Here is a 132,078-nt window from a genome sequence, read left to right on the forward strand (position 1 = left end):
AATCCTTTTTTGTTGGAACTACAAATCAGTTCAGCAATCTGGAAGGCAATTTGGAACAATACCCTAAAAGTTACTAAACTCTTCATAACCTTTGACCCAATTAGTAGGCAAGAAATCAAAGAAGGAAAGGTCTTATGTATACAAAAATATCCATAGCAATACTTTTTTGATAAATTGAGGGAGGCATCAATTGGTAAGTGGTAAAACAAATTTGACATATGAATGTAATGGAATATTATGGTACAAGAAATGACTAAAGAGATGAACTCAGACAAACTTGGAAAGTTTTATATGGGAACTGATATAGCAAAAAGTGAGCAGAACCAGAACAGCTAGAAGAAAGATAGTTCTCAAGACTTTCCCTTAAAACTCTAAGGAGAGCGATAACAGTTATTCTATGTTTATAGCATTGTAAAGGAAAACAACTTTGAAAGATTTAAGAACTCTGATGAATCCAATGACCAACCACAACTTCAAAAGACCAAAAAGTAATGTTTCTCATCTTGTTACAGAGAAGTACTAGACTAGAATGTGCAGAACAAGATGTCCATTTTCAGATATACTTGTTACAAGGAAAGACTTTTTTGAGGTGAGGGCAAGATAATGATTCCAATAAAAGAGACAACAAATCATTTGAAACAGTCTAACAATACTTAGAAGAAAGCATATGAAGAACAAAAAACAACAAAAACGAGCAGGATGGGTTTAGAACCAGTTTATTATATGCTTAAAAAACAAACTGTACATAATACAGATCCACAGTTTTATATATAAACTTTTTCTGTTCTTTATATATGCAAATGATCATTCTTATTGTCATGTCAAGTTTATAATTAAAATAAAGTTTAAGACTTTACTAAATTTAATTAATATAACCACTTCAGAGCTCTCTTTATCCCATATCTTAACTCTGGACATTTTTATTATCTTCCATTCCTAGAATGTTCTCCCTCCACATCTCTGCCTTCAGGCTTCCTTCAAATTCCAGCTAAATCTTATCTTTTAAAGGATTCCTTTCTTGATTCCCTTTAATCCCAGTGCCTTCCTTCAGTTGATAATTTCCGATTTGTTGCATGTGTGTGTGTGTGTACAACACATACAAAGAGAGAGAGTTCACACTTGTTTTTACATCCCTGTTTACATTTCTCCCCCACTGAAATGTAAACTCCTGAAGAGCAGGAACTGATTAACTTTTCTTTGTATCCTTCCTTAGCCCTTAGCCTTCTATCTTTCTGCAGATCAGCTGTGTGACTGAAACTAAGACAGATAATATAGAATTGCAAAAAGCATGAAAGGGATGGGCTGATCTCAGTGTTCTATATGGTAGCTTCCTATTTTAATTATTCTTGCTAAATAGGTCCTAAAATCAATGGTTGTTACACAGCCAAAGCACAGCAAATCCTATAAGCAATCTAAATTCCTTGCTTTGGAACTTATCACTGTCCACTATGGCTGCATTTCTAAGGAAGAAGAGAGGAAAAACAGTATAATTATCAACTTAAGGATGAGGAGATAAGGAAAAGGATGTAAGGGGCAGTTACCATCTCAGACTCTCTGTTAGTAAAAATGAAGATAATAAATGCATTGATTACTCATGGGGCTGACACAGGGAAAGCTCCCCAAATTTAAAAGTGATATACAAAAATATGAGTTTTATTATGGGAGGTAGGTCATGGAGAAGAGTGGGGAAAAAAAGGGAATGGAATTGAGAATCAGAAAGAAAAGACATTTATTAAGGGTTTATGATGTGCCAAGTCCAAAACAAAAACAGAAAAGCAAGAGGGTCTTTCTGCTCTCAAGAACTCACATTCTAGTGGGGGAGGCTCTTGGAAGGAGTGTGTGACAGTACAGATTGGAGTTTTCAGCTGCAAGTAAGAAGACGGCAAAGTCTTCTGGTTCAAGGCATTACAAAGGCAAGGCAGACGTTATGTACCTTCTCTAGTGCCATTCCCACTGATAGAATCTTATCTGTTTCTGAAGCTGATCCACCTGATAAAACTCCATCGTCCTGATTTCAAATTCTCATCATGATTTGATCTATAATTTAATGAAATTTTAAAAGTGTCATTTTAATGGATAAAAATCGTGTTTTTAAAGGGGACACACCTTCAGTAAGTAACTAAGTAAAGATCCTGCTTTCATCACTATTTATTTTATAAATGTGTCATTTTCATTGATAAGATTCTTTGTTTCTGAACTTGAGTCATCTGACAAATTCCAACGTCCTGATTTCAAATTCTGCCTCTATTATTATTTGTTCTATAATTCAACGCAATTTCTCTGGAGTCATTCTCATTCATAACATCATTTGTTTCTGAAATGGGTAGTGCCAGGTAGCTACGTTAAAGCCCTGCTTTTATCACTATTTGTTCTATAAATGGGTCATTTTCACTGCTCAAACCATTTCTGAAACTGATCCAAGTTCCAAGGGCCTGAGTTCAGACCCTAACTTTTTTTTTTTTTTTTTTGAAGTGCTTTAATCCTGCAGCAGACATTTCCTTCCGGAAATTGCAGCTGTGATTCTCCCCTTGAGCGGGGAGGTCAGGGGTCCTTCACCCTGCCCGGGTCTCAGTTTCCTCCCCGGTAAATCACAGGAGTTGGTCTCGCTGGGCTCCGAGGACCTTGTAGCTTTAGGGGACCCAGACGACGGGCGGAGGGGACGAGGGACGCGCAGGCCAGACTCGAGGCCTTCCCCCCCTCCCACTCCCCAAGTGGGTCCGTCCCCGCCCCTCCGGCCGCACCTACCGGGTTGCAGGCGGCGACCCTCAGAGCGGGGCAGGTACAGTCTTCGGCGGTCCCATCACGGGCTACTGCGCAGGCGCCCACCCTCAAGCTCTGCTCTCCTAACTGCGCCTGCGTGGGCCCTGGCTCCTTCAGAAGTTAATTACGGCGCGGTCCAAATATATCGCAGACAGGAAGGGGAAAGATGGGGGGAGAAGGAGAAGTGGAAGGGAGAAAGGAGCCGGCACATGCGCAGTGAGCGGCTTTCCCCGGCCCGGAGCACAACACAGCTGGAGGGCGGCTGCGTTCGGCGCATGCGCCGGGCGAACAGCCGGCCGGCGGCGCCGCGGGCGGTGGCTGGGACGCGTCGGAAGCGCAGGGATGCCGCGGGAGATCATCACCTTGCAGCTGGGCCAGTGCGGCAACCAGAGTGAGCGCCGGGCCCCTCGTCGGGCTTCCTCCGCCGGCCGGCTCCGACATCAGCCGCGTCCTCCCTGAGCCCTTGCCGGCCTCCCCGGCAGCGCCCCATCCGCGCCCACTCCAGGGAATCCCGGGGGGCGGGAACCTTTCCTTCCGCACCCGGCCGCGTGTCCCCGAGAGAAGGCGGCCCTATTGGGGCCTGACGCGCTGTGCACGCCGGTCCCCTCCGGACCCAGCATCTCTTCCCCGAGCCCTAGTGGGGGGGGGAGGGGAGCAGGGAATGACTGGCCCCCCAGGACCCAAGGGGCCTATAGGACCACCCACAGGTGGAATTGGCTTATTCAAGAGATACTGGTGTTGTGTCATACCCACAGTTGGCTTCGAGTTCTGGAAACAGCTCTGCGCCGAGCACGGCATCAGCCCGGAGGGCATCGTGGAGGAGTTTGCCACGGAGGGCACCGACCGAAAGGACGTCTTCTTCTATCAGGTGCCCCATCCCGTGCACTGGGACGGAGCACTGGGCGCCTAGTGGGCGCAAGAGGGAAAGGACGGTGTCTGGCCAGGCTTCCCTGGACAAAAGGTCCACAGTGTCTGCAAAGAACAGAAAAGGGCTAGGGCTGCAAGGGGATGAAAAGGATAGAGATGAGGCGGGTCTTGGATGATGAGGGTCTCTTGTCTCCTGTTTTTCTGCGACAGGCAGATGATGAACACTACATCCCAAGAGCCGTGCTGCTGGACCTGGAGCCCCGAGTCATCCACTCCATTCTCAACTCTCCTTATGCCAAACTCTACAATCCCGAAAATATCTACCTGTCTGAACATGGTGGAGGGGCTGGTAACAACTGGGCCAGTGGCTTCTCTCAGGTGCCCGATGGAGCATCACATAGAGGAGTTCTCTCTCTGAAGATCATTCATGCCCCCTTCCTACAGATAGGGATCCCATTTATAACATCCCACTAATAATAATCAACATGTTAGGATTTTCTTTTTTTATCAATATAGCTTTTTATTTACAAGAGATATACATGGGTAATTTTTCAGCATTGACAGCTGCAAGACCTTTTGTTCCAACTTTTCCCCTCCTTCCCCCACCCCTTCCCCCAGATGGCAGGTTGACTAATACATGTTAAATATGTTGAAGTATAAGTTAAATATAATATATGTATACATGTCCATACAGGTATTTTGCTGTACAAAAAGAATCAGACTCTGAAATATTGCACAATTAGCCTGTGAAGGAAATAAAAAATGCAGGTGGACAAAAACAGAGGGATTGGGAATTCTATGTAGTGGTTCACACTCATCTCCCAGAGTTCTCTATTTTGGGGAAGTGGGGAGAACCCAACACATTATTTCTCAGATGGACATAAAAACCAAAATAAGGATTTGGCCAGATCTGCAGGAAACATAGTGTTACAGAAGCACTGTGTGAGATGGATAGGGACTGAGTTGGAGTTTTCTATAGTAAACATCTACTTGGGATCAACAGCTCAGGATTTTGTTGCAAAAAAGTCAGTTGTGTTGGAAGGAAGAGTTTTGTGTTCTGTGAGGAGAGATTGAAGATGGATATTCTGTGTCCAAAAATCTTTGATTTTTCACACCTCCCTACAGGGGGAGAAGATTCATGAGGACATCTTTGATATCATAGACCGGGAGGCAGATGGCAGTGACAGCCTAGAGGTAAGGGCCCCAAAAGAACCTAGTAGAAGCATAAACAATATGATGTGACTGGGAGGAATGGGCAACAGCCAAAGTTATCATCCCTTGTCTTGTAGGGTCTTTCTTGATACCCCCAGAGATTCTTTAGTTTTCAAACCTATCACTGGATAATAGGACCACGTTTCCCATGGGCTGAGACCTTCTAGAAGCAATGTTGGGCTTAAACATGAGGGTTTGGGAAGGACTGTGATTTAGAGGTCCTCCATTTTTTACACAGAAAATGATCATCTCTCCACTCCCTCTGCATCCAGGGTTTTGTTCTGTGTCACTCTATAGCTGGTGGAACTGGCTCTGGCTTGGGCTCCTATCTCCTAGAACGGCTGAATGACAGGTGAGTGTGTAGAGCTCCTATCTCCTAGAATGGTTTAATGAGTGAGTGTCCTTTTCTGGATAGATCCATGGGAGCTGGCACATGTTACCTTTATCTTGGAATAAAGGATTAGCGCTCTCCTTTCCTAGTAGGGGTATTGAAGTTAACAACAGAAGGTTGGACTATGCCTCAGGAATTCCCTGGCGGCTAGCTTTCTAAGAGGAGTGGGAATTCCTGAGTTCTCCCTTTTCCCTGGGCCTTTGAACACTTTTCTGCCCTCCCTTAACACCTCCCCTTTAATAGTTAGGGAATGTAGAGATTCATCTTTATTAACTCTCTTCTGCATCACTACCTCCCAGATACCCCAAGAAGCTGGTACAGACATACTCTGTATTTCCCAACCAGGATGAGATGAGTGATGTGGTCGTGCAGCCCTATAACTCACTGCTAACCCTCAAGAGACTGACACAGAATGCAGATTGTGTGGTGAGCCTTGGGGAGAGAAGCCAGGGTTCTCCCTTGCCTGCACAAAATCAACTTATCCTATTCAGTGAGTTCAGCTGTAGCCACTCCTTGGTAGTCACTAAATCAAAAAGTATTTATTAAGCACTCACTGAATGCTTAGCATCTTAGAGATGCTGAGAACAGGATAGAAAAGAAGTATAAGATTTAAACCTTAACACTCTCCCCTACACATCCAAGAGCTTAAAAAATCATATGGGATGCATAATACAACTATAAAAGGATATAAACAAGTACTATTTCCAGTAAATAGAGCATTAGGCCTGGAGTCAAGAAGACTCAACTTCCTGAGCTCAAATCTGGGCTCAGATTCTCACCAGCTGTGTAACCCTGGCCAAGTCACTTAACCCTCAGGTTTTACAGGTTTCTCATCTGTAAAATGATGGGGAGAAGAAAATTGCAGACCACTCCAGAATCTTGGTCAAGAATACCCCCATGGGGCCATGAAGAGTTGGACGCTACTGAAAAAAAATTATACCATTTAGTGAGCCTTCCCTATCACCATCATGGAAGAGCTCAACATGTTTTCTGACAATGTGGGGAGACTTAGCCCATTGTTTAAGCAAAGCTGACTTTCCTCTGATCTTCATCCCTCTTCAGGTGGTTCTGGATAACACAGCCCTGAATCGAATTGCTACAGACAGATTGCACATCCAAAACCCATCCTTCTCCCAGATCAACCAGCTGGTGAGCAGTCTTCTCTACCCACCCACATGGGTCTTCTTGGCTTCAGTTGTTTCTTGCTGTGGGATGTTGCTGAGGTCCTTCATGATCTGTGGCCAGTGCTGCAACTCTGCATTTCTCTGGCAATTGTGTTCCCGGTTTTCCAGACCTCAAAACTATAACCTGCTCCCCCTTCCCTTCAGCTCCCTTTGGTACTGTCTTCCTCTATTACAATGTAAGCTCCAGGGCAGCTAGGTGGCACAATGGATAGAGCACCAGCCCTGAAGTCAGGAGGACCTGAGTTCAACTCTGACCTCATTTTACGCTTCTTAGCTGTGTGACCCTGGCAAGTCACTTGACCCCAATTGCTCCAGCAAAAGCGAAAAGAATGTAAGCTCCATGAAGGCAGAGAATGTTCTTTTTGCTTGTTATTTGCCTCTCCCTGTCCCTCCCAATGCATTTATCAGACTGCCTGGTGCCTAGTAAGTGCTTAATTCATCCTTTCTCTCTGCTTCCCTCCTTCCTTCTTTTCTTTCTCCCTCTCTTCCTTTCCTCCTTCCTATCTTCTTCTCTCCCTCCCTCCTGTCTTTTCTTCCTCTATTCCTCCCTCTTCCCTCCTTTCCTCCCTTTCTTCCTCCTTTCTTTCCTCCCTTCTTCCTTCCCTTCTTCCTTCCTTCTCTCCCTCCCTCCTGCCCTTTTTTTCCTCCCTCTCTACTTCCCTTCTTTCCTTCCTCTCTCCCTCCTTCCCTCTTTTCTTTCCTCATTCCCTCCCTCCTTTTCTCCCTCTACTCCTCCCCCTTCTCCCCTTTCCTTCCTCCCTCCTTCCCTCATTTTCCTCTTTCCTCCTTCTGTCCTTTTCTCTCTCCCTCCCTCCTTCCTTTCTTCCTCCTTCCCTCTCCCTTTTTCCTTCCTCCCCCCTCCTTCCCTTTTCTATGTCCACAGGTGTCCACCATCATGTCGGCCAGCACCACCACCCTACGCTACCCTGGCTACATGAACAATGACCTCATCGGCCTCATCGCCTCCCTTATCCCCACACCCAGGCTCCACTTCCTCATGACTGGATACACCCCCCTCACCACTGACCAATCTGTAAGCAGCTGCCCTCTCTCTTGACTCCCCCTCCACGCGGGATCCCATCCTCCCCACAGTAAGTCAGGATTGTTGCCCAGGAGGCAGAGACTGTGAAGAGCCTGACCACTGCTGTTCTCCTCCCTGCTGTGTGCCCTGACCCTGCCTCTGGAAGCAGACCCCAGAGGCTGTGGGCTCAAAGCCTGGAACAAAATGTGCGACTCTGTCTCTCTCTTCCTCTCCCCTCCACCTTTTTCCTCCCTGCAGACAGAAGAGCTGTATTAGAGAGTTTATCTTTTCCCTTCTAGTTTTTAAGTCCCAGACCTTGAGCTGAGGAGAAGTGAATCTTTGCCCTGTTCCTGCCCCCTCATAGCCTACAGTGCCAACTTTAAGTAGTCTAGGTGGCGTCCCTGGTTGTCTGACATTACTGTAGAAATAACACTTGGGTTCAAATCTTGCCTCATTACTTTGTATCTGTGTAACATTGGACTAGTCTTTTATAATAATCCCCAGTTTCCTCATCTGTAAGGTGAAGGTTCCATCTCCAAATCTTTTCTCGTACAATACTATTAGGAAGGAAATCGGCATTTATTAAGGATCTGTGCCAAGTACTTTATAAATATTTCTTTGATTCTTACAACTACCCTGGGATGTAAGTATTATTATTATCTTTACATTTTACACTTGATGCTTTTAAATGGCTTGTTGAGGGTCATCACATCCCCAGGGAGTATCTGAGGCTGAATTGAACCCAGGAATTTCTCACTCCAGGTCCAGTGCTCTACCCACTGCGATACCTAGCTGCCTCTGACTGTCACCCACATACTGGGCCAGGAGACAAATTGGAGACATTAGGTTTGATCGAGTCCACGTTCCCAATCCTGAGGTCTGAGTTTCCTACCACTAGATAGGTATTCTGGGCTAGGCCTGGGGAGAGGCAGTTGAGGCAGGTCACAGGATCTCTCACTCCATTATATAACTGTATAGACTCTTCCTGGCAGCCCCGTGTCTCCCTGTACTCCTAGAATGCTCCCTTATAGTCTCTTCCTTCAGGTGGCCAGCGTGAGGAAGACAACAGTGTTGGACGTGATGCGTCGGCTGCTGCAGCCCAAAAATGTGATGGTGTCCACAGGCCGGGACCGCCAGACCAATCATTGCTACATTGCCATCCTCAACATTATCCAGGGAGAGGTAGACCCCACCCAGGTGGGTAATTTCCCTCACCTAAATGAGTCCCCCTCCTTAATACTACATAGTTAAAGGAGTCTCAGGATCTTCAGAGGCTGAGATGAGCAGTTAAAAATGCCTCCCTCAAACTTTGATTCTCCCACGTTTATGCCCTAGGTCCACAAAAGCCTGCAAAGGATCCGGGAACGGAAGTTAGCTAACTTTATCCCTTGGGGCCCAGCAAGCATCCAGGTGGCACTGTCTCGGAAGTCTCCATATCTGCCATCTGCCCATCGAGTCAGTGGACTCATGATGGCCAACCACACCAGCATCTCCTCTGTGAGTCTGCTCTTTCTCTGCCCATACCCATGTTTCCTCCCACTTTTTCACCCTTTTATCATCTCACTTCCTCCATTCTAAATGTAAATTATGGGAGAATTATGAGAGAAGGGAAAACAAGACAACTTCAATTCCACTGTCCCCCACCCCTCAGACCAAGACTGCAGCATTCACTTATTTCTCCTGTGTCCCTTCCTCTCCCACCTCCATCTCAGCTGTTTGAGAGCACATGCCATCAGTATGATAAGCTGCGGAAGCGAGAGGCTTTCCTGGAGCAGTTCCGCAAGGAGGACATCTTCAAGGAGAATTTCGATGAGCTGGACACCTCGAGGGAGATTGTGCAGCAGCTCATTGATGAGTATCATGCTGCCACCAGGCCTGACTACATCTCCTGGGGTACTCAAGAGCAGTGACCCGCTTACTACTCCAAGGACAGAGGCTCCCACATTTCAGAGGCTCCCACATTTCATAGATTTTAGCCTCTATGCCATTGTGATCCAGTGTCCCTTTGATCCCTTCTAAAATCCTGAATTCCAGCATGGATACATCAGCTTTTTCCATTCACACCTATCCCCCTTAAGGATGAACACAGAGAAAATCTAATGGTACCATTATGTAGTCTTTTTCTGTGTTGACCATCTCCAATAAAACATTAAATGAGAACTATGAGGTGCCTGTGGGCTTTGCCAAAAGGGATTTTGGATGCTGTCTTATCTGTCATGGAGAAGCTTTGGGTTTGTATTCAGGTCACTAAGTGAGGTTGGGCAAGTTCCTCAACTATTCTAAGCCTCAATTTCCCCATATGTAACATAACTAGCTTTAAGTAAACCCAAATTTTTTTTAAGATAGAGGGAAGCTCTATGACCATCTAGTCCAGCCTTCCAAAAAAATCTCCACTAGAATATACCCAACAAATGTCCATTCAGCTTTGGCTGAAGACTTCTGAGAGAGAATTCTCTACCTTTTGGTATGGCTCATTCCACTTTTGGGTAGCTAAAATTATGTCGAATCTAATTTGTCTCTGCAGTCTCTACCCTCTGCTCCAACTTGTACTTTATCAGGCCAAATGGAACAATCCCTCTTTTACAAGAAAGCCTTTTAAGTGCCCAAACTTTCCCTAACCTTCCCTTCTGCAGGCCAGCATCCTCAGAATTCTTTTAATTGATCTTTATGTGGAAAGTCCTCAAGGTTCTCTCTATTAATTCTATTAGCAAATAATTCAGTGGGGACTAGGAGTGGAAAATGTGGGAGTAAGGGAAAGTCGTTCGAGTAAGAGGCTGCCAGGTGAGCCCACCTCTATTTGATCTTCAAATTCTAAGAAAGTAAACATCTCTTTCCTTCTTAAAGATTCCTATCTCTGGCCCTTTGAGAAAAAGGCAGGGAGGTAGTACAGTGGATAGAATGTCAGGCCTAAAGTCAAGAAGACTGGTCAAATCTGGCCTCACACACTAGCTGTATGACCCTAGGCAAGTCAGTTAACCCTGTTTGCCTCAGTTTCTTCTTCTGTCAAATGAACTGGAAAAGGAAATTGCAAGCCACTCCAGTATCTTTGCCAAGAAAACCCAAAATGCGGTCACAAAGACTTGGATACAACTGAGCAACAACAAAGGGCAAAAGGCTGGCCACACACTAAGCAGACTTCCTTTTGTTGATGGGGCTACCCACTGTGTCCCCATTCGTGATTTTGACACCCCTTCCCAGTCTAGAGTGCTTCCCTTCAGCATATGGTGGGGTTAGTACTGCCCTGACCTTCTTTCTAATAAGGAGAGCTCAGAGGTGCTAGAGATGAACCAGCAGGGATGCTAGTCATGATCACAGGGTGTAAGCAGACACTGGACACCTGTGCAGGAATTTGAAAGTGTCAATGCTAGTGACTCAGCCTCTCTCCAGCCTCAGGGACGCCAAAATACCACCCCCACACCACAAGGAGAGGGGAAGGGGAAGTAATTAGCTTCTGCTAGTGCCCTATTGCTCCACCCATTACCCTTGGAGCAGCATCTTGGGCTGTCAGAGGTTAAAGTCAAAAGGTCAAGATGGGTGGTGTCCCAGCAATGTCCAGGGTTCCTGGCAAAAGCCCAGAACATGGGGGTGGGAGGTGGGGCTGATCCCAAGGGAGCAACTGTGAGCCACAGCTTCAACTAAGGCAGTCATGGACTGCTGACATCACTCACATAGGAAGAGTTTGTGTAAATAAAGATTTTTTTTCTTTTCTTCTACAAATAAATTAAGAAACAAACTAGAAAATTGTCCGTGCTTGTCAAAATCCTGGCCCCTGGGTGCAGGGGGAAGGAGATGACAAGGGGCCCTGTCCCTGCAGGGCTTGTGTGTGTGGTAGGGTGAGTCAGTGGTTCTCGAAATCCCAGAGCAGTCCAAGACCCAGGTATGGTGATAGATGTTCATGTGTGGGCAAGCCACGATTCCATCACTGTCCCAAGTCTCTCAGCTGCTGATGGCCAAAACAGTCAGATTATACTTGGTGGTCATCAAGGCTTGGATTCTGGCTGACAGGGGAGGGTATGGTTGGCAGGTCTGGTGGGGTGACAATGCTGCAAGATCTGTCAGGAGTAGAGCTAGCCAGGTAGGCGTTCACTAGGTGCACGATCTCTTCCACCTTGAGAAAACCAGAAAAAAAAGGACACTAGATACACAGGCAGATCATTACTCCCATCCTTCTGCACTTCCACCTCCAGGCTCCCTTTATGGCCCTTTTATCCCTCCATTTCCAGGTTACCTGAGGGCTCTGCAGGAGCAGCTGGCTGTCCCCAACCTTTAATGCCAGAGTGTGTGGGCCAGTCAGCTGGCAGGCAGCCACATGACCATAGCTGACATTATGGATGGGCTCAGTCTCCCCTGGTCGAGACAGGGACATGGTCTTGGCACCCACACCAAGGCAGAGCTGCTGGGGAACACCACCCCCACTCTCCTGGTGGACAAAAGAACGGCATAAAGTCAAGGAGGAGGGAACTCTCCCATCGGGAAGAGAGTAGGAAAATGGCTGAATTCAGAAGGGGACAGAAGCCCGGAGAATCCTGATCCAAATCAGAGGGCTCCTACAGGAAGGTGGGCACCCGAGGGCGGCAGTACTCTGGGGACAGAAAAGGACTCCTTGCTGGTCCTCACCCCCTTTTAGGAAGGGAAGGGTATCCCTGGAAAGGAGGTACTGGGCACCCATGGGGCTCTGGTGGGAGAGCGGGAGTCGAGAAAAAGGTAGAAGAGGTCTGGGTGGACTTCTGCTGTTTTCTCTGCCCTCTCTTCTCACCGTGCTCAGTTCCAGGACGTCATATCGGGCAGCACCAAAACCTGGACACTGTGCAGCTAGAGCCAAGTAGGTCGCCATCGCCTCGGCCTGGCCCATGCCCCGCAGCTGCTTCCACCCTCCCAGGACAGCCGCGGCAGCCCCCGCACTTCCCCCGTCCCGGGCCCCGGGGCCCGCGCTCCGGACCGCGCCCACTCTCCTGGCCCGCTCTGCCCTCCTCTTGGCCAAGCCCGGACTCCAGAGCGCCCCGGCCAGCAGGGCGGTGGGATGAGGAGTTCTAGGGGCTGGGCGGGGCGGCGTCTCTCGCATCAGGGCCGAAGCGGGCAGCAGGCGGTCCAGACGCGGAAGAGGAGCCAAAGGAGAGAAGTCCCGGTGGAGACTTTGGAGGCGCAGGGCGGCCAAGGCCCTCAGCGTGTCCTCAGGTGGGGGCGGCCGGCCCCGCAAGAGAAGAGCGTGGGCCTGTAGAGGGGACACCTGTGAGGGGCTGGTGAAGACAATTTGGGAGTGGGGGGAGAGCGGGGCTTCTGCAAGGCGGAGGGAGCCCGGGAGGCAAAGCGTAGCAGAGGTGAGCCCAGGGCAGGATGGGCAGCCGGCTGAGGGGGAACTTTGGGGGAGGCTCACTGGCGCCGGGATCCGCAAGCGCTCACGCGGGCGGCGCCAACATTCAGGAACCCACACCTGCTCAAATAGGAAAGGCAGCTCGTGCCCGTCCGGAGGCAGCCCCTCGGGATGCAAAGGTCCGTGTAGACGCAGACACAGCCTCCAGCCCGAATCTGGAGATTCTGCCTCCTCAGCGGTCACACTGCGAAGCAGAGACAGAGAACCAAAGCTCAGACGGACGCTGCGGACGCCCTCGGCCGCGCCGAGAAACTAAGCCGGCAGCGGGCCGAGGGCAGGGGCTGCACTGGAGGGGGGGTGGGTCAATGTGGAAGGAGCCGGGGAAGGGCAGATTGTGCCTGGGAGGAGGGGCAGATTGTGCCTGGGAGAAGGGGCGAGGGCTGGAAAAGGCAAAAGCTAGGACAAGTACTGGACATTTACTTCTCAAACCTGGTGAGTACGTCAGCCACGAGGGCCCCTCCGGCCAGGGCCCGCTCCTGGGAGCCCCGCTGCTCGTAGAGTGCGAACGCGTTCCGGCTCCGAGACAAGCCTAGCCGCCCCACGAGTTCCCGCGCCACCTGGGGGGGGGGGGGAGCGAATGTCTCATTAACTGGAAAATTAACCCTCATTTTACAGAAAAATAAACTGAGACCTCAGAAAAGTTAAGTGACTAGCCCAGGATCCCACAAGGTACTGAAGAGGCAGAATCGAGAAGGCTCTTTCTTCACTTCAGCTAACTACCCCAAATCCAAAGACCAGAGGTCCTACCTCTACCTGATTGTCAAGGAGTAGTGGTGTCATGGAAAGTCATAGATTTATACCTGGAAGGAATCTTAAAAGTCATTTCATACAAATCCCTTCCATTTTCCAGATGAGGTGTGTGTATGAGAGAGACAGAGGCAGACAGACTCAGACACACACACACACAGAGACAGAGAGACAGGGAGACACCTGTCCCATGATTAGTAAGTGGTAGAACCAAAATCTTAAAAATCCATTCATTTGACCTGAGGGAAGGTGGCAGGTCTTTGAACCCCAGGTTTAGAATAACTCTTAGTCTCCCATCTCTAAGATTCCTTCCAGTTGGGCACTTGATGAGTGTATAACTGCTTCCTGTTGGATTTAAAGTGTCCATAGTCATAGAACACTGTCCCAATACTCACCTCCGAAGCAGTAGTGTGTGAGTCAATAGCCACACTACAGGCTCCTGCTCCTGGACAGTGCACAGTGCATAGGAGTTCCTGACGCTGGCTGAGAGCAGAGATTTCTGCCAAAGATGGCACCAGCTCCCGGCCCCGAGTCCGTCCCAGAGCCTTCCTGATGAACCGTGTATATTCAGCCAGCTCGGTGTCAGGAAACGCTTTCTCTGTCCTGAGAAGGACATTCAGGTTCAAAACACTAGCAGGCAGGTATCCCGTCCTGGCTCACAGGAATTCCTCTTTCTCCATTCTATGGCCTCTAGTCTGCACCCTCGTGGTCTTCTCTCATCCTGGATATTCCTATCTCTAAACTTCCTATCACCATTCTTCCATCTTTTCTTTCTCTGACACAATCTCTACAATTCCCACACCCTATATGACATTATCATTACATGGAGCTAAAGTCTTGTTCTAAGATTACTGAGTGCCCCCATCGTAAGGGTCTGTCTCTGAGATTCATCATTTTCTGACTGCCCTGTCCTCAGTCCTTTCTCACCTCTCCAGGTGCCCCAGCAGATGCCCCCGAACGGCCCCTCCAGGCCGGAAGGTGCAGCTCATGCAGCAGAGTAACTGCCAGTATCGAAGGGCAGCCGGGCTGTTTGGGGAGGGGGACTCTGGGGGCCCTGCAGGGCCCGAAGTCTGCTTGGCCAGCTGCAGGAAGAGTTCGTCCCTGAGTGCAGGCAGGTCCCGACAGGTCTGGAGCACACCCTGCATTAGCGGCCCAGGACGCCGCGCCCCCTCTAGGGCCTGCAGGGCCAAGAACAGCCGTACAGCCTCCTCTCGAAGTGGCGCATAGCCCGGACCTGGTGGGGAAGTGATGGGAGTTGGGGATAGGGAGGATGAAGACGCATTAGACTGGGCTTGGGGACCTATAGGAGGAGAAACAAGGGGTCCAAAGGAGTGCTGGGTGTAATCTGGAACAAACTACACAGAGACTGGCAGTCGAATAGAAATCAATTATTCCTAATGGAGCATAATAATAACAATATTTACAGAACTTTGTCCTACCATCTCTGTGACTTGGACATAGAAAGTACTATTATTCTCCTTTCATAGATGAGGGAACTGGAGCTGAGAGTTTAAGTGGCTTGCCCATGCACATGTGAATGCACACATTCACAATAACAAGAAATATTATAGTCAGAATTTGAACTTCAAGTCGAGTTTTCCATCATGCTTTGCAATTTCTTTTTTTTTTTTTTTTCAGGGATGTGCATTTATTCCCATTCTTGGTGCCCCAACTGTGGAATGTTATCTTTTTTAGGGGGGAAGATCAATTCCCCTATCTCCCAGTCCTTGCATCTCTAGCTTACTCACCTGGAGGGCCAACCCCATAAGGCAGAGGTAGGAGTGGGGCATAAAGGGCACTGCTGGTGTGCCTCAGAATTGGATTCCGAAGATAAATCAGGGCCACAGCCTCAGAGTCTCCATTACTCTCCTGGGAGGTTGGAAAAGGGAATAGATCACTTGATGGGTGCTGGATTGGGGGGGGGGGGGTTCACTCTGACCCTTCCTCTCTATTTGGACTCTTTAACCCACTATTATCAATCTGGTATCACAACATACCCACCTCCTATCCAAATTCTCTGATACCTGAATATCCCGAAGTAGGAGCTGAGTGGGGGTCTCTAGGGGTGCCTTCCCTGCAATCACACTGCGAAGTGCTGCACCCCAGCGGGCAGCCTCAGCTAGTCGAGAAGAGCAGAGCCGGACACTGTGTTTTCTGCCTGACACTGTCACTGACCAGAGACCTGAGAAAAGAGGGCAAAGAAGGATCCCCATCTACTCATTTACCCTTCATCAAAGAACACTGGGGAGGAGGGGGGGGGGGGGGGCAAGCAGAAGCACAGGGGCATCCAAGATTAAGATGGGAAGAGGAAGGTGTTTAGTAGATGGAAACTATTTCAAGAGTCTCACCAGTTTCTTTGGGCTTTCGTTCAGGACCAGACACAGAACACAAACTGGTCAATACTAGACTCCCCAGCCTCCGGGCCCCACGTCCACTCCCGCTGAACTGGTCTAAGGAATCACGAGTGAGCACAAACCAGGCCCTTCGGGGGGGCAGCCAGGGCCGGGCCCCCCCTAACCGAGGCTCCCTCTGCAGCCAACCTGGTGAGAAAGGAAGAAATAGGGAAAATCAGAAAAATGGGAATTCACTGGTGAGGGTATTGAGAGTTCAGAGTTGGGAGTGTTAAAGTGGGAATTCCGAGTGATAGAGGGGATCCCCCACCTTTGACGATGATGTCTGGCTCCTCTTCAGGGGGACCCCGCTCAGGTATAAGGCTTCTCGTTTCCTCTGAGCCCTGCAGCCTAGAGAAAGTGAGAGAAGTGACTGACTAGTAGGTCTGAATAATTCCCAGAAAGAGGTCCCACCTAATCCAATCAGATCCCATTCAGACTGTTCTCTTGGCAAGTAAAGGATCTGGAATTCCCGTAGTGGGTGGGGGAGGGAGCAGAGACGCCCATGTCTCAATCAGAGTCCCTCCCCTCCCAGGCTGTGGGAACCGCTAGGCAGTTCTGACCTCGCTCCAGAAATAGCTCAGACCACCAGCCCCCCCTCCCAAGTCCCCCGCCAGACCGCCTCTCTTACTATCCACCCCCCTCTCGGACCCCAGCCAAACCACAGCGTCCGGCTTGGAGCTGTTTCCTTATTGCCTAACCCGATGGGAGGATGAGGGCTAAGAGGAATTGGGGTCTATGGAATCAAGGACTTTGGAAAAAGAAAATAGGTTCAGTACAAAATGAATGCACTTACCTGTCTGAGCCCGGCCCGCTTCTCCCGGGCTGTGTTAATGTCACCTCCAGTGAGCCCTGCAGCGATGGAAAAGAGATGCCGAGGAATCAGAGGCCTGGCTACACCGCATCCCTAGACTTTGCCTCAGAGGCTCCACAAGTTAAGGAGTTAATCAACGAGAAGTACGTGGATATCGCTTCTCCCCGGGTAGTCCGGAAATGGAGATCCTCTGCTTCCCCCCTCCCTTCAGTCAGAATGTGCTACAGTCCTGGGGTCTGGAGTGGGACAATAAAAAGAAAGTTTAACCCACTTTGTCCTTTACCCCTGTGAAATATATTCATTTACCCTTTTACCAATCTTCCCTTCCTTCCCTTTGAATAAGTTGGTGCAAGTTGCTGGTGGTCAATCTCAGAGAAGGGAAGAAGACAAAACAAGGGGAGAGAGACTCCTTCATATAACGCATAGAGCGTTCTTTATTTCATCACTTCCCACCCGTGGCCCAAGTCTGCCCTTCCCAGGTTTCTTTACTGGGGAAATCCCAGAGGAGGGCACGCATTGGGGTAGGACCCTAGCAATCCCCTTTTCCTCCAGATGAGCCTGGGCTTCTAGGCTCACCGGCCCAGGACACTTCCCCCGGTTGTCCACCAGCTTCCTGGCGCTTCTGTCAAGACAGGGGCTCAAGAAAGAGTCCATCAACCCAGCCGGGAACCACGCCAAGCGGGAACCGTGCCACGGTACCAGTGCGCCCCAGGCTGGGCAGCAGGGAGAGAAGGGAGGGAGGGGGAAAGGAGTGGAAGGAGACCTGGAACACCTGTCCTCGGAGCTCCAGGGGGTGAGGGAAGAGAGACAGAGACAAAGATAGAGTGAGACAGAGAGACAGACACGGAGATAGGGAAGACCCTATCTCGGTTAGGGACTTCAGGTTCGATCGTCTCTGAGAATGCTTGGGTACCCTCTACTAGGAGAACTCTTTCCTTCTAAGGTTCTTGTTGGGTTCTCAACGGCGATTTTTGGGGACCAAAGCGCAACCTTGCCTTCAGTTCACAATCAATCTATCAATCTCTCTCTCTCTCTCTCTCTCTCTCTCTCTCTCTCTCTCTCTCCCCCTCTCCACCCCCTGTCACTCCCCGCCCCTCTATATTTATCCTCCCTCCGCCTCCGCCAGGTGCTGGCGCCGGCCCCGCGGTGCAACCCGCCCCACCCGGGCACTCAGCCACCGGGCCTGTCGGGGACCCCAGGGCGGGTGGGAAGAAAATGCTTCAGAGAACGGGAAAGACCCCCGGTGCAACAGGAAGACTCGGCTTATGTCAGTAACATGAGAGTGAAGGTTCGGGGTCTATCCCCTCTTTGCCTCAGTTTCCCCACAGGGGGCGAGTCCAAGGAGCCTTCCCTTATTCCCCGGAGGTTTTCCACTGGATCACCGGAGGGGAGGCAAGGGGAACAAAATCTCTGTAGTGGGTAGATGAAAAGTACTCAAGGGTCCATGACAGTAGGGACCCTGAACCGCCACACAGGACTCGGTCTCGGGTTTCCCCCTACCCCGCCAGCTCCCCCACGGGAGTCGCTTCGCCTCCGGCAGGCAGGGAGCGGAGCGGACTCAGGAGTCCGGGTCGCCCAGCCGGACTCGCCACATTCCTCTGCGCTGGCGGAGGCGGAAGGAGACGGGACGGGACCCGAGCCAGGAGGAGAAGGGAGAGGCCGGGCCAGGCAGGGCCACGCGTGACGCCTCCCCTGCCTCTGGGCCCAGCAGGTGGACAGAGCCCCAGAACGCTGCGTGGGGCCGTCAGCAAGGTCCCGCCTGGGGCTGACCCTCTGTCCCAAGCAGGGGAGAAGGGAGAAACTCTAGCACTGGGAAGGAAGATCCCCCCTCCCCCCGCCGCCCACTTTGGCCTCCCGGAGGGACCGGGATGGCACCGGGGTCTGGAGGAGCAGAAAGAGACGCCCGGCTGCAGAGAAGACGGCCGACCTCCGAACTCACCCTTCCGCAGCTCGCCGGGCCCGGGGTCCGGAGCTCAAAGGTCTCCTCGTCTTCGTCCTCGTCGGCGTCCCCGCCAAGCTCTCCGTCCCCGTAGTCCCTCCGCAGCAGAGTGAAGCCCCGACGGCAGCAAAGGAGCCACCAGAGCCCCCCTGGGAGAGGCATCCGGGCAGCAAGGGGCTCGAGGACGCGGGCGGCCTCGTCCAGCCGCAGGAGGGGTTGGGGTTGGGGGCGGGGAGTCGCGGAAACAGTCAGGTCGCGGGATTTGAGCCAAGGGAAGAGGCAGCGTGCGGGGCCGGGAGGTGCCGGGCAGCGTCTGAGGTGGGGGTGCAGCGGGGCTCTCTCCAGAGCCAGAGGGAGCTTCAGTGTCTGGGGCCGGGGGGGGGGGGGGGAGGAGGCAGCAATGTCCGGGGCTGGGAAGCAGTGTCCGCTGTAGTGTCCGGCCCAGTGGGGGGCAGTGTCCGGCGCTGTGTCCGAAGCGGGCAGTCATCCAAGCTCCGGGGAGGGTCGTGTCCGGCGCAGCGTCCGGTGTCCGGGGCCCGGGCCGCGCGCGCTGCGCTCCCTGCAGCCCCGGGACTGGCGCGCGGGGGGCGCGAGCTCAGCGCCTGGGCTCCGCCCCCCCGCGCGATTCTTTTGCCCCCCTCCCCCTTTCCCTTCTTTTTTCTCTCCTCCCCTCTCTCTGAACAAGGCAAGGTCTGGACGTCGTCACAGACTCTTCCGACCAATTCCGGAGCCTGGCGCCGGGAGCTTCAGCCAATTGGGTGATGGAGGCAGCGGCGGGTTGCATCATGTGCCCCCTGGCTTAGTGACAGCCGGGAGGGGAGGGTTAAGGCGAAAGGAGCTAAGCGATGTTAGCCCCGCCCCAGTCTCTGAGGTCCGGAGCTGGTTGTTCCACGCCTGGACAACCCCGCCCCCACGCTCTCCTTTTAACCCTGTAACTTCTTTCTCAGAAAGCTTGAACTTGATGAGAGGGGAGCGAAAGGTGATGGAGCCGGGGTATAAGGCACTTTCTGGGCGTGACCAACGCAGGAATTTGTTTATGCATAATTCTCAGCACGCATATATGTTACAAAGATGGTTTTTTTTCCAGTGAGGAAAGGGAGATGGGAAAGAGAAAAGGTGGGGTTTTTTTTAATAGAAAAAATTAAAAAAATAAAATGACAGTGAAAAAAGCCACCTGGAAGAGGATTATTCTTGGAGCAGATAGATTCTCCAGTGTCACGGGAACAAGGCGCTTAGGGGGCAAAAGATGGAGAGCCTAAAGGAAGTGCAGAGTGCTTTTCTCTGACCCCACTAGCTCTCGGCCTTGGTCCCAGGGGCAGTTGTGTGGGAAAGCTTCCTCGAGACTCGGGCCGGCCTAAGTGAAAAGGGTATTTCTCTCGATCTTCTGTAGAAGGAAGACACATGTTGCTCTCGCCCGTGCCCATCTCCTTTCTAGAGCGAGGGAAACTGAGGCAAGCATTTACGCTACGAAGAATCAGAATTTTAGAGCTCAGAACTTCCCTTGAAACTGGGGCTGAGAAGTTGACTCCTGCATTTGGGGGGGGGGGGCGGAAATAAAAGTCCGGGAACTCCAGGCTGGAGTAAGGATGGCTCCCAACCCCCCAACCAACCCCCATCGCTAATTCCATCCCTGCCACCTTTTCATGTTCATGCGGTCCAGGATAGGAAAGGGTTAACCAAGTCGCTAGGCTGGGAGAAGGAGAAGGCAAGGATTCCGAGGGAGGGGCCCAGACAGAGACCGGGCGTGCACAGGCGAAGGGTCGGGAGTGCGCGCTGCTGACTCAGCAGCGCTTCCCGCAGTCTCTGGGTGAAGGGTTCGGAACTCCAGCCTCCAGTGGCTGGCGTGCGGTAGCCTCCCTGGGAATCAGCGGATCCTAGCCCCATCTCTATCCCTCTCCCTCCCCGTGCAGGGGACTGAGGTCAAACTTGGAGCGGTTTCCTAAATCTAAGCTCCAGTTGGCCCTAAGAGGTCCCAGGAGCATAGACCTGCGGGACTTAAGAGGGAATACTGGGGAGGGGTTCCGCAGGGGCTCCGCCCAGATCCCACCCCTCCCCGCCTCTCCTCGTCCTCTGTGGAGAGCAGGCTCTGCCCTAGACTGAAAAAACACCCCTGGGGTCGTCACGTGTTCCTCGGAGGTTAGCCTTTGGTTAGAGCAAAACTTAAAGGGACTTTCCCCAGAGGTCGGTCGATGACCTCCGCCAGAGATTCCTCCCTGGCTTGGACAGACAGAAGGTGGCCTTCTGGGATGGAAACACTCGTCACCCTTATCCTCTCCTTCCCAGACCTTCTATCCTTGAGTCAGGAAGTTTTTCCTCTCTTGCAGGCTCATCCCTTTCCTCTGGCCTTGTGCACAGAAGATTGAGAAAGAGCCGCAGGAACTCCGGCCCTCCCCAATTGAGACTTAGGAGGCTGTTCACTTTTCTCTATCTCGATTTGCTTTTCTGTGAAATGAGAATGGAACCCCTTCCAACTCAAATAGTCAATGAGGCAGTCTGTTTTAGAGACTTGAAAGCCCCTAAGTGCAAACTGCTTGCTTTCAACTTGTTTTATTTACTATTTTGTTTTCTATATGAAGCAATCTGTCCTGTCTCTTGCTCGATGCAGTTTCCACTCCACCTTAACTGTTTCTCTCCCTTTGCCTTTCTATTCCGGGTGTAAGGGGGCAGGGTAGTAACCTGTCAGCCCAGTCATTTCTAAGTTAGTGAATGAAAATCCTAACAGAGGCAGCCCTCTTTGTGGTGGCCAGAAACTGGAAACTGAGTGGATCCCCATCAATTGGAGAATGGCTGAATAAATTGTGGTATATGAATGTTATGGAATATTATTGTTCTGTAAGAAAGGACCAGCAGGAGGATTTCAGAGAGGCCTGGAGAGACTTACATGAACTGATGCTGAGTGAAATGAGCAGGACCAGGAGATCATTATATACTTCAACAACAATACTATATGATGATCAATTCTGATGGTCCTCTTCAACAATGAGATGAAATCAAATCAATTCCAATAGAGCAGTAATGAATTAAACCAGCTACACCCAGCAAAAGAACTCTGGGAGATGAGTGTGAACCACTATATAGAATTCCCAATCCTTCTGTTTTTGTCTACCTGCATTTTTTATTTCCTTCACAGACTAATTGTACACTATTTCAAAGTCCAATTCTTTTTGTACAGCAAAATAACTGTATGGACATGTATACATATATTATATTTAACTTATACTTCAACATATTTAACATGTATTAGTCAACCTGCCATCTGGGGGAAGGGGTGGGGGAAGGAGGGGAAAAGTTGGAACAAAAGGTCTTGCAGTTGTTAATGCTGAAAAATTACCCATGCATATATCTTGTAAATAAAAAGCTATAATAATAATAAAAAAAGAAAATCCTAACATGTTTATTATCTCTAATTTTCTGGTAATCTTGCTTGCTCTTAATCAAGTTAGAATTTGAATTTTAATCTCAAAATAAACAGAAGAAATTCTTTTCAACTCCTACTTGTCTCCCCATGCTCTCCAATGTCTTCTTCCTTTTCCCCAGTAACATCCAATATCCTGTAAACACATACCCATTTCCCCATCTACCCCCACCCCCCCATACACCCACCCCCAGTTCCTCGAAAACAAGAGTTCGTTAAAAGGAGAAACTGTGGGTCTCTGTGGGAGCCGAGCACGAAGAAAGCCGGGGTCGGCGAGGACAGCGGCCTCGCTGACTGGAGCTGCGTCGGAAGCACCCACCTTGAAGCAATCTCCGAAGATCCTGACGAAAGCGCAGCCCCAGGAAGGCATAAAGTATGGGATTGAGTCCACAACGAGCCAGGGCCAGAGCACCAGTCACCAACAATGCCATATCCTTGCGCTTGCTAGCTGAGCAGCTTCGCTCTCTGGCAGTCAGCAGGTCGGTGGTATCCAACAACAAGGCTAGGCTGTAGGGTAACTGCAGGACCACAAAAGCCACCACCAAGGCCACCACTACGCGCAGTGCTCGGCGACGCTCTGGCCCTCTGGCGGCCAACAGTGTCCGGCCCAACAGGGCATAACAGGCCACCATGACTGCAAGGGGCAGTGCAAAGCCCAGGATCATTTGCGCCATGGCGCTGGCCCCCTTGACTGCCTGGGTCAGACCCTCAGGAAATACTAGTCGGCATCGCCTTTGCCCATCTCGCTGCCCATCTTGACCATAGAGGAGAGAGGGCAGCGCCAGGACTATGGAAAGCAGCCAGATTGCTGCGGAGACCACATGAGTCCTGCCAGGGGCTGGGGGCCTTTGGCCCCCTGGGCAAGCCTGTGCTATGGCCACATATCGATCAGCACTTATGCAAGCCAAGAAGAGGAAACCTGCGTGGAAAGAGGCAGAGTAGAGGCCCGAAACAGTTCTGCAGAGCATGCTGCCCAGTGTCCATCCCTGCAGAATTCCTGCTGCTGCAAAGGGCAAAGTCAATGCCAGAAGTAGGTCCGCTAAGGCCAGTTGGAGCAAATGAGCTGAGGTTGGTGAGCGGGCTGCCCGATGGACAGTGAGGTGGGTGGCTAAGACAAGGCCATTGCCTGCCAGGCCAAAAGCGGCCACTATGAGAGAAATACTTGGTTGAAAGACCCTGCTGAAAGACTGGACATCTGCCTTATGACATAGCTCTGGTAGAGGCACTGAAGGATACACATCATCATTTTCCCCAGAGTAGAGGTTCCACCAGGTGACCTAGGGAAGAAAGGGAGGGGATGGGGATTGAACCAATAAGACATCCTCCCCCAACGTATTTGCTAGCCCCTAAGAGCTGCACCTAACACATTGTAAGCTAGGGGCAGTATTAGGATAGTCTTCTAAAACTAGCCCAAATAGACCGCTGATGCCAGACCACAGGCTGGGCATGTCTAGAAACATAAAGCTCTAGAGCCTACAGGGCTCAATTAGCATTTGTTGATTAGGCTTAATGTTCTATCTCCTTGATAGTGCATCAATAATGATGGTTACCCACATCAGGCTGGAGTCCGAAGGCTTGGAGGAAGTGGGTGGGGAATTCTGCATATTCTGTTTTTGTCTCTAGTTTTTTTTTTTTTTTTTTTGGTCAGTCTTTCTGTTCCTCCCCTCCCATTCCCCACCAAGACAGCTGTTGTGACCGCTGGCTCTTGGGTCTGGTTTATCTCCCGGGAATCACTTGATCAAAACGGTAGGGGATTTCCAGGGTTCAGGCTTCTTTAGATAGGAACTACTGTCTTAAGCATGCCTTAGTGATGCCTCTCACCTTCCTATACCCCTTAATTTTAAATGATTTAAATGTCTGAGATCAATACAGGAATCTAAGATCATGAGGCAGTGACAAGAAAAACAAGTATCCACAGCCCCTGCCCAGCTTAGCAACGTTGGGAGCACCAATGACCAACCTCTGATCTTCTCCATACCCCAAGCCAACCCCCATTTCCATCCCTCTAGCCTCACCCCAAGTCCCACCTGTTCCAATGTTTGAGTCTCCATCTCCCCCGCGAAACCGGTTTTCGAGGTGGTCTGGTTGGGGGAGAAGTTAAAACTTGTGGGACAGGAAGGAAGGGGCGGAGAGTGAGGGTGAAGGCGGGGAGGCTAAAGATTAGGGGCCCTTTGGATCTGTTGATCCCATGTTTCTCCTCTCTATCCCCTTTCCCCCTGTTTTCTCCACTCCCCCCTTTCCCCTTCCTGTTCCTGACCTTGGCATCCTGTTCTAACAAATTTTACCCCTTGTCATCCCCACCCCCATCGCACTTTTTCTCTGAGCTTCCTAACTTTGTGTATGTGTGTTCCCTGCCTCTATCTCGGAGATTTTGCCCCCTCCCAGTTGTTCTTCAGGAAAGTGCTAGGAATTCAGCTTTTACTATTCTTTTCAGACTCTTCCAATGTACTATACTGTACTATATTATACAGGGGTGATGCAGCTTCCCCTATTTTCCAATTCCCTTTTGTTCCCTGGTCTTTGTTTCTCCTTTATATTATTGTCTTCAGAGATTTCCCCGCTTCAGCTCTCCTAACTGCCTCTCTCATACCATTTCCCGCTTGTCCGTGTTGCGTGCGCGCGCGCGAGGTCCTGGGAAGCGGCGCGTGAGGTGGGAACGCGAACCGGGCGGGGGAGGCTGGGGGATGTAAGAGGAGAAGACAGGAGAAGGCAGGGAGGGGGGAGAGAGGTGAGAGTGGGCAAAAAAAAAAAAAAAGGACAGATCTGGAGAGAGGGAGAAGGGGAGAAGGGGAGTACAGGGAAGAAAAGGAGAGAAGTCTCTGGACCCTTAAAAATCGCGAGGGAACATCTGAGAGCTGGGCAGAGCCCAGGGCCCTTCTGGGCACTATGGGCATCTCGTTGCTCTGTATTCTGCTTGCAGCGGTCACTGGAGCCAGAGGCTGGGGCTGGTGTGAGTATCGGGCCGAGAGGGAAGTGCAGGGGGACCAGCAACCAGGAAACCGAAGGATGCTGGCGGGCGGGTCTGGGATCCAGCCGCATTGCGGTTGGGGAATGGTGGTGGCGTGTTGATAGTATAGAGGGGAAGCCTCCTTTCCACTTTCGGGTCCTTTCCCTCACGTCCTGCCTCTCCCTTTCCCAGTGCCTCTGCAATGCAGCTCCGAGACAAGGACCCCAGTTCTTCCGCACCCCTCCCTTTTCTTCTCTACCCTTTTCCTAAAGCTCCCGAGCCTGGGGCTCTCTTGCCTTAGCTGTGGGGTCTGGTTGGGAAGCGAAATGACTGTTAATCCTCCTGGGCTATGGGGGTTCTGCTGCAGCAGAGATCAGGACAGGGTGGGGCAGGCTGGTAGGGCTCTGGTCTCAGACTGGCTCTGGACGCATCGCTCTGGAGTAAGGGGACTTTCTTATCCTTGGAGCACCCGTACAAGGGGAGAAAGGAAGACGCTAAGGACTAAAAGCAGAAAGATCGGTAAGGTTAGTGGAGAGCCGACACTGACAGTCTCTGAACTCCGGGTCCCTCAGATGGCTGTGATGAAGAACTGGTGGCCTCGCTGTATTATCGCTCGCTGGGAGCCTCCTCCTATTACGGCTTCTTCACTGGGCCCCGCTTCGCTCGGCTCCACGGTGAGGAGCTCGGGGCTCGGGGACACGGTGCCTCTAATGCATGCAAGACACCTAAGTGCGTGTGGGAAATCTCTCTGAGTGGAGTTGGGCAGGTATCAGGTGGCCTCCTGATTTATGACATGCACTTTTTTGGGGTCTGCAGGCACAAGTGGATGGTCACCTGCCGTTGGGGACCGGAACCCCTGGCTACAGATTGACTTGATGAAGAAGCATAAAATAAGGGCTGTGGCCACGCAGGGCTCCTTCAACTCATGGGACTGGGTCACACGCTATATGCTACTTTATGGCGACCGCATAGACAGCTGGACACCCTTTTACCAGCGAGGGCACAATTCGGTATGGGTGGTGGGAGCTGGAAGGCAGAGGATTGTTCGGTGGAAAGCATTCCGGTGTCCTTAATCCCTAATTTCGGTGCCTCCCTGTCCATCAGGTGGCCTTAGGGTGGGGTCAGCAGGTGGAGGGTAGGTGGAGATTAGGGGAAAGTGGAGATTAGCATTGTAAGGGACGCGAATTCATTAGTCTTCTCACGGGCTCTCCTCTTCTTTCTTTCCCTCAGACATTCTTCGGGAACGTGAATGAGTCCGCAGTGGTTCGGCATGACCTCCACTACCATATAACTGCCAGGTACATTCGGATTGTTCCCTTAGCCTGGAACCCACGAGGCAAGATTGGTCTGAGACTTGGACTCTATGGATGCCCTTACAGTAAGTACACAACTGAAGAAAGAGTACTCTATGGGTCTCCAGATTTATGAGCCATGATGGCAGAGGGAGAAAGAAAAAGGGAAAAGAACGGATAAGGAAAGGAGAGTTCAGTGGAAGAGGCTCAATTGAGGGCCTCAAGGTCTTTGAGAAATGAAATGGCAATTCCCTGAATGGGGATTGGAGACTCTGGCTGGGAGCTGAGGATGGGTATAGATAGTGGATTGGGTCTCAGTGTTTAGGAGAGCTGCAACAGGGAACAGAAAAAGTAGGGGGGGGTGGGAATTGATGGGGATCAGTGAGTGAGACAGGCCTGGACCTGGAGTAAAGACAGACTGGGCTTCCTAATGTAATTCCGACACATACATACTTATATGATCTGGATGGGTCCCTTTCAGATTTCAGAAGGCTCAAACTACTCTCACTCAGTCTTTGTGAGGGTCCGAGATTAGGCCCCACCAGCATATTGTAAATCTTCCAGTACCGGGTAAATTTAGTTACTGCTCCTTTCAGAATCAGACGTGCTATACTTTGATGGGGATGATGCTATCTCCTACCGATTCCCCAAGGGGGTGAGCCGTACCCTATGGGATGTCATCGCCTTCAGTTTTAAGACAGAAGAGAAAGAAGGACTTCTTCTGCACTCAGAAGGGATTCAGGGTGACTATGTGACTCTGGAGCTCAAGAATGCTCAACTGTGGATGCACATGAGCCTCGGTGAGTCTGCCACCAGGGGCTCTACTCAGGATTGCCTTCCCTAGCTCTCATCCTAGAATAGTTAAAGCTGCCTCTTCTCCAGATATCCTAGGGAAGATTTGTCAGTATTAACTGGTCACACTTAATCACTGACTTCTCACTCAATCTCCTTTATCCAAAGCCAAACCCTTGCTGTTCACTGAGTTTCTGAGCTGGACTTTGGTCTTTGCCTCTTATTTACCTTTTTTTCTGGTCACTCTCTAGGAACCCCCTGGTCCCAGCTAGTCCAGTCAACAAGTGAGGTGTAATGGAAGGAGCATGAAGTTTGGAGTTAAGAGGATCTGATTAAAAGCCTGCCTTCATTCTGTATAGAAATTTAGAGAAATCATTTCCCAGCTCAAAGCCTCAGTTTCCTCCTCTGTAAAATGATATAGCCAGACTGAATGATCTCTAAGGTCCTTTCTAGTTTTAAATCCTTGCTTTTTTATGTATCCTCAACAACTAGAACAAAGTTTGGCACAAAATAGGAGCTTAATGAAATGCTTATTAATTAATTAATGGGAATGTGAGCATGGTTAATGATAACTTGTATTTATTCTTTCAAGATTTCCAAAATGCTTCATTAGCATTTTTGCACTTGCTCCTCACAGAGATCCAATGAGATAAATGCTGTTATCCCCATTTTACAGATGAAGAAACTGAGGTTCAGAGTTGTTAAGTACTTGCCCAGCATCTGAGACTGGATTTGAAAGCATCACAGTTGTTTCTCTTTGTGTCTCTCTCCATCCACCCACTCCCAACTCCTTTCAGGTAACAACCCTATCCATGGCAGCCCAGGCCACACCACTGTATTCGCCGGTGGAGTCCTCAATGACTTGCACTGGCACTACTTGAGGTTGGACCGCTTTGGTAGAGATGTCAATTTGACTTTGGATGGCGAAGTCCAGCGAATTCTGCTCAATGGGGATTTTGAGAAGCTAAATCTAGACACAGAGGTGATGAGGGGAGAGGAGGAGGAAGGAATACAGACAAATTGGGGGTGGGGAGGGGGTTGGAATCACACTCTCCAAAGATGGGAGATGTTTGAGACAGGCGTGGAGAAGAGACCCAAAAGGGTCCATTTTAAGAAAGGGGGTATGACCAGGACACCTGTAGAGTACAGGTATGACTGTGTAGAGTTCTCCTGCACCTGTGACACATCTAATAAATCTGGGATGCTATTGGAGCAAAATTTGCTCCCCCTGAAGGCCCCTCCTGGGGTTGGGACAGCAACGAGGCTGATTTGAAGTGACGGACACCCTGGCATCGGTACACGTCATTTTCCTGCAGATGTTTATTGGAGGCCTGGTCAGGGCTAGACAGAAGAATCTCGCTTACCGGGAAAATTTTCGGGGCTGCATAGAAAATGTAATCTTTAACCGAGTCAACATCGCCGACCTGGCTGTTCGGGGTCATTCTCGGATCTCTTCTGAGGCCAGTATGGGGGAGAAGTGGAGAGGGCCGTAGAGTAGAAGGACCCATGGGACCCCATGTCGGGCTTGAGACCCATCAGGGGATATGGGGAAAAGAAGAGATGGGGTCACGCCCTGAGCTGGAGGAAGGCGGTCCCTTAGGCAACCCCATCGATCTGCGATTAGGATCGATACCGGCTGACTCAGCTCCGTCTTCTCTCGGGACATCACAAGTAGCAGATGGGGAGGGACAGGAGTGATGGCGGACCGCTAATCTCTCCTATGGAGCTGGGGGCCAGAAGGCAGGCAGGGGACCAGCTTTCCCCCTCCCCACCCCAATCCCTGACCAGTTGGAGGAAAAACTGAGTCAGGGAGCAAGGGGGCAGCTGTCGGAGCCTCTCAGATGAAGCTGATGGGGCCTGGTTTTCGCACTCTCCCCGCTGTAGGGCAAGGTCGCTTTCCGGTGCTTGGATCCAGTCCCGCACCCTATCAATTTCGGCGGCCCACACAACTTTGTGCAGGTGCCCGGCTTCCCCCGTCGCGGCCGCCTCGCTGTTTCCTTTCGTTTTCGGACCTGGGATCTTACGGGGCTGCTGCTGTTCTCGAGCCTGTCAGACGGGCTGGGCCACGTGGAGCTGATGCTCAGTGACGGCCAGGTCAATGTGTCCATTGCTCAGCCTGGGCGCAAGAAGCTACAGTTTGCTGCGGGTGCGGGCGGCAGGGGAGGGGGACGGGCGGGGGAGGGAGGAGAGCTGGGGGGGAGGGGGAACAGAGGCGTCCCAGGACACTCTCAGCCCCGAAGTAGTCCCACCTGGTCCTAGATAAGTCCCTAAGTGGGCAGGATGCCCGACACTGTGGAAGAAGCCCAGGGGTCGGAAGAACGAGGTTAGAACAGTATCAATATGGCCTGAAGGACCTTTTAACTCCGAGTCTGGCTGGGAAAACGTAGTTAACTTATCAGAGTTGTTAAGAGGAAGGCATTTAAAAAATGCTACAGTGTATCACTCCTATAATTGTTAAAACTTCGAAAGGCCGTTAGCCGGGCTGCACAACGGAGGGCTGGCCGCTGCCTCGGGGGAAAAACCTAGATCCAAAACTTGATTGGTTTTAGTCACAGCCTCGGGCAATCCTCTGGTTGTCAGTTGTAGAGAAGTTGCTGAGTGGTAGAAGGTATTTTCATACTGGGAGTTCCCGGAACCAGTGAAGTTGCGAGTCTAGGTTTCTTTTTTTTGTTTTTTGGTGGGGTGGGTAGACTTTGGAAATCTCTGCCTTGTTTACGATTTATTCTCTGAATAACATTCTAGAGCTGCAAATGGTTTTAGCTTCTGCCCCTTATTAACACAGCCCCTACTTCCCTTCCCCTGAAACAGGACTGCAGAAATAGCTGTCAGTTTCAGTGATATGAAGCTTTAAAATTCTAGATTTCTTTCAACCTTCTGAGGATTTTTTTTCTTCTGTAGCTGGAGTTTCCTTTTATTATTTACATGGAATGGAGGCTAAATTAAGTCCTTAAAGGAGTGAGTGTGGGGGAAGAAAAGTTCTAAGAATTAGGGCATCTTATCTGTTCAAAACTTGTTTCTGTCACTAACTAATTATGCAAACTTACACAAAATTTCCCCAGGCATTATAGATATAGTGATTTAAGATATCTTAGAGGCCATTTCCTCCTCCCCCCCTACCTCCAATTTAGGTGAGGAAATCAACCCACTGAAGTTAATTAAATTGCCCAAAGTCAGGAGGAAATTAGGCTGGGGAATTTGTGTTTTATCTTTGAAGCACAGGAACCTCCAAAGGTTTGAAGAGAGGAGTGACTTGGTCAGATCTGTGTCTTAAGAAAAATATTGTAACAACTATGTTGAAGTATAAATTGATGAGGGAAGAGACTTGAAACAAAAAGACTAATTAGGAAGTTATTGCAATGTTTAAGAGGGAGCAAGGGCCTGAACTAGAATGGTGCCTTATGTGAGTGGGGGTTCTAGAAGTAGCACCAATAAGACTTTAACCCTTAGGACACGATGAATGAGGGAGAAAGGAATCTACTGAAACTTAAGAAATCACCCTTGCCTTGCCTACTTCAAGGGGTTGTTGGGTGATTAAGATGCATATAAAACATCATCTGATAATGACTTATTGGGAGCATTCCCTCTGACTCGTGGTCTCTCCCTTCTGCCTGAAGGATACCGCCTCAATGATGGGTTCTGGCATGAGGTGAATTTTGCAGCACAGGAAAACACAGCAGTCATCAGTATAGATGATGTTGCTGGGGCTGAATTCCGAGTCTCACATCCCCTTCAGATCCGTACTGGGATTTCATATTTCTTTGGGGGTGAGTGATAGTCCAAATTGCTGACTTCTTACCTCCCACCCCCACAGACACCTAGGAAATTTTACAAGTAGGACTAGGGATTTCCCCAATGTCACAGGGTTGGCTGGTGATTGGTTTTTTCTTTTTTTTCCCCTTTGCTATTGGAAGGCATTTCCCCCTCTTGAATCTGCAGTATCTTCTCCCCAGATATTTGTGCATCTATGGATAAGGGAGGGGAGGTGGGGAATGGTGTGCCCCATGTTGTTTAGTCTTCCCTGCCCCTTTGCCCTCCAGGGGAGAGTGGATGACTGGTTGTTCCAGGGGTGCTCACAAGGATGTTTGGTTGCTCTAGGTTGTCCTAAACCAGCCAGCCTCTGGGGCTGCCATTCCAACCAGACAGCGTTCCACGGCTGCATGGAGCTGCTCAAGGTGGACGGGCAGCTAGTCAACCTGACCCTGGTAGAGTTCCATCGGCTGGGAAAATTTGCTGAGATCCTGTTCGACACATGCGGCATCACTGACAGGTGCACACAAGCCTCCCTTTCACAGAGACCACCAACTTCCCCAAACCCTGCCCCCAAGTCTCAAAATGGAAGTGACTGACCGTGCTCTCTTCCTGCCCCCACTCTCAAGATGAATTTCTACCGCCTCCCCTTATAGGATGATTCTTCTTCTCCTGTCCTGTCCCTACCTTGAAGTGACATATGCAATGGGGCCAATGGGGCATATGCTCCATTTTTCCTGGGAGAGAAGTGGGGGACTGGGAACCTGTCTCACTTGTCCTTTTGGTAGGAACAAGGTAGGAGCAGCAGCAGCCTGAGTTCCCAGAGACTCTGCCATACCTTGCCTTGGCCCTGGGCAGAGTGTGCTCTCCCCTGGCTAATCATTCTGTTTTTAGTGTGGAAATAGAGAAGTTGTATTGGGTGAAGGGGACCCTTTGGGCCACCTTATCTCCTATGATGACCCTTTTTCTCTGCCTGGTGCTGTTCCACATGCCAGGTGCTTCCCAAACCCGTGCGAACATGGGGGTCGTTGCTATCAGTCCTGGGATGACTTCATCTGCTACTGTGAACTGACAGGCTACAAGGGAGAGATCTGCCACCAGCGTGAGCCCGGCGGTCAAGGAAGGGTGGGGTTAGAGGGCACCAGAGGATGGTCTGGTTTTGAGCACTTGGGGAAGGGAGCTGGGAGTGCCCAGGGCTGCCTGGGGTGGGCAGAAGCCGCTCCTCCCCCGACGCCCCTCACTCTGGGCTTGCCTCTTTACCAGCCCTGTACAAAGAGTCATGTGAAGCTTACAGGCTCAGTGGGAAGACCTCCGGGAATTTCACCATTGACCCTGATGGCAGTGGCCCCCTAAAGCCATTTGTGGTCTACTGTGACATCCGAGGTAGGTGGGAGCCTGGAGTGGAATGATGGGTCAGGAGAGCGAGAAGGGAAGTTTGGCTACGCAGAGAGGAGATGGGGAATGGGGGTTTGGGTTAATAAGGGATTAAACTGCAAGCAGGCAAGGTAACAAGATTTAGCAACCTAGTTTTGCAGATAACTGCTAGTCTTCCAGCCCCTTCGAGTCCTATTGCCAACTCCAACTAGGATACATGTAAAAAATTCCAGTTTTTACATGGGGCTGGAATTCTATTCTTGTCACATTGCAATTATTCCTCTAGGATTCAGTGTGGGAAAGAGAAAGGTATCTTTAGGAAAGGGCCACCTGTTCTCACTCCCACCCCAATTTCCAGAGAACCGGGCGTGGACAGTGGTGCGCCATGATCGACAGTGGACGACTCGGGTGACAGGCTCAAGTCAGGAGCGCCCATTCCTGGGGGCTATCCAGTACTGGAATGCCTCCTGGGAGGAGGTCAGTGCACTGGCCAACGCCTCTCAACATTGTGAGCAGTGGCTTGAGTTTTCTTGTTACAATTCCCGGCTGCTCAACACTGCAGGTGAGAGAAGATATAATGAAAAGAACTATAGCACAATAGTGAAGGAATCTGAATGACAGAATGGGTCAGCAGTTCTGAACTGGTTTTGTATGTGGGTAGCATGGTTTCTTTTGGCAATCTGGGGAGGCCAATGGAAGAAATTTTTCCCATAATAACATTCTTTTTTTTTTTTTTAACTTTTATTTTCAAAACATATGCACAGATAATTTTTCAACATTGACCCTTGCATTTATAGCCTTGTGTTTCAGATTTTCTCCTTCCTCCTACCCTCTCCCCTAGATGGCAAGCAATCCAATGTATGATAAACATGTTAAAATATATGTTAAATCCAATACTTGTAAACATTTATGCAATTGCTGCACAAGAAAAATCAGATCAAAAAGGAAAATAAATGAATAAGAAAACAAAATGCAAGTGAACATCAACAAGAAGAGTGAGAATGTCACAATATGACATTCTTATGGTCATAAAATATATAGGATTACAGAGGAAATCAATTGTATTAATTATGTATTGATATAACAGTTCTACATATATATTATTTTTTATTTTTTGAAGTTTTTTATTTTCAAAACATTCAAGGATAATTTTTTTCAATATTGACCCTTGAGAAACCTTGTGTTCCAATTTCCCCCTCCCTTCCTCCCACTCCTTCTCCTAGATGGCATGTAATCCAATCTAATACATCTACTACATGTAATCCAATATGTAATCCAATATAATACTGTATTAGAAATACAGTTATCAAAATACTAGAAGAACAAATTCATAGACCTCAGGTTAAAAACCCCTGATCTAGTCCAACCTCATTATCTTTATAAAGGGAAAAACTGAGTGATAGAGAGATGAGGTGATTGCTCAAAGTTATTCTGCCAGTTAGTAGCCAAGCCAGGATTAGACCCTGAAGAAACTGACACCTGTTGCTATTGTTCTTCGCTTTGTGTCCAGGTCTTAGTGACTTTTGGGTTTTCCTGGCAAAGATACTGGAGTGGTTTGTCAATTCTTTCTCCAGTGAGCCTCTATTTTACAAATGAGGAACTGAGACAAATAAGGGTTAAGTGACTGACCCAGAGTCACACAGCTAGTGTCTGGCCAGATTTTAAATCAGGTCTTCCTGATTCTAAGCCCAGTGTTCTATTCACTGTACCATCTAGCTGCCCCTGACTCTTTGTCCAGTGCTTTTTCCATTCTCTCTTCTAGTGGTTAGTCTATATGATTGATGACATGATGACAAGGAGCATAATAGGAGGGACTAAGGGAAGATTATGGAGGAAAGATTATGGAGGAGTGTGTGTGTCTGTGTGTGTGTGTGTGTGTGTGTGTTGGATAGAGAGAGAGGAAGCTTGGGTGGAGATATCCCGGGAGATCAAAAGGCAATAGTACCCAGGCAGGAGTCCTCAAATTTTTTAAATAGGGGGCCAGTTCACTGCCCCTCAAACTGTTGGAGGGCCCGACTATGGTAAAAAGAAAAACTTTGTTTTGTGAGCCTTTAAATAAAGAAACTTCATAGCCCTGGGTAAGGGGGATAAATGTCCTCAGCTGCTGCATCTGGCCCCGGCTGTAGTTTGAGGACCCCTGACCTAGAGAATGCATCCTTACTTCCTTTCTACCTCTGCAGGCGGTTACCCCTTCAGCTTCTGGATCGGTCGGAATGAGGAGCAGCATTTTTACTGGGGGGGGTCTCAGCCTGGGATCCAGCGCTGTGCCTGTGGCCTAGATAAGAGCTGTGTGGATCCCACCTTGTACTGCAACTGTGATGCTGATGAGCCCCAGTGGTGAGGAAGGCAGGATTTTTTGAATCCTGAAGAGTATCAGGAACCTCTAGGGGAGACAAAATTTGAAACTTGAAAAAAAAATGTAGAGCTCATTTCCTGATTCAGCAAGCATTTATTAAGCACTTAAAAATACTGTCCCTTTATTAAGCACTTAAAAATACCATCTCTCTTTTTTTTTAATTTTTTAAAATTTAATAGCCTTTTATTTACAGGTTATATGCATGGGTAACTTTACAGTGTTAACAATTGCCAAACCTCTTGTTCCAATTTTTCACCTCTTACCCCCCACCCCCTCCCCTAGATGGCAGGATGACCAGTAAATGTTAAATACATTAAAATATAAATTAGATACACAATAAGTATACATGACCAAAACATTATTTTGCTGTATAAAAAGAATCAGACTCTGAAATATTGTACAATTAGCTTGTGAAGGAAATCAAAAATGCAGGTGGGTATAAATATAGGGATTGGGAATTCAATGTAATGGTTTTTAGTCATCTCCCAGAGTTCTTTCTCTGGGCATAGCTGGTTCAGTTCATTACTGCTCCATTGGAAATTATTTGGTTGATCTCGTTGATGAGGATGGCCAGGTCCATCAGAACTGGTCATCATATAGTATTGTTGTTGAAGTATATAATGATCTCCTGGTCCTGCTCATTTCACTCAGCATCAGTTCGTGTAAGTCTCTCCAGGCCTTTCTGAAATCATCCTGTTGGTCATTTCTTACAGAACAGTAATATTCCATAATATTCATATACCACAATTTATTCAGCCATTCTCCAACTGATGGACATCCATTCAGTTTCCAGTTTCTAGCCACTACAAAAAGAGCTGCCACAAACATTTCATGCACATACAGGTCCCTTTCCCTTCTTTATAATCTCTTTGGGATATAATCCCAGTAGTAACACTGCTGGATCAAAGGGTATGCACAGTTTGATAACTTTTTGAGCATAGTTCCAAACTACTCTCCAAAATGATTGGATTCGTTCACAACTCCACCAACAATGCATCAATGTCCCAGTTTTCCCACATCCCCTCCAACAATCATCATTATTTTTTCCTGTCATCTTAGCCAATCTGACAGGTGTGTAGTGGTGTCTTAGAGTTGTCTTAATTTGCAAAAAATACCATCTCTTTGCTTAAGAAGCTGATATCTTAACAGGGGGTGAACCCGATATCGCCTGCCCCCAGTTCTAACCCTTGGTCCCCTCCCCTGCAGGAGAACAGACAAAGGACTGCTGACCTTTGTGGACCACCTCCCTGTCACACAGGTGGTTGTTGGGGATACGAACCGATCCAATTCAGAGGCCCAGTTCTTCCTGAAGCCTCTTCGTTGCTATGGTGACCGTGAGTGCCAGGCCTGCAAATGGGCATTTCTTCAGCTCTCAAATCCAAGTGTTTCCTCCGGGTTTCCCAAGTTCTTCCATGACTCTTATCTCATGTCTTTTCTGTATTTCCTTTCACTGATCTCTCTCCCATCTCTGAGACCCTCCATTTCTCTCCTATTTCTCCCCATCTCTCAGAAACACTGTGCCCTGTTGATCCCATCCTCCCACCTCCTATTTCCCCCCCAACCCTTTCACTCTTCCATGTCTCTCTCCCTCCTTGCATTTCTCTCTCTATCTTTTGTTTCCTTCTCTGCTCACCACTGGGCTTTCCTCTCTGTGCCCTTCAGGGAACTCGTGGAATACCATCTCCTTCCACACTGGTGCTTCGCTGCTCTTCCCTCCCATCCGCGCCAACTACAGTCTGGATGTCTCTTTCTATTTCAAGACCACGGCTGACTCAGGTGTCTTCCTAGAAAATCAGGGAGGCCGCCCTTGCCAGTGGCGACGACCATACCTTCGACTAGAACTCAACAGTGAGTGGGTTATGGTGTGGAAGGACCCGAGGAACAAGGACAAGAGCTATGTGAGGGATGTGACCGAGACCTCGGAGAAAGAATGGGGGGGAGTGTCAGAAGGAAAAAGAAGTTCAGAAAGGAGTTGAGGGATTATCTCGACTGGTTCCCAAAGTATGGGAGTATGAGAAGCAACACAAAATCAGAAGGTATCAATTCTTCAGAGGTGCTGCTGTGTCACCCCATTATGAGTGTTATATACATGACAGTAAATGTTGTGTTGGTAACTGTTGATTGAGAAAAAATACTTGACTGGATAGGTATCTCTTGTAATAACTCTGACCCAGAAGCTGAGAACCAAGGATCTGGTCCAGCTTCCTTATTTTAGAGTTGAGGAGAAATTGCCAATTTTGTCCCAATTCTTATGGGTTACAGATTTACCCACAGTAACAAAGGGGAAGTTAAACTGAACCTCACTCTAGGTAGAGATAAGCTGATAGGAAGTTTGGGAGAGAATTTATGACTAGATCTGAGAGTACTTAGGGTGTTTAGAGAGGTTCAGTGGAGAAAATATGTTGAAATCTTCAGGGTTCTGGATTAGAAATGGAAGAGGTAACTTTGTCATGCTTTTTCCCTCTTCTCTCCATGCTCTAGCTTCTCGAGATATAGTTTTTGCCTTTGATGTGGGAAATGGTGATGAAAACCTTACAGTCCATGCTGAGGACATAGAATTTAATGATGATGAGTGGCACCTGGTCCGGGCTGAGATCAATGTGAAACTGGCCCGGCTCCGAGTTGACCATCGACCTTGGGAGATTCGACCGATGCCCCTTCAGACCTACATCTGGCTCGAGTACGACCGGCCTCTTACTGTTGGTGAGCGGAGACCCCTGTTTCTCTCATCTTGCTCATAAACAGGCCAATATCCTGCTCCATATTTCCTAGCATTTCATTTCCTTTCTTTTGTCTTTGTTTTTTTTTTAAGCTTTTTATTTTCAAACCATATGCATAGATAATTTTCAACATTCATCCTTGCAAAACCTTATGTTCAGATTTTTTCTCCTTCTTTCCCCTCACTCCCTCCTCTAGATAGCAAGTAATCCAGTATATGTTAAACGTGTGCAATTCTTCTATACATATTTCCAAAATTATCATAGCATTTCAATTCCTAGACTTCTCTGTTTATAACTAGTCAGATTTCCTTCTCATTCTCTAAAAGTGGGGTCCTTCCTTCTCTGTTCCCTAACTTAGCTACCAATTCCAGTCCTTAGAGAATCAGAGATCCATGAATTTAGAACTACAAGAGAACTCAGAACTCATTTAGCCTAATAATTTCATTATATAAATAGGAAATCATGATCCAGAGAAGTTATAGTATTTGCCTAAGGTCTCATGAGTAGTCAGGTCTGGAATTGGCTCCATGTCTTTTTATTCCGGAGGCAGCTTTCTTTCTGCAGCACCCCATTGGCTCTCTTGGTCCTTTTGCTTCCTATCATCCCATCCATCTTGTGAAGACACATGGGCCCCACCAAATCTATTGCTCATTTTGAGATTTATTCTACAGGATCTACTCATAATTCTTTTTAAAATTCAGTTTATATGTGGAATTGGTTCAAAAGTGGTTCTGTTGCCTTTGCAACATCCCCAGAGGGGGGTAGCCACCACCAGAATATCTTGAGTTTTGTACATCTGGGGTGGTTCTTTTTTCTGAAACACAAGCTACAGGTTGGGTAGCCAGTGGACAGGAAACCAGGAAGGCTCAATCTTTATGAATTCAAATTTGGCTTCAGATTCTTTACTTAGCTGTGAGACTCTGGACAAGCCACAACCCTCTTTGCCTCAGTTTCCCCATCTATCAAATGAGCCGGAGAAGGAAATGGTAAACTAATCCATTATCTTTACCAAGAAAAAACCCAAATAGGGTCACAGAGAGTTAGACAGGACTGAACAACAGCAACAAACCACAGATGGTTTTTGAAAAGGACAGAGCTGCTTACAAATATGTGGGAAATGACCTATGAAGTTAATGGACATTAATTAACTAGCTAGCTGATTGGTTAGTCTGGGGATTGGTAATAGTCTTCCTGGTCTTAGCTAAGGGAAGCAGGTCTAGGATCTATAAGGCTCAGCTGGCATCTTTGGGCCAGATATAAGAAGCATTTAGGTGCCACAGTGAACAAAGTGTTAGGCTTGGAATCAGGAAGAAGTGAGTTTAGATCTACCCTCACACATTTACTAGCTAGGCAAATCCCTTAGCTTCCTTCAGTTTTAGTTTTTTCATCTGTAAAATGAGAATACATTGTTATGAGGATAGTATTTGTAGAGTGCTTTTAAACTTTAAAATGTTAGCTATCACAGTTACGTAGTATCTTCCTTTTCCAATTCTTCCGCTGGATTTTTCTCTCTGCTTAAGAAACCTAGAAGTCTTTCATTCTGTCCTTCTATATCCCAGTTATACCTTGTCCCATATGTAGTCATTGATTATATCATATTTTTAGAGTAGAAAGAGGTTTGAAGAGCTTATCTAATCCAATCCTCTCCTTTTACAGAGAAGCAAACTGAGATCCCTACGAATTAATTGATTTCCCCAAGAATAGAACAGATAGGGGAACTTGATTTTCTCATTTGAAAGCCAGTGCTGTTTCTGCTTTGCTGGAGTGCCTTTTCATTATTATTATTTCCATTAGGCTCTCATGAGGCTTTAGCCCAATTAATTACCAAGGCTTTCTGGGAATATCCAGAGAAATATAAATCACGTGCTCATTTCTCCATGTTTCTGTCCCAGAAGAAATATCTCATCAGGCCCCTTCCCCCTCTCGAAGTCCTAGCTCCTTTTCCCATCTGACCACTTGCAGGCTCTGCAGAGCACAAGAGGCGCCCCTTCCTGGGCTGCTTGCGGGCAATGCGCCTAAACGGAATCACCTTGAACCTGGAGGGCCGGGCCAACGCCTCTCTGGGCACCTCGCCCAACTGCACGGGCCGCTGTCTCCACCCGAAGCTCCCCTGTTTTCACGGTGGCCGGTGTGTGGAGCGGTACAGCTACTACACGTGCGACTGTGATCTCACAGCCTTCGAAGGGCCCTACTGCAACCACGGTCAGTGGGGGGTCCGGGGCAGCCCGGGAGGGGGCTACGCAGACAGCCTCCCTTGGAGAACCGAGTGGGGGGCCTGGGAGCTCTCCCCAGTGAGGGGGCTGCGGGGGAACCGTCACAGCCACAGCCCGGCGGCACCGGGAAGCGGACGGGGCAATCAGCAGTTCCCCTAAAAGGCCTAAAAACTGCTATCCCCTCTCCCAACAATAATGCATTTTAAATTTCACCGTCACCAAAGCAAGAGTAGCTCCGACCTTATGGAATATGATTGTGTCTCAAGTCTATTAAGTGACCATGGAGGGGCGAGGTGGAGAGGGATGTGAGTGAATGGCCGTTTAGGTGGGGGGATCTTGTGCCTGAGGGTGGAGCGGAGGGCGTGATGCGGCGGAGGGAGCCGAGGAGGAAGCCGGGGGCAGGGTGGCAGGATTGGGAGGGGAGGGGGGTCCGACGCCCCGCGTCCCGCGCTCCGAGGTCTGGGCCCAGGAAGGCCTCTGACACGCCGCCTGTCCCTAGACATCGGCGGGTTCTTTGAGGAAGGCACCTGGGTGCGCTATAACCTGCAGTCCGCGCTTCGCTCCGCCGCTCAGGAGTTCTCGCACATGCTGAGCCGCCCGGTGCCTGGTTACGAGCCCGGCTACGTCCCCGGCTACGACACCCCAGGCTACGTGCCTGGATATCACGGCCCTGGCTACCAGCTCCCCGACTACCCCCGGCCCGGTCGGCCCGTGCCTGGCTATCGGGGGCCGGTCTACAACGTCACTGGGGAGGAGGTCTCTTTCAGTTTCAGCACCACCTCGGCCCCAGCCATCCTCCTCTACGTGAGCTCCTTTGTCCAAGATTACATGGCCGTGCTCATCAAGGAGGATGGTGAGCGCTCTGGGGGCGCCTGCATGTCCCTCAGTCACCCCCGAAGCTCCTTAGTGCCTCCGGGCGCGGGGACCGGAGTGCCCCTTCTCCGTGGGCGCCCCCCCGGGGACGGGGGCATCCGGGCAAGGGGGGGTGCTGGCTGCCCAGGTTGGGGGAGTGGTGTTATGTTGGCAGCTCCCCTCCCCTGCAGGGACCCTGCAGCTGCGTTACCAGTTGGGTACTAGCCCTTATGTGTATCCACTGACCACCCGGCCTGTCACTGATGGTCAATCCCACAGCATCAACATCACCCGTGTCTATAGAAGCCTCTTTATCCAGGTGGGCAAAGGAGGGGAACGTCATGGTGGGGGGGGTGGGGGTGGAGCATTATCTGGGCAAGGGCTGGATCAGTCCAGGAGAAGCTTGCAAATGGGTAAAAGCTGATCTCATCCTTGTCCGGGTGAAATAGCCCGAGATCACGTTTTCTTTGCCATATTCCAGGTGGATTATTTCCCAATGATGGAGCAGAAATTCTCATTGCTTGTGGACAGCCAGTTGGACTCACCAAAGGCATTGTACTTGGGGCGTGTTATGGGTAAGGGGTAATGGAGACTTTGTAGTTAGGAAATGGGTGGTGGCCATTCTTGGGGAAGAAGCCAAAGCAACACTGAACTAATAAAGAATGAGTTACGAAAAAATTAAGGAAAAAGGGCAAGACTAGGGTAGGCAACTGGGGCCTTGCCCCAAGGTCACAGAATTTAGAAGGCTGATAATATTGATGCTCCTTTAACAAACAGCATAAAGATCAATCAGCGTGGCACCTAATTAGCAAGGAAAATTATTTAACCTAAAGTTGCCTGATGGTAGGTACTTCTTTCCTCTCCCTCCCATATTCTAGGTGGCCCCTTATGCCTACTGTGGTGGAACACTTCTTGGGTTTTGGAGTCTCTCCCCAAAGCTTTTGTTGTCCTTCTGACTGAATTTGTTTTTAAAAAATGGTTTTGGGGATGCTATTTTTTTTTTTTTTTTGATCAGTGCTGTCTGAAAAATACTAATTACATCTCTTCCAGAAGTGATCACCCCCTTCCATTCATTGGGGATGTGCTCCCTTCCTTTCTTCTCTCTCCAGAGACGGGAGTGATTGACCCGGAGATCCAGCGCTACAACACGCCAGGATTTTCAGGTTGCCTCTCAGGTGTTCGCTTCAACAACGTGGCCCCGCTCAAGACCCACTTCCGGGCCCCCCGACCGTTTCCCCGTGAGATTTCTGAAGCCCTTCGTGTCCAGGGGGACCTGACTGAGTCTAACTGTGGTGCTATGCCCCATTCTGGCTTTGAGGTGCCACCTGAGCTTGACCCTTGGTACCTGCCACCAGGTGAGTGTCCCAGGGGCAGGCGCAGGGGCTTCCTCCTGAGTAGGAGACCTTAGGGTTCCCAGTGACTAACCATCTCGCCCTCTTACAGACTTCATCTACTATCACGATGATGGCTGGGTCGCTATCATCATAGGCTGTGAGTAGCAGTTACTGGTCTCCATTCTCCTTCTAACATGTGTCCCCTCTTCTTTAACCTGAAAGTCTGGGATGGCCGCATAGGGGCAGGGGCCCATTTGAGGGTTGGGGTCTTTTAAAGCATGTGGGGATTTGTTAACAACTGTTTCTACTATGCCAGACTTGCTTTCCCTTATTATTATTTCCATTAAGCCTCCATGCGGCTTCAGCCCAATTAATTGCTGAGGCTTTCTGGGAACATCCCAGTAAATAGAACCGCATATGCTCATTTCTCTATCTTTCTTTTACTCGGCCTAGGGGCGGGATGGCATGGAGTAAGAAGCTGGAATGAGGAGTAGAGCCTGGGGCCAATATCAGAAATTGGGGACTGAGAATATTAAGCCTCAAGGAAGTAGTTCCTCCAAGCGTTAAGGAATAGTTGCTTAGTTTTAGTGCAGGTTGGGCAAAGCTATGTACATGTAAAATGCCTAGCACCCACAATAACCTTTTTCTTTTCCTCTAGTTGTGGTGACTCTCTTGCTGCTGGGGCTGGTGGGACTTCTGGTCCTATTCTACTTGCAAAATCATCGATACAAGGGTTCTTACCATACCCACGAGCCCAAGGCCACTCATGATTACCATGCTGCTGGCAAGACCCCTTTACCCCCTTCTACTCCTGCCCGGGCTCCTGCCCTGCAGCCTCCAGCCCCTGCACCTGCCAGGGACCAGAACCTACCCCAGATCCTGGAAGAGTCTCGTTCTGAATGAATCAGGGGAAGGGATCTGTGGGGTAAAGTCCCTCTCCCCAGACTCCAACATCACCCTTCCTTTGTTCTCACTTCCCCTCCCCGACCAAGGGCATCAGGGCTCCTTCCCTGAGCTGGCTCTGTCCACCCCAAGGACACCTCTTCCTGGCCACTTTCCCAAGCAGAGCTGCAGTTGGGACCAAAGGGAGAGGCAGAGCCTCACTGCCTGGAGCCAAATGCCCATCCCTTTCCTTGTCCTACCCAGCCTTTCCCCTCCCCCACTTACTCAGGCTCCTGGCCCAGTGCCTGCCTGGCAGGAGATGTATGGGGCGGAGACGGGCACAGGCACCTCCCACCATCTCTGCCTATGCCCCATCTCCAGCTGCTGCCAAGGGATTAACAACTGTGTGCAGGGGGAGATTATCTGCTTCCCCCCACGTACCCAATCTCAGCAGGAGCAGATGTGGGGGCTGCCCAGGACATGGGGGGAGGAGGCTGCTAACTCATTTCCCCAAGCCTCCCCTGGGTCCTGCAGAATGCCTTCCAGCATAGTAGGGAGTAAGGTCTCCCTCCCTTTTTTAAAACGAGTCCCCAAGCTTCAGCTTAGCACCTTAGCACCCCTGCTACTTCATACTTTAGCCAAAGCCATAAGCCAAAACATGCAAGGTAGAGAAATTTAGGCAGACCCTTCAATAACCTTATATTCCCCTTCTACTTTCCCAAGAATGTGCAATAACTTTGGTGTCTGCTTAAAGGCCCATACTGCTCTCCAATGCATGAGGAGCACCTTTCCCTCCCACGCTCAAATGCTGCTTAATGTGCCCAGGAGATCATGTTCTTTATATATTCTTTGTTGCAGTCTCTCCAGAAGATCTCTATATTACAGTAATTTTTTAAATTCTTGGTTTATATATAAAAACAAAAACAAACCCAGAGTCAAGTGTTCTGTCCCATGTTGCACCCTGTGGTCTGTAGTTTGCTTCTCTTATATTGGATGTCTCAAAAGTTCTGCCGGTCACTCTCCCAACCTGGACCTCTCCCGTCCATACTAAGACAGATCTTGTTGTGTTGACAGACTCAGAGAGCTGTTCCAATAAAGAGAATGACAGAGCTGGTCTTCGTGTGGTGGCAGATGCTCCAATTGTTGGGGAGAGGAGAGGTGCGTGAGAGTGGGGAGGGCTGAATCCAGGGCCCCTTTTGAGCAGGATGTCAATCCTCTGTCAGAGCTACAACGAGGGACCCCATTCCCATACCATCTCTAGAGGACTCGGGAGGCCAGAAGATGCTGGAATCCACCAATGTGAGTTGTGGACACATTGCCCACCATTTCCCCTCAGACCGAAAAAAATTGCTCAGCTCGCTACAGAATAGTTTCTACCACTTTATTCTGATGAAGGGTCACAAGCCACAGGATTTTAAAGTGCGTGAGATTCACTGGCAACCAAGCCACACTGACATCAAGCCTCTCTACCCATTCCTGACAATAAGAAGGAAATTAAAATAGAGATCGTGGGTGGTAGAGAACACTAAGGATGTAAGAAGGATTGAGTAAGATAAGAGGGATAAAACCCAGAGACTATGAAAACCAGAGAAAGCCTGAAAGAAGTATGGTAAAAGTTCCTCCAATCCTAGCACATAACAACCTTAGCCTACCCCTTCTTCTTGGCCACCATATGGCTGCAGAGACCCAGAAACCAAACCACCACCACCCCTCATCGCCCCCCAAAACCCACTCCAAAACAACAAAAAAGTTGAGCTGTTCAGGCTTTCTGAACTTTTGCCTAATGTCTCTGGTTTTCCCTTCTAATCTATGAGCAATTCAGTGCCCATAGCAGTCTGTGGCGGTGGGAAAGGGAGTGTTCCCTTCATCACACAGCAGGGGTAGACTTCAGAATCACTGCTGAGGCTGGCTGGCTAAACAGCTGGCCCCTGCCAAGAGCTGGCTAGGAATGTCTGAGGAGCAGCTGGAGAAGGGGATAAGAAAAGGGGGCAGATGGCCAGCTGAACTGGCTGGGAAACTTCTTTGAGAAATCCCCATGGGAAGGATGGTAGCCCTAGGCTAACATGGCCTGGAAGGAACTCCACCCCAACCTAATGTGACACACCTAAGGGTATAAGGACAGGCAGAGGATGATCAGTCCAGATCAAGAAGAAAGGCACTCACTCCCTAGAGAGACAGGATAAAGCCTTGCACCCTTGTTCCAGACACTCCCATGGCCAGCCCGGACTTGCCTTTGTCCTTTCCACCTAAGCACAGGCACTCCCCAGCTCCCTGCCAGCTCAGCAAACCTGCCAAACACAGGGCTGCTTGGTTGGCCCTATTCTCACCATGACTAGACCCCTCTGTCAACACCGATACTCTTCGCTCCCCCAGGGACACTGGATGGAAGGAAAGCAATCTCCCTTTCCTCAGAAACTAGGGTTGGGGTGGGATCTCAGGGACCACGGCTTAATTCTTATACCCACCCTTCAGGTCTTCTAAAGGAAACAGTTAAAGTGCTTTGCTGGCAAGTTTCCTTAGAGAGGACCCAGCCGCCTCTGTACTGAAAAGCGGCAGAAGATCCAGTAGCCCCATATCCATGCATTGCCAGTTTATAATTAACATGTATGGTCACCTCTACACACATGCATGTTAAACCCCACCCCACCCCCTACAAATCTACCGATACCAAACAGAAGGTGCCAGAATCAGGAAAGCAAATTGTATCTGTATCCTCTGTATCCTATTCCCCTACCTCCAACCTGTATCTGGGCCTTCCCCCCCCAAAGGAATACTTGACCCTGGTCCTTTTAGTGTGGTCTGGGGGAGGGGGGACAGAGAGGAGAAGGAAGCTAGAACAAAATAACTACCCAAGACACCCCACACACACCCATGCCCATACATACACATACACCCACACACCCACACCCACGCCTCTGTTCACCATTTCAGCAGCATGACACCTCTAAGGGCCTGACAGGAGGTAGCAGGGGACCTTATATTCCTTCCTGGAAATCTGAAAATACCAGTCCATCTGCATGGACAAAACTTTCTTCAAAGGCTCCTGTCCTCAAGCCCTGGGATCTTAGCTCCTGCCTTTAGCACAGTTCTTCCCCGAATAGCAAAAAAGTGAATACAGGCCCTCTCATGTCCCGCGTAACTAGTCAAGGTAGCAATAGTTCATGCTCTTGTTGGCAACTGGACTACTGGTCAGATTTAGCAAGCCTCTGACACTAGACAATAGAGAAGAAAGTTAAAAGAGGGAATGAGAAGACTCAACCCCCTACTTAAATTCAATCTATGCTGTCAGGACATACTTTGCCATGAACTCACGTTCCAATGACTCTGGTTCCCAATCCCATTCATTGCTACCAGCCCTTCCAGGTTCCTGGGTCACGGATGGGGCCAGGAACCTAACTATATGAAAGATCTTGATTTAGGGATCTAAGATAAGAAAGTGCATTTGCTGACTTTTTAGTCCCCATAGATACTGCCCTGGGTCTGGCCCCCAGCACAGGGAGCTAACAGGAAACCAAGTTATCAGATATCAGCCCCTAACCTTTACTGTTTGCCTCTGAGCTGGGAGGACATACTCCCCCCTCCTCCCTGCCTTTGTCTCTCTCTTTCCTGAGAATCCAAGCCCTAAATGCTCCCTGATTTCACTCTGAGACAAAGAACTTCTCCCCCACCGCCCATAGCTTAGGCTTCACTACAGAAGGGGTAAGAAGAGAGGATTTCTGGGTATAGAAGACAGTGCAGGAGACTGAAGCAGCCATGATGTGAGCACAAAAGCAGAGGCAGCGCTGCTAGAGGTACTGGAGGTTGGGGCACAGGAAGACTAGAGGACATCTGTCTCCCTCTCAATTCCCACATACTTGAGGGCGTCAGCTTGACTGTACCTGTCATGTCAAGGAAGGAAGAAAGGGAGAGTTTGGTTATACAAGCAGAACTTTTGTACTCAACAAGACAGTACCCCCCCCTCACACTTTCCCTTTGCACCTTCAATCCAAGCCTCCCCAGCTCTCAGCCCCTCCAGATCTGCCTCTCTCAACAGTCTCACCTGTAATCGAAGAAGAGTTCTTCCCCAGCTTGAATTGCTCTTTTGGCAAAGATTCCAATCCGATGATCTCCATTCACCATCACCACTGAAATAAACAAATCAAAGGCTATTCCTCTGGCTCTTGGCTAACCTCGGGCCAATTCTTCTAGTTTTTTAGTGAAATACAGGAACATTTCTCTCAGTGTCTTTAAGTTCTGCAGATGGTTCCTCAAAAGGAAAACTGATCCTAGTGTTACGCCACTTCAAATTAAGAAGTAATCAATGAGGATATCTATTCTCAAGTGGCCTTAAGATTTTTTTTTTTTTTTAAAATCCTCCTGATGAATTTTGAGATGGCTTGGGGTGGAGAAAATACTCTTCAATGGCATTTATCTAGGGGAGAGGAATCTCTGTAGATGAACAAAGTAAAGAATGAGAAAAGCTCTTTGGAGAAGGGAAGAATCATCTTGAATACCAGGTACTGCCATATACATCAACAGAAAAAGGATCTATGTGTCCCAGAACTCAGCCCGCCTCACCATCTACTCCATAAAGCCTTTACCTTTGGCATAGCAATTGGGATTCACTGAGTGGTTTGCAAATCGAATTTTATTTCCTTTTCGGGTGGCATCTACCACAAAATCTGTGTAGTGATAAACAAAGAAAAGACATGAGTTCATCATTCTGTTCTACATATAGAGAACAACTCCTTAGGACCTTTTATGTTTAGGTCTCAAGTAATCTCCCCAAAGCAACAGAAATTTTGATTCAATAGCAACTTCATATATAATAAACCTCTCAGGATGGGGAGAAGGCATCCTCCTTTTTTTGGAACCCTTTTCAGGTTCCCACTTTTCTCACTTTAAATCTCTGAGACCCTTACTAGTGGTAGTGAGGCTTCTGCTGTGCATATGTGGCATTGGTACCATGAGTCATATGAAGACCTTTTCCCAACAGCTGCCTGTGAGAGTTTAATGGATAGGTCTATGATTAGATATGGAATCAGGAACCATGAGGGAAAAGGGTTGCCCCAATACCACTAAGGATGAGCAGTAACAAGGTCTCCTACCATTGTTGAGGTTGAAGAGAAAGCTGGACATGTACTTGTCATAGACCTTTCCCCGTCGGTCGGCCTCATCCTGAGAGATAAGCTAGAAACAGTTAGAGTGAAAAGTGAGGACATAAATGGCAATGTCTGCTCAGGACAACCCCCTTCAATGAAGGAGGCTGGATTACACACAAGAAATTAGAATCCTAGAGAACCACAAGAAATTATTGTATAGGGTGATTCCATTTTCCACCTCCCCCTGCATAAGCTGAATTGCTTGGGAGTTGAGGAACAGTGGTTTGTTTCAGGCCTGCAGATGGTTCACTGGAATCCCTAAGAGAGGCCACATGAGAGCTGAACTGAAACATTTAGGGAGTAATTCATAGCTGCCCAACCCACAGAAAAATTAGGGGGTGTTATCAGCCTCACCCACTGTGAGAATTTGAGTCAAACCTGCAGGGCTCACCTCACCACAATATTCAGAAATGAATTCATTCTTCTGTACAGACTCCTTGATGAAGGTGCCCCATCCAGCCACATCTGAGGGGGCCAGCAGCAGGTGCTAGGGAGGAGGCAGTCAGACTTCAGGTGACAGACATGGCAGGCATTGTGGGGAAGGGCAGAGGGTTGAGACATAGGGAACAGCACTGGGCAACTGTTGAAAGGATCTGAATGGCAAAAACCTGCCAAAGTCTATGTGGGGGATGAGGAGGAAGAGCAAACAAAACATGAGGGGAGTGAGTTCCTTTATCTTTCCCCACTTCCAATTTGGAGCAGGGTGGGTTTCTTTAGTTCTGAGGCCACAAGAACTTATTGCCATTTGTGAAGCAGAAACAGAAGGCATAAGCAAGATCCTACTTCTCTGTTCTGCTTAGGTTTGTCAGGTATAAATGGACTGGCTCTCTGAATGATTCCCTATTTTGGGAAAAAGAAGATAAAGAGGACAAAAATCCTTCACAGTCAACTCCTGAGGTGTGGAAGCTACAATGAAGGAAGCCCCAGGAAGTTGAAAAAGGAAAGTTTTTGAAAACCATTCCTCCTCTCCCATGTGTAAGCCCCAGGCTCTGGGGAGTCAATTGATGAAGTCCATACCTTCTTAAGACCACGCTGGATGCTGCAATTTTTGCAGGAGACCACCTTGCAGTCCCAGTGCTCAGAGGCCCCACAAGTGAGACACAGATCAGGATCACATTCCCGAACAGCGAGGTAGCAGGGACACTGTTTGGTGTTACATTGGGTCTTGCAGCGGCAGCCTGGGAATCGGTTTTGACCTGAGAAGGGCAATGGGAAAGCAGCTGGGATCACCAGGTCACTGTACCAACCCTGAGAAAATAGCCCTCTTTGGAGTTTGGTGGTTCAGAGGGCAGCAGTGAGGCAAATGGAATGGGTTTGAGGATGTGGGGGGGAGCAGAGTCTATCTACCATTCCACAAAATAGCTCAGACTAGAAGAGAAGCAGTGAGGGGGAGTAGCAAGAGAGCTGGAGCTAGAAGACATGGTTCATAATCCAGCACTATTTACCTACCTATGTCCCCTTCTATGTGGATACTAGATATTGTCCATTTAGAAAACAAAGGGGCTGAATGATTTCTCAGTTCTATGATCTAGTATCTGTGTGGGGGACAACTGGGTTTGGGATCAGAAGACTTAAGTTCAAATCTCTTCCACTCAGATCTTGAGTGAATCATGTTTACCTCTCTGGGCCTTGGTGACCCTTCAGGCCCTAATTCATGATCCTGTGACTTAGATCTCCTTGACCCAATGAACTGATGAGTTCATTCCCCAGTATCATCCTTCCCTCTGCTTGTGAGGCCTGGGAAGGGGGCTGAGTATATCCTGGAAAGAGCCCAATCAGTGCTCCTCACTGGTAAATCCCTGCCTGAACAGGAAGTATCATTTTGACAGTACCATGCATGTTCTCCACTCAGCCCCCTCCTCCACCTACTGCTCTACCCAGAATGATCTGCTGTGGCCGAGATGTGTATCTGTTGTGGGCAGAAGGTACTCATATCTTGCACTGCCTGGCCTCCAAGCTCTGCAGACTCTGACTTTGATATCTATCAATCAGCCCACTGTGGTCAGAACTGATGGTAAACTACGACAACAAGGGACAGGGTGGTGGAGGGGAAAGAAGCATTGTGGGGAGAGGTAAGGGAAAGGACTATGCAAGCAACCTGTCCTCCCTCCCCTTGCCCACCCTCCACTTGTGCTGTCACCAGATCCCTGTCTCCTACCAGATTACATTAAAAAGAAGTGAATTTTAGTGAAATTTTAAACATACAAATTTGAAATTAAATTTTTAAAAATGCCCTGTGAAAATAGCAAGACCCCTAAATGAGGGGTTGTGGAATACACTGAACAAGAAATGTCCAGAGCCCCCATCTTACCACTTGAAGGTAAAACAGAGGAGGGCAGACAAGATCTATAGATCTGCAAACTTAAGAATTCCCAGTGACTTTCAAGTCCCTTGTTGACTCCAGGCAGTATGCCTGACACACGACAAATACTGAATGTAAAAGGGTCCAGCTCAGAGAGCATGAAAAGGAAGGGAAAGCTGGGATATGTGTGTGCCAGTAGGGGTATATGCAGTGCAGGCTTACAGTCTGGGTTGCACTGGCAGAACTTCTCACAGAAATTCTGGGTCATGATGCAGGGGCAGGTGCTGTCGCAGGGACGGTCTGGATGGTCACAGGGTTGGTAGTTGTACACCTGTGTGGCGGAGTTATCTAGGAGATAGGGAATAGGCCAATAACACAGCTGTGACTATGCTTTCTACCCCTCTTCCCAATTCCCAATACCCTAAACCAAAGAAGCTAGATTGCCACAGCCTTGGAGAATTCAATTTAATTCAACAAACATCTATTATACACCTACTATGGGTGCAAAGTCCTGTGCTAGGGAATACAAAGACAAAAACTAAAGCAGCCCTGGCTCTCAAGGAATTTCTATTCTACTATGTGCTCCTAGACTTGAGTTAAGAAGAAACCAAAAATAAGGGTAACTTCCAGATCACTTTGGGATATAATGGGGAGGAAGAGGAGACCAAGAACTACAGAGCATCTATTTAAAAAATGAGAGCTAGACCCTGGCAGATACCCCACCACCAAAGAGACAAGCCACAGCATCGATTCCTAAGAGCAAGGCCGTGGCCTTAGCTGCAACGAGAAGCTGAGCTCCTCTGAATGACTGCAGAGTGACTTGTCATCTGTGGGAACTGCTCAGGGTCTGCAAGTGCAGCTGCCTATAGGGTGATGTGGGTGGGTGGCCACATGAGGAGGCTGATGACTGAATTGATGGAAGCAGGCTGAGAAACAACATACCTTTCTTGAGCTGAATCTTCCTGCAGTGTGCAGCCCATAGCCTGGAAGAAAAAGACAGGAGTAGGGCCATAGTCCCGAGGGGCTCTGCAGATGCAGCTAAATAAAACACAACCTATTCTGAGATACTGTGGTTTGACAACTAGGGGCTTCCTATGAAAATTAGATATGAGGCCTGGGCTCTACACATGAAAGCGAGACACCTTGATTTAGCCTCTGCTGACTGCTGATTTAAAAAAAAAAAACAACCTTTATTTCCTTCATGAGGTTACCAATTCCCTTTGGGGGCAACAAAATGTGGGTAATGGAAAAAAAGATGAAAGGTGGGAAGAAAGGGTTCTAGATCAAGAGTGGAAGGGGAGAATGTGTAGGAATCTGAAATATGGAGTATTCTGCTAAATATTATGAGACTGTATACTTTAAGGGAAAGAACCTGAGAGAAACATACATAATATAACAGAAACAATATTGGACTTAATCAATATCTGGGGTTTGAATCCTGGCTCAACATTCACTTAGCTGTGTGACCATAGGCAAATCACTTCACCTTTCTGAGCCTCAGTTTCCTTGTCTGTAAAATGGGGCTAATAACACTTGCATTACTTACCTCATAGTATTATTGTGAGGAAAGTGCTCTGTAAAACTTAGTGCTGGAGAAATGTGAACTAGTCTTATTTCTTCTATAACCCAAAATTGTTTGCTTCTACTGGGTAATGGTCATCAATCAGCACAACAAGACAGGGAGAAAATTTTTTTAAAAATTCCAATTCTAGGCAAATGCTAGAAGACAGTGCTATTACACAACCCAGAAAGAAAACAACCAAAGTTGCCAAAATCCAAGAAAGAGAATGCACTATAGTCAGAATTGAGGAGGGGCTAAAATGGTGACTAACCATCCAGCCAGGAAGGACTACCCTCAGGGGAATAGAGAGAGCTCCTTGGCTAAGAGTTTAAGTGTGAAGGTGATCTACCTACTAAAGACTGAAGAGCACTGGGGGGAAGGAGAGGGGAGAGGAGGAGGAGGAGTGCTCCAAGGCCCCAGGGAGCATGTGCAAGCTCTCTGAAGCTAACTGAGAACATGCTGTTTTGGCTGACTGTGGGGAGGAACGCAGATGGGAAGTCTAAAGGGAGGCCCAAGCACAGGGAGCAGAAAGGATCGATACCCATCCCGGCCACAAAAAGTGCTTTGTTCGACCCTTGCCTGTGTTTTCTTTTCTTCTTCTGCGAGGGGTTCATGAGCTCATTTGTTGGCAACTTCAGGATAAGTGACTCTTTGACTGCAAACTGAAAGACCTGGAAGAGAAATCCAACAGGCCCTGTCACTCTCCCTCGGGCCGAGTGGCCAGACAAAGGGCCCCAGCTGGTAGCCAGCTAGAGTGGGTTCAGAGGCAGCTGGCTTGCTCATCCCTGGGGGTCCCAATTGCTTGGGACATGAGGTCACATAGCTTTACAGTTTAATTCTCTATCTGGTGTCCTGACTGGGAGGGAACAGTACTGACCATCGGCATGTCTGCTTCAACATTGGCTTTCCCCTCAGGTTTTGCTCCAACAGTTTTTAGGGGAGGATTTGTTGTTGGTGGTGGTTTTTTAAAATTCTTAACTCTCCCTCCACAGATGTCTCTCCTCACCTAGAGAGCAGCTTTATAAAATTCTCTTTGGACAGGGATTGAGATTCAAAGCACTACCTCACCCTGAGCACGAGCCCCCTCTGTTGGGAAAAAGATGTAGAATCACACCACCATTGTTACAGTTGGAAACTATCTAGTCCGTCCCTTTCATGTAGCAAAAGAGAAACTGAGGCTCAGAGAGGGAAAGTCACTAGTTCTCCCCATTCCCTGGGGTCACAAAATTACTGAGCTGGCAGGGACATTAGAGGTCATCTACTTCAAACTCCTCATTCCACAGATTAGGCATCTGAGGTCCAGAGAACTGCTTCTCCAAAGTCACACAGCTAGTTAGTGACAGAACTGGGACTGGAACCCAGGCCTCCTCCTTCTTACTCTAGAGCTTTTTCAGATTGATCCCATGACCTTGACATTAGATTTCCCTTTGGTAGGGCATCATCCTAAGCTATCAGCTTTGAGTGATAAACTCGATGGTGAAGGGATTCTGGGTGTGGGAATTTCACAGGCCCGACCACTTATAAAGTAAAGGAGTCATGAAGGTGACTTGCCTGGGTCTTTGAGGTTGGACCCTGCTGCCTCCTTTGTAGCCCAAGTGACCCATTCCCAGTTTCCTTTCTCTGATCTTCCTGAATTCAAAGCATCAGCAGCTGCTACTACACCTCTGCTGGAAGGTGCACAGAATGGGTATGTTCTACAGCTCTACTCAAAGAGGAATGGGGAAATCAAAGAGAGCGGCTGATGGGGCCAAGGGGGCAAGAGAAGGGCTAAATGAAAAGCCCTTGAAGAACAGGGGCTGGCTACTGCCTAGAATAGCACAGGAATGCCAGTCCCCTTAAGAAAGGAGATTTCTGAAGTCAAAGATGAGGTGATTTCAGCAGTAGTTAAGAAAGAGGCTACAGCACCTTGGTGAGAGCCACTTGAATTCAATGACATCTAAGACAGAAGGAGGTGTGAGCACAGAGTATTCCCTAGAATGTACACAGATGGAATCTACTCAGTCTCTGTGCCTCAAGGCAACCTGTGGCTCCCTAAGACCTTCTCTGGATGTTAAAAGGGATAATGGCCCACAGTGAACAGACTATTCCTTTAAAAAAGTGCTGCAAAAAGAAAGAAAGAAGAAAAAGAATCTAGAGGTAAATGGCAATTCAAAGCTGTAGCAGGAAGTTGGAAGAATATGACATAAAGAAGAACATGAAAAAAGCAGGGCATGTGGGCTCTTGTATAAATGAGGCCATTTCCAGGGTTGATGGAGGCAGACTCTAAGGGGGAAGCAATTTTCTGTGTAGTATCTAATGCTGATCCCAGGAAGAAACAATGAGCTCCGATGGCTGCCCTGCTAGAGGATACTGAGAAAGTCCTATGTCAACCTGACATGAATGGTCAGGTCATCTTCAGTTGGTCAATTAAGCATTTAAAGTGCCCACCAAGTACTGTTCACTATGCAAAGTACAGGGAAAAAACAAAGGCAAAAGAGAGTCTCTATCTTAGAGGAGTCCACAGTTTAAGGGAAATGGAAATTTGGGGGATGGTGAGAGATGTTGCAAGGAATGTTCTTAAAAGTCACACAGAGGTAGTACTATTGAAACTCCAATCCTCTGGCTCCAGAACTGGTACACTTTATGTTGCACCAAGTCACCTCCCCAAAACATGTCTTTATCTAGGACATGACAGAAATTTGCCCAATTCTCCTCAAATCTAAAAACTATTATCTACTTCTGAGATTCATGTGGAAACAAAAGATATTGCCAGAAGGAACTCAGTAAGCATCCTTCTTGTTTAAATCTCAGGGCAGAACTGGGGTGTAGCTCAGTGTTGCTGACTAAAAGAGTTGGGGGAGGGGGGAAAGGCCTATATGAGAAGTGAAGGCTGGTTAAGAAGACAGTGATGTAGGAATGGGACTTAAATTTCTAGACTAGAGATAGATACAGGAATGAAGGGCTTATGGTCAGGCTAAGAACGAATCTAATGAAGGCTGATAAAAATATTTTTGCCAAGAGCACTTTGGATCTAATCAAGAAGGCTTTAAAACAAAAATAAGAGAGAGAAAACTGCCCACATATATACATTTAATTCAAGAAAAAAGCAGATAGAAGGAAGGCCAATAGAAGGGCCTAATAACTCACAAAAGCCAAAAAAAGAGGGACAGAATAATTTTTAAAGTCTCATTTTTATAGAGTTGCACAGAATATAGATAAAAGGGAATTAAGAATTTTAAAGCAATGAGATAAACGTGATCTTTTATGTATCACTAAATCTTGGTGAGATACAGGTCATAATTAAAAGTATGGTATACTTTTTTCAAAATGACAGATTAGATAATAGAGGCAGTAAAGTTCCATGAAATATCAAACAGGATAAACTCATGTGAGGAAATCTATTAATGGGTGGGAGAATATAGTCAAGATCATTTTAAGAGTTTCAGTGGAGGAAATGGGTGATGAGTTCTGATAGAAATCACAGAGAAGCAGATTTTCCTCAATATAAGGAAGAACTTTCTGACAATGAGTTGTCCTAAAAAAGAAGTAAGTTTTCCATGGATAGGGTTCTTCAAATAGAGGCTGAATGACCACTATGGGATATGAGAAAGATATGAGAGAGAAGAGATTCCCAACTGAATACAGGTTGGATTAGATGATCTCTGAGGTCCTTTCCAACTCTTAAGATTACATGATTCTTTAACTACACATATAGATGCCCAAGAGCTTGGATCTGAAATAAACAAATATCTGGAGGAACCTTTCTTTAGACACTTAGCCCTAGGACACAGACTGGGGGATGGCTGACTGATCAGTTAGATATACTCAGTCACCTACTGCTGTTCTTCTCCACTTTCAGACAGTACCTGCTTGCACGTTTTAGTTCCCAGGAGCCTGGCTATTGAACAGAAGTTGTTGAAGTAGGTACCATGGAACACCCTGAAGAGGGACTCCTCAGCCCCAGTCCATTCCACAGGTTCTAGAGGTGCTTCCACTACACATAACTGAGGTGGGGCAGGGCTGGCCTTCTGTTTGGTGGGTGTCTGACATCTAGAGTTGGCCTCTAAAACAGGAAGAAAGTGATGAAGAAAAGAGCAGGCAAAACAGAAAGTTAAGGGCAATGCCCTACAATTTCAGTAGCATTATATTTTTATCAAGAAGACAGTGAGAAACAAGAGTGCTTCCCATGTATAGCAATACTTACAGGTAGATCTCTAAAAGTGAATATTTTCCCTCAAATAACTGATATATTTGAGGGTGTCCAGGAATTGCTGCACAGGTTATATAATGAAGGCTCACATATTCTCTATATGGTTACCCATTTCATTTCATTATTGGTGTGAACAAAGTTTAAAACTTCATATAACTGTTCTTATTACTGCCAATAACAACATAAATAATCCCCATGCTGAAAATACAAACTGGCAAATATCCTTGAGAATTCAACAAATAATCTGAACTGGAAATGGAGCATCATCATAAACAAAGATATTGCCCACAACTGCCTGGACTTATGTAATACTGACCAATACAAATTTAAGAACAAAAGTTTTTATTAGATGTTGCCATGTTGAATAATTATATCTTCTACTACGTGGCATGAAAATCTCATTATATGATAACTGGATAAAATACTTATGTCCATTCTCTTCCTCCTACTGGAGTTGTCTGAAGATACTTTTAGTGAGCCTACAGAAGATAAGACATCCTAATATTTTTAATCACCTATAAAAGCAATTACTTTATGTGCCTGGAAAATAGTCTGCCTAACATTAACCACAAAAGAATAGGATGGTAATTTGCTCCCAGTAGAACAGGAGATGAGAATGATGACAACACTAATAATTCTGAGGAAAGGAAGTAAAAGTATATTAAAAATCTCCAATCTGCTCATTATACCTGAAGAGCTGGAGGCCCAGTCATTTCCTGTGTCCCTGTCACTGTCCCCCTCTTTTGTCTCAGTCACAGCAGAGGTGGACGTGTTGGAAGAGGAAGCATTGACCACTTGGTGCCGACGTCTTCGACGACCAGAGCACTTAGAGCGTGGATTGTGTAGCATAGCATATTCCTTTGCTCCTTCCTGCAATGACAGTGTAGTTAGGACACAAAATCCTTTAATGATCATTTTTTTCTGTTTTCTTTTCCTAAAACCTTGTGCTCCCTTAGTCCTAATACAGGCAATCATTCACCTCAATTACTAAGTTTAAGTGCACTTATAGTATAGTGTCATTTTCTTTCTTTCTTTCTTTTTTAATGAGAGCTTTTTATTTTTCAAAATATATGCGTTGACAATTCTTCAACAAAACCTTGTGTTCCAATTCTCCCTCCCTTTCTTCCCTTGGATGGCAAGTAATCCAATATATGTTGAACATGGTAGAAATATATGTTAAATCCAAAATATGCATACATATTTATACAATTATCGTGCCACACAAGAAAAATCAAATCAAACCAGTTAAAAAAAAAAAAAAAAGAGAGAGAGAGAGAGAGAAGCTGCTATGACTACGCTAGCACCCCAGAATCAGCTGGAGTCAAGATAAGCAAAAGTCCTTAATCTTTATTCTTGGTCTTTAGACGCAGGATTGAATAGGATGGAAGCAGAATCTCCCCAAGTGCCTTATTCCTCCTCGTCTTACCACTACAAAAAGTGACTCTAGCTAGTTTTACTCCACCCCCAAGTCATTTCTACAATCTTCTGTATATGCCAATCATTGAGCCAGCATAGAATAATGGGAAGGACCATTTTCCAAGCATATGCCCATAGAGTATTGTCCAATCAGTAATTAGCCCTAAGTGCTTGAACCGACCTCAGTGCATAGACTCAATAGTTTCAGCCCTCTACAAGAAACGAAATAAAATGCAAGCAAATGACAACAAAAAAAGTGAAAATGCCATGTTGTAAACCACACTCAGTTCCCATAGTCTTCTCTCTGGGTGTACATGGCTCTCTTTGTTACAGAACAATTGGAACTGGTTTGAATCATCTTGTTGTTGAAAAGAGCCACATCCATCAGAATTGATCATCATATAATCTTGTTGTTGGCGTGTATAATGATCTCCTGTTTTTGCTCATTTCACTTAGCACCAGTTCACGTAAGTCTCTCCAGGCCTTTCTGAAATCGTCCTGCTGATCGTTTCTTATAGAACAATAATATTCCATAACATTCATATACCATAATTTATTCAGCCATTCTCCAACTGATGGGCATCCACTCAGTTTCCAGTTTCATGCCACTACAAAAAGGGCTGCCACATTTTTGCACATGTGGATCCTATAGTGTCATTTTCTATAGATCAATGTATATTTTTAAATAAATGCCAACAGACTTACTTGTTTCATGTACCACTGTCACTAAATGGCCACTAAAAGGAATTCATCTCCTGGGGACCAAACCTCTGGAGACAAACTTTTCGGTAGCAATTTGTCAATAGGTGTATAATTTAAAAAATTTTTTTTAAATATTAAAAGCCATTCTTTGGTGTAATCTGCCAGCACTTGTATTCTTTGGCAAAGGCTTAGGAAATCTAAGACACCTCCATACTGTGGTATTGGAGTACTTTTTGAATTTTCCATTGTCTGGCCATATAAATTTAGGCAGCACTCAATTTATAATTGGATTGCATTCTAAAAGCTCATCTGTAAGTCAGCTGTTTGAATGTAAAAATGCATATTCTTATAGAAGCAATCTTAAAAATGTATAACCACTAGTTTCCAGAACAGTCAACAAAATCCTATTTAATCTATAATGTTACTGATACAAATACTCTTGCTTTTGGGGTTCTGGAAATAGGCTCATACAGAACAAGAGAAGGGTTTTCTTTTTTCTGATGTGGAGCCAACCCTAGGCAAAAAAAAAAAAAAAAAAAAGAGTTTGGTTCCTCTTCTTTTTATGTCCAGTTCTCCTACCTCCTCTTGTCTTTGCATTTTCAACCACATTAAAATTAACTGGAAAATATTTAACAAAATAAATAAAACCACAGTAAAACATAACATTCTAAAACTAAATCAATATGTGGCCCACAGGGATCTTTATGTATAGATTCATCTGTTTCTATTTGAGTTTGACACTGCTGACCTAGAATATAAAAAGGCCAAAACATTAAGAAATCAGTATCTCTCAGACTTGGCGATTGTCCACTGTTTGGTGAATCATTATATCCACCTGACTCAACAAATCCTATTAAGATGAGTTTCTTTATGGAAATGAGGGAGGGGCCCTATAACTCCCTAAAGCAACACTATAGCCTTTCCATATTATTGATGGGCACATTTTTTAAGTGTTAGATGGTCTACAAGTGCCTCATCTCATTCTAATCCCAAACCAGAATCAGTGAACCAACCTGAATCAGGCCTACTGTACAACATTTGGTGTTAATTAGCAAGGCTGGTTTAGAATCAACTTGTGAGAAGAAAGCGTGATGGTAAGAAAAGAATGGGTCCTGAAGGAAATGATGGCTTTAAAAAAGGAGTCTGCTATGGCTGTCTTGGGTGACCCCTTCTCAATGGGACAAAAAGGGGTTCCCACTGAGCCAAAAGGATTAGGTCAACAGGTGATAAAGAAGTTGACTAATAGTGTAAAGAAAGCATTCCTATGCTTATTCTTAAAAGTTCTTAAAAGCAGATCACTAATATAAGAAAATTAAATGGTTCCTGTGTATTTGAGCAACCAGAGACATCTGAGTGCATAAAGAAATAGCTAATGCATTTAACAACAGCATTAGAAACAAGGACAATCCTGTTTTGGGGAAAAGACTAATGGGTTGTAGGAAAGTATAGTGCCTGATCCTGAGATCACTTTGGAAAATGTATTGAATACCACTGATATCAAAGCCATAATGAAAAAGTGGGAATGGAAGGGGAAATGAGAATTAAGAATCTGTCTTGGTAGTATGAAAGCTCTGGAGTTTACACTACCTTTATAACTAGCTTGATCATCCTGATGAGTCACTGGAATAATGGCTATGGCATACATAGTTCGCTGGAAACAATTTAGAGTCTGTCCCTGTGACAGTAACATATCTGTGTGAAGAGCTTAAAGAGACATTTTTGTAAAGCCAGTTAAATTGGAGGCCCTGGATGAAGATCTTCCCTTTTCTCTTTTTAGGTGATTATGATGTTAATTGTACATACCTAGTCCCCAAAATATGAGTTCCCAATAAAACTGATTCTTCAAAGTGGAGCTGAAAGGATGTGAAATTCCTAAAAGAGATGGGCTTGATAAACTGTATCTATGTCACTTTCCTATAGCTTACTCATGTCATGTGATCAGCCTGTGTTAGGGGCAATTAGATCCTACCTTTTGAATTTTGCTATATGCTTTCCCTTCTACATATACAGGCCAAAGCAGAACTGGTAAAATCTGGAAACTGGGACAGCTAGTTAACTGGGCTCTTGTAAATAGGTTTTCTGGAGATGCTCAACATTAGGTGGGAAGAAGGTTACAACAATCATTTGCCAGCAAAAGATACAAGTAAATTTTACTATGACATCCAGTGCCAGGGCAGTAAGCATCCCTCATTGAAACCTAAATTACTTCCTAAAACCTGTGTTCCATTTTGAATTTAAAGGGCTAATGGATAACAATCACTTTACTTATTTTCATACCAAACACACCAATGGGTCTAATCAGGCTATTCGAGCTTCAAAGGCAAGTTTTGGAGTGCAGATCATAAAGGAAAGAATTCTTATGAGTTCCTAGGATTTGGTACATATATGGCTAGTGTGACAACTTCTATGCCATTTATTGTAGGTAGAGCCAAATGGAAATTCTTCTAATTATCTGAATCATCCTATTTAGTTAATACTAGGTAATCAATGAATCAAGATAAAGGAAAATGAAATATTTCATCATACCAGTTCTCTTTATAACCCCATACTGATTGTAGGGGAAGGCAAATGATAACTGCTGGTTTACAATGGATTTTAGGGAGTTGATAAAATTGTAACAGGAAAAACTGAGGTCATTCTTTCTAAAAAGCACTGATGACAACACTAATTAGACCAGACAAGACAATGGCAGCAGGGACTCAAATCTGATGGTGGTCCCTATGAGGGACAGAGTCAGGATGTCAACTCAAAGAATATTAAGGACCAAACAACTCAGTCAAGTTTGGGGAAATATGGTGGATAAGGAAAATTTAGATGATTCTACACATAGTTCAAACAAATCACAAATAGCTGCTTCATCAATCTGGTACTTAGAAAATGTTTACTGACATTATTTTTTAAAAAAAGATTTATTAGATTCTTTGGGTTCTGGAGAAATCACATTCCTCATCTAGGCATCCTGATGTCCCCAATTTGCCAGGTATCTTAAAATCTGCCTCTTTTTACTCTTTTGAGTAACAAAACAAACTATAGAGTTGAAGATCTAAAATAGGAAATCCAGTAGTCTCTTCTCTTATGTCCTTATTACCCTATGGAAGCCCATAGTTTTAGAGGTCCCACTCTAAATGAAAATCTCAGATCAATCAACTATCAAACTTCTGTGGCTGAAAACTCCATGAAGCAGGCAATAGGAATTTTGAAAAATACTTTAGAAAAGCAGTTTTTCACTTTCTCTTAAGCCCCTGCTGTTAATGGATGATGCAGTCATCCCACTGCTGTTCATCTAGTTACTTCTTATGAGTTGTACGATGAAAGATGCTTTACAAAGTTGGGTAAGGAAACCTTTACTGACAAATGAAAATGGGATTTGGTACCCTTCAGGAAAAGATCACAATTGTGCAAGAGGTCTAGGTCTCTAGTCCTACCTCAATACCCTGTTTCTATCCCTAATCCAGTGGACATGGCTTCTTAAAAACAATCTGTACACTTTAAGAAAAGTATGAATATACTGGACTTCATGGACAATTGTTCTGGCAAGTCTTCTAATTTGATTGAGTTATAAACCTCATGACTGGCGTGTGAGGAATTCTTGAGGGATGAGGCAGGTAAGATTTTCAGCTATAATGATTCCTGAATCCTGCAGCAATATCTAGTAGGGTCCCCTGCCATATAGACTAGGTTAATTTCTTCAATAAAAGTTAAGAAAGAAGTCCTCAAATTTTAATGGACTTGGGGTTAAAATTCAGTTTCCTCAACATGTAGGCCATAAAAAGGCCAGTCCATGAGGAGTCAGTATCTGTCAGATTTGGTCACTGCTGAGTCACCATACTCACTTGACTCAAACACTGCTGACAAGGTAAGTTTTGTTATAGAGATGGGGGGAGGGGCACTATAACTATATGAACCAGCACCCTATATTGAGTATCCTTTCTAAACTACCGTTAAGTAAATTTCTTTTCAAGTCTCATTCCATTCCAATCCCAACATACACCCTGCATCTAGACTGAATCAGGCCTGAACTACAATCCCTTCTGGAGGTAATAACATTTGGGGAAGGGGGGGGGGGGGAAGAACACTTTTTAAATCTTATTTTTATTGATACCTTGTGGTTTTTACATCATATTCACTTTTGAATACAACCTTTCTCTCTTTTCATCCCAGTGAATTAAAAAAAAGAGAGATTTTAATGAGAAAAGAAGCAATTCAACAAAAAATAACCAACAAAGCAATTGTATTTGACAACATGTATATGCAACATTGTACCACTATTATCCTTCACTTATGTTCAGAAAAGAAGGAAATGGATTATCTTATGGATGCTCTATAATTAGAAGTTGTTAGCTCAAATAAAGTTCTAATTGATAGGAGCTGCAATGTAAAGAAGTGAAGTTAAAAAAAAAAAAAAAAGCTGTGAGTGAGAAGAGATTTAGCACCGTTTGGGAGTCTACCTGTTCAAAGAGGCAGCTTTGCTAAATAAAACATTTCTACTCTTGACAATTTCACATATTTAGAAAGAAGTGAAAGGGACATTAGAGATCCTATCATCTAATCTTCTCATGTTACAGACACTGAAATGACTACTAAAGAGGTTAAGGGACTTGTTGGTCAAACATTTAAATTAGTATAGAAGCTAGGATTTGAATCTAAGTTTCCTAAGCACTCTGTTCTCCTTGCTACTATTCTCATTACAGTGGCATTATGAACTTCAGCAATGAGAAAATGACTTTTTTTTGGTAGTTAGGAAATATTGGCAATTTCAATGATATCACAATGGTTCAAAATACTTTTGGAACTCTTCTTCTGGAATTGTCTTAAGAGCTATTGAATAGGTCATACAAGAAAATCATCTTCAATGATCAACTCAACTAGATCTGTGATCTCATAAATTTGGATGTTTCTTCCATTGATGAAGATCACAGCCTACACTTATATGCCCATTTTTGTGGTGTGACTGTTGTTCTTGTCTTTCCATAAGATCAACAGAGCAGGTCTATCCAATGTTCTAGAGGTCTTCCTCTTGCCGTCTACAATTATGAGGATATCTGAAATCTCTTAGGTAATGAAAGGGGGTGCTCTAAACAGAAAGGTGGGCCCAGAATAAGAAAGACTTGGATTTGAATCCAGCCTTAGCCGCCAAGTAGTTGTGTCATTTAACATTTGCTTTAGGGTCCTCAGCGGTAAAGTGGGGATAAATACTTGCATCTATCTCTCATGGTTAAGACAAATGAGATAACATTTGTACAAAGGGCCTTAGTGCGGGTCTGATACATAATAGGTGTTATATAAGTGCATTTTTCTACCGCTCTTTCCCCTCTGATTGTTAATTAACCAGCCACTGCCATAATAATAATCCATCCCTTCTTCTCATCACACTTCCTTTATGACATCTTTGACACCTCTCAGACTCTGAAGTTCCTTAATGGTTCTATGCTGCAATCTATTTACATCTCCATTACTCTCTGTGGGATATGCATTTTTAATTCTTCAGAAAACTTTTTATTCAAGTAGAATACTTTTGTTGTTGATGTTTTTAAATGAGTCTATTTCTAAGAAGCTAAAGTAGAAGCTATGAAGTTTCCTGAAAGTAATCCAACTCATCCTAGGATCAACTCATTGTCCATTTGTCCAAAATATAGACATGTACACACACAGATAGACATATTCTACAGATTGTCCATCTAAGTGCATATTGTAATCAGGGCAATATACATTCTTCACCTGTTTGGTCTTTCTCAAGTAGCTGGTCAGGCCAAACTTTTGAATAGTTAGGGATTTTCTCCAAGAATATGCTATGTTCTATGGCTAGATGTACTCAGTATAATGTCCTCCACAAATAGGAGTATCTAGAAGACTCTACCATCCACAGGGAATCCCTCTTCAAAAATCTCCTCCATCACAAAAGCAAACAACTTAAGCAAAACATATATTTCCCTATTTTATGCTGTACCAGCTGTTTATGATAGGAGGATGGTTAAACAGAGTTATTTCTATTGTTACATTGTTACATCTATTGTTACATCTTTTAAGAAATTTTGAATGACTTTAATCACAGTGAGATCTTATAGTCAACTGTGCCAGTCAACTGTAAAAATGGTAAATTTTAGTTCGCTGTTGGGAATGCTGCTTATGAAACCTGCTTATTTCCTATTAATACCCTCTTCCAGGATATCATGTATAGATGACTCCCAAAGATTTTGTAAAAGTGACAAAAGTACATTTTTGGTTTACTATGCTTAACATTTTCTCCGTTACATGTTTATTTGTATTAATAAGATTTAAGCTTTTTTTCTATGCCTTTGATATATTCTTTTCCTTGTACATTAGTTCCTTAATGCCTTCATAGTTGTGCTGGTTCTAGTATTGATCTCTGTATACACTTAGTCCAATCTGGTTGCTTTTCTCAAATTTTTTCTCTTTGGTGTCATAAGAAAATCATTATTATTATTTTGAGAGGCAGCATCATCTATCAGGTAGAAAGCTGTTCTTATGGCGAGAAAGACCGGGTTCCTAGTCTTTCCCCTGATATATACTGGTTATGGACCTCTCAACAACTTACAACCTTTCAGTGCTCCCAGAAACTCTCTTAAGATTATAAATTGCAGGGAAGATGCAAGATTAAGAGAGAAAGTTTCTTCACTTTCAAAAGTCTGAATACCAATAAAATTGCAGGTCCAATCATTCTTATCATTATTTTAGTTTTACAATGTTTCTAACAACCCTTTTACCCAATTTAATTATTCATTTTAGTTCACTAGATTGGGCTCTAAAACATTTTAAAAAACTATTTCCCAAATAAATATCAACCTTTACTTTCAAGGGTGCTGCTCATTATTATGGGCACTCTCAATAGATTGCAATCTCTTCATACTTTCCCGTCCTATATAGTATCCATCCATGCTCTATTATAATTCCTTCAAAGACAATCTACCAAATAAGTTTGGATCTTTATATTTGCCTTAAAGGATGAAAATATATCATCATCGTAGGTATTTGAAAGATTGTGCTACAACATGTTCTAGAATAATCTCAAAGAATTTCATTTCTCACAAGTGTGAAAAATGGCAGCATTGTTGGAATAAGGACCTACCCTCTGAAGGTGATTATTTTGAAGTGGACAAGTCATTAGCATATATAAACTGATAAAAAATTCAGTTATCTTACTTTATAATCACATTTCAAGAATGTACACATTACAATATATCTTTCTTTACATCATTACTACATAAAGGCCAGATTCATTCCCTCAGTGCCCAATAATTGCAACTCCATGCTATCCTTCTCCATATAATCCCTCTAAGGAAAGGGCAAATAATAAGATGTGACTAACTGGTCCATGGATAGACTTCACTGCTGTAAAGTAGAGTCCATAACTGCCTATACTTGTCTCACTTTCCATCTCTTTTACCTCTAAGGCCTCTTCTACCTCTAAGTATCGAAGTTTGTATTTGGTACATTTTATATCCCTTTTCAGCAAGTTTTCTTTTTCTTTTGTAGGCCTTGCTACAATCTTTCAATGCCCTGGTTTTTCTTTTTTGGTCAGAAAATCTTTTATTTCAATTAAGGCATTAGAAATTGGGCAGCTAGGTAGTACAGTGGATAGAGCACCATCCCTGAAGTCAGGAGGACCTGAATTCAAATCTGATCTCAGACACGTAACACTTCCTAATTGCGTGACCCTGGGCAAGTCACTTAACCCCAACTACCTCACCCAAAAAAGAAAGAAAGAAAGAAACTTAATGTTTTTCTCTTGCCAGAGGGAATTATGTTTTAAGAGAAATGACATTAAAAGTTTTAAAAGAATGACATTAATTTTAATTATGGAATTTCCAGCATTGTAGCATCTGGTAAGCAAATATTTTGAGCAGGGAGACCTTCAAATTTCATTGGAAAAGTGACTACCTACTTCTAGCCACCTTGGTTCTACCCATTCTGGTGTAGGAAACTCTTTGAAGACAGGATCCAAGTTTAATTTGTACTGCTCTATATATGCGAGTCATGGAGCACTATAGTCTTTGGTTTAAAGCTGGAATTCACTAAAAGAGCAATGGAGAAGCATATGATGAAAATGATAGGCTGAAGGATACTATCAACAACAACAACAAAATCACACAGAAGAAACAGTCAAAGATGTCATTAGAGACCTTTTTTTTCTGAAAAGGAGGGAGGTGTGCAGTCACAATTTTAGAGTAAGGAATTACTTCCAAACCACTCACATGCTCCATTAGTATTCAAGTGATATTAAGAGAATTAGAAAGGACAAATATGATGAGACAGACTCCCCCCGTTCTCTTGGGGGGAATTTATTGGGCACAAGGATCTAAGTTACACCAAATGAGAATGCGTGGATGAACTGTCATCAGTATATTCCACAATGAGATCACAGAAACTATAATGTATAGAAATCATACAAGAATGTGCACAAGGGCACTTTGTTCTTTAGGAGAATGCTAATACTTATCACTAAAACCCATAACTCACTAGAGGCAGTATCCTGCTTCTGAGATTAATTCACACACTTTCCCCCACAAGTAGAACTTGCATTTGAAACCAGTAAGTCTATTCATGCTCTCAACAAGTATACTAAGAGCATAAGAATTCTGGTTACCTTAAGAGAGAATATTAAGTCAACAAGGCAAGAATAGCCTGAGGATGTACCTACCAGCCACAGAAAGCAGTCCAATCCACATGGATCTGGCTCAATCCTGATTTCTTTGTTCTTACGTTTGTATACGTTAGGAGTGGCATGAAAAGCTGGAAAACACAAAACGGTCCTGTTTCTCATGCCCATCAAGACAATAGAAAAACACCAAATTGAACAAAGTTATACAGCTATTAAGAGAGCTGGATTTGGCTGTACCAAATAATTATCATCAGGGTAAGCCGAGTCTGACAATCCCTGACACAAAGAGATTGTCAACACTCCCACTCTAGCAAGGAGGTGATAAAGAGAGGGTGATTGTGGTTATTTTCTTCAAATAGACACCACTGCAGACCAAAAAGCAGAGCCATTGCTAAATAGATGGAAATTGAACTAGCTGTTTTTATACCAAGTTCAAGGGAGAAACTGAAGGCTCGTCATGGATGCCCAATCCCTTGTACAGAACTTAAATACAAGTGTAAGACAGTGCTTACTGTCTCTCGAATGGAGTGGAAGGAAAAGGGAAGATTGGAAGCTAGGTCAGGGGAAATGTCCTCACTCACGGTGAAGGAAGCAGTCATATTTGAAGCAGCGTCGGCAGAAGAGTGTGTGGAAGGAATGCAATGACTGTTCACGCTGCACGGACTTGGCACAGGGGCCATCGATGTTTGGGGTGCACTGGGGAGGCAAAACATTGGGGTCTGACACTTCTGTGAGTTCTCGATACCTAAGTGAGAAAAGGAACCAAAAGTTCTTTTTAAGGATCAGTCTTCTGGACAGAGGCAAAAGGGCTCTGTTGAGGGAGGGCTTGAGGATGACTTCAGGCAAGATCTGTCCAGGGAAGATTAGCATATTTCCAGATCTGTTTACAAAACCATGAGGCATATCTAAATGGGTAAAAAACTGGGGTTGCTGCAATACTATAGAACTGTCTGGGAATGGGGAGAATATGTGCTACATCAACTACTAGAGGGAAGTTACAACAAACAGCTCATTGTCCACATTTGTCCAAAAACAGAAATTTTGATTTCTGAAATGATTGTTCATTTATGAGGGGTCTTGTGACTCTATTATAGGGAGATGAGAAAGTGTATATCCTTTATTGCACATTATCTATCAGATGTGATCCTTGTGATGATTTTGAAGAATTATATTTTTTTAATTTCTGCTCTTGAAGGATGGCTCACTAGATAAGGAAGGATAGATTCATAAATAAATATGATATAAAAACAAGAGAGAACAAATTTTAAAAGTTTGTTGTAAGCAAGGAGCTAACTGTGAGGAGGTAATCAAAAGTGTAAGAAAATCATCTATTACAGCCATGTAAACAGGGCTTGTTGTTTTGGGAACATAAGTTAGAAACTGCCACAATTATTTCCGGGGTACTTTTGCCTAGGTTGATTCTTTATACTGATCATATCCTAATTTGTCTCAATTCCTGATGGGAGAGGCTCTATCTCCTTTCATCTTTGTATCTCCATCCTGCACGTGTTAAGTACTTAATAAACAAAATGAATTGTGAATTATTGTCATTCAAACATTCCCATAGAAGCTCAAGATGGCTTATCCTACCTCTCTTTCATATCATCTGGAACACCATTCTCAGGGAACATGGAAGAAATGGCGCTGAAGATCATGTCATTTGGAAATTGTTTCTTGGAACTCTTTTTGTTGCCTGAATAAAAAAATGACAGAAAGTTTCTGGTGGGAGGGGGGCATTATCAGAAACTGAGGGGGAAAAGCAGTTTTCCCTTTCACATATAATTTGTGATTGGAACTACTAAATCTGATTCCTGACTCCACTGAATCATGTAGAAAAAAGTCACTCCCGTCTGAGCTTTTCAAATAATAGACTATACTGCCAACAAGAGTACTCCCAAACTCAGCAACACCTCTGAACAAAAAAAATCTACAGTTAAAATAATCTAAGTCAAGTTTTCAGAGACTAGAAAAATAAGAGTACAGATGAAGCCAGGGTCAGGAAGAGAGCACAGCATATATAGCAAGGGCAATGTATTGGGAATCAAAGGACATGAATTAGAATCTTGCCTCTTCTATTTACTGGATGTGTGAACTTGGGCAAGCTACTGTCTCTAGGCTTCCATTTCCTCATCTGCTAAGTGAAGGGGTTGGATTCAATACATTTTAAAATTATTATCTAGTTCAAAATCATAGGATCCTAAGAATGACACCTAACTACAGCTATCATTTCTATATGGATTAAAGGTTTGCAAAGCACTTTATAATTATCTTAGTTGATCCTCACAACAACCTTGGGAGGGAAGTTCCACTATTATAACCAGTTAACAGATAAGGAAACTAAAATGGTTTTGTTGTGACTTACCAAGGGTTGCACAACTATTAAGGATCTGAGGTCAGATTTATACTTTTGTCTTCCTGATTCCAGGTTCAATACTCTATTCACTGTGCCACCTAGATACCAACCATTGCTCTTAAGGGTACTTTACCATAGACTTTTACTGTATTTTTTTTTTTAAACTGCCAAGTATTTTCTCTAAATTATGCCTCTTTTATCCCCTGGAAAGGTAAGATATACTGTTTTATATTGCCAGGAATTCTGAGCTTCCTTAAATTTAGTCCAGTAAATAACCCATTCATCTCTGAAAGCAATGACCCTTTGTAGCTCCTGCATATTCCTTAATCTAGTCATTTTGTTGATGGAATGCAGGACTCCAGCTACCTTCAATGGTAAGTCGTTTTCTCTTCCTAAGGACTGGCAACTCTTCCTTGCTGTCTTCCTGTTTCCCTTCAGAAGAGTCATTGTTGTGCCCATCTTCTTCCTCATCTGAGTACTGATTCAGGGCATCTACCAACTCCAGGAACACAGCATCACTGATCAGGACAGAACCTGGGATCATCTCTGAAAAAGGAGTGGTGTGAGGGGAGTTTCATATTCCACCTGGCACTAGCTACCCCAAGAAAACTTTATTAGAGCAACTCTCCCAAGACCTTGATGTTCGGGTTGTCCAAGACCAAGCAGAATTTTCATTACGTAGCATATTAAACACTTTATCCTATGTAACACAAATTTAAATTCTGATAAGAATTACTTGAGAAATTCAATCTCAATTTCTTTTTTTGTTTTTCCTTTTCTAAGAACAGTATGGTTAGCTTAGCTGGTTAGAACATGATGGGTTTGGATTGCCTTGATTTAAGATTGAGGACTACATTTCCAACCTTAGCTAGTAGTATCATAAAAATGTAGCCTTGGGCAAACAGTGAAATCAGGAAAAAGAGTATAGATGGAAATTTGTCCCATACTTGGCACATATCCTACCAATGAAGTAGTAATCGGTAAACCAATCAGTAGTAATATCTCTATATCAGAGGCCAGGATTTACTCATAGTAGAAGATATTACAGCTTGTAAGCATCCACATTTTAACAGTAGGGGGAGCTATAAATCAGGATTGAATTATACCAACAAAGTTCACTAATAGGTGATAATCCAAGTACTTCCTCAGCTCTTCCCTAGTTCCTATCACCCTCCTAATTCCACTGGCCTTTTTTAGAACTCCAAATACCTTGTTTTTAAGCTCAGATGACCATGACAACTTCTTTATATATCTATTTGTTCTAGAGGTCATTGAGAAGGTATCTAGGTCAAAGAAGCATGATAGAAAGTTCCTTCTCATCATCTTGCTCAGGCTAAAAAAGGCCTTAGGTTTTTTTGTTTTGTTTTGTTTAAGCTATAGAAATCTCTTGATAATTTTGTGTTAAACTGATTTTAATTTCCCCAATCACCCGCTGAATACAACAATGTCCTTTGGTGCTTCTTAAATTTCACTTGGGAAATACATTAAAAAAACCTAAAAACTTCTGAGTCTTGCCACCACACAGCACCACTGCATCTTTGGGGTCTCAAGGCTTTATATCTATCCTAGTTGAACTTTCTTTTATATGGTTGTTTTTCTCAGAGCGTGAGCTCCTTTAAAGCACAGGCTATCTTAATTTTTCTATTTGTATTCTCAGAATTTAGCATATAGTAAACATGTAATACTTTAAATTCATTCATTTAAAGTTTTGTTTCTTGGGTACACAATGACTCCCAAATGCAATGTAGTGACTCTCTTCTGTAAAGATTGTGAGACCAAGATGTCACGTACCCCCAAACCAGACATTTGCCCCAGAGATACTATATGTCTACCTTCTTCCCCATGAACTTTCCCATCATAGTTATTGATCAGTTCTTCAATGAAAGTTTCATCTTCTTCTTTAACCTCATCTCCCATATAGGGAATATTGCACAGAACGGTCTCATCCTCTACCTGCAAACAAACCAGACCAGGCTTATTTTACTAAGAAAGCATTTGTATTCCTGTAGCAATGAATTCCTATGGGGAAATCTGCTAAATCTCTTCAATAGAGAAGAGGGGTATAGGAAAGAAGAAAAAAAAAAACACCTCAAAATATTTTTGATCATTCATCATTTTCTGTGTACAGAGGAATAGTTATCTCATGTGGTACTGAATGGAGCCATCGGAAAAGTATATTTACTTACACATTGAGAACTACTCAATGGTAAGCTTAATCAGTATTAGTATTATTAGTAACACTACCTCCTAAGTCACCTTGGGGTGGACACTTATTTTTTAAAGGGTTTCCATCCATAATCTCACTTTATCCTCAAGAGAAATGAAAAGGAGACACTCCAAAAATCTGAAGCAAAATAGGCATTCAAATGGCAAAAGCTAAGCAAACATATAATTTCTGAATTATCTACAAAATAACGGAGAAAAACTAATTTTATCTACAATAAAATGCTTATCACTATTCCTATCAATCACTGCAAACTGAAAAGTACTGTGTGTACCAGAGAACTACAAATGGTTTTTAGTTATGAACAACAGAGAGGGCCTCTTAAACCATTTCCTAACTACTAAAAAATATTCTCTTAGATTTTGATTTCTTCTCTAAAGTATCCCCCTAACTAAAGTAGGATATGGATTTACAATTTATTACCAAACAGATATGCAATTCCAGAATTAAAGCTGAGCACGAGGTTCGTTTTATTATTTATCTGAATAGAAATAAAAGCACAAAGAAAGCAAATGAAAGAACTTATGTATAGCAGTTATCTTCATTGCTTTCATAGCCTTCTGCTGTTATGCAGGCCAGAAAAGATAGCTCTCATCAGGAGTTATTATTTATACCTCAGGGATCTGATTTGTTGGAGAAATTAACATTTGTTAGGAGTTCTAACACTGAACCAAGAAAACCAAAGAAACTGGAATGTTATTCAGTCATTCTTCACAGAAAACCAATTAGAATAATAATTTTGGAGTATAGTTCTGAAAGTACAGAATAAAACAAGTTATGAACAGTTCATACTTTTGCTTTCTCAGGAAGTTAATAACAACATTCTGTTTTGTTCATCTATGGTGTATTAAAATATTAGGAAACCTTCATTTTCAGAGGAGCATTGCTAAATCAGCATCAATTATTCATACACTTTAATCACATCATGACACTTGTACTACATACCATGAAATTTTGCTGGAGTGGAGACCAGGAATACATGATGGGCACCAGCGCAACTGTATTCAGAGATCTCATTAACATATCCTGGCTGTCAAATCCTGGGAAATTGCTTTCTACAGTACACTGCAAATCAAGCAAGCAAAGTCACAAAGAGATGATACATACAACCTTTGGTGACCACTGGCATTCCCTTTTATACTGACCCCTCTAATCTTTTAACTTTCCTAAATGTACCTATAAGAGCTTTTGCAACAAACTGTTTCTAACGTTGCTTTGCTGATTCAAATACCAATAAACAGTTTCTTCCCTGGGGATCTAAGTAAAATTGGGATAAAGCTCTTATCAATATCTTAATTAACCTGAACTGGGTGCCTACTTTGTATTAAGCATCAGATGATACAATTTATAATGCAGTGTGCACACCAGCAAAACAAAGAATTGTAAAGGTAAAGCCCTGAGTGTCTCACGAGGTAAACTTTGGAAAAAAAAAAAAAAAAAAAAAAGACCTCCCAAGGTTGGGAGGTCTTTGATTATAACACTTCTGGTAAGTGTCACTCATAAATTACTTTTTTTGATGTCCCCTTTTTATATAATAAACTTTGATTATCAAAAATAGACATCTATTTGTCTTAAAAATAATCCCATTCTTCATGCCATTCTAGTTAATATAAAACCATTTTATATTAGTTTTATATATATATATATATATAATATATATAATTAATATAAACTTTGGGAAATGAAGTTAGCTTTTCCAGTTGTGGGCAAAAGTACCTTTTTGAGGAAAGGATGCCCACTCACAGGCTTCATCAATTGAACAGGCTGGATTCGGAGCTTCTTCCAGTCTTCATTGAGTATCTGAGTTTTTTCTTGAACTTTTGCAAAATTGGCCACAAATAGAGCCTAGCAAAGCCAAGGGTTTATTACTTAAAATTTCAAAATAGGAAGGAAAAAGAAAACAACATCCTGCAACCACTCCACACTAGCTCAGTAATTCAAACTTAAAAAATAAACCCTTAGTAGCCATCCAAACATAACTTCAACTTGACTTTTTAAAAAGATCTCTTTATAAGTATTTTTCTTCCTTTACCTTTGCACCCATATTCGCCTGAAACCGTTTGAGCTGTCGAAGTCGCATGTACTCAGACTTAACTTTTCTCTTCCAGTAAGTGATGCATTTAGAAGTAGGGGAATTTGGGATATCCATTTTGCTGTAATGAAGAGAGACATACATCAGGGAATGAACATTTTTGTTGTCTAGAAAATGGAATACTCTACCTAAAGCTAAACAGGTGTATTGGTCATGTTTTTATTCCTAATTCAATCTATCAAAAATGCTAATTATAGACACTTAAATCCTGTGGGTCCAATTAAAACTTTCCATTCATAGAGCTGTTCTTTAATCATGTCATAGATAAGTTTAGTTCACATTTTTAAAAAGGCCCAGCTCTTTTCTCTTATTTCAACTGTTGCTTCTTTCCATTTACTTCAAGAGTTTCTCTCACAGTAAGCAAATTATTTTTAAGTTTGATGGTCCATCCTCCTCAATAACAAGATTCCTTAGTAAGCATAGATTAAATATCAAAGCAACCTAGTAAAAGAATATGAAGCTGTTTATGCCATCACCCTCAAAAAACACACTGATATTAACTCCTTAGATGTCAACAATAAAAATAATAGATTATAAAAATGGTATGATCTTATTTTTCACTTTGAAGCTATATATATGACAATACAAATTCATGTTTTGATTCAGAACCAAAAGGCTAAGTTTTGATTACCAGCTCTGCAGTTATTGATTTACCTGTTCAACTTTGGGCAAGCCACTTTACCTCTCTGGTCCTCAGTTTTCTTACCTACAAAACAAAGGAGCCTAGATTACCTTTAAAGTTCCTATAGGTTATTTTGGAAACTGGTTTCCAGAATAGATAGATGTTAGGCAGCATAAATTGTTGGAAGTAGTAATCTGGGGGTGTCTCCTATAAACTGCAATACTTTCTACTCACCTCAGTGTGTTTGCAAGGAAAAGGGGGAAGTTTTATAGGGTGACTTGGGATCTTCAATAGCAAGACAAAATATGAAGACAAATCAAAACTGAAAGAATTCAACTCTTGAAAAAAAAAGAGGGGGGTCTAGATACTCGAAATAGAATTGAACCCAATATTCATGAGATTTAAATTTCTACCCACTATTCTTCTTGCATGTTAAGTCAAGACCTGAACTATTCTCCAAGGAATAGGCAAACATATCCTTTACTTATAACAAAAGGTTATTTCCAACTATATGTGATTAACCAACTGCAGCTACCAACCTGGCCATATTTCTCTAAACCAAGTCCAGTTACATGCCCCATCATCATCATAGAGCAGAAGTAAACATAAACAGCTAGCCTAACCTTACTAAAACCTAGAGAATAATTATGTCTAGTTAGATTTCCCCTACTACTACTACTACTACTACTACTACTACTACTAACTACTTCACAAGTTGGTTCATTTCATCCTAAAGTACCTGAAAACATAGGCATCAGCTTCTGAAAGATTGTCAGCTTTAAAGAACCACTAAGATTTTTACTGTATCAGGGTTTTTAGTTGAATGAAAACATAAAGATAAGGACATTTCTGTCAGACGTAATTCCAAAGTACAACAAACTTCAAAGGGTATCAGATTTTTAGGTCCATTTTTTTTCTTATAAAGTTTTTTTTTCATTCCACTTCCAATTTCCCATAAGGTGCTGAAATTATTAGTACTTTCTCCTATCTAGAAAATAACTAATACCCAATAAAACTATAAGATTTAAAATATACATCCCACTTAATGCCTCAAAGAAACAAATTATTTTATGTATTTTGATTTTTTCCTTTCTTGATTTAAAAAAAAATAGCTTTTTATTTATGCATACACACACACATACAAAGATAGTTTTCAACATTTACCCTTGGCAAAACTTTGTTTTCCAAATTTTTTCTCCTTCCCTTTCTCTCATCCCCTCCCTTAGATAGCAAGTAAATCAATATATATTAAACATGTGCAACTCTTATATACATTATTTCCACAATTATCCAAGAAAACAACAAAAAAGGTGAATATACTATATTGTGATTCACATTCAGTCCTCACAGTCCTCTTTCTGGGTGCAGATGGCTCTCTCTATCACAAGTCTATTGGAATTGGCCTGAATCACCTTAGTGTTGAAAAGGACCATATTCATCAGAATTGATCAACATATAATCTTCTTGTTGTGTTATGTATTTTGATTTTTAAAGAGATATAATTATACTGATGAGTCTTATATTATGGTAAACTTAGTGAATTATGAAGAAAGCAATTTTTAAAAGGCATCAATCATGAGCTCAGATTAATTCCTAAGTAAAAAAATAAAATAAAAAAGTCAGATTTAATTTCTTAATTATATGATCTCTCTTCTTTCCAAACCCTTCTCAAAAAGATCAAAATAAGGCAAAGAATGAAATAGGTTTTTTCCAAGTTAAAAAAAATTACTAAGTATTAAAATATTTGCCATTCACAGTAACTTCTGTTTCCCAGAATTAGCTTATCATGCACTTCTTAATAGGAACAAAAACAGTGACAGACTGTTATGAATAGTGAAAAAGTTAGAACCTGTATTCAGGTTTGCTATTTTACTAAATGCAATCTTGCTCAAGTCACTTGACTTCTTTTGGCCTTACCTTTTGGCAGTATTGGACCAGATGATTTCTAAACCCCTTCAATTCAAAATCCTATAAGCCTTAATTCTGAGAAAGTACAGAATAGTTTTCCTCAAAAATCCACTTATATACAGCCCTTAATGTCATCATTGCACAACAAACACAATGGCTCCCCAAAGAACTGATTTCAAATTTATATTTCACTGATATTCCTTTTGGAACTCATTTCCCCTTTCTGAAGTAATACAACTAAGGCAGGATGCAAAGGGCTAGCAAAGATCAAGTCACCTAAGGGGGAAAAAATGTGTCCAGCATGACTGATGCAGACATAAAAATAAAAATAAACAAACAAATTAAATAAATGTTGTTTGGAACAGAAGCCTGTTACAGATTGTGCCACAGAAAGCCAACAATGGCAATATTTTTGCTGAAGAAAGAAGGTGGGCGAAAATTATGTTATAAAAGAAATGTGACTTCCTAAAGTTAGGGAAATTAACAAGACATAGTAAACACAATGGAATATCCAGCAATGAATATTACTAGTTTTATTTTTAAGAAAGAATTTTATTAGATATGAAAACATACAAATATGTCAATGAGCTTCAACCAACCACAATATAAATATAACCACATTTCCCTTTTCACAATTAAAATTACACTCCAATCTTGTGTTCCTGAGTCAATCAATTTAATTAATTTGTGTTTTTATTTGGGTCCTCAATGTCCCTAAAAGTTGATTTGGCAATTAATCCCCAAACAACATTTTAGAGAAGGAAAGCCATTCAGTTTTGAACAAATAGCTTTAATAGTGAAAAACAAAGGAAAACAAACCAACATCAAACTAGTCAATATAAAGAAAAAAAAAATCAGAACTCCAAACTGTCATTAGAACAAAGCTAAGAAAAATAGGTACACAAATAGCACTTCATATTTCAATTATATATATATATATTCACTTATTAAATTAAAAAAATAAACTCCAAAATACAGTGATTGTGGTTATTAAAGAATCTGAAATAGAAGTCTGTTATTTCTAGTCAAGATTTTCAAGAAACATTTAATTTTACTGTTAAAGCCAGGTGAAATGCAAATTAAACATGATAATAAGAAGACCCATAGTTGTAATTCTATCTACAAGGCAACTCTTAATAGGAAAAAGAAAACTTTCATTCCCCCACTTGTAAAAACTCATGACTTCCCAGCCAAAGACTAAATCTGAAAAAGAGTCTGTTTTGCCTAGAGTTAGAAAGAAATTTCTTGAAATTGTTTGGGAGCATACAATTAGAGAGCAATAGTATAAAATTATATAATATGTGACAACACATACAATTTTCAAAATTGAGTTTTTTGTTTTAAACATATCCTTTGTAGGAATACTTTCTTTGGCTATAAGAGTAGATTAATAACGTTGCTACTTTTTTGCTGTTTTAAGGAATTTTATTATTCATCAAGCTAAGGTCATGCCATTTGAACTGTCAAACTTAAAAAAAAAATTTCCATTTCATTCTTTCTTCATTTCTTGGTAGAGTTTCAGAACCGTGTCATGGATCTTTCTTGAGCCAAACAGACATGACCCCCAGGGGACAACTTGTACCTGCAAAGAGCTCTAATATCACACAGAATTAAATAATTGTGTAGCAATCACCAGTTATAATGTTCCCCAAACAATTCTAGCTATGTGTCCAACATATCTTAACTTAAGCTTGTGATCTCTACACAAAATGATGCTTTACTAAAATGAAGCACAGAGGCACTACTACTTGCTGCTTAAATATTTCGTGCTTCCTTTTTTCTCATCTTTACAATATATACACACCTACATCACAGAACTATTGTGATAAAAGAACTCTGAAAATCTTAATGTGCTTTGTAAAGAAATTCTAATGATGCCATGTGCACTAAACATTACTATACTTGAAAAAAGATACTAAATTTAAAGTGAGATTTAGATCAGAATACAAAAGTTCAGAAAACAAGAGTGGGGACATTTTGGCAGGTACAAAGTGATCCTCAGTACAAAGTTTAATATTTATTAATATTAATATTTACTAAGTGATCATTATTATTCAATGAATAAAAAATTTTCATAAATTCAGCCAAAGAAATTCATATGTGCCAGAGAAAATGGCACAATAAAATCATTAAATCCAAACTACCTTCCAAGTGAAACTCTTAATCTAAGTATAAAACATTAACGCTCCAATTTACAAGAGAGAAAAGGCAGAATGCTTACATCTTTTTGTTAGGTTCAAATTTCCATTTTCTTGGTGAGACCTCCATACAAAGACAATTCAATTCTCAGAGAGAGGTACCTTTAATCCATAGCCCTTCTTCCTTCCTTTTTCTCAATCCTCCTGTTGCTATTGTTCTACCCTCCAAACTGGATACCCAAAGATATGCCTAGGAGAGCTAAATCCCTCTTCTGTGAACTCCTTTGTATCACTCCTCCTCATTTTCACCATCAGCAGTCTTCACACCTTTCTCCCAAGAAGTGGAGAAGGAAGATCAAGGGAGTGCCTATTGTTCCATTTACCATTTATATGACATCCCAGAACCAGTGTGGGTTCCCCCATTAGAATGTAAACTCTTTGAGGAAATGGACTACCTTGTTCTTCTGCAGTGTGTAGTAAATGCTTTTCATTGATATATTAATTCATTCAATTTCTAATGCTAGATTTTAAAATTTTATTTGGGAAACAGAGCACAAAATTTAGGTTCAACAGTTCTGTTAACTGTTAACAGTTAAACCAAAGGAAATAGGTCTGGCTATAGTTCTCTCATTTTCCATTCTCAGATAACATGTGCAAAGCACTTTATAAACCTTAAGATGCTACACAAATGTTAACAATTATTGTTATCATCATTTTTTTTCCTTTAGACTGTAAGGTCACTGTGGGTACGGACTCAATGTAGGCATTTCTGTAAGCCTAGCACTTAGGACTTGGCACATAGTAGGCACTTAATATTCATTGGATTTGATTTTCTAATTGTCTTAAAATGACACAACAGTTTCGATAATATTAAACAAGCAACCCTTGCTTGCAAATTGTAAACTTGTAAAATTTTAGGGTTGAAAGGGATCTTGTTGGTCACCTAAAAACTAAGCCAGGACAGCTATGCTCCAACTCCAGCTGAGCTATTAATGAACTCTGGGACTAGACATGTTATTTCACCTCAGTCTGTTTCCTCATTTATAGAAAAAAAAGGATTAGATTCAGCATTCTCCCTTTTGTCTCTAAGATTTCTATTCTATCTAGTTTTACCCTTTGATTTTAGATGAGAATAGCAAAAGCTGGTTCCTCTATGACCATTTATAAAAGTATCTAGCACAGGCTTTGACAATAACAAAATTATATTTCTGTATACTGCACAGTCCTGGGTATCAAAAGCCTCCCCTCCAAACACAACTGTATCCTCCCATGTGTAAGGACTCCCTCTAGTGTCAAGACAACTATAATCTTTCTTACAAATGGGAAGAATTCTTACAAAGGCCTCAGATCATAGAACATTGCAAAGGGATTAGAAAACTGATAAAGAGAATCTTTCTCTTTATTATCCAAAGCCCTGGAAAAGTATAAGTGTTTATCTTTAGGGAGAGACTCCCTAAGTCAATCTAAGGAAGGGAACATACCATTACAATCAATCATTGCTGACCCAGTGTGCTCAGGAAGGGGCTTACCTATCCCTCCCCATTCTAACAAACATTAAGTTCCTGCCTTGCACAAAGCAATGTGCTAGTTACTGACAATATGTACACCCTCATCACCTCAAGACACATTAGTACAACAGCTTCCTGATGGGTTTTGCTGTCTCAAGTTTCTCCCCATTACAATCCACTCTTCAGGCAGCTATCAAAGTAATTATTTTAAAGGGTATGTTTGACCATGTAACCACCCATCTACCCACAATAAAATCCTCTAGTTGGCACTTAAAGCCCTTCACAATCTGGTTCATCCCTACTTTGCCAGTATTTTTCTACTGTCTGTGCATTCTATAATCAACTATAGTGACCTATTTGTTAATCCTTAAATACAACACGCCTCCACCAAATCTGTGCCTCCTCCCTAGAGGTGGAAGTTGTCCTCCAAGTCTGGATAATGCTCTCCCTCTTTTGGCTTTCTCTAAGACTAAATTCAAGTATCATCCTCTTCAGGAAGTCTTTCTGGGCGCCCTCAGATACTAGCGTACTTTCCTTCTGGGATTACTTTGCGGTTACAGTACATATATCTTCTAGGTCAACAATTATTACTTGATGGTAAAAACCCTGTTTTAACCTTTCTTTGAATCCCCAAAGATACACTGTGCTCTTGGCACAGTGCCAACTCATAACAGCCACTTCATATATATTTATTAATTGACTATAAAGAAAAAAACCAAAATAGTCTCTGCTGTCAAATAGTCCACATTCTATTAGGGTATACAATATGTATTCATCATATTTTCTTTCTTTCTTTTTTTTGCTGAGGCAATTGGGGTTAAGTGACTTGCCCAGGGTCACATGGCTAAGAAGTGTTAAGTGTCTGAGGCCAGATTTGGACTCAGGTCCTCCTGAATTCAGGGCTGGTGCTCTAACCATTGTACCAACAAGCTGCCCCATATTCATCATAATTTAAAGGAAGGAATAACAACAACTTGGAGGGTTCAGGGAAGGCTTTTAGATAGTTTATGCCAGGGCTTCTTTAACTTTTTCTACTCAACCCCTTTTCACCTGGAGAATTTTTGATTCTGGGTATATAAGGTATACAAATCAAACATTTATTGATAATAAGTCATAATTTGTCAACCTCCATATTCAGGCGAGACCCATACCTGACCCATTGTTTAAGAAGCTGTGGGTTATATAACTTTATATGGACCATGAAGGAAGATGATTCTTCTGAGTCACAATATAAAGAACAATCAAGAACCAGGAATGAGGGACAATTGATGGGAATACATAATAGTAGAAGATGAAATGCTGAGTTTGGAAAGCAGATTTGGCTCTAATGTAGAGTAGATGAAATGTGGTTAGAAAAGTAGACAAGCCAGATAGTGGAGGATATTAAATACATGGTTTAAAAGCTTGCATTTTCATCCAGAGAGAGGACTATGGGGACTGAATGTGGATCACAACATAGTATTTTCACCTTTTTTTGTCGTTGTTTGCTTGTTTTTTTCCTTTTCGAGCTGATTTTTCTTATGCAGCATAATAAATGTGGAAATATGTATAGAAGAATTGCACATGTTTAACTTATACTGGATTGCTTGCTCTCCGGGGGGAGTGGGAGATGGTGAGGGAGGGAGAAAATTTTGGAATATAAGGTTTTGCAGGGATGAATGTTGAAAACTAATTTTGCCTGTATTCTGAAAAATAAAAAGCTATCATATTATTTTTAAAAAGAGCTTGCATTTTATCCAAGAAAGATCAGGGAACACTTTTGAGCAGAATAATCTGATCTTAATGGTGATTATATTGATAGCAATGTAGAAGAGAGATACTAGCCTTAGGGTTATTCAAGGTTCTCTTCCTACTCATGTTTTCATGTTGCATGCCTTACTATAACAGAAGCTTGAGAGCAAGAACTGTTTTTCATTTCAAGTCTTTGGATCTTCAGTACCTAAAAGAATGCTTTGTATATTGTACACGTGTGTGTGGGTGGCAGGAAAAAGCCAGACCTATCATTTCATTTGCAATTATCATTATTTCATTTGTGCAGGAAACTCACGCAATATAAAAAATTCTTCCACCCATGTCAATCAACTACTCTTATGGACCCTGAAGCTAATTAAAGGAATGATGGTCCAGCCGGCAAACCTTGAGAGGCAGGGCTTGACCAAGTCTTCCTGACACCAAAGCTGTTGCTCTATTATGCCAAAGTGCTTCTCACCTAGTATATACATAGTAACATTTGTTGAGGGAGACCAAGTAAGATAGAGCTGGTTCTGTAGTCAGGAAAACCTGAGTTTAAGTCTGACCTCAGATACGTGCAATCTGGCCTCAGGTGTATGAACCTGAGTAAATATAGGTCAGCAAAACGGGCGTAATAATAGCGCTTATATCCAAAGATCCTGGCAGGAGATGAGGAGATGAGAAGCGGTCAAAGTCCAAGTTTGAGAGAAGGGGGCTTACACAACATTCACACAAATCTGGTAACGATTTCATTTACAGTCTAAATATAGACATCTATTCCTAGCTTACACTCATCTTTTGCTGTCTTGCACCTCAAACCCCCTCAGAGAAAACTCCTTATCCCTTAAAAAAACCCTCATTTTTCTATACGCCCCACTTTTCGCCTCTTGCTCCCTCCACAATGATTTATTTCCTAAAGTGATCCAACCCCGCCAACCAACAGCGGATGCGTCCTTGCCAAGGGACGCCCGAGGGCTGGATACCTACGAGCACCTGGCGCGCCCCGCCCATCCCCCCTCGTGGACTGTCCACCCCTCCCCTCCATCTTCCCCTCCCCTCCCCCCACCGAGTGCTCCCGACTTCAACTTGCCCCTTCTCCCCATGGGTGTTCCCGGACGCCAGGCACCTCCTCCACGCCCCTCACAGGCCCTCCTCCTCCCGCACTCAAGTGATTTTTTTTCCCCTTCCCACTCGCGCGATCTTCCTTCCTCACAGCCCGAAGCCAAGGGGGGCCTCTCCACCAACGCGGCCAGGCAGGCTGTCACCCTCGTCCCGCGTCCCCACCCTCTCGTCACCCCCAGCCCCTCGGCCCCGGGCGACGGACTCCCCCGCCCCCCACTCCCCCCGCAGAGCCCCAGCTTGCCCGGCCCCCGGACTTGTTTACTCACTCATCTTCCATCCCTAGGCAAGGGAACCCAGCCGCCAGGACGCATGCGTACTACTAGCCGCCTCGCCCCGCCCTCCGTGCGGCCCTTCTTCCCGCGCATGCTCGGGAGCCTTTTCGCGCCTGCGTCCTGTGAGGCTGGCTTGGGCGCAGGCTATCGTGAGCGCGTGCTTGCTTTGCACTCGGCGTACGTCGGGCCTCTGGCGCAGGCACACGGCGCTCCCACTCCCACCTTGGGAGGGTGGAGCACGTGAAGCCAGGCTGGTTGGGCAGAGGGGGAAGGGTTACAATTTACCGAAACGCCCAGTCACGAAAGTCCTACTTTCCCCCAATACACGTGAGGTGATACAAGGATGTGCGCTTCTTGAGAGCAGGGCACCGGCTGATTACTTTTCTGTTTACATCCCCGGTGCTTTGCCCATAGCTTAACGCTTCAGAAAGGACCTAAGCGTGTAGCGGGGCCCACTTGGGAGGTCTCCACTGTCTTGGCGAGCGGTTGATAAAACCTTAGCTAGTTGCACGCCTTTCTCCCCGCCCCCCTTCTCCGAGGGCGATTCCCAATCCTGCCAGTAGGGGAAACCAGGTGGGACTCAAGACCACTCTCCTAGGAGACCGGTGCGGGAGGTGTGCGTACGTGATACTTGTGTGCGCGTCCCTACTTTTTGCCTAGAGCATTTGATCGCTTTTGTCATTTGGTAGGGAAAGTAGACCCCCAAACCCTGTTTCTAAGACTTGACCCCTTGCCCAAATCTTCACAAAGAACACATAGAGTAACTAGCAAAGAAATCCATTTATCCAAATCAGTATCAAAACAGAAACTAAGGAATACAGGGGAAAATATGTTATTAGGCAATACGGAATAAAAGAACTCTTCCATTGGGAGGAAAATAACTCAGTTTAATCAAGAAAGAGGATGCTGAATATCATCTAAGGGGAAACTTCCTTGATGTCTCCAGAAGAGCAAGCTGGGGGAAAGGACATAAGGAAAAATATGCACTTCTCACCATTACTGGGTCTGTACCCCAAGGTACATTCCTTTAGGAGGGAAAAAGACCCACACGTGCACAAATATTTGTAGCAGCTCTTTTTGTGTTAGCAAAGAATTGGAAAATGAATAGATGCTCTTCAGTTGGGGAATAGCTGAACAAGCTGTGGTATATGAAGAGAATAGAATATTATTGTTGTATAAAAATGATGAACAAATCGGTTTTAGAAAGGCCTGGAAAGATTTCTACAAACTGATGATGAAAGAAACAAACAGAATTAGGAATACATTGTACACAATAACAGCAAGAATGTTCATGAGTCAACTATGAAAGACTGGGTTCTTTTCAATGGTTCAGTGATCCAAAACAATCCCAATAGGCTTTGGACAGAAAATGTCATCAGCATCCAGAAAAAGAACTATGGAGACTGAATGTAAATCAACTCATGTTATGTTCACTTTTTTTTTTTTTCTGGTTTTTTTTTTTTAATTATTTATCCAAATGGTTTTTCCTTTTTGATCTAATTTTTCTCTCCCAGCATGTTACTGGCCAGAACTTGAAACAAGGTGCTAAGTCAGTGGAATTGATAGAAACAATGATTATTTAGCATGGTGTTTAACAGTTCTCTAGTTTAGTACATGTACTTATTACTTACTATAGTTCTACAAGATTCACACCTTTAAGAAAGCATATATAAGTTAGGAGCCTCAACCAGGATTCAGTCAGGCAGAACTAAGGAAGACAGAGAAATAGTGGCAGGCTGTCCTGTGGAGAACACTGAAACCAAGATCCGGAAGGCCTCCAGAAAGCTAGCTGAGCTCCAAATGAAGGAAACAAGACTTTGAAGGAGACAATAAAGGAATTGGACTTTAACACCTGGCTGCATTTGAGGTGATTATTGAACTGAAAGGAAAGCTGCTCCAAAAAGCCCTCCAAGAAACCTGCACCCAGAGAATATTACATTTTAGAAAAGAATATTACATTTTGGCTCGGAACGTGGGACAGACATGATCCTGATTTCAGTGGAAAAGTCTCTGATCCTGATTTCAATGGAAAAGTCTGTTTGACCCAGAAATTAGGGTGAGTACAAAAATAGACAAGGAAACTTTGTTAAAGAGCTAAAGTAGTACTTCAGCTAAAATGGGACAGATGTTTAGAAAACAGCCTTTTCCAATTCAAGGAAAATGTGTGGAGAGTATTGTCAGACTCTCCAAGGTTTGATTATAATTTGGAAGCAAATCACTGAATTTTTTGAAACAGTACAGTACACATCTCTTTGGCTCTCTAAGGGAAAAGAATTGGATTTAGAGGAGTGAAAATTAATAGGAGAACAACTATGTCAGTTCTACAATGAAAATGGACCTGATTCAATTTCCAAAGATACACTTTATACATATAATTTAATACAACTGGCTTTAGGAAATTATGTGTTATAGAATAAGGAAAAAGAAGAAAGAGCAGGAGGGTGAAGATCAAGTTAAACTAGGTGAAAAGGATGAAGAATCAGATAAGAATGGAGTTAAGTACAATTTTAAGTGTGGTGCTTCACAGCAGGAAGCATTAGGGCATTCCCCATACCCTGACCTACCTACCTCAATTAACTCTTCATGGGTGGAGGAAGAAGGAGGAGGGGGAGAGACAGTGATACAATCCCACAATCTATGAAGCAGCCCTATAACAAGATTGGGGAGAATACAGGCTTTTTTAACTCAACAGAAGGGCAGTGCAAGCAGCTCCAATGTAATTGCCAGGTGATGAGGAGAAATCTAGAAAGTGGTAAATAGAAGGGAGTAGATAGGTTAACTGCTTGGGAGAAAGGGTTTGCTTATATCTCTACAGATGGAGAAGGAAACAGATAGGTGGCAACGAGCACCTGGAGAGAGACAGAAAAAGAGAAAAATCTTGAAACAAAGGAGAAGAAATAAGAACAAAATCTGCAGGAATCATTGGATTCCCTAACACAAGATGAGACTATTGCAGGACTTCAAAACTTGCAGGAATTATTGGATTCCTGGCACATGAAATAATGGACAATAAATTCCTTTTGGACTATTTCTAGGACTTATGGACATGTATAATTCCTCATGTTGATTCATGTTATTTGTTATATCACTACTAGCCTGTGTTACTATGTGCTTATGTAATGTATGTAATTATGTGTTATACCTCCCATATTGATCGATTTATATATACCTATTTTAAGATTGAGACCCTTCAGAAACACGCTAATCTGATTTGATTTCCCATTCCCTTTGGTGTTTTCATTTCCTTTCCTGAGATGTCAGGGAAGGTGTAATCATCTCCTTTTATGGTGTTTTCACCCCTTTTTGAGCAGTCAGGGAAGGCATGATCAACTTATTTTTGGGGGTTCTCACCTCCTTGAGAAGTCAGGGAGATCATGACCACCTATGTTCTAAAAACTAAGAAAGTGGGAGATGTTATGGGCCAGAACTTGAAACAAGGTGCTAAGTTAGTGGAATTGATAGAGACAATGATTATTTAGCATGGTATTTAACAGTTCTCTAGTTTAGTACATGTACTTATTACTTACTATAATTCCACAAGATTCACACCTTTAAGAGAGCATATATAAACCAGGAACAGGATTCAGTCAAGCAGAATTAAAGAAGACAGAGAAGTGGTGGCAGGCTGTCCTGTGGAGAACACTGAAACCCAGATCTGGAAGGCCTCCAGAAAGCCATTCGAGCTCCAAATGAAGGAGACAATAAAGGATTTGGACTTTAACACCTGGCTGCATTTGGGGTGATTATTGAACTAAAAGGAAGGCTGCTCCCAGAAGCCTCCCAAGAAACCTGCTCCCAGAGAATATTATGCTTTAGAGAAGAATATTACACCAGCATAATTCATAAAGCAATGTGTATTAAAAAATAAATACATTTTTAAAAAAAGAATATGTACTCTTCCTATGTCTTCCCCAAATCTTTTCCTTCAGCTACTTGATATGGGGTTGGTTTCTTCCATCTCTCTAGAAGCTGGAAGCTAACTCAGTCTGACTTTGCTTGAAGAAGGGTAACCCAAAGTGAGAACCTTGTTTGGAGAATCCTAAAAAGATCTCAAAGGGAACTTTGGAGAGTTCCCAAAGAGGGAATGTCTGAAAATCAAAGTTCTTGCCTCTCTTCAGCTTTGCCCCATCCCTTATGAAGGACAGAGTCTTCATCTCTATCAAAGAGGAGATAGTCCCATACCAACCAGCTTTGGGACAGGGGTTAAATTTCATCATGCATGCATTCATTTACTCATTCATTCAAGTCCCTCCATAACTAACACACACCATCCCCTTCTTTTCCTGCCACTTGTAAGCTCTTTATAATGGAGCTGTTATGGAAGACTTGACAGCCTAAATTCAAGTCCTTTTGACACACATGCTATGTGAATATGGACAAATCATTAAATCTCTCAGTGTTTTGGGCAAGTCTCTAAAACCATAAATTGCAGAAAATGTGCTGATCTTTATTGGTAGAGGAAGTTTCCTCACCCCAATAAATTCTATTCCAATAAAATCAGTTCAATCCATATCCCTACTGAGCAGTTATCTATGCATCATTAACCTATTATTGCTTCCAGTACCACAATAGCTACAAATATTTAAGTGCCTACAGCACAGGAGTTACATTCCAGAAAATATGCTGAATAGGTCTGTCAAATTAATCTTCCTATAGAATAATTTTGCATTCATTTTGCTCAGTAAAAAAAGCTCCTATGGATTTAATTACCATTTCTATATTGATGATTGACCTACAATCTCAAATCTCCAACTACTCCAACAGATATCTCTAATTATATGTCCACTAGAAATCTTAAACTCAGCATTTACAAAACCAAACTAATTATCTTTTCACCTTAAACTCTTTCCCCTCTTCCCTATTAATGTAAAAAGCAACAAACACCTTCTGGCTCACAATCTAGGAGTTATCCTGGATTTTTCACTGTCTCTCACCATCTCCACCCCCGTATCCAAACTGTTGCCAAGACTTCTTGATTTCACATTTACAACATATCTCCAATATACTTTTCTCCTCTGACACTGTCTTCAAATAGTACAGACCCTCACAACCTCTTGTCTAGACTATTTCAATAGCCTGCTGTTGGGTTTTCCTATCTCAAGTCTCTGCCCATTCCAATCCATCTTCCATTTGGCCACAAAAGTTCAGTTCTGACCACATTACCACCTTTACTCAATAGACTCTAGTGGCTCCCAATTGATTTCAAAGTCAAATACAAAATCTTCTATTTGATATACTAAGCTCTTCATGAACTTAGCACTGTCTTAACTTTTCAAAACATTCTTACACTTTACTCCCCAGCATATACTCTTTTATTCAATGACATTGGACTCATGAACAAGACACACAATCTCTCTTTTATGGGCATTTCTCCTGGCTGTACCTCATGCCTGAAATGCTCTCCCTCATTTTTTTCTACCTAGTGGTTTCTTTGGCTTCCTACAAGTCCCAACTAAAATCTTATCTACAGGAAACCTTTCCCAGCTACTCTTAATTCCAGTGCCTTCTCTCTGTTAATTATTTCTGTTTTATCCTAAATATAGCTAGTTTGTTTGTTTGTAAAACATACAAATTAAATAGTACAAAGACTTTTGTCTCTTTTTGTATCCACAGTGCTTAGCATAGTGCCTGGAACAAAGGATACTTTTAATAAATGCTTATTGATTGATAAAGTAGAAACTCTTAACTAATGCTCAAAAACTTCAAAGACTCCCTGTCACCTATAGCATGGTCTAAACATCTTCAAAAAGCATGATAAGTTCTCCAGAGTTGAACCCAATTTATTGACCTCATTTTCCCTTATCTATTGCTGAACACTATGCTGCTTTTACTGATCACACTATTTTCACTCTTCAACTCACACCCCTTTTCTTCCATCTTCATTTATCAAAATCTTCTCCATTCTTTAAGGCTCAGTTTTTTCTTGTTGTTCCACCCAAAAGCAATATCTCCCTCCTTTGACTCATCATATTCTACTTTACATTATTACAGTTATTTGTTGTACTTCATTTATATCAAAGCTTCTTGAGAAGGCACTTCTCAGTCATTTTTGTATTCTTTAAATACCTAGCATAGTAGTATATTTATTAAATGAATGAATTTACTGTTTTAGAGTGTAGTTATAAATATATATTAAAGCATTTCAACTCCTGGAGATCAGCAGTTATATCTTATACTTCATTGATTCTCCCACAGTGCCTAGCACAGTGTGAAATACTTGTTAAATGAATCATGATTGGTGACTCATCTAAGTAAGAGCAGTGGTTTGCAAAAAAAACTTCCAGGAGAAAAAAGATAGATAAAATTTCTAATCTTGGTTGTTGATTCTTGTGGATTTAAATTGAGTCAAAGGAATGGCGAAAACCAGAGGATGATTTCTGGCTCTTAAAGAGATAACGATGTGTTATTACATCATCAAATTCTTTTCAGATCAACAGGGTGGGACTCAGGTCAGACTTCCATGTGTACTACCCAAAGTTTCCAGGCCTACTTCAACCTGCTTGTATTTTTCCAACCCATTGTGTCTCCTCCCTCCCTCCATTTCCATTTTTTGGGGATATATTTTGTTTTGATACAACAATTACTTCCAAATAAACACCTCCCTCCCAAGAAATTTCTCTTTAAAAGACAGTTAAGCAAAATTGTCTAATCATAGAAATTGGCTCAAGTATTTTTCCACTCTGAGAGCTTACCATTGGTTTTTAACTGTCTCTGAAACAGTTACTTTTGAATTGAGCCTTTATTTTGTTGCTTTTCATATAAACTTCATATACATTATTGTAGGCACTGTATATATTGAGTTGCTATTTTTCTTCATTGCTTCTTACCAGTCATCCCATATTTCTATGAATTTCAAGTTCTTCATTCCTTGTAATGCAGTAATATATTATTACATTCATGAAATTTGTTCAGCTATTCATTCCCCAGTTGACAAATCCCTTTTTTTGCTATTTGTTAACTCTTCTCTTTAGTTTGATAGTAAAAAAAAAAAAATTGTTGTAGAACATTTTAAGAGAAAACTGAATTTCATGATTTGAAAGCACACATATCATTATTGACAGCCATGACAGGAAGTGGGAAGACAGAAACCTTATCTGAATTATCATAATTTTAAATTAGGTTTTCATCATCATCATTATCATCTTAGGTAAAAGCACTTAAACATGATACTATAATTTATAACCATTTATTATATCCATTTATTATCCACTATAATTTATAACTATTTATTAGGCACTCTTGATAGGCTAATAAATCAATTGGCAACACTTAAAAAAACCAACCAAACAAACAAAAAAACCTCCTATATGTACAGTCCTAGGTCCTTACAAATGCATTCCATGATTTTTTTTTTCATTTTAAAATCTTACTGATATCTTTGTTTTCATCAAAACATGAAATAGTTTGAGGAACTGCTAGACACATATTTCACTTTCCTCTTGACTTTGCACAGGAATATTTATAAATGTACTTTAAAATCATGAAACTGAATTTTTCCAAAAATGTTCTGGCTATATGAATGGGCAAGCCCAAGCTTGGGCCAATCATCCTACCAGTGTTTTTCTCATAGATTTCTATGGCTTCATTTACCATCTTTATGCAGATGACTACCAATCTATTCCTCTAATGTTAACCTTTATTCTGTACTACAGACCTGATCTTTTGTTTTCTCTCTCTATTTCTCTTTCTTTCTTTCTCTCTGTGTTTTTCTGTCCCTGTCTCCCCTCTGTGTGTCTGTCTCCCCCATTCTCTCTCCCCTCTGTCTCTGTCTCTGTCTCTTCTTCCTCCCCAACACACACACAATGGGTAGATGAATGTTTTAAACTCAATAGAAGTTTAGAAGGAGGAAATAGAAAGGAGATAGAAAGAGGAGAATTTAAAGAGGAAGGTAGAATCAGGTAGAGTCACAAGCAAACCAAAATTCAATTTTAGATGGTAGATTCTTATACAGGGATAATTTATTTATTTTGGGTAAATAGTATTTTGTATTTTTCCAATCACGTGTAAAGATAGTTTAACATTCTTTTTTCTAAATAAGTTTTTGAATTTCAAGTTTTTTCCTCCTTTCTTCCTACTATAGTCACTCCCCAAGACAGCAAGTAATCTGATATAGATTATACATATGCAATCAACATATTTCCACATTAATCATGTTTTGAAAAAAAGAAACAAAACAAAAGAGAAAAGGCAGAAAAAACAACAAAAAATGAAAATAATATGTTTCGATCTATTCAGATTTCATAGTTCTTTCTTTGGTTGTGGATAGTTATTTTTCCATCAATTCTTTTAGAATTGTCTTAGATCACTCTATTGCTGAGAAGACATAAATCAATCACAGCTGATCATTGCACAATGTTGCTTTTACTGTGTACAAAGTTCTGCTTCTGCTTACTTCACTCAGCATTGGGTTAAATCCATAAAAGGATAATTTAAAAGAGAATGTATAAGAACAAGAGAATGGGCTTGGTGAAGAAAAGAAGAGAGCAAGAGCAGGAACAAACCACTTTAAAAACTACCAATGATTACCATTATTAATTAGATCAATTCTTTTTCTCTTCATCTTCTTCTTTGCCCAAAGAAAGAGAGATAACAGAGTGAGAGACCAATACAGAGAAGTGAAATAGCACCCAGGAAAGCAAACCTGCAGAAACCTTGAACTCCACTTCTATATTATTAATCTTGAGGCCACAATAGTTAGCCAAGGTGAGGCAAATACTAATAGAGATGGAGGAGCACAGTACTTTTATAAAGAGGGGTTCAACTTTGATTTCTCTAGGAATAACTTCTCAGGTAGGGACCTGAAAGCAAAGTAAAGGAATAATATGGCAGATATTTGTTCTAAGAATAAAACTGTCCTTAGAAAAACAAAGGGTCAAGGAAATGGAAGTAACTATCAATCAATCAATAAGCATTTATTAAGGGCCTGCTATGTGCCAGGAACTATGCTAAGCACTGAGGATTCAAATTCAATAAATAAAAAGATCTTTGTTTTCAAGATTTCAAGATTACAGTGGAATGGAAGAGACAGCAAAGAATATTATAACTATGCAATGGGGCTCAGTCAATGAAATCAGTTCTAATAAGCATGAGCACTGTACTTGAGTATTGAAAATTTGGAATTTGGAATGTGTGTAGCAGACATTCTACAACTGGCTCTGGTCAGGAACCTATGGATTGAGAACTAGAATATATTCAAAATACACTAGCAAGCAAGACTTGTCCATTGGTCTGACTTTTAGAGGGGGGAAAGGGTTCTCTTCTCTAAAAAAAAAAAAAAAAAAGGCGTATTAATCAAATGAGGATTCAAGGGGGAGCTCTCAATGGGGAGAGGGGCACCCAGTGCTTTGTCTCCTCACCAGTATTGCCACAGTGTAGTCTATGCCTGAATGTATGGTCTTATTGCTTCTGTGAGTTTATTCTTTTCACTTTTAGTTGAAGAAAATTGATAATGGCTATAAATTTATAAACTTTGGATGGTTGAGAAAGTGAGCCACCAGGAAGTTTGGGAGTAGAGTCTATTTTGGGTTTTGTGGCCATCCAATCCCACATCAAGGCCCTGAGAAATGACCTTAGAGACTCAGACCAACAGTAGCTGAAACTCAGACTTATCCAGCTGCTTTGAGGCATTGAGTTGGTTGGATCATTGCTGTATAGAAACTGTGTTAAATCTAAATCCATTGTCCCCAAAGATTGAGATGGTAGACCAGAGAGTGTGTTCCTAGGTTTTTGGGGTGGGGAATATTTGCATTTCTATTTTTGCTATAGCTATGGAGTAAATATAAGCTAATTGATGTTAATTAGTTAAAGAGAACCTGAGATTTGAACACTAGCAGCTATCAATGGGGCTGGTATGGGGAGAACTACATTCTTACGGGAACCAGACATGAAAACCTTAGAGAAAGATATATTCCTCACTCCTCTGGGATACCACTCAGAAGGGAACATAGAGCCATCCTTATATTGAAAGAGTCAGTTCCTAGTGATTGCTGCATCTATATATAAAATAAATTTAAAAATAAACACAGAGTCATTAAATATAAGGTAATTTGAGAAAAAGTGGGAGGGTACTAGAAATTGAGGGGATCAGGGAAGCCTTAAGGTAGAAAAGAAGCTCCCTGAGTTTGAACCATGTCTTAATGAAAGAAGAATTCTATGAGGCAGAAGTGAGCATTATGGGCATGAGGGATAACCAGAACAAAAGTGTGGAGCTGTTAAGGCAAGTGCATGTGAGGAATGGAGAAAAAGCTTGTTTTTACCATATCACAGAGTACAGGAAGGAAAGTATTATACAATGAAGATGGAAAGATAGGCTGGCGCCTGGGTTTAAAAAAGTCTTTAAAAGCTAAAAAGAACTGATGTTTTTTGGAGGTATTATAGGAGCATAATATGATTAAAACCTCACTTAAAGAAAATCACTGGCAATAGTGTGGAGACTGGATTTAACTATGGGAAGATACAATATAAAAATCTCATCATCAAGTTACTAGAGAAACAAATCCACCTTCTTTTATAATTTTTGATTATGTGACTAGAACATGTGTGAGATGTCTCGCTCTGCATATTAATCTGTCGGTTCTTTGTCAAGAAGTGAATAGAGCACTCCACCATTGATCCTCTGGAATCTGATAATCATTGCATTGATAAGAGTTCTTATGTCTTTCAAAGTTATTTATGATATTGTTGTTAATGTGCATATTGTTACCTGGTTATGACTATTTAATTCTTCATTAGTTCAAATACATTTTCCCACTTTTCTCTGAAACTGTCCCTTTCATCATTTCTTATAGTAATATTCCATAATATTCTTATGCCATAATTTGTTCCATCATTCCTCAATTGATAAGCAGGCCCTTAGTTTCCAATTCTTTACCAGAAGGTGAACAGATAAAGATCGACAGACAAATTATATACATTGTGAATCCTAACTGTTGCATGCTATATCTTGCTAGGTTGAATGGACTGGAATTGGTTCTGGTCAGTGGGAGTTAGTTGATGTGGATATACTGGCACCTTGGCATCTACCTTTTTGTCCACACAAACAACTTTGTTGGAAAACTTCAAGCTCACATGATAGGAAGTTGATGGGTAATCTTTATCATGAAGTCCCAGCCCTTTCATAGTCTATAAAAGGCATTTTTCTCATCTGTATCTAACCCAATGACTGGAGATTAGGAAAGAGAAGATCTAAAGCTTGGGAGAGGCAATACAGACACATTAAGATAAAGATACAGTACATCTTGAGTAGGTGCAGTTAGACCTCAAAGTACAGGGAGGGGAGTAAAGACAGGAAAGGTTGGAAGAGGTCAGGTTGTGAAGAACTGTGAGTGCCAAATGAAGGAATTTATATTTGATTCCAGAGGTAATAATCATTGGAGTTTACTGAGGAGGGGACTAAAATAGTCAGATCTACACTTTAGAAAATCACTACAGCAGCTGTGTGGAGAGTGGATTAGAATGGGAAGAAATAAGTGAGAGACTCTAATTAGTAGATTTTTGTAATAGATTAGCTGAAAGATGATGAAAACCTGAAGTAGAGAGAAACTAATGACTGAATAGAAAGAAAATGATGTATTTGGGAGATAAAAGGAAATGATTAAATTTGGTAACTGATTGGATATATGGATTAAGTAAGAGAGAGTACTTGGGTACTTGGGCAGGGGGGAAAAGATAATGAATTCTGTTTAGGACATGTTAGAGGATACCTAATTCAAAATAGGTAAATTGATGGCAGATATGGGATTAAAGCTCAGAGAAGAGACTGGAGCTGGATAAATAGATCTGGAAATCATCTGCACGGAGAAAATATATCTGCATAGAGATGAAAATATGGGAACTGATGCAATCATCAAAGATAGTAGAGAGAGAAGAGCCTAGGACAGAGCTTGGGAGATATTTTGAAGTATGATAGGATGTAGAAATTAAAAATTTTTTAAAGACGGGTATGACTTTAGGCAGAAGGAAAGAGAGAATGGCAGTGATTAGGGTGGAGCAGTAACCTGCAATAAAAGAAAAAAGGGAATGGGATCAGATGTACATCTAGAGGAGCTGATCTTGGTAAGCAGATAGGCTAGTTTTAGAGATTGAAGTGAAGAAAGAAAAGATAGTAGGGAAGGATATCAGTGGGGTGTGAGATAAGGAGAGTAGGAGAAGAGGGAGCTCCCTGAAAATGGCCTCAATTTTTTTTTTTTTTTTAATGAGGCAAGCTCCTTAACTAAGAGTGTGAAGGGAAGTGTTGAAATTTGAGGAGAGAAAAGCAGTTATGATAAGTGGAATAGGGAATCATGGAAGATGTCCTTATGTATGAGAGTCTAAGTGATATTAACTAGCAAAAAATTTTAATATGCCCATTCAGCATCCTTTTATGATTTTCTTTGGTAGCTCTTGAGTTGGAGCAAAGGAAGTGAGAGTGGGAATGATATGGGACTGGATTGGCAAGAAATGAACAGTGATAGGACCCAAGGACAAGGGATTTAATAATAGAGGATAGTGTAGAATTAAAACAGTTCATCAAAGAATTGAGATGAGGAAGAAAAGAGAGTGTAGCCAGAACTCAGAGACCTACATTTTAGACATAATCCATACAGGAATTTGTTTTATTTGACTACATGTCTATTTCAAATATGATTAGTTTAATATCTTCTTATTTCCTTAAATTAAAAGAGAAAATTGGGAGCAAAAGAAAAAAAGGGAAAGTATACACTCCGTTATCAGTCAGCAACCTCCATTAACTTTTAGAAAAGAGTATTTACTAAAATGATAGAGCAATAGCAATGCAGTGATCTAAGACAATCCTAATAGACTTGGGATGGAGAATGCCATCCACATCCAAAAGAACAGTGGAGACTGAATGCAGATCGAAGAATACTATTTTCATCTTTTTTATCTGCTTTTTCTTTTTTATGGCTTTTCCCCCCTTTTGTTCTGATTATTCTTTCACAACATGACAAATATAAATTATGTTTAAAATTATTGTATATGTATAAGCTATATAAGACTGCTTGCTATTTTGGGGTGGGGGGACATAATGGATAGAGGGAAAAAATTGGAACTCAAAGTCTTATAAAAGGAATGTTAAAAACTATCTTTCCATAGAATTGGAAAAATAAAATACTATTGAGAAAAAAATAAAAAAATTAAGTGATAGAGCAAGAACAGTTGACATAATAGTATTTCTCTTCAAAAATTTGTGGCACTTTCTCCCACAAGTACCCACAAAGTCTAGAAAAAGAGTGGGTTTAAATTTAGAATAGGGGGAGGCATACATGTAGAGAACATACATGATCAAAAACAAACTCAACCCCTTATTAATGGAAATCTTTTCTTAAGTTCATAGTCTAGTATTCTTCTCTGCTTTGAGGAACTCCATTACCTGAAGCTGCTTCTTTCCTTGGATAGCTGTTTTTCTGTATATGTGTCTGCATTTGTCCATGTTTGGCTTCAGTGTATAATTTTCTGCTCATAGCTGAATGTGTTGTCTGTTACCTGTCCAGTCTCTCCAATAACATGTCGGATTTGGGGGAAGGGGGAAGGTAGGGCTGGAGACAAAGGGTGATTCTTTTTTAGGGACTTGACCCAAACTGGAAGATGAAAACCTTCCTAAGCTAGGCAGGACCCCCTGGATTGGAAAACTTCTGAAAATGCTCTGCTATTTAAAGTTCCCAGAGGGATAGTTTATTTCATTAGTCAATCATGCTTTTTCACTTTCTGACTCAATCAAAGAGGTATGTCTGTGTAGACGGTCTTGTGCACACAAAATGAGACTTGACTTATTGATTTGTAACTCAGAAAGCATACTTATCTGATAAATATGTTAGGTGTCATGTTAATTGAGGGATAGAGTGGTGAATATCAACTCATAAATTGAAGTCCATTAGAATGAGAGCAAAAGTTGGGTTAAAGAAAAAGACTGAACCAGACATTGAATTCTTTGAAAAAAGAGGGAGAGTGTTTTGGGGGTTGTTACACAAGACCTTCCAAAGTCTGTATTAAGTGGTAAATTTGAATTATATGAATTGACATCAAAGGAGAAAAGTTTGCTGAATGATGGCAATAGGAGGAGAATCTAGAATAAGCAATGGGAAAGAAGAAGTATTCTGACTGTCTCCCCACCCCCACTATGAGTCAGTGTATGTCATTATGAGTGAAAGTTCATCTAGTACTGAAAAGTATGACCAAGGAAAAAATGTCACGTTCTGGGGTGGAGGAGACAGGTCTCACTGTGTGCCTGAAGATAAAAGAAACAAATACTCATAATCAGCAACTCTTCTAGCTGAGACAAAAATGGAAAGAAGCCTACCAACTACAATTTCAAGACAGTTTTAATGGAAACAAATAATGGCATGATATTTGAATTCATTGTCAAGACCTCCAACTAGGAGATAGAATTCTTTAAAAAAATTTTTTTTTTTAGTTCCAGTTTTTTTCCCTCCCTCCAGTCCTTCTCTATCCACTGAGAAGGCAAGAAATGTGTTATCCACTATACATGCAAAACATATTTCAGGGTTTTTTTATATTTGTATTAGTCTTGTTATCTACCTCTCCAAAAAAACAAAACAAAACAACATAAGAAAAATAAATAAAGAAAAAATACATTGCAGTCTTCACTTTAAGACCATCAATTCTTTATCTGCAGGTTGATAGCATTTTATTTCATGAGTCCTTTGGAGTTGTGGGGGATCATCATATTAATCAAAGTTTCTAAGTCTTTTACAGTTGATTATCCTTACAATATTGCTATTACTGTGTACAACTGTTCTCCTGGTTCCACTCACTTCATTTTGCACCAGCACACATGTCTTCCCAGGTTTTTCTGAAACTATCCCCTTCATCATTTAACACATTCATAAACCTTAACTTGTTCAGCTACTTCTCAATTGATGGGAAACGTTTCACTTCCCAATTCTTGCCAAAGAGCTGCTATAAATATTTTTGTACTTGTGAATCCTTTTCCTTTTTCTTTGACCTCCTTGGATATTGCTGAGTCAAAGGGTATGCACAGTTTTGAAACCCTTTGGGCATAGTTCCAAATTGTTCTAGTACATAAAATTCTTTTGAGAAAATTTAGGTGCAAAGGACACAAATGTTAACAGAAGAATAGAAAGCTAAGTCATACAAAACAGTTGAGAGAATAAACAACTTGTCTAGGCTTGTAAATTATAGAATGATCCTAGACTGTGGAGGGATTTGTTTAAAAAAAATTTATTGCAACTACTTATTGTCTACATGAGCATTAACTGGATTTTCTAATGACAAAGTAGAGAAAAGTGATGACTGCTTACAGCATTTGACTCTAAATGCTCACTAATAACACACCAAAAAAAAGAAAGAAAGAAAGAAATGGAGAGAGAGAGAGGGAGGGAAAGAGGGAGGGAGTCAGGGAGGAAGGGAGAAAGAAAGAGAGAGAGAGAGAGAGGGAGAGAGAGAGAGAAAGAAAGAAAGAAAGAAAAGAAAGAAAGAAAGAAAGAAAGAAAGAAAGAAAGAAAGAAAGAAAGAAAGAAAGAAAGAAAGAAAGAAAGAAAGAAGAAAGAAAGAAGAAAGAAAGAAAGAAAAGGAGGAAGGGAGGAAGGAAAGGAGAGAGGGAGGGAGGAAAGAAGGAAGGAAGGAAGGAAGGAAGGAAGGAAGGAAGGAAGGAAGGAAGGAAGGAAGGAAGGAAAGTAGATGTGAATCAAATACAAACTCTGAAAGTAACATTTCCAGTGAAAGAAACATTGGATATTATTATTGCTTCAAGCTAAGGGGAGCTCCAGTTCATAGAGATGAAGAGGAATGAAGAAGGAAACAACTCCTTTTTCTATCTAAAGCTTTATCTAAAGAGATTCCTAGGCTACAAAGACAATCAGTGGAACTCAGAAATGCTGGTGGCCAGCCTGACATTTCAACAAGTTCACATTTAAAGGAGCAGGCCTATGGTTATGATGATAATGATCATGGTGACCATCCCATATCCACAACTACTCAAGTATGGGGCGAGGTCATCAGGTCACAGAAGACAGACCAATTATGGCCTGTTATGAAACTAATTTATGATGTTACAGGTGAACTAGAAGAATTAGTTGTAAATATTATCAGGTGACAATGTTAGAAATTATCCATGTAAAACTACTTTGTCATTTCTTATGTTTACTGATACACCCATGCTAATTATGGCATGTTTGAATAATATTTTGGCTTTATTAACTTTGCTCTTATATTTACTTATGCTTACCTTATGTTTATAATACAGTATTTATGTTAATTATGTGTTGTTTGCTCATAGTTTATTTACATATATGCTAATGACTAAGTCAGTTAGTGAATCAACATTTATTAAGACCCTACTATGTGTTAGGCACTGTACTAAGCACTGGAAATACAAAAAGAGGCAAAAGGTAGTCCCTGCCCTCAAGGAGCTCACAATCTAATGGAGGAGATGATAAGCAAACAATATATACAAATAAGCTATATACAGGATAATTAGGAAATAATTAATAGAGAGAAGGAACTAGAATTAAGAAAGTTTGGGGGAAGTTTTCTGTAGGGGCTGGGATTTTAGTTAGGACTTAAAGGAAGCCAGGGAAAGGAGTAGAGAGAGAGCATTCAAGACATGAGGGAGAGCTAGAGATAATACCTGGAGTTGAGAGATGGGAGTATCTTGTTTGAGGAAGAGCCAGGAGGTGAAAGTATGGATAGATCCTCTGTAGCTTGTGCTAATTTTGGCCTAACAATTAACCCCAAGAAAACACAGGTCCTCCATCAGCAAGCACCACATCATCCATATGGGGAACCATCAGTTAAAGCAAATGAAGTTTTGAATGCTATGGATAAGGTCATCTACCTTGGCAGTATTCTTTCTAGGGATGGCCACATGGATAATGAAGTTGACCCAAGAACTAGCCAGAGCTAGCTCAGTATTTGGGAAACCCCAAGGGAAAGCGTCGGAGAGAAGTATCAGACTCTCTACCAAACTGAAAGTCTACAGAGCCAAGTGACTTTAGTGTTCTATGCCTGTGAAACCTGGACAGAATGCAGCCCCATGTCAGGAAAGTGAATCTCTTCCATTTGAATTGTCTTAGGAGGATTCTGCAATCACCTGACAGGATAAGACACCAGACAATGAGGTCCTTGCTCAAACTAAACTGTCAAGAATTCCGACTCTGTTGTCTGACCACATTGTTCGAATGCCAAATGTATTCTTCACAAAAAAAACTTTTATGGAGAACTCACACAGGGAAAGTGCTCTCAAGGTCAAAAAAGTGATAGAACAGTCTCAAAGTCTCTTTTAAGGAACTTTAGAAGTGATTATATGACAGGGGGAATTATATGACATATGATATGATATGGCACAAAATCACCCAACATGCTCTGCCCTTATCAGAGAAGGTGTTGTGCTATATGAGAAAAGCAGATTTGAATTAGCTTAGAAGAAACATGAAATATACTATATTTTAACATATTTAACATGTATTGAGTTACCTGCCATCTAGGGGAGGGAGTGGAGGAGAAAGAAGAAGGGAAAATTTGGAACACAAGGTTTTGCAAGGGTCAGTGTTGAAAAATTACCCATGCATATGTTTTGTAAATAAAAAGCTTTAATTTAAAAAAAATGAGATGTGCAAAGTTAAAGGATCCACCTCAAATGTTCTTAGGGCATATTTGTGTCTGACTTGTGGCAGAGCATTCCGACCTTGTATTAGTCTGATCAGCCACAATCGAACTCACTAATTGACTCTAACATAATGATGTCTTCTTGGCCCTCTTTGAGAACGAAGGACAAAAAACTTTGAAATTTTGGATCAAGAGTATTGGAGCAGTAGCAAGAGATGGAGGTGGAAAAGTAAAAAAAAAAAAAAAAAAAAAAAAAAAAACTAGAAAGAAGAAAAAAGACTAGAAAGGTAAGAGAGGGCTAAGTAATGAAGGGCTTTGAACAAAAGGTAAGATTTTATATTTGATGCTAGAAGCTACTGGAGTATTGAGTAGGAGGGTGACACCATTGGAAGGGTACTTTAAGAAAATCACTTTGATGCTAGAGTGAAGGAGGCATTGAAGTGGGGAGAAACTTGAGGCAAGGAGACCCAATCCCAGACTATTGCAATAGTGATAAGATCCCGTACAAAGGTCATGGCAGTGTCAAAGGATAAAAGGAGCTGTATTTGAGAAGCAGTAATGGGGAAGTTGGAGAGAAAGATAATGCTTTATATACATGTTGAACTTAAAATGCCATTAGTCGGAGATTCTGAATGACAGTTAGAAATGTGACACTTGAGGTTAGCTGAGAGATTGGAGTAGGATATGTAAATTTGATAATCATCAACATAGAGGTGATAACTAAATTTATAAGAGCTGATGAGATCACCAAGTAAAGTAATATTAAGGGAAGAGAGAAAAGAGTCAAGACAGATTGTAGGAGGGTTAGAGGGCATTTTTTTAGATCAGGATCCAGTAAAGAAGATAGACTGAAAAGGAACAGTCAGGTAGGAAGAGACCCAGGAAAGAGTGTTAGTCTAGAAATCTAGAAAAAAGAGAATATCAAGGAAGAGAGTAATGAACAGAGTCAAAGCCTGCAGAGTGGTCATGGTAAATTACAAAGATTATTGCATTTGGTAACTCATATATCTTTGGTAATTTTGGAGAGAAAAGTTTCAGTGGAAAGGTCAGAAGCCGGATTAAAAGGCATAAGAGAATGAGAGAAGAGAAAGTTAAACTACCTATTGTAGATGGCCTTTTCAAGGAGTTTGGCCACAAAGGGCATAAGAGACAAGGAGATAGCAGTGATAGAAGGATTGTGAGAATGAAGGAGACATAGACATATTTATAGACACTAGGGAGCCAATCAGTCAGTAGACAGGGGAAGTTTGAAAATAGATGGAATGAGGAAAACAGAAGGGGTAATCTGTGGAGGGGGGTGGAATGTTATTCCATCACTTAAACAAGTAGAGGGATTAGCCTTGGTAAGGAATAAAGCTGCCTCATCATGTGAGGGCATATATGTAATGTGAAATGAGGAAGAAGGGCGAAGACGGAACTAATGGCAAATGGTCTCAATTTGTTCTCTAAAATATGAGACAAAACAGATGATTTCAGAAAAACGTGGAAAGTCTTAAATGAACTGATATAAAGTGAAATGAGCAGAACAAGAAGAACACTATGCAAAATAACAATATTGTATGATGATCAACTGTGAAAGACCTAATTACTCTGGTCAAGACAATGATCAAAGATAATTCTATTCTAAAGATCCCTCAATGAAAAATGCTATCTACTTCCAGAATGAGAACTGAAGAACTCTGAGTGTAGATTGAAGCAAACTTTTTTATTAAAGCTTTTTATTTTCAAAACATATGCACAGATAATTTTCAACATTCACCCTTACAAAACCTGTGTTCCAAATTTTTCTTTCCCTTCCCCCAATTACCTCCCCAGCTGTCAAGTAATCCAATATATGTTAAACATGTGCAATTCTTCTATACATATTTCCACAAATATGCTGCACAAGAAAGATCAGATCAAAAAGGGGAAAAAATGGGAAAGAAAACAAAATGCAAGCTAACAACAACAAAAAAAGTGAAAATACTATGTTGAGACACACACTCAGTTCCCACAGTCCTCCCTCTGGATGCAAATGGCTTTTTTCATACCAAGTCTATTGAAATTGGCCTGAATCACCTCATTGTTGAAAAGAGCCACATCCATCAGAATTGGTTATCATATAATCTTGTTGTTGCTGTGTACAACGTTCTCTTGGTTCTGCTCACTTCACTGAGCATCAGTTCATGTAAGTCTCCCCAGACCTCTCTGAAATCATCCTGCTGGTTGTTTCTTGTAGAAGAATAATTCATATACCATAACTTATTCAGCCATTCTCCAACTGATGGGTATCCACTCAGTTTCCATTTCCTTGCCACTACAAAAAAGGCTGCCACAAACATTTATGATGTCTTTGGGATATAAGCTCAGTAGAAACATTGCTGGATCAAAAGTTATGCACATTTTGATAGCGCTTTGGGCATAGTTTCATAGTGCTCACCAGAAGGGTTGAATCAGCTTATAACTCCACCAACAATATATCAGTGTTCCAGTTTTCCCACATTCCCTTCAAAAGTCATCATTATTTTTTTCTGTCATCTCAGCCAATCTGAGAGATTTATAGTGGTATCTCAGAGTTGTCTTAATTTCTCTGATCAATAATGATTTAGAGCACCTTTTCATATGACTAGAAATGGTTTCAATTTCTTCATCTGAAAGTCATCTGTTTATATCCTTTGATCATTTATCAATTGGAGAATGGCTTGAATTCTTATAAAGTTGAGTCAATTCTCTATATATATTAGAAATGAGGCCTTTATCAAAACCTTTAAATGTAAAATTTTCTCCCTAATTGCTTTTATTGCTTCCCTTCTAATCTTGTCTGCATTGGTTTTGTTTGTACAAAAACCTTTTAACTTAATATAATAAAAATTATCCATTTTGCATTCTAGTTCTTCTTTTGTCACAAATTACTTCGTTCTTCACAGATCTGAGAAGTAGGCTGTTCTTTGTTCTAATTTGCTTATAGTATTACTCTTTATGTCTAAATTATGAACTCATATCAAAAATCTTGGTATATCTTGGTATAGGGTATTGGGTGTGGGTTAATGCCTATTTTCTGTCATACTAATTTCCAATTTTTCTAGCAATTTTTATCAAGTAGTGAGTTCTTATCCCACAAGCTGGAGTTCTTGGGTTTATCAAACACTAGATTACTACAGTTATTGTGTCTTGTGAACCTAACCTATTTCATTGATCAACTACTCTATTTCTTAATCAGTACCAAATAGTTTTTGTGACCACTGTGAAGCATACTTTTTAAAAAAAACTTTTTCTTCCTTTTTGGGGGTTTTCTTTTGCAACATGGTTAATATGAAAAATGGCTTCACATGTATAATCAATACTACATTGCTTGCCTTCTCAAGGACTAAGGGAAGGGTAGGTGGGAGGGTGGGAAAAAATTTGGAACTCAAAATTTAAAAAAAAAGAATGTGAAAAAATTAGTGTAATTGAGAAATATTTAATTTAATAAACAAAAATATATTAAAAAATAAAACATAAAGCAAGTTTTCAGCTTGAGAGAATGAGAGTGGGGGAGTCATGGAAGGTTTAAGGAAAAATAAAAAGGTTCAGAAGAGCCACTGTTGAGGGTAGGATAGTTAAGTTGAGAAGAGAGCCCAGTCATAATCATTGTGTGATTTTCTCCTGCCTTCATTCAGCAGCGTGTATAGGAACAAAAATGGAAAATAATGAGAATGATCCCAGGCTGAGGCTTGTCTAGATGCAATCTGTGAAATGTTAAGGGGGTTAGAGATTCAAGATAACAGTATAGAGTTGCATTGATTGAAAGGAGACTGGCTAGTACAAGATTGAATTAGATTTGTTTGTTCTTTTTTAGGTCTATTGATAGTGTGGCAGCTAAGTAGTGTCCCAAATATGGTAAAGACTTAAAATCAGAAGACCTGAAAGTGAATTCTGCTTCAGATGCTCACTTCAGATATGTGCTCTTAAGCAAGCCACTTAATCTCTCTGTGCCTCAATTTCTTCATCTGTAAAATGGGGATAATAATATCACCTACTTCACAGAATTGTAAGAATCAAATGAGTTAACATTTGTAAAGCACTTTGCAAGCCTTAAAGAACTGGGTAAATGCTACTTAGTTTAGAGGGTTTTTTTTCTTTTTTTTCCTATTTACAACTGGTTATTCACTAGGCATATGCATATATTCTTACTATATGAATGTATTGTATATAATTTTTAACTTTTAATTTCTTCAATAATCATTTTTTCTATTACCTTTTTCCAAAAAGGGGGAAAAACATCAAAATCCATGTAATAAATAAGAGTCAAGTAAAACAAATGGAGATTTTGTTATAGTGGCCATATCTAAAAATGTGTGTATCATTCTGTACATTATTCATTACTTTTCTCTTTGAAAGTGGGAAGCATTCTCAATCCTCAGACCTCTAGAATCATGATTAGTACCTGTGTGGATCTGTTCAAAGTTGTTTGTTCTTACAGTGTTGTTTTATTGTATATATTGTGCTTCTTATTCTACTTACTTCACTCTGCATCAGTTCACACAAGTTTTACCATTTTTCTCTGAAACTTGCTTTTTCTTAATTTCTTATAATACAATAGCATTCCATTTTCCATTTATACTAATATACTATTATATATTTAGTCATTCCTTAACTGATGGATAACCCCTTTTCCATTAAAAATAAAAGAACTACTATAAATATATTTTTAGAAGACCTTTTTTCTCTCTTTGTTCTTTTTTGGGTTATAGATCTAATTGTGGTATTGCTAGGTCAAAGGTAAGTATGCACAGGTTTTTTAGAATGTAATTCCAAATTGATTTCCAAAATGGAATTTGCATTTCTACCAAACAGGTACCGATGTGCCTGTTTTCCCATAGCCCCTTCAACATTTCTGATTTTCCTTTTTTATCAGCTTTACCAATCTGATAGGTATAAAGCAGAATCTCAAAATCCTATATTTAATTTAGTAATTTAGTTGGGGAAGCAATCTGTCAAGTGATGCTTTGTATAATGTGTCTACTGTGTGTATTGTTAATATGCATTTTATTTAAATGGTACTGTAGAATAATTAACTGGGATGTGGGGATAATTACCTTTGTTATTTTAAAGTGTTGGTGTTGCATTTTATACTGTATAATTATATGTTCTATATAATATAAGTATACCCCAGATGATTTTTGCAAGGGACTGCAAAATTTTTGACTCCAGAGAGTGTCATCCTTGGATTCCAAACTGCTACCTGGTGAGGATTGATATAGAGAGATAAGGCTCTGGGAATGGCAAACTGATTTTATCCCAAAGTTTACCAGATTGGTGACATCTTTTTGAAATTGTCCATGGAGGTTCCCAGAAATCAGAGCCAGAAATCATGTACTTTGTACTACATAGGAGAAAAAGTAATGCAACAAGTGTAGATGATTGCCTGAGTTTTGTTTATATATATGATATTTATTTTTAAAAATGTAAATGTTCCATTGTCATACTCCTAAAGAACCATAAAACAAAAATGCTTTAGAATCAGAGGGCAAAGCTAATATAGATAGAATACATTAGTTACCTCCTGAAAAGAACCTCAAATGGAATCTATTTATACAGAAATGTTATAACTAAAATTCAGATTAAAGAATAAGTACTACAAGTAGCCAGAAAGAGAGAGCTCAAGTACCAAGAAAACATAGTCAAGATATCATAAGACTCTGCTGCAATTACAATAAAGTAATGGAAGTTTTGAAATATTATATATTAAAGAGAAAAAAGGCTTATGTAACAGAGGTGGAATGGGATGATCACCAGATCCATTTAGTCACTCCTATTTACTCCTTAATTGACTCATTGACTAGATGAGTTTCCCAATATAAATAATCCTGTTAAGTTGCATAAAAGTATCTGTAATTCTCTTTATGTTTTCTACTCTGAGCCCCCAGCCAGCCAGTGCTTTGTCAAAATTCTTCAATTTCTCTCTTTATCTCTCTGTCTTTGTTTGTCTGTGTGTCTTTTTCCTCCCTTCTCCTTCCCTTCTCTCCTCCCCACTCTTCTGGTAAAGAAGTGAATGGTGGAGTTAAAGAGAGGAAAACTTATAATAGAATATAATAGAGGTAAAACCCAATTAACTATCTTCACAATGCATGTTAATGGTATAAATTTACACCTAAAATGGAAAAGGGTAGTAAACTAGATTAGAATGGATAATCTAACAATATGTAGTTTATTGGAAATACATTTGAGGCATAAAAATTCAAACAATTCAAACGAGAGGCTGAAACAATATATTTTGCCTCAGTTGAATAAAACAAAATTTTAAATGGCTTTCTACTATCTAGTGAATAAAGTTTAAACTTCCTGCTGAGCATTCAAAACCCTTCACAATCTGAGATCATCTTGCCTATTTAGTTTTATCTCATACTTTATTTCCATGAACACTAAGCTCCAGCAAAACTGGGCTACTCTCTGACTTTCTGCTTCTGGAACATGCACTGAATTCTCTCCTATCTGTGTGTCTTCACTTACACAGTCTTCAGTGCTTGTAATGTTCTTCCTCTTCACCTGTTCAATTGCTACCCATCCTTTAAAACCTGATTCAAATGCCTCCTCAATGAAGTCTTCTCTAATTTCCTAGTTAATAATGACCTTTCTCCTTAAAATTCCCATGATACTTTGTTTACCAATTGTCCAATTTACTTCTTACCTACTGTTGGTTTATTATAACTGTCTATAATATTGTCTTATCCTTTTACTGCAGTGTAAGTTCCCTGAGGCAGGAACAGTGTCTTAGCCCTTGTACTTTCCTCAGTAATGAACACAGTGATCTATACACAGCCTATCTGTACACACAATCAAGCAATTAACATTTATCAAGAACTTAGTATGTGTCAGGCATAATGCTAAACATTTGGAATACAAAGGCAAAAATGAAATAGCCTGTGTTCCTCAAGGGATTTACATTCTATCAGGGGGAATAATATGTAAATATAAGGTGGATGCTTTGGCCCTTCCTCAAAAAGCTAGACCTTATATATTACTATTTAGGCTTCTAAGTTCCCTGAAGTGTTTGTAGGTTTTCTTTTCTCTGATGTCTTTGACTCAAAACCTAACCAACTGTGTTCTCCTTTTTTAAGGACCAATGACTAGTATTCTAGTTCCGTTGTACTATTTAACAGTGATTAGTTTTTAACAAATGGGTATTTGTGGTATTCTCTTCTTTCTTATAATATATAATGGTTCTCTGGAAGTAGGTTTCTTGGGGAGGTTTTCTGGAGGCAGCCTTAGTTTCGGTTCCAAGTAATATTCACCCTAATCGCAGCCAGCTGATAAAATCCAAACATTTATTTTCTTCTTCCAAGTCTTATCTCTTTCCTTGGGCCTGGTTAGCTTTAATAGAGACCTGTCTCTCTCCTTGGTTCTAAGAATTCCCTCTGAATGTCTCCAAATCCAAAGGTTTGTCCTTCCGCCTCCAGCCAGCACAAAGGTGGAAAATGGAATGAATCTGACTCCTCCTCCAAGAGTGGGCTTCTGTATCTCCTAGAGTGCTCTTTGGCCCTGATAGGTTCTTGCTTATATGCTGTACACTGAGTACACACCAATCATTATATCACTGGGAAACCATTATTTGTTGTAGGATTAAATCAATTCTAAACTAGATTTAAAGACTGTCTCTTCAATTCTACTTAGTACCTTGTTTCAAGTTCTGGCCCATAATATCTTATTGTAGGATCAAATCAATCATACTGAACCATGCTAAATTAGATAATTATTGTCTCTATCAATTCTGACTTAACACTTTGTAAGGATTCCAACAGGTATTTACTTCACAAATATAGGAAGAACAAACATAAATATTTCCTTCCCACCTCTTTAGGAATATACTTTCTCTCTATGGGGACTGAATGTGCATTGAAGCATACTATTTTCACCTTTTTTTTTGGTTTGCTTTTTCTTTTTCATGGTTTTTCCTTTTTGTTCTGATTTTTCTTTTTCAAAATGATTAATATGGAATTATATTTTGAATGATTGTACATGTGCAACCTATATCAGATTACTTGTTGAATTGGGGAGGAAGGAGGAAAGGAAGGGAGGAAGAAAGAAAATTTGAAACTCAAAAATCTTACTAAAGTGAATGTTGAAAGCTATCTTTACATGTAATTGGAAAAATAAAATATTACTAAATAAAAAAATAAGAAGACTGAATGTGGATCAAAGCATAGTATTTTCATCTTTTAGTTTCTTTGTTTGCTTTTTCCTTTCTCATGTTTTTTTCCCCTTTTGGTCTGATTTTTCTTGTTCATGATAAATAATGAAATATATTTAAAAGTATTGTACATATGTAACAAAAGAAAGAAAGAAAGAAAGAAAGAAAGAAAGAAAGAAAGAAAGAAAGTGCCATCCTCATGCAGAGAAAAGAACTATGGAGACTGAATATGGATCAAAGAATACTATTTTCATCTTTTTTTCCCCTTTCTTATGGTTTTTCTCCTTTGTTCTGATTTTTTCTTTCCCAACACAACTTCTATGAAAATGTTTATTTTTCCTACATATGTATTTTTACATGTATATTAACTTTTTAATATACATTTCTTTGTGAATTATTCTGGGAGAGAAAAATAGAACAATACATGACAGAAGGAAAAAAAACACAGAAGAACATAGCATGTGTTGATTTATATTCAATCTCCATAAGTCTCTTTCTAGATGCAGATGGCATTTTCTATCCCAAGTTTATTGGGATTGCCTTAGATCACTGAACTTGTGAGAAAAACCAAGTCTTTCTTAGTTGATTACCTAACAATCTTGCTGTTACTGTCTACAATATATTCTTAGTTCTGCTCATTTCACTCAGCATCAGTTCGTGTAAATCTGTCCAGGCCTTTCTAAAGTCAGTTTGTTCATCATTTTCATAAAACAATAATATTCTATAACTTTCATATATCATAACTTATTCAGCCATTCCCTAATTGATGGGCATCTACTCATTTTCCAATTCTTTGCCATCACAAAAAGAGCTGCTGCAAACATTTTTTTTACATGTAGATTCTTTCCCCGCTTTTATGATTTCTTGCGATACAGACCTAATAGTGGTACTGCTAGATCAAAGGTTATGCACAGTTTTATAGCTCTTTAAGCATAGTTCCAAATTTCTTTCCAGAATGTTTAGAGAAGCTATATTTAAAATGATTGTATATGTATAATCTATATCATATTGCTTGCTTTCTTGGGGAGGAGGTAAGTAAGGGAGGGAGGGAGGAAGAAAAAAATGGTACTCAAATTCTTACAAAAATATTGATTTGGATGGAAAACATCATCCACATCCAGAGAGAGAACTATGGCAACTGATTGTAAATCAGCATATGCAATGTTCCCTTTTTTTTTTTCTTTTTCTTCTGATTTGTTTTCTTATGTTTTTCCTGTTAGTTTTGATTTTTCTTTCCCAACATGATTCATAAGGAAATATGTAAGAAAAAGTACATGTATAACCAAAAAGTGTTGGTTTTTTACATGTAATTAGGGAAAATAATTTTTGAAATAAATGTTGAAAACCATCATTTCTTGTAACTGGAAAAATAATATACCATTAAAATGAAATTTTTAAAAAGAAAGACATACACACACACATATATATGTGCGTATATATATATATATATATATACACACACATCTGTCTAAAATGACACTTGAACTGACTTTTGAAGGAAGCTAGGGATTCCAAGAGTCAAAGGTGAAAAGGGACAGACAATGCAAAAGCCCTTGCATCACTGTCCTGTTATTATGCAGAAGAGAAACTTTTAGTTAGATTTATCAAAGTTTTTATTTAATTTTTTAAAAGGTCTCCTTTTCATTCAGAGATACTGGGGGAGGAAGGAGACAATAGCAATTATATCACTGCTAATTTTTAGTGCACCTCTGGTACTAAGAAAAATTAGACGAATAGAGTTGAGAAACCTAATATGAATATTTCTTCTTCTAGGAATTCCCAAAGGCAGAAAAATAAAATTATGGATTTAATTCCCATAACCTGATCTCTGATTTATCTTGGCAGTGAGTTTTCTAAGCTTGGCTGAAGTATTCTGAAGTCTTACAACAAGCACTGATTAATACCAGCTCCATTCCCTCCCTGGAGATGAGCTTGATTTACTCTGTAATAATAATGACAATTGCCCTCCTTTTATTTATTTACATTTTGGCTTCTTATTGGTTTGAGCATTATATAAAAAGATGTTTTGATGTAATAGAAAAAGCAGTAGATTTGGAGTATGCAACTAGGCTTGAAAATATTCAGCAAATGAATGCTTATTGCCTAGAGTAAAGAGAACTTCTTAGCCTGGCATTGAAAGGTCTTCATAATCTCATTCCAAACTACCTTTCTAGCTTGATTTCAAGCTATGAACAGCGATAAATTCTACATTCTAACTAAACTGGATTGTTTTCTGTCCTCTGTTTTCATACAGCAGCCTCCCATTCCCATATCTTTTCTCAAACCATCTTTCACTGAAATGGACTTGCCTCCCTCTCTGCTCCCCAGGCTCTTATTTGTTAAAGCCTGACTTTTTTCTGGGCCCAATTCAAGTACTATCTCTGCCTGGTGAAAATGATCTGTTCCTCCTCAAATTTCCCCTGACATTTTAACTAATTCTCTCCTTTATACTCATCTCTCTTGTCCATGCATTATGGCTATTTGTATCCCCATTTCTTTCTCCTTCCCATTGTAACATAAGTTCTTAGGAGTGGAATTTTTTAAATTTTGTTTTTTCAGTATTTGGCAAGAACTTTTTTTGATTAGTATCTTGAAAATTGAATTGAATTTCTAGCCTTGTGACTTTGGGCAAGTTAATCTCTATGAATCTCAGTTTCATTGTTGGACCTATTTGTATCTTAATCAAATGACTTGTACATAGGGACTGAATTTGTAATTGCACTGGTATAGGGAACTTCTGAAGAAATCCCCTCTATCAGTATAGGTCAGCACCTTCTCTGATAATCTGAGGATCTAAGTATAATTTTGTTTTGGTTAGGTTTTTAGTTTTAATTGAATAAAGAAAAAGGAGAGAAAAATCATTTCTAGGGAAGAAATTAGTAAGAAGAGAGTAGAATCCATGATTTTACAAAATGGAGATGTTCTAAAAGAGTACACAAACATGCTAAATGACTTGCCCAGGATGATAGAATTTGAAATCATGTCTTACTGACTCTAAGGCTGGTGCACTACCCAAAATTGCCATCCTTAAATATTTCTTTGTAAAAGCTAAACAAAACAAAACAAAACAAAATCCAGTGTTTTCTTTTTCTAATTTGATATTTTCCCCAATTACATATAAAAACCATTTTTGACATTAGTTTTAAAGTTTTTTAAAGTTCCAAATTCTCTTTCTCTCCCTTCCCTCTCCCTCCATCGAGAAGATAGGCAATTTGATTTAAGTATAGTCATGCAAAACACATTTCCAGGTTAGTTAGGTTGTGAAAGAAAACACATTTTTAAAGAAACACAAGAAAAATAAAAGAAAGTGAAGAAAATATTTGCTTCAATCTGCATTCAGACTCCAATCAGTTCTTTCTCTGGAGCTGGATAACATTTTTCATCCTAAATCTTTCATTAGATCATTGTATTACTGAGAATAGCTGAGTCAGTCATCGTTGGTCATCATAAAGTATTGTTGCTACTGTGTACAATGTTTTGGTTCTGCTCATTTCACTTTGTATCAGTTTATGCAAGTCTTCCCAGAAAACCCCAGTATTTTCAATTCCTTGAGGATTTATTTAGCAAGAGACTTGGACCAGAGCTGGGATAATATAGATAAATTATGTACCCCGCTTTCCCCTATGTAAGAACACATACTTTTAAATTTAATCAGCCCTTTCTGGATGAGCTAGATAATCAATAAAATAATAAAATTAATCCTGAGTTGTAACTATCATGGTTTTCTGAGGTATAAATGTTCACACTGAAAATCTAACAATTTTTCATAGATAAACAAGGTGTTAAGAACTGGCTCCAGCATGTCTTTGACCCAGGTACTTTGGAGCATTTTTTAAATGAGTTTGGAAGGAATTCTGCTTGATTTGCATTTTACAAATATTTCTGGAATTATATTTCTAGTTTTGTGACTTTGGGGAAATTACTCACTTAATCTCTCTGAAACTTTTCCCATTTCTGAAATGACAATAATAGAGATAATAATACCAATATTAACTATTTCTCAAGGTTGTAGTGAGGATCCATTGAGATTATGTGGGCAAAGTGATACGTAAATGTCAATGATTATTATTGTTAGTATTACACCTCAAATTAAGTAAGTAAAGTAAAGGACTAGGGAAAGGAATATTTACATCCTTGTACCCAATTTGTCTTTCACAGCAGGACAAACAAATTATTTACCAAACATTCACTTAGCTCTAATGAAATGTGTCTTAGGCACAAATTTAGCTCTTACTAAGTGCTAGTCAATCCACAAGCACTCATAAAATGTTTATAATATGCCTGACACTGAACTAAGCTCTTCAGATATAAAGCAAAAGCAAAAAAGTTTCTGCCCTCAAAAAGATTTACAATCTAATGGAGGAAGGCAACATAAAAATCAAAGTTAGATACAAGATAAATACTGAGTAAATGGAAGATGAGGGTGTGTTTGTCATCATAAACCTTTCAGAATCGTCTTGGATCATTGTATAACTGAGAATAGTTAAGTCCTTCACAGTTGGTCATCATGCAGTATTGCTGTTACTGTGTATAATGTTCTGGTTCTGTTTATTTTGCTTTGCATCAGTTTATGCAAGTCAGAAGAGAAGGCACAGAGAAAATATTATATAGCACAAAATCACCTAACTTAATACCCCTCCTTTTATAGATGAGGAAACTGAAACTGAAGCTGAAAAATGTTAAGTGACTTGCCCAGAATCTCCCAGATGATCTATAAAAGGGTTCTTTTCTTTCTTTGGCTTATTGCCCTTAAAATCTCATAATATACACATGGGTGTAGCTAAGTCTAGGTTCTTGAGATGTAGCTAACAAGGGTTACCACTTCCTGTACAAGCACTCAACATCACAATTGGGCATGAGACCTCACAGGAAAAGTAGATGTAAATGACTTGCAAGAATCATAAACAAATATTGAAAACATAAAGCATTTAGGTAGCCCATCTGCTTCTCTTGGAAGGGAGCTCAACTTGTAGTTACTATTCAGGTAACGCTTTAACATTTGTAGCTATTTCTTTTTTTCTGCAAAGTTCTACATTTCCCCCTTATAAAACCATTCTGTTTTTTTATATTATGCCCTGAAATGTTGCAACCCCCATCCCAAAGTCCAGTATTATGGGACTCTCTCCTCACTGGTGGAGATGAATGTTTGCCTGTATGAAGGGCAGGGCAGAGATGATCCAACATTGGGTTTTATAAATATACTTTGGGAACTATTGGAGAATTAATCCCTTTTCCATCAGAATGCACTATTGGAGTAATTGAAGGTAATAAGGGGTGGCAAGGTTCAACTTTCATGCTGTAGCTTTATTTAGTCCTTTGGGTACAGGGGCCATGTTAGTGATCCACCTTTCTCTCCATGGAAAACATTGTTGAGGAAATTTCCCTCAAGTATGTGCCTGAATTCTCAAAATGAGGTAACCCCCACCTCCAAGACTGAGATGTTTCTCTTAGGCTGATTATATACATATATATCTGTTTTTAAAATAATCCCTCAGAGGTCCAGACCCTCAAACTGGGAAAGTCCACTCCTAAAGTCCCCTCAGGTTATTCATAGCACCATGCTATGTGCCATGTAATTTGTGATTGGCTTAGTGTTGGGAGTTCCAAGTGGAGGAAATCACCTTTGCCAATGCAAAAGTAGTTCCTCAACTTATAGTTTTAGGGAGTTGCCTATGGAACTGAGAAGTTAAATAACTTTCATAGGGTCTTATAGACAGTAAGTCCATTTCAGAATTTTAAGTCTTCCTGACTCTTAGAGTGGCTCTCTATCCACTATACCATGGTGCCTCTTTGCTGCTTTGTGCTTTTGCTACAAGTGCACTGGGGGAAGGAAAAGGTAAAATCTTCATCTTCTTCCCTGTCCCACAAATTTCAGATAGAATTGAGAGAAAAAGTAAAGGGTAGATTGAAAAGAGCTGAGCTATTGTGTCAGCTTGCTTTTATGGATTTCAGAGGATGTTTCCTCCAATGAAAGTGTGTCCCCATTGGCAGAACATTCAGAAGCAGCCCCAGTCTCTAAAATCACATCAGTAGTTTTTTATATCTTCTCATCAAGGTTCCACCGACCATGTCTATGTCTCCATAAGGTAGTTTTGATCCATGAGATTTAGAAACTCATTAAAAATGATCAGAGATCTTTTATATTTTAATTAATTAATTAAAAATAGAAAAAGAAGAAAAACAAAATAGAAAAAAGAAAAAATTGCCATGTGCACAGCAGAACATGAAAGAATTCAAAATATGAGATAATACATTTCTATTTCAAGAAAATTTATAAAATAATATACATTGTGTTCAGAGCTGTCCATCTTTTCTTTGCTTCCCTATAGATTTTCTTTTGTTCTCTGCTGTGCACTTTTTACTTTATTCTTTTTTTCTCCTTTCCTCTCCCTACCTTTTACAAGAAGGCTATAATTGAGTGCATATATATTTATATATACATATATATCTATAATCATATACACATAAATATGATTGTATTATAATTGTTGTCTTGAGATGCCTCTTATTAGCTTCCTAAAATTATTATTATCACTTTACCTCTCTGGGTCTCATTTTCCTCCTTTGTAAAATGAAGGAGATAAAATGTGAGCTCCTTATTATGGCTAAAAGACTATAAAATTGTGTATACCCTTTGACCCAGCAATATCACTACTAGGTCTATTATCCCATAGGCATAAAAGGAGGGTGTGAAGGGAAAGGATCTATTTGTACAAAAATATTTATAGCAGGTCTTTTTTTGTGGTGGCTAAAAATTGGAAATCTAAAAGATGCCTATTAATTGGAGAATGGCTAAATAAGCTATAATATATGATCATTATGCAATATCATTATGCTTTAAGAAATAACAACAGAATGATTTCAGAAAAACCTGGAAAGACTGACATGAACTGATGCACAGCAAAGTGAACAGAACTAGGAGAACTTTGTACACAGTAACAACAATATTGTTCTATGAAGAATTGTGAATTACTTAGTTATTCACAGCAATAAAATAATCCAAAACAATCCCAAAGGACTAATAGTGAAGCATTCTATCTACCTCCAGAGAAAGAAGTGTTATTATTTGAATACAGACTGAAGCATGCTATTTTTCTCTTTCATTCTTTTCTTTTATTTGAGTCTTCTTATAAGAAATGACTAAAATGAAAATGTTTTCCATAACTGCACATGTATAATTTATATCTGATTGTTTATTATCTCAAGAAGGTGGGGAGGAGAAGGGATAAAATATAGAACTCAAAACTTTAAATTAAAATGTTTAAAAATTGAAAAATGAGCTCCTTAAATACATGAATTAAAATTTCTATTTGTATTCCCAACCCTTAGCCTAGTGCTTTTGCAAATAGCAAAAACTCATTTCAGTTCTGATATTCCGAAAGTCCATGTATTCTAGAAACCAATCAGAACTGCCCATCCCCTCAGCAAGATGCTAATCTGAATCCCTTTTGAATTATGATTCCCTGACACATATTCTCCTCTCTTCCCACCATAGGAAGACCTTTCTGGATGAAGGTCATTTAACCTCAGTTATAGAGTCCAACAGTCAGGAGATTTGAACTCAGAGGCGGAGAAAAGATCAGGCAGCAGAGGCAACCCCTCCCCTCCCCCAAGGGAAGCCCAACACATCTGGCCAGGCTAGAAAAGATCCAGCCAGATCCCCACACTGCCCCTTCTCAAATAAACTGCCTTGTAAACAGAAACAAACAAAACAGAGAAGGCTGCATGAAGGTCACTAGAAACTGGGGACTCTGCCCAGAGCATGGTGGGGCTCCACCAAAGTGCCAGTCAGGCCCCTCCCTCAGCAGCAGCATGGAGCCCAGAGCCAGGCATTCCTGAGCCTGTCAACAAGACTGTGTTCCAGCTTTTCCAAATAACCCACCTCCTAGGTACTTAGCCCCCTCCCTCTGAGGCTGGGGAGATGGGAAACATGCTTTTAACTGAGCTTTTTGAGTGCCTAGATTGAATCCTTATACACACAGTGACATGTTTAAATTCCACCCTTCCTACCCCACCCCACCTCCAAGTCACCAGAAAGGGCCCCTTATCCTTTGTTAATGAGAAAATAAACAACTCCAGCTGAGAAACGGGTCCTTCCATTTGGGACTACATATATTATGCCTATGTTTGTACGTGGTTGAAAAGCTTCCAAGCACATAGCCAGGGAGGTGCCCTGCCAGCCTTTCTGCCCACTGTGCCTCATTTCATGCTTGGTCTTGGCTGGAAGTAGTTCCAGATGGCTAACCTCTGAAAGGGACACTCCATTGCTTTTCCTCTTTCTCCCTAGCAGCACGGGCCTGGAAAATCTGTTGGGGGCACAGAGACCTACAGTTTCTGACCAAAGGTGGAGGGCATCTCCTGAGAGAGAGTATAAGAGGCCCCAGGGACTCCTTCAGGCTCCATCTGTTCATCAGAACGGGCTTTGACAGCAAGGCCCCATATCAGCAGGGAACAGCCTGTGAGGAAGAAAAACAAATCCCAGCCAGACAGGAAAGGGGAGTTGCCTTCTGTTTCCAGACTTCCTCTCCTGTCATCCTGTCCTCCTCTCCCAGGCTCCTACCTCCTGACCAGCCTGGGACTCAGGCAGGAGACATAAGATAGGCAATGTGCTCATATGAGACAGTTCTATAGTGGGGGAATCTAAATTCCCAAGTGAAAGCATGGTTAGCAGGATGTTAGCAGGGTGATCTCTGTGACTGGAATTGAGAAAATGAGGACCAAGGCACCTTTTAAGGGGAAACTGAGAGTGTACACAATCTATACATCCATCCATCCATCTATCTATCTATCTATCTATATATTTTTATCAAATTGTTTACCATCTCAGGAAGAGGGAAGGAAAAGGGAGGAAGGGAAAAAAAATTGGAACTCAAAATTTTTAGGAATGACTGTTAGAATTATCCAATCATAAAATCAATCCATAATGTGGAAATGTATTGCATGATTGCACATTTATAAATTTTATCAAATTGTTTACCATATCAGGGAGAGGAGAGGAGAAGGGAGGGAGGCAAAAAAATTGGAACTCAAAATTTTTAGAAATGACGTTGAAAATTGTTTTTACATGCAATTATTAAAAAATTAAATATTTTAAAATACAAGAAAATATAGAGACCTAGCAGAACTCAAAATCATGTGAGAATATCATCCATTCCCTATCTATCTCTTCTATATCCTGACAGAGTTGTTTTGAAGATGCTTTATGGAGAGCCTAGAGATGATGAGCTTACATACTAATGCTCTTTTCAGTTACAAACAACTTCCCCAACAAATGTTTTTTTGGGGTCCAAAACAATACATCTCAGTTCTCAAAACACTATATCTATTTTGTAAAATAGTAGGATAGTGACTTTATCCAGAATTATTTCTGTCTGAATTTTATTGAAAAGATGGAAAAACAAGATGGTGATGATGGATGATTGTAACACTAGCCCCCCAATCACCCAGGCTCACAATTTCAGCATTGCTCTCAGTTCATACTCTCACTCACACCATATATCCAATTCTTTGCTAAATCTTGTCATTTCTACTTTTACAACATCTTTCCTATATCTCTTTCATGTTCACACAACTGCAGCCCTGTCATCATCCATCACTTGTATGACTGCAATAGCCTCCTAGTCTTTCTCTACAATCCCCCAGAAACCTCTTTACCCTGGAAGCTCAATCCCATCGTTCGTTACCTCTGGATTTCATACAATGGAAATGCTCTCTGTTTCTCTGGCCTCTTCCTCTGACTGATGTGTTTTTCCTAGAAATTTAAAAATTTCTTAAAATATCCCTACGTTATAAATGTGGCAGGGGGAGGCAAGAAAAATAAAGATGAAAAAACAAGCTCTGAGAGTTCATTAGTTCTCTCTCTGGAGGTGTATAGCATTTTTCATTATGAGTTCTTTGTATTTGTTGTGGATAATTATATTGATCAAAGCAACTAAATCTTTAACAGTTGATTGTGATTGCAATATTGCTGTTACTAAGCACAATGTAGAACTTCCATTTTAAGGAGGTCCAAGCCAGCCATGTTTTCATTTTTCCCTAGCACCACTCCTGACTCTTTCAGACCTCTCCCAACATTTTAAACTCCTCCTTAATGTGCTATCTGTCTCTTTTACAATATAAGCTTCTTGAGAGCAGGAACTGTCTTTCTACTTTCTTTCTATCTCAGCTGTCCCCATTGAGGTTTCCCCATATCACTGGTCAGCATAAGAAATTAAATGGGGAAAAAAAAAGAAATTAAATGAGAATTTGGGGGGGGGGAGTTTTGAGGAAGCTGCAGATTACAAATGAAGGCCAGAAGATGACATAGAGTCTAAGACCAATTATTTAACCCAAATTTTACAATAAGGTCCTATACAAGGAAAAAAAATCAGATTTCTTCTCTAGTACAAAGAGAGAATCAACAGATTTTACATGGAGCCAAATGGGGGAGCAGGGTGGCTGTCGTTCTCCTAACTTCCACAATGTAGAGAGATAATTATAGTAAGCACTTAATAAATACTTTTTGATTTGAATAACCTTCGACTTGACTTTCCTTTCTTTAGTCTTTTCCTAATCAATCCATTCTTCATTCAGCAGAGAAGATAATTTTTCTAAAGCATAGATCTGACTATGTCACACTAATGCTACACTTTCTCACAAGGTGAAAAGATTCCCTATTATCCAAAGGAACAAATATATAGTCCTTTTGTTTGGCATTTAAAATTCTCTATAAACTGGCCTTTACCATCATATATTTTGTTCTATTCCCCAAATTCTGCCTTCTAGTAACACAAATAATCCTGATCTACCTGAAGTTCTTTTAACACTCCACCCTATTTTCCATCTCTGTGCCTTTACATGCCTAGAATGCTCTCTCCTCTCACAGCTATCTCTTGGTTTCATAGACTTCCTTTGGGTCAACTCAAAGCCCACATACAGGATGTCTTATCACCTCTCCCTAAATACTAATGCCTTTCTTTCCCTTTCCAGGGGAAAGCTTTTAAGATACTCTGTATCCATTTGGTATCTACTTAGTTTTTTACTTTACAATCTATTTTCCCCAGTAGAATATAAGCTCCTTGAGGTCAAGGACTGTTTTTGCTTTTCTTTGTATCCTTTATACTACTGTTTGGTGCAGTGCCTGGCACATAGCAGGCTTTAAATAAATGCTACTTGATCTGATGACATTAATATAGTATCTATGATTTATATACAGTATCTCATGACAGCCTCGAATGTGGGTCCTTTTCTTTCTTTCTTTTTTTCTTTCTTTCTTTCTTTCTTTCTTTTTCTTTTTCTTTCTTTCTTTCTAGCTTAGTGAATTTTACCTACACACTGAAGCAGAATGGCTACTCATCTGTAATCTTGCCTCAGAGTTGCACAAAGCACAGAGATATTAAGGAACCTGCCCAGGATTGCATAGCTACTAAAAGTCTGAGGAGGGTTTCAAATCCTGTTCTTCCTAACTCCAAGTTTAGTTTTCTGCTCACTACAATAAACTGCCTGAAAAGATGAGGTTCAGGAACAAAGGAATTCTGTCTGTAAGTGAAAAAAGCCATGTTGGGGAAGCCTAGTGTTAGTGGTGGGATGGACAATCATCCTTGTTCATGGTAAGTGAGTAGAGTAAGAGGGAGTCTTCTGGCTAGTCTGCCCAGCTGTTAAGAATTCAAATTTGTTTAGTACTTCAGCGTTTAGAAAGTGCTTTTCTCACAACAATACTATAGTGTTGGATACTATGGTGCAGTTATTGATTAATCTAATTTTTATAGGTTTGCAAAAATGGTGAATCTGATGTGCACAGGTGTACCCCTTGGGGAAGGGTCAATGGTAATGATACTAGGTCACTGGTCACTCTCTTCTTGCCTCCTTCAACCCTCCTGTAGGTAATTTAGCCTTCTTCATCTAGGAGAGTGAGGCCATGTTTCAGGATATCTAGCGTACAGATTGGGAAACTGAGGCTCAGAGAGACATTTGTTGACTTGCCTGGAGTCAAAGAAAGCTATTTAACTGAAAATCAGAATTTGAACCCAGTTCCAAAGTTCTTTCCTCTGTGTCATATAACTTGGCCCTTCAGAAAGGCTGACTCTCCTTGGAAGATCTGCCTCTTTTTGACCACGTTGTTAAATGTTGGAGGAGAAAATGAGATAGAAGAGTGAAGGAACAATTCCTGAAACAAACTCTCCTCCTCCTCCACCTTCTGCTCTTCCTCCTCTTCTTCCTCCTCAGCCTCAGGCCAGCAGCAACAAGCACAGTTTCTTTTTAGGGAGTGAAGGGCAAGAAAGCAAAGCCAGATTCTGACAGCAGCAGTGACTCAGCCACAAGTGTCAAGGGACTGTTCCTGGTCTTAGTACTCTCAGGCATATGGTCACTTGGCCAAGGCTTCCTGTGGTCACACTGTCTGAGTTCAATCTGTTGCAATCAGGCCTGATGGGCCAGAGACGTGTGCTCACTTCAGAAAAACAACTACAAAGTGATGTCATGGTCCAGGATGTGGGGAGCTGAGGAGAGAGCAGGGACTAAGTGTGATAGTAACTTCACTTCCATCGAGAGAAAACTTCATTTCTATTCACCTCCCCTTCCCATCCCATCCCCTTCCCAACAATATATACATAGTTGTTCTGATCTAGGGAAAGGTAGCTTGTCCTGGCTTCAAATAAAGAAATAAAGTGGTTTCCAGAGACTGCCAGTGAAAAAAGAGATTTGTATCATCCTTGCCTTTTGAAAGACTAATTTGTCTTTTAATGGGTTAGATGCAGCCAGCCTTCTACCAAACTTTATAATGAACTTAGAATACCAAGCATAAAGAGAGACTTTGGTTGCTGTGCTACCCATCTCTTTGAGTTTGTTCTTAACTTTGTTGATTTCACTTACTAATAATATTTGGTTTATAACTCAATTCACCTGGGTCCCCACTGCTACTTAACAATTCTACTCAACTCTTCCATCTATTTGCTCTCATGGACTCACTTCAAATCTTTTCCTTTCTCTTCAAGTTCCCAACTAATGTGCTATTCCATTGGTCACCCTTTTCCCAGTTCCTTCAGCCTCCTTTCAGTCAATGTAGTCTTCTATATCTAGAAGACAGAAATCATTACATAGGAGCCTCTCATTTCCTTTCCCTTCTTGTCATTGAGAAACAGGTAGTTCTTGATGCTGAGTGAAATGAGCAGGACCAGGAGATCATTATATACTTCAACAACAATACTATATGATGACCAGTTCTGATGGACCAGGCCATCCTCAGCAACGAGATCAACCAAATCATTTCTAATGGAGCAGTAATGAACTGAACTAGCTATGCCCAGAAAAAGAACTCTGGGAGATGACTAAAAACCATTACATTGAATTCCCAATCCCTATATTTATGCACACCTGCATTTTTGATTTCCTTCACAAGCTAATTGTACAATATTTCAGAGTCTGATTCTTTTTGTACAGCAAAATAATGTTTTGGTCATGTATACTTATTGTGTATCTAATTTATATTTTAATATATTTAACATCTACTGGTCATCCTGCCATCTAGGGGAGGGGGTGGGGGGGTAAGAGGTGAAAAATTGGAACAAGAGGTTTGGCAGTTGTTAATGCTGTAAAGTTACCCATGTATATATCCTGTAAATAAAAGGCTATTAAATAAAAAAATTAAAAAAAATTAAAAAAAAAAGAGAAACAGGTAGTTCTATTTCTAACTAAGGCTATTTTCTGTACTAGTGTTCCTTTCACTGTCTCCTACTCTTTGCTTCAGCAATCATCCCTTATCAGTCATAGATCTTCAATCTCTCCCTTTTCACCAGTTCCTTTCCATTTGCCTACTAACATGCCCACTGTATCTCCAATCCTAAAAAAAAAAAAAAAAAAAAAAAAAAAAAAAAAAAGATTCTCTTTGATCCTTTACATCATTGCAAAGACAAATAACTTTGAAAGAATTAAGAACTCTGATCTATACGCTGACCAACTACTCATTCAGAGGTCCCATGATGAAAAAATTCCATCTACTTCCTAACAAACAATGGGCCCAGCGTGCAGATAATACACACACACACACACACACACACACACACACACATGTACACGTATAAAATCTCTCTATAAAATGTGTGTGTGTGTATATATTATATATATATATATAAACTGTGTGTGATAGGTAAATGATAAATGGGTAAATAGATAGATAGATAAGTAGATAGATAGAATGGTCAATGAAAGAATTAGTTTTATTTGACTATTCATATTTGTTACAAGGGTTTCTAATTTTTCTTTATCTTGGTGGAGTGGAAGTGAGAGGCAGAGAAATAGATTTATTTTCAAATTTAAAAAATCAAGGGAATTGAGAACAGGGTTTATCCCAGAGTCTGAAGTAAGTATAGTATTTCAGTAAAATCCTAAGGAAACGAATTGCTTAAATGGCCTTGGCCTAGATTTCTTTCCCAAAACTCTTGGCTAGAGGAGTTAATGGGAGTTTCAAGCTCCAAAGCATAATAAAACTGTTGAATTTTTTCCTCTTACCATTCCCAGATTCACTGACAATGGTGTTCGAATTAGGAGTCATGAATGATGAAAATTTATATCTCAAAAAGGAAACTAACAAAGAAGTTATACCATGCTTACAGGGAGCCTCATGAGTACATTTATGGACAGTACAAAATCCAGTAGACCTGAAAGAGAAACAGCTTTTGTTGCAACTCAGCAGGTATCATCTCCAAATAACAGCCCTGAGTGAAACATTACAGGCAAATGAAAGTCAATTTACCAAAGTTAGAGCTGTTTACACATTTTTCTGGAGTAGCTAAAATGAAGAGAAACATCATGAAACTGGCATAGATTTTGCAAAAAAAAAAAAAAAAAAAACCTAATTTAGTCAACAAGATTGTATGCCTACCAAAAGAAGTGAATGATGGGTTTGAGACAATGCGATTGCCACTTGCAGGAAAGTGCTCTTTATCATCATCAGTGTGAATGTTCTTACCATGATGAATCTTGATGAGGTCAAAGAAAAGTTTTATGAAGATCTGGAAACCCTCATCATCAATGTGCCAAAAGAGGACAAGTATATAGTTCTGGGTGACTTCAATGCAAAAATAGGTACAGACTACCAGACATGGCGAGGAGTTCTTGGGAAGAATGGAGTCAGAAACAACAAAAGCAATGGTCACTTACTACTGAAGTATTGTGCATCTAATGACTTCTCATCACCAACATCATCTTCATTTATATAAACACAATAAAGCTTCATGAATTCACCCTCACAACAAACATTGGCATTTAATAGACTATGTGGTTGTAAGGAGAAGAGATAGGATGTGAAAGTGATGAAGGCAATGTGTAGTGTAGAATGCTGGACTGAGTCATAGACTTATTCTCTTCCAAGCTGAATATTTACACTCAACAAAATTGTAACCCCAAGGCAAGACCAGAAAACTTAATGTCAACAAATTAGTGCATTTTTCTAAGCAAAAACAATCCATTGCTGATTTGGAGGAAAAGTTGAGCCAATTCACAGGTGGCAATAGTGGAGCAGAAAAGTAATGGAAAGCTTTCAGAGATAGAAGGAAGAGGGAAGGAGGAGGAGGAAGAAGAGGAGGAGGAAAAAGAGGAAGAGGAGGAAAAAGGAGGAAAAGGAGGAGGAAGAGGAGGAGGAAGAGGAGAAGGAGGAGGAGGAGGAGGAGGAAGAGGAGAAGGAGGAGGAGGAAGAAACAATCACATTTTCCAACTAAACTTGGCAGGTTGAGTCTCTAGAAGGCAACTGCAACTACTCACAGATTGCTGTTTGTCCTTTATTCTGGAAAAGGACCAATAACATCACCAGGATGATCCATTGACTTTATACCAAACAATCAAATTTATATTTAACAGCCCTTTATCCGGTTCAAATAAGAATGAAATTTTTCCGATGCCTCATTTAAGGATGATTTTGTTTGATCCTCATAACCCTTCAAGGTAAATGTTATTATTAGCTCCATTTTACAGATGAGGAAACTGAGGCAGAGGTTAAGCGATTAGTTGAGGGTCATTCAGCTGATAAATATCTGGGATTGTATTTGAACTCAGATCTTCCTAGCTCCAAGCCCCAGAACTTTGTACTGCACTATCAGCTGCCTGAAATAATTCCATTCCCTTCTTCTTCCTTTTCCTATCATTCCATTATTTTTAACCTTCCTTTCTCTTTGCCCTCTTCAAATCCTCAAAACAGAACCAATTAACCCCCAGGTGCTCTGTTTTTCTTATTTAATTCCTCAATACCTTTTGAAAACATTAAATGTTTATTTCTTCTTCTCCTATTAGAATATTAGCACAATATCATTTATGTAATTTTACAGGTCCTTTCAATTGCTTGAATAAATTTATCTTTCTAAGTTCTTCTTTACTCTGGTGTCTGTACTTCAAAAATCCTCTCTTTCATTAAAGATTCATTTTCCCTCCCCATAGGATTATAATCAGCTTCAAGGGGTAAATCATTCTTGGTATCTTTGTCTTAACCTGTCTTATTCCTTTTGAAATATTGTATTCCAAGAGTTCTTATTTGTAATTGGAGGGACTAATAAGATCTTATATAATCCTGAATTGGTTCTTTGGTACTTTAACTCTTTTCTGGGTACTTGTAATATTTTTTTTTCTTTGATGTGAAAGTCCTGGGTCTTTGTTACAACATTCTTGTATTTTTCCTTTTGGAATTATTTCAGAAAATAATTGGTGGATTTGTGGTATCTTCATTTTGTACTTTAGTTCTAATAGGTCTAGGAAGTTTTCATTTATGCTTTTCTTGAACTATAAAGTCTTGGCATTTTTTGAATAATAGCTTTGAAAACTTTGGATGGAAAATACCATCTGCATCCAGAGAGAGAACTGTGAAGACCGAATACAGACAGAAGCATAGTATTTTATATTTCTTTTCTTTGTTTTGTTTTCTTGTGATTTTTTTTCCCTTTTGTTCTGATTTTTCTTCATATAGAAATATGTTAAAAATGAACATACACATATAACTTAAAAATTAAATTAAATTAAAACTTTAAAAATAGTTTTGGGGGAGTCCAATGCTTCTTAAATTAGTTTTCCTTTTTCTATTTTCTGGGTCAGTTGTTTTTGATAGCAAATACTTTATATTTTATTCTATTTTTTCACTCTTCTGATTTTTTTATTTTATCATTATTGATTTTGTTTTAATATTCATTTTACAAGGAAGTCATTGATTTCTCTTTGATCCATTTAATTTTCAAGGAGGCTATTATTTAGATAAGGTATACCACTTTCTGTTCTAAGCTACATATTCTCCTTCCAATTCTTTCCTTTAGGGCTTTTATTTCAATCTTTCATTTTCATTTTCTTCTCATTCATTTTTTTCTAGTTTTTTATTGTAATCCTTATGGAAAACAATTTTCCCCTATAAGCCTTTATTTATGGTAATTTCAACATCAGTCTACCCTTCTGAATTGGAAGTTAGAGCATCCCTGCAGATATAATTCCTATCATGGTCAGTTTCACCTTCTATTTAGTCATCTCTCCTGTCTTAGTTCCTGAATTGGGACTTGTTGCCAAGACCAGGCTCTATCTCCTTGGCCCTTTCCCCTACATGTTTGGATGAGGTAGTCACCTGGGGTCACCTGGATTTCTATGCAGAGCTCTACTTTCTATCATAGTGTCTCTTCTCCCTGGAACTTGGAGGTTTTCATGGGATCTTCCAAATCCTCTCTGTTGTCTCAAAATAGAGTGCTATTTACTTTTTTTTTATTATAATAACTTTTTATTGACAGAACCCATGCCGGGGTAATTTTTGTACAACATTATCCCTTGCACTCACTTCTGTTCCGATTTTTCCCCTCTCTCCCTCCACCCCCTCCCTTAGATGGCAAGCAGTCCTATATATTAAATATGTCGCAGTATATCCTAGATACAATATATGTGTGCAGAACCAAACAGTTCTTTTGTTGCACAGGCTGAATTAGATTCAGAAGGTAAAAATAACCCAGGAAGAAAAACAAAAATGCAAACAGTTTACGTTCATTTCCCAATGTTCTTTCTTTGGGTGTAGCTGCTTCTGTCCATCATTGATCAATTGAAACTGAGTTAGGTCTCTTTGTAAAAGAAATCCACTTCCATCAGAATACATCTTCATACAGTATCATTGTTGAAGTATATAATGATCTCCTGGTTCTGCTCATTTCACTTAGCATCAGTTCATGTAATTCTCTCCAAGCCTCTCTGTATTCATCCTGCTGGTCATTTCTTACAGAACTATAATATTCCATAACATTCATATACCACAATTTGCCCAACCATTTTCCAATTGATGGGCATCTATTCATTTTCCAGTTTCTAGCCACTACAAACAGGGCTGCCACAAACATTTTGGCACATACAGGTCCCTTTCCCTTCTTTAGTATCTCTTTGGGGTATAAGCCCAGTAGTGAGTGCTATTTACTTTTGATTGCTGGGGTGTCCACTGATCATTGGTGCTCCTTTCAGTGTTCATTCTGTAGGTTTCCAACCATTCTGGGGCTTTTTCAGAAGAGCATTCTACTCTTATTTCCTCTAGAGAAAGTGCTTTATAGGCTACAAATGTCCTTGGTCTGTCTCTGATTATACTGGAAGACTGCCAAATTATTTGCTTGTGCTAATGCCAACCTTGCTGGTGGCCCCCTTTTCTATTACCTATGGACTTCTGGTTGATTGTTTTGTGCAGTTCTGGCGTAGAAAAAATAACAGTTTTTCATTCGCTTTCTTAATAGCTATTTGGTCTAGTGCAATTTTTTGTCTTTTGCTGGCAGGGATACATGAGAATTGGTTCGTTTGCTTTTGTTTAGGCACCTATCTTATTCTTCCATCACAGTTCTTAAACACTCATACAATCAACATCCTTTTTGGGGAGCCCAGGTATACTATAGCTGGTGGGCTTGAATATAACAACCATCTCTAAATATAAAGTTTCACAAATTCACTAATTAAACAGCATTTTATGAAGTTCTCAGGGATGACCTAATGCTTTTAAAAGCTTGTTCCAACCAGAAATAAGTAGAAAAAAATTCAAGTGGAAAACTAACCCAGCAGTTAGCCCAATGCTACTAGTCTGAAGCCAGACTAATAGAAGCTAGTAACCTTAGTCAATCTCTAACTCAAGCGCTTTGGTGATTTTCCCTAAGTTTGTTGCTTTGGGTTTGCCTGTTCCCTCAATAGGGACTGGGTTCCTAGTGTTTTCATTCTTCTGCCACCTCAGGTTCTTAAGAAGAAATTCTATTTTGACTCTGACCTGAGGGAATCTAGTTTAGAACAAGGGAGGATGAAGTTTATTTAAGGTACACAAAATACATATTGAAGCATACTTTTTATTCTGTTTTTCTTTTTCTCCCCAACATAGTTAATGTGGTAATAGGTTTTGCATAACTTCAATGGTTATCATATTTCTTATCTTCTCAGTGGGGTGGGGAAAAGGTAAAAGGAAGAAGAGAATTTGGAATGAAAATAAAATGTTTTTAAATTTTTTAATAAAAAAAAGTGTTCAGAATACCAAATGAATCAAATATGAAACAGTTTTCATCTCACACAGAAAGGGAACTGTAATATTCTTCTCTAAAATATAATGTTCTCTGGGAGCAGGTTTCTTGGGGGGCTTCTGGAGGCAGCCTTAGTTTCAGTTCAGAGTAATAATCACTTCAAATGCAGCCAGATGTTAAAGTCCAAATCTTTTATTTTCTCTTTCCAAGTCTTGACTCTTTTCCTGGGGCCCAGTTAGCTTTAATAGAGGCCTATCTCTCTCTTTGGTTCTGAGAGCTTAAGCGGCCTTCTCTGGCTTGTGAATCCCCTCCACTGAATCCTGGTTGAGGCTCAGAGCTTCTAGTGGGCTTCTCTTTTATCCCTAAGAGCTCCTCCTTATATATGCTCTCTTAAAGGTGTGAATCTTGTGGAATTATAATAAGTACTAAGTACATGTAAATTAGAGAATCATTATCTCATCAATTCCACTGACTTGGCACCTTGTAAGAATCCTAACAGGGAACACTAAACAATAAAGAATCATTGAATAATCACAATCAGCAAACAGGTCTAATATACAAAGCTCCTTGGGACATTTGCAAAAGAGCTGCTTATTAGCTGTTTTACACTTCACTTCCACTGAGTATAACTTGATCCCTGCCAAGAGGACTCTTTTCTTTCTCTGTGATGACTCTATATTTCAGCCAGTCTTCCTTTGCCTCAGCTACTATTTATTGCTGCAGTTGCTGCAACCTCTCTAGTTGCTCAGACTGGAAGGCCAAAGTTGTTGGGGACCTTTCAATATCTCACAAGAACCAGTACTAAAAGAAAGATGACACAAACAGAAGATGGTCCTATCTCAGACTGTCTTTCTGAGAAGGCCATAAGTTCATTGATCAACCTCAATAGCCTTTCGGAGCTCAGAGAATCCTCCTCACATATCATGATCAACAGAAAGGAGACTTCTCAAGGTTGAATTACAAAAATTACTAAATTTTTAGGATTCTAAATCAGCAACCAATGAAATTAATTATCATGACTGAAAAAGGGGCCCTCTGCCATGTATCTTCAAGGAGATGCAATAGAAATAAAGCAAATAACAGAATCTACAGAAAAGAATGAAAGAAAGAAAGGGAGAAAATAAACTTTCTTTCTCAAATGGAAATTTTTATCTCAAATGAGCTCCTAGAGCATATGGATCCTTAAAACAGATTAGAGATTTGGAACTAACAGAAGGTCACCAATTCACAATGAGTTGAGAAACCAATAGTCTTGCGTGAACTGTTCTCCCTAAGTCTAGCACATTTGGCAAGCCATAACTTTTGTCCATTAGATTCCTGCACTGGCTAACCCTTTTCAGAACTGCTCATCCACTTTGGTGTCCATCTGCCACCTAACTCTTACTTGCGGCTTCAAGAAGTTGTAGCATAAACAGGGGCCACATTCTGATAAAATTATCTAGGCAGATGAGTTAAACCATGTTGAGAGTAAATAATAGCTTTCAAAACTATTGGTGAGTTAATGGGATGTCTACCCCAACCAGGGAAAGACTTTCCCCTTAAAATGGGCAGATGAGAACAGTTTGTTCCAAAAACCATGAAGATGGTTGAAGCAGGTGCTCTGAAACACTTAGAGCTTGGAAAGACATTGAAGACCCCCCCCCCCCCAGATCATCTACCACATCACTGGCCAACACCAGTCATCTTGATTTTTGTCCTGCTGCTGAACTTCTATGATTCCAGAAAAGAGAATGAGGCTAATAACTTTGTGCAATTTGCTTCACTTAAATCCAATTCACTTATAAGTCAAAACATTACTTCATGATGTCATTGATCCTCTGAAAATAAAGGATAAACAAATGAACAGCGAGGTAGTACAGTGGATAGGGTGGTGGCCCTGGTGTTAGGAGGACTTGAGTACAAATCCAACCTCTAACACTTACTAGCTATGTTTAGAATTTTGCAAAAATGAACAAATTTCTGCATTTTTATATGAAATTATGTTAAGTATACTTCAAATCTGTTTCAACAACTGATTTTTGTTAGATGTTTCAATAATTCCTTTATTCTCAGCCCTTGGATTTTTATTTCAAAGTTTGTCTTTTAAGTCTTTTGGGGTATAGATTTGGAAAAAGGGGAAAACTATTAAGCTCCAGCAGTGTACATTAGAGATGGAATTTTTTTTCTTTATAGGAGGAGAAAGCTGGGAAGTTATTTTTCTTCTGTCATCCTATGACTGGGTCCAAATGTTGTATTTTATGCTGTTTGACTTAGGACATGGGATTCCCATAGGTCAATGAGGATAGTACTAACTCTCTAAAGGGAAGAACTAAGAACTAGCTATTGCATTCTTAGCCTCATCATCTATTCTGGGCTGGGTCTGATTCATACCAACCTCTAGTAGTTTGGTTCTGATATTGAAATGAAATGAGACAGCCATAACATGTTCAATAATAAAAGAAGATTTATTTATCAATAGCAAAGTTCCTCTGCCTATAAGTTGAACACTGTGGTCCACTAGCCAAGTATCAGCGAGAAGCTAGAGTACCTAGTTTTTACTTAGAATCAGAAATAATATCAATAGCTGGAGTCTTTGTGTCTCTGTGCCAATTAAGTCTGAGGGATAGTTTTAAACAATTTAAGAAAAAAATTACCCTAATTTGCATGAGAAAGACAGAGTTAGATATTGCTCCTACTACATCATCCATAACAAGATTGTTTTAAGCTGTAAATATAAATGTAATTCTAGATACATGAATTCTGTGCATTTGTCTGGCGTGACCAGTAATTTGCCATGAAATTATTCACTTAGAAAATACTAACTATAAATGGTAGAAAAGTGTACAAGAGAGTCTGATTGCCTCTCCTACCTGCAGAAAGCCTTGAGAGCCCCAATATTAAATCAGTTTATCACCTGCTTTCTGCTTAGTTTGTGGTAATATATTTTTCTGGTTCTTCTCCTAATTCTCTAACAGCTCTTTTTCTGTTTCGTGGTTTTTAGCTTTTCATTTTCTTGTCAAACCCTTGAAATTTCCCAGGATTTGTCCTGATTCTCTTCTTTTCTCTTTGTGTTACTTCCCTTTTTACCTCATTCACTCCTGTAACAACTTCAACTTCAACTGGTTATTTGGTTGGTTGTTGTCCTTGTTCTCAAAAAGGACCAAAAGGACATCATTATATTGGGATCAAGGTACAGTGTGTCCAACTGTGACTAATAGGAACACGGAAAGCTCAACCTCAGGTTCAGCATAAATAGTCCATGTGAACTTTTGGAGTTGAAAGATCTCTAAATGTGTGCATCTCAAGTTTCCTTTGAGCTATTGTAATTTTGCTTTGCTCATAGAGCGCATTGCCTTCTATGATGTGGGCATAAAATGTGTCCTTTGCCAGAATCTCTCATGTCCTACAATCAATTCCAAAATTCTTCAGAAAGACCTTGAGATTGTTCTTGTATGACTTCCTCTGACCTCTGGGTGAACACTTGTCTTGTGTGAATTCTCCATAAAAAATAGTCTTTTAGGCAAAGTACTTTTGGCATTTGAACAATATAGTCAGTCTATTTTAGTTGCATTCTCTGCAGTAGAGTTTGAATACTTGGCAATTCAGTTCTAGAAAGGAGCTCCGTCTCCAGAACCTTATCTTGTCTGGTGATCTTCAGAATCTTTCTAAGACAATTCAAATGGAGGTGATTTCATTTCTTGGCATGGTGCTGGTATGTTGTCCAGGTTTCACAGGCATATAATAGTGAAATCAGCACAACAGCTTTGTAGACTTTCAGTTTGGTAGTAGCTTAATATCTCTTCTCTTTTACTCTTTTCTTCAGAGCCACTGAACTAGTTCTGGCAGCATCTATGAGAACATCCCTGGAAAGTATGCTGCCAAGGTAAGTGAACTTATCCACAGCATTCATCATTTTTCCACTCTCTGTAATTGATGGTTCCATGCATCAATGGTGTGGTGCTGGATGGTGGAAAACCTGTGTTTTCTTTGTGTTGTCAGGCCAAAATTAGAACAAATAGCAGAAAACCAGTCCATACTTTTGTATCTCAGCCTGAGAGGCTGCATTGAGTGCACAATCATCTGCAAACAAAAAGTCATGAAGCAACTTTTTAGTTTTGATTTGTGGTCTTTTCAAGTTAAGTTTACCTTCAGTGTGACAGCTGATCTTGATTCCATCTTTGTCCTCTTTAAAAGCATTTGAAAATGCTACTGAGAACATCATACTGAAAAACATAGGAGGAAGCACATAGCCCTTGCTTCCTTCTCTTGTTGAATAAAAAAGTACAATAGTCATGAAATTCTCTGAGCAATCAAAATTTGCCATGATCTTCCACAAGCCCTTATAGCTGACAGTATCAAAGATGGCCAGATCGAGAAATGTGT

The 132,078-nt window shown here is 41.5% G+C and overlaps 5 protein-coding genes across 6 annotated transcripts; 2 read left to right on the forward strand and 3 right to left on the reverse strand.

The window, feature by feature from the left end:
* The first annotated feature begins 2,792 nt into the window (after nt 1-2,792).
* Nucleotides 2,793-9,806, forward strand: LOC100918217 (tubulin gamma-1 chain). Its single transcript, XM_031966315.1, has 11 exons — nt 2,793-3,151; nt 3,516-3,628; nt 3,838-4,005; nt 4,753-4,821; nt 5,112-5,191; nt 5,530-5,656; nt 6,293-6,379; nt 7,298-7,447; nt 8,480-8,632; nt 8,771-8,932; nt 9,148-9,806. Exons 1-11 carry the CDS (start codon nt 3,103-3,105, stop codon nt 9,343-9,345), a joined length of 1,356 nt encoding a protein of 451 aa, XP_031822175.1. The 5' UTR covers nt 2,793-3,102; the 3' UTR covers nt 9,346-9,806.
* A 1,307-nt stretch (nt 9,807-11,113) lies between these two features.
* Nucleotides 11,114-19,572, reverse strand: PLEKHH3 (pleckstrin homology, MyTH4 and FERM domain containing H3). Of its 2 annotated transcripts, none has more exons than XM_031966319.1 (13): nt 18,697-19,572; nt 16,740-16,795; nt 16,215-16,294; nt 15,902-16,093; nt 15,578-15,735; nt 15,302-15,422; nt 14,481-14,787; nt 13,949-14,156; nt 13,236-13,363; nt 12,867-12,990; nt 12,192-12,647; nt 11,664-11,855; nt 11,114-11,543 (listed from the first exon to the last, which is right to left on the reverse strand). In XM_031966319.1, the coding sequence occupies exons 1-13, from the start codon at nt 18,856-18,858 to the stop codon at nt 11,400-11,402; spliced, it is 2,328 nt and encodes a 775-aa protein (XP_031822179.1). In that variant the 5' UTR covers nt 18,859-19,572; the 3' UTR covers nt 11,114-11,399. The 2 variants fall into 2 exon arrangements, with proteins under 2 accessions (XP_031822179.1, XP_031822178.1); XM_031966318.1 differs by having other exon boundaries at nt 13,227-13,363; nt 18,697-19,571.
* Nucleotides 19,573-22,078: 2,506 nt separating this feature from the next.
* CCR10 (C-C motif chemokine receptor 10) lies at nt 22,079-24,278 on the reverse strand. The gene is made up of 2 exons (XM_012548242.2): nt 24,139-24,278; nt 22,079-23,388 (listed from the first exon to the last, which is right to left on the reverse strand). The coding sequence occupies exons 1-2, from the start codon at nt 24,160-24,162 to the stop codon at nt 22,327-22,329; spliced, it is 1,086 nt and encodes a 361-aa protein (XP_012403696.1). The 5' UTR covers nt 24,163-24,278; the 3' UTR covers nt 22,079-22,326.
* A 501-nt stretch (nt 24,279-24,779) lies between these two features.
* On the forward strand, nt 24,780-43,734 carry CNTNAP1 (contactin associated protein 1). Its single transcript, XM_003768188.4, has 24 exons — nt 24,780-25,061; nt 25,631-25,732; nt 25,875-26,068; nt 26,289-26,436; nt 26,947-27,150; nt 27,940-28,124; nt 28,459-28,602; nt 29,027-29,288; nt 30,757-30,906; nt 31,238-31,409; nt 31,885-31,991; nt 32,153-32,272; nt 32,622-32,825; nt 34,444-34,600; nt 35,826-35,953; nt 36,282-36,467; nt 37,101-37,322; nt 39,302-39,541; nt 40,052-40,405; nt 40,596-40,723; nt 40,886-40,979; nt 41,514-41,759; nt 41,848-41,895; nt 42,397-43,734. The coding sequence occupies exons 1-24, from the start codon at nt 24,998-25,000 to the stop codon at nt 42,639-42,641; spliced, it is 4,104 nt and encodes a 1,367-aa protein (XP_003768236.4). The 5' UTR covers nt 24,780-24,997; the 3' UTR covers nt 42,642-43,734.
* A 253-nt stretch (nt 43,735-43,987) lies between these two features.
* Nucleotides 43,988-82,609, reverse strand: EZH1 (enhancer of zeste 1 polycomb repressive complex 2 subunit). The gene is made up of 21 exons (XM_003768161.4): nt 82,516-82,609; nt 73,875-73,926; nt 73,161-73,281; nt 72,845-72,973; nt 72,074-72,193; nt 70,737-70,857; nt 69,271-69,450; nt 68,142-68,244; nt 67,133-67,296; nt 66,591-66,682; nt 56,503-56,683; nt 55,470-55,666; nt 52,204-52,295; nt 51,006-51,046; nt 50,286-50,411; nt 48,779-48,957; nt 48,153-48,248; nt 47,708-47,789; nt 47,201-47,281; nt 46,660-46,744; nt 43,988-46,498 (listed from the first exon to the last, which is right to left on the reverse strand). Exons 1-21 carry the CDS (start codon nt 82,517-82,519, stop codon nt 46,438-46,440), a joined length of 2,307 nt encoding a protein of 768 aa, XP_003768209.1. The 5' UTR covers nt 82,520-82,609; the 3' UTR covers nt 43,988-46,437.
* Nucleotides 82,610-132,078: the final 49,469 nt, after the last annotated feature.

This window comes from Sarcophilus harrisii, chromosome 4 (assembly GCF_902635505.1).
Source record: "Sarcophilus harrisii chromosome 4, mSarHar1.11, whole genome shotgun sequence".
Lineage (NCBI taxonomy): Eukaryota > Metazoa > Chordata > Mammalia > Dasyuromorphia > Dasyuridae > Sarcophilus > Sarcophilus harrisii.

What these genes read in the sequence shown, in the direction of transcription:
- CNTNAP1 (XM_003768188.4), top strand. Translation starts at nt 24,998, where the DNA reads ATGGGCATCTCGTTGCTCTGTATTCTGCTTGCAGCGGTCACTGGAGCC. An exon ending in AGCCAGAGGCTGGGGCTGGT is followed by an intron (nt 25,062 to 25,630) that starts GTGAGTATCGGG and finishes CGGGTCCCTCAG; the next exon opens with ATGGCTGTGATGAAGAACTG. An exon ending in CCTTCGACTAGAACTCAACA is followed by an intron (nt 36,468 to 37,100) that starts GTGAGTGGGTTA and finishes TCCATGCTCTAG; the next exon opens with CTTCTCGAGATATAGTTTTT.
- EZH1 (XM_003768161.4), bottom strand. An exon ending in GAAAGTTCATGGGGAAGAAG is followed by an intron (nt 69,451 to 70,736) that starts GTAGACATATAG and finishes CTCCTTTTTCAG; the next exon opens with AGATGATCCCAGGTTCTGTC. An exon ending in CCAGATGATATGAAAGAGAG is followed by an intron (nt 67,297 to 68,141) that starts GTAGGATAAGCC and finishes TTTCTCACTTAG; the next exon opens with GTATCGAGAACTCACAGAAG.
- PLEKHH3 (XM_031966318.1), bottom strand. Translation starts at nt 18,858, where the DNA reads ATGCCTCTCCCAGGGGGGCTCTGGTGGCTCCTTTGCTGCCGTCGGGGC. An exon ending in GCCCGGCGAGCTGCGGAAGG is followed by an intron (nt 16,796 to 18,696) that starts GTGAGTTCGGAG and finishes CCATCGCTGCAG; the next exon opens with GGCTCACTGGAGGTGACATT. An exon ending in TTATGGGGTTGGCCCTCCAG is followed by an intron (nt 14,788 to 15,301) that starts GTGAGTAAGCTA and finishes CTTCCCCACCAG; the next exon opens with GTCCGGGCTATGCGCCACTT.
- LOC100918217 (XM_031966315.1), top strand. Translation starts at nt 3,103, where the DNA reads ATGCCGCGGGAGATCATCACCTTGCAGCTGGGCCAGTGCGGCAACCAG. An exon ending in CTAGAACGGCTGAATGACAG is followed by an intron (nt 5,192 to 5,529) that starts GTGAGTGTGTAG and finishes ACTACCTCCCAG; the next exon opens with ATACCCCAAGAAGCTGGTAC. An exon ending in CCCTCACCACTGACCAATCT is followed by an intron (nt 7,448 to 8,479) that starts GTAAGCAGCTGC and finishes CTCTTCCTTCAG; the next exon opens with GTGGCCAGCGTGAGGAAGAC.
- CCR10 (XM_012548242.2), bottom strand. Translation starts at nt 24,162, where the DNA reads ATGGAGACTCAAACATTGGAACAG. An exon ending in AGACTCAAACATTGGAACAG is followed by an intron (nt 23,389 to 24,138) that starts GTGGGACTTGGG and finishes TTTCTTCCCTAG; the next exon opens with GTCACCTGGTGGAACCTCTA.